The sequence below is a fragment of the Pungitius pungitius genome, chromosome 11 (assembly GCF_949316345.1).
Source record: "Pungitius pungitius chromosome 11, fPunPun2.1, whole genome shotgun sequence".
NCBI classification, from domain to species: Eukaryota; Metazoa; Chordata; class Actinopteri; order Perciformes; family Gasterosteidae; genus Pungitius; species Pungitius pungitius.
In genome coordinates this window covers 20715966-20860144 of record NC_084910.1, presented here as the reverse complement: position 1 = coordinate 20860144, position 144179 = coordinate 20715966, and the positions used below count along the sequence as shown (strand labels likewise).

The window sequence follows — 144179 nt, the reverse complement described above, 5'->3', positions numbered from 1 at the left end:
GCATAAATGTGCATTGATCATGACATTTTTTTTGTATGGTTTCTCCTGCATGTGCCATGTTGAGGTACATAGATACATTTTGGGTAGATATTGATTCTACTACTAGTATCTTGTGTGTGTTCTCCAATAATACTAACCCATTTTTTACTGTTAGCTTAATGTAATGTGGGTCGTGATTAAAGGCTAATATTGTAAACTGGCTTCATGTATCGTGTAAATATGTTAATTCTCATGCACACACCCCATCACACGCCATTTCCTTCAATATGGGCTTTATTCATGCGAAGCTTGACATTGGAAACGTCTGCCTGCAGGCCATCAATGTCTCCTGAAAGCCAGAGGAGGAGTTTTTCTGTTTTGGAACACGTCGATTATCCCCCGAGGCGAAGCAGGGATCACGTCATTGCTTTAACAAGGTAATATTTAACTTTTTTTTTTTGGCCAACATGCATATCGTGGGAGTAGTGCTCGGGGTCTTTTCCTTTGCGTCACTGCTTAGTATATATATATATTTTCTGGTAGTAATGCTTTCTGGAATATGGGTGCTTTCATGGCTTATTTCAATCAAGTCTCTAGTTTATTTTAAATATATATATGTATATATATATATATATATATATATATATACTGTATATATCATGTAATATATCAAGTAAATAGAAGACGGCACGGTTGGATGTTGGGAGGAGCATGCGTCTATGATGATGATGATGAGCCATAATCACATTTAGGCCACTGTGTTATCTGTCCGCTTCGACTTGTTCGTCTCCCTCAAGCCGTTATCAGTGAAGGGGCTCAGACAGCAGCTCTCTGTTTCCAGGCCTCGTCCGTGTCTTTGTCAGTTCACATCTCTCAGCGTTTCGGACAAGCTGCTATTGGACAAAGGGTGGTGAGGGGGGAGGCTTCCCTTCCCGGCCATTACTTCCTACCTGTGTGACAACACAGCGCGCTCTTATCTGCTCTGGGGATGTGAGCCTAGCTGAGTTGCTGATTAATAGACACGGGGTCACGTCACCTCCCTCTCTCACCGTCTCATTCGCCGGTCACACACTGGGCGAACGAGACGATGGGAGCCAGGCAAGTTGAGGCAGACGTAAAAAAGGAAACCAAACGGCAGGCCCAGGTCATTTAGAGGTGATAAACATTAAGCGTGAATAAATGTTTTTAAAACTACTCTCTCCTGGGAACACATTCGACACACACAAACACACAGAGCTTTTTGTTTTTAATTAAAAGCCTGAGTGACACCGCGGCCTATTTCTTCCATGACTGTTTCAAATTGAGAGAGAGAGAGATAAGACTTATATTTAGGAGACCTTATCATACTCATCTATTTACTGCTGGGTAATTTTCCTTTTCTCGCCTTACAAGAAATTGCAGACGGAGAAATCCTTTTCTGTCCTCTAGGTTTCAATTCTCCAAAGCCAAAGCATGAGCTTTGGTCCCTTTCTCCATCCCGATGCCTTTCGGCTCCTGGTACGCGGTGGATGAAAGCTAGAAACGGAGACAATGGATTTCACTCGTATCCAAGCGTGCTTTCCATATAAGCTGCTAATATCCTACCGGCTCAATGGCTGATTAACATGGCTGGTTTGCAGTGTGTTCTGGGGCTCACTCCGCAGTTTGGGGGCCATGTCTGATCTCTGAGCCCAGATACACACACAATGCATAACGACAGACCAACATTAAAGCTACAACCCCAAAGGACCAGTCTCTCCGCGGCCTATTTCTGAATCCAAGTGAGCAGTCACTTGATCCTACCTCCTTCCCGACACTTCAGCTACTGGATACTGTTTTGTGTCTCCCTGTGTAAGATTTGCATTAAAGCTAAAAGGGGGAAAGCATTTTAGCCTGACAACCAACAGGAGATTTGACAAGCTCTGAACCGTTTATCCTCTGCTTGGATTTGTTTGGCCTGGTTTGTGTCTGGTTTTTCTCAGGGCGAGGCTTAATCAAAAAGCGCTGTACAACCCGCGGTGCTTCGGAATATATCATCCAACGGCGTTCGTGCAGTGCGTCGTTGACTGCAGTGCATTTGTAAGCAAATGACTTGCGTTGTTTGTGGTTTTGACCTTGAGAAGGGAAAACCTGTGATAATAAAGCTCCTGTCAGAAAGCCGTCCTGTTAACGTGAGACGCGCGCGTCGTCACCACCACAGCATCCGTCTTCATTAATGCTGGATGCAGCAGGCAGGCAGCATGAGCCCTGCAGACTTTTTAATGCATGAACAACTCAGGACAAGGCAGAATATTCAAAATACTTGGCAAAATACAGCAACAAGGAGCATCGACTAAAACCCATTTTCGTTCTATAAGCGCTAATAGAAACGTTGGACTTTTTTGTGTTGTTAATGTGCCCTCTGCGAGGAAGAGGAAGCATCACGCTACACGGTGCGTAGCAGTGCAGCAAGTCTCTCTGAAGATTGCATCACATCGCTTTAAGAAGAATCTCCTCGTTAGATTTTCATTCAAAGGTCATCGACTTCCTTTTTTTCCCCGACTCGGGATGCGTATGATTTGGAGTAAGAAGCACGACGTAGGAATGCTACAGCAGTTGTGTCAGTTTGTCGGATGCATTTAATCGAGGTGTCATCTTCTGCAGCTCGTCTCATTTCAGACTGCAGCCACAGGTTGTGAACATTAATTACGCTGCCACTCAAATCCGTTTCTGCCTCCTCAGCAAACTAAAGCAGATTAGATTTCAGTTATTAGATAACAGCGGTTATTCACAACTTTAGTGTTTGCGATGAGCCTATTAACCTAAAATCAAATATAAACAGGAATTCTTTGTAATTGTTTAAACTAAATACAATTAAAACAAGTTATACAAGTTATCCTTGTCGTTGATGACGGAAATACGTTTGTTTGTTTCAATGCTCGTATGTAAGTATTTCACAAAGAGACTCATCGGGGTGGCGCTCCGTGATTTGACTCTTAACAGGTAGGAACGCAGGTAACGTAGTTATTTAGATGTTTCATATTTTAATCATACGTTATCTGCCGTGTTTGAGGGAGACAACGGGTTCAACTCATGTCACAGACTGTCCGTCTCTGACCGTTTCTGTCCTCGAGGTTCTTTCCGTTTTTCCTCCATCGCTGCCTTTTCCCTGTTTTGTCACCCATTCCGTCACCCCCCCCCCCTCACAGTGGGAAGATTTTCTAATATCCATTACTTCCACCAGGGTCAGTGCAATCCCACTGGGTCCGCCAAAGACTTGGCAGGTGCCGATAAGGGCCTTGCTCCAGACACTGTAATAACTTAACAAATCCGTCCATGACCCAGAATCCCCTTCGACAGCGGGGCATCCCACTATTTTCCATAAACCCATTAAAATCTACCTGGTGTCATATTGGGGAAGGCGGTCGCGGGGGTCGCGGTGCACTCCATGTCATGCGTGTCTCAAAGCTTTTCTGTTAATACAAAAGAAAAAAATTCCAACTGTGGAATGTGCGTAGAAGAAAGACGCATCACAACTCGCCACCCCCCCGCTGTCCGGGTGTTGTTGGGGCGGAACCGGTTCACGGCCTCTGCATCACGAGTTGGCGTAAGGTGGGATTCGGCCAAGCGGGGTGGGCATACATTATAACTCGTCCTCCGCCTTCCCTTTTTTTCTCCATTTTCTTTCATGCAGTCTGGCTTACACTGACACGCACACACACACACACACAGCAGGTCATTTTGGCATGGCCTCCTGCAACTCTTATCCGATAATGACACCCGCTTCACTGGGTATCAGACCGCAGCTCCTCCCATTTCCTCTCCTCCTCTTTAACACCCAGCTTTCAACCTGCCAATCATGCTTTAGCGGCATTCAAGTGGCAATAGTGTTAATGATTCATTTCCCTTGTAATCCCCGCTCAGGCCTGATAAGCTCACGACGGCTGCCGTTATTTGTGGGGCTGTTTTCCTTTTGTTTGCGATGTTAAATTAAGCTTCAGCGATTCATCCGTTGTGCCCCTGTGAGCAGAGAAAAAAAAAGAAACCCTACAGGAACGTGCTGCTCTAATAGATTAACTAGCCATAGTGCACAAAGAAGGCGAAACATCCGTCTGATATCAGGGCCGTCTCTAGATACTAGTCTTTTCTCAGAAGACGGAGATTGATGAGTTTCCACGGAGCCCAATACAGTGAGAACCAAACCAAAATGATTGGCATCAGCGTGAACTGATGTACAATAGAAGAAGAAAAAAAAAAACTTCATATAGGAAAATGTAGCGTTTGGCTGAGGAAATAGATTTTATAAATACTCAAAGTTGTTTAAACAATCTGCCCACTTCTGACTTGGGGAGTCAAATTGAGTCTGCGGTATTGTAATCATCACACTGTGTCTGTCGGGGCAAGGTGAACAACGGCCTCCTCATAAAGACATCAGGCTAAACATCAGTGGAGCGCGCCGTGGGTAATAACAAGTTTCATGGAGCCATGAATCTGCCTAATCTAATGATTTGGCTCACCTGCTGCTCCACTTTGATGTGTCATGGTGACTAACTTGTCATTTCAAGGGGAAGTGTCTGCATGCTGTCAACGGTTTCACTCAACTAGACGGATTTATTTGCGCGTCTGGCTGATTTCAGTCTCCCTCGTGAGGAAATAGGTTGTAGGTTTACGTGTGCATCCTTGTGCTGTGAGGTCCAGTGAAGGGGAAGCATGCACATTCTTTTATCCAGGTAGAAGCATGAAAGCTTGTGTGACTCCATAATTGGTGCAGTACTTTTGAAGGGTTCGCCTAATACAAATACACCAGTAAGTGTGTCAGGCACAAGTAGCTGAAAGACCTTCATGCCTTTTTATCATGTAAAACAAAACTGATGAATGCTTATTCGAGCTAATAACCAATATGAACCAATAACATCAAATTGCAACCTCTAGAAACAATGGAGGTTTGTTTTATTAAATGTATTTATTGACACAATGATTGTTAATGTAAGGTTTAATCCAAACATCAATGCAATCTCATTCAGTGTAAATAAACAACCTTTACTTTGACAATATTTCAGACTTTCAGACTTTTTGCTTTGCTTAAAACAAATAACTTGGAAGTACTTAAATGGACTTAAATGAGTAGTCAACCGGCTCTTTTGGAAAGCTCTGTCTAGCTATTAAGTACTAACAGTTTCCATTGACATTACGTGAATGTCACCTTTTCCTAGGAAGGCCTTTAACGGAAATTTAGAAGACAATTGCTGCAGTAGAAAAAGAATTCTCTCTGAAGTATGACGACGGAGAATTTAGAGGGTAAGAGCTGAGCCCGGATCACGAGGCGCCATTCTGTTCCACTTCCTTTCACGCGACACGAGGCGTTTCCTCTAATTGAATGGATGCCGCCACGTGTTCCAAATAAATGACCCCGGTATGTCCTCGGTGTCGCCTGATGGCATTTTGAGCAAACAGCCCCCCGCCCAACGTGGAGGGCACATCCCTCATTGGGCCTTAAGAGCTTCCTTTCAAAGGCGCCGCCATAAAAGCTGGTAATCATGGGAGTTGCCAAGTGTTCTCAAAGTCATATCCATATGATTACACAGATGTGTACATAATCTCTCTGGGCTTGAATGCTTCGGTCCCTGATCCACATATTAAAAAAAGCACTTAAACTAAACAGAAATGGAAGTCTTCTTCATGTTTGTAAGAACAATAACCAGTGCAGTTTTTAGTAAATTAGTTGTGGGTGGAAATAGCTGCTATCTGGCATTTCAATCAGCCCACACTATAATGAAAAAGCTTTTAACTTAGATCCAAACATTTGACTAATGACTTAAAGCAGAGCCATGTTTCGTGTCCTTACAGGTGATTTAAATGTAACCGTATTCCTTACACTTTCCATAATGTGACTTTAAAAAGGATTTTTTTTTTTTTTTTAAAAGGTTTGTGAAATTGTTTTTTATTTATTGATACAATACTTCAAATATATCAGTCTCTGATCAACTCCCAATATAAAACCCCAACTTTGAGTCGTGACCCTCAGATCCAAAATGCTGCTCCATATGAAGCAGCAGAATAAATAGTGAACAAGTGAGCGGGTGAATAAAGTAGAAATTGCGTCATGGGCCACGAAGAATCCAGTATTTTGGTTCATTACCGTCATTGATGAGTTAACCCTCATTGGTTCATAGGACATCAAAGATTTCATTTACAAAGTAAGTCGTATTGCATGTAAAGTATTCTGCCTTCTATCCAAGGCCTGACAACTCAAATCTGCAAGTAAAAAAAGATTCCCTTCCTGAAGCACAACTCAAGTTTTTCACAGTCCTCCGGCCAAAAGAAATCAACATAAATTACATCCGCATGTTTCCTCTTGAACCTCCGCAACATTGTGTAAGTGCAATACTAAACAGCTGCAGTGCTCCCCTGAGCATTTTAAGTTATGTTCAAAATAAATATGGCCAAATGTTATGTGAAGTCAAGAGGTTAAACATATAATTGAATTCAATTTAATCAATTTTTTTTTCTACCACTACCACTACTCACAAAAAAAAGCACAATAGATTACCAGAATCTCAGAAGGAGGCAATATCCTCCTACATAAATATGTATTATTTTATTAATTCCGCCCACTGACCTTCATACTGCTCTCATTTGACGCGAATAGCTTGCAGCAGCAGCAGCGGCCCACGTTACCTCAGAGTGGGCCTAAAGGCCGCTGCAGCATCACCGCGTTGTGGATGTGTTGCTCTCCTCCTCTTTCAGCCTCGTGGCCTCGTAGATTCACCACAGACTTGGTGGAGGAAGTGCAGCTATTCACTTTGTGCCGGAGCGGGTCGGTTGAGAAAGTTTACACTGTGCACTGTGGTGGTATTACATTAAATACTACGGTGAAAAAAAAGGGGGAGGACTGCTGTCCTGGCTGTGTGCTACAGTAATTAAGACCATCCTCACTATCCAAATCTCGCTAATTAACATGTTTTGTTAGTTTGTTCAATCTCGACTAAATCCTAAGGGTGAACGAGACAATGAGCTGTGTTATATGTGCCAGATCCGTTCTTGGCCGCTTGTAGCTTATTCCAACCAAAACGCTGCGTGTGTCCACTGGGGAGCCTCAGGGTTTGATCAACTGTACTTAAAATAAGTTCATTATTCATGAATGATTTCCACAATCCAGTCATTGAAATTGAATATTGACGCGCCAATAAGAACATATCTTATTATATATTAGATATCTATATATATTAATATGATTTTCAGCAGTTGTGTTAAGTAGGGAGCGGTGTTGTTTGTTTGGGAAAGCCACTGTCCTTCCACTCTTCTCCTGCTATGTCCTCAACAGGTCGCATAAGGTCACGCTTTTTAGCTGCAAAGCATTATGGTCCGTCTGAGCCAAACTGTTAGTGTCTATTTCTTAATGATTGTTGAATGTTTGGTTACTTCAATTTTAAAGGTCTGCTACACCATCAAAGTGATTTGGTTGACTTTAACGTTCTCCACTTGTCACGTGATGAAGTGACAGCTTTCACAAAGGATGCGACTCAAAGGATGACGTCACATTCTCACATGAGTTGTGTTTGCTTCTGTTTCTCTTCCTCTCGTAGCACCTCGTTTCTCTTTTTGCGTTTGTGCTTCGTTGCATTTTTCAGCCTCCTTCCTCCCTCTTCTGTCAGACTTCACCCCCCCATCTCCACCCTCCCTGAGGATATGGATTCCAGTGGAGGTGTAAGGCCTGGAGGACACTGATAAGGCCTTTCCCTTTAAACCTCAGCTCTGCACACTGCACCAACACAACCACACGCTAACACACAGGGAAATCATGGTGCTCAGCCAAAATACAAAAAAAAGTGCCCTTCTGTCTTTTGTTATCGGAGCAGGTGTAGCCTCGAGCACAGGGCAGGCACTCACATCACAATGGAACCGGATTTGTGCGCCCTCTGTGTGGTGCCTGCGATGGCGAACCACCGGACCCGCGTCAGGGTGGAACACACTTTTGGTTGGTGTCACTTTTGCTGCCTCATCACATATGTCAAGCCCACACCCTCCTGCTGCTGCTTCTGCTACTTGTGCTAATGTTTCATTTTTTATTTTGCAAGAAAGCTTAACACTTGATATGAAATATAAAGTAAGAAGTTGTTTAGTAGGTTTGGACATTTTTCCTCTTATTAGGAGTAAAATAATTAACACATTTTGTGAAAAACCTCTTAATCTCTGTCAATATGGGCCCCCAAAAAAATCAGATTGCAGTCGGGTTTGTGGCAAAAAAAAGAAAAGAAATGAAATCAGGAAGTGTTCTTAAGCCGCGAGCCATCGAACAGGTAATTTATTTTATCATGGCCGTCTCATTGCAGGTGCTTCTGTAAGCTGTAAGCCGTTTGTCACAACAGCTGTCACGGCCCTTATCTCCACGGCGGGGGTGGACAGATATCATCTCCAGACCAGCGTTCCATTCCACCCTGAACCTCCGGAGCTGACCAGCTTCCGGCTGTTGAAACCGGCCGAGGACCACCCCCCCCCCCCCAAATATTATGAATATTAATACTCTCGAAAGAAATCGATATTCAAGCCGATGTCACCGGTTAGAGAGGCGGATGTTCTCCAAATCGCTGACTCTCAACATCTACTGACACTGATCTACACCATCATCACCACAGTATCAACACTGATCAATTTAAGCTTGCCCCCCAGTGGTATAATTATTATTATTACCAAACTTGCGCGGCACATTATTATGAGAATACAGAGCTTATTCGCCACGTGTCCTTTATGGCTCAGCTTAATGATATTCAGTCACATAGAGTGAGGAATTAACGGTTTATTACACCACCAAGCGTCAGTGCAGAGTGCAAACAGACCGCTAATGCCTGCGGTAATGGAGAGAAAAAAAACATTACATCCAGCAAGAAGATAAAACGTACATTTGTGCTTATCAGGTCTTGCTGAGAAGCATCTTGCAGCAAAATAAAATAGAGAAAACATTATAAATATTTAATGCTTTGATGGGTTGAATGACCTTAAAATGATGCATCTCTAACTCATTTAGTCCCAAACATGGTCACAGACCTGGTGTTTGGTTACTGCTTTATTAACAATCCAATTTTTTGGGTTTAATCTCTGCGAAAGGTGGTAATTCTACGGCGTTAAATCTTAGCAGATGGGGGGCGTTGACTTCATTACATTGAAGGGAAGCTTTTCCCGTGTTTGGGACTTGCCATCATCTCCTAAAAATACCTCACCACACTCCCCGGTTTCTTCCTGCTGTCCCTTCGCCTCAATATTTCCCATCTTAATTTGATTGGTTCCAGAGGGCGAGTCTCCGCAGTCACAAACTGTTTTGTCACAAACCTCCCTGGGCGCCGCCTTTCATGTTTGACTGACAGGTTCACCGTCGCCGCGGCTGCTGGAGAACTTAAAACCAGGCTCTACAAACTCATGCTGGGATTCATTGAAAAAATAAAGATCTAAGCTTGTGGTAGGGGATCAAAGCAGGATCCACTGAAGGTTAACGCCATTAACTTATCAATACAATCAACACAATCAACAAAATCAAGTGATTGGTGCGTATCACAGATCCTGGCGGCACCCAATTTTAATTAGTTACCAAAGGCATGTTTAATTAGTCCATGAAATGTAGAAGCAGGTCTATAACATATAGATGTTTATGGATTTTCTTCTGGTTGTCACTATTGGTGAGATGTTGTGATGTCAAAGCAGAACCTGAAGTGGTTCGAGTGCTGCTCCTACCTACCGAACCCCCCCCCCCCCCCCCCCTTTCACACTGGTTAATCTTATCGTTCTCACACTAGCACCTGTTGGCACTGAAAGGGATCCATCTTTTGTGATCCTTCCCAAACAGTTCTTTCATCAACACTTCACCAGAGGAGCTTTGCATGCCTAATTGTTTTCTTTGTAGTGGATGCAGTGTGATTAAGAGCTTTACATAAATCCACTCGACAAAACGGCCGTGGGATTTAACATGCAAGCATTTAGCTGTGTCCGAAATTACTTTCTCCCTCGTTTGGTCCTCACTCCCCATATTGTAGAAGCTCTGTGTAGCTTCCTCTATTGTGTGCATCAAATTATTATCACAACCAAAACCATGCAACAAATTGCATTTTGGGTTCAAGCCAAAACTAGTTTACAAACCCTGGTGATATTGTGGAAAATTGCCGAGCATTAACAAGAGCATATATTTTTCTCTCAGGGTACGGACAAGCGGGAACGTTAGTGTTGTCATTTTGACACATTTGTTTAGATGCGCTGAGCATCGTGCTGTGTGGAATTCGAGGAAAGAAAATATATCAAGGACACGTTTGTTTATATTAGCAGCATTAATAAACACATATTTATAGTGATCATCCTTACCATCTCGTCATTATTTTTGACTTATTTCCTTTTAATGCAACTTTCCTTTCAACACCCCTTAAATCACAGAGGTCAAAGGTCAACCAATCGGAGCCGGCAGGGATTTAGGCGTGTACATTTGACAAAAAAAAAAGAAATTTCTCCGTGCTTAGCGGCTGCTAATAAAAATTCAATTTTAATTGTAGAATTGTAGAAAATGTATTATTTGGAGGGCAGACTACAAATTGCTAAGAAACAACCCTTATTTCTTCTGAATGATCAATGCAACAACATTTACATAATGGTCCAAGCATCTGTAAGCCATCTGTCCTGGCTCCCAGATGGTGGAATGAGCTCTCCGATGACATCAGGACTGCAGAGAGCCTCTACATCTTCCGTCGAAAACTCAAGACACACCTTTTTAGACTCTACCTTGACTTAAACACTAGCAAACCGTAGCACTAACAAATGGTAGCACTTAAACTGTTCTTATAATGGCACTTTCTATAACATCTTTTGTAACTGCTTATTTGATGAAAAATGTACTTTCTTGTTACTTGTTCTTCTGAGTTTGTATCTCTATGTGGAAATGCACTTATTGTACGTCGCTTTGGATAAAAGCGTCAGCTAAATGACATGTAATGTAATGTAATGTAAGCCAAAGTGAGCTAGTATAGCACGCGTATTGATCTCCTTGTGTGTCTTACAACACACAACAGGGGAACCAGACCACAATGTACTTTATATGACAATGTAGGTCGCTGTGATTAAGTTTCCAACCAACAACTGTCAAAAGGGTAAATCAATAGGTAATTTTGGGGCCCGGACAAGAGTGGTTGGAGTCAATAACCCGAACCAAGCAGCCCACTGGAAAGACCTGGGGGAGGCTGGTAAAAGGATTACCCTCTGCCACCCTTAAGTTCTCACTCCGTGATTGTCTTTGAGCAGTGATGAACATCACAGGCGTGACCGCGTCTCCGGCTCCCCCCCTCCCGAACACAAGATAGAAAATCAATGTCCATCCCGGCTGACCCCTGCCACACGGCCGCTTTACATTTCCATTGTTAAAATCCTACGCCGATGATTCCCAAATGTACCGAGGTTAACGTGGCCCTTCATAACCCGAGGAGTGGTCCCCCACCATTTGAATGGAGCATAATCGCCGGGCTTCACCCATGAGCCTTTGTTTTGGTGATCCATCGCTTCCCCGTAGAAAGGATTCCATCCAGCGGCACGGACGCACGCAGAATAATATTCACTTTGTTTCCCCGGGGGCTATGAACAGAGACGGGGAGTGAAAGGAGGCCCAATGCGGCCACTATCTTTCAAACATATGTGCTTATTAGTCTGCTCTGTGGGTGGACGATGACGCTCACGATGTCCAGTTTTATTGTCCGTGCCGTCTAACTAATGTTCATTGTTCAAACTCACGATCAAGAAATGAGAAATGTACCCTGAGGACTCAATGTAATAATGGAGTATTGGCTTGCAGGAGTTCCTACAAAGGTGATTAATCCAGGGAGCAATACCATGAAACAAGAATCTAGAATCTAGCAAAGCCGTGGCGTTATCGTAAATAATCCCTTTTCACACAATGAAGTGTATTATTGGTGCGAAGGATTTATTCCCCTTTTGTTGCGGCCTTTTTGAAAGGAGGAACCGCACAGGAACCCCGTGGTTTAGATTGACAGAGAGCCACTTGGAATGAGGTTGACCGACCCGGGACGGCTTCAAATGAAAGAAACCAAACAGGAGCCGTAAAGCTTATTGGACGTATTGAATCATTTTACTTTTCAGCCATGGGATCGGACGGGGGGGGGCGTGATGGGACCCACTGTGTGTTAACCGAAGCACATCTGGTAGCACATGAGCCGCTCACGAGCACCCTGCCACAGAGATATGGGACTGCGGGGGGTTTGGTTTGGATGTTCAATCATAAACTCAGTAATGAGTGACAATCGCCACTGAAACAAATCCGACACAACAACTGCTAATGTATTGTTAGCGAAGTTATTTTCGAGTGTTATGTTTCTATATTCTGTAATACCAGGTACATGCAATGATGCTTGTGACCTCTGCTTTATATATATATATATATATATATACACAGCAAAATTCTTAGAGTTAATTTTCCAGTGTCAGTGCAGAGTTGAAATCACACTGCAAAAAGTTGATTCAACTCTTACAGAGTCAATTGTACGAAAGAGCTGGAGTCATTATCCAGTGTCAAGATCAGATTCATTTGCAACACTTAATAGAGTTAAATTAACTCTTTGATAGGATAGGATTGAAATGTAACTGTACAGTGTCACACTTCTTGGTAGCAGGTTTAACTCCATCTAATATGGCGCAAGGGTTAGAGAGGGTGCCAGGAACCACAGGGATGTTGGTCCGATCCCTGGCTTACCCATGTTCCAATGCAAAGTGTCCTTGAGCAATACACCTAACCCTGAATTGCTCCCTCGGCTATAATGTAAACATGTGTTAAAAATGCAATATAAGATGCTTTTGATAAAAGTAGTATTCTACACTGGGCAGTTAAATTGTTAACTCTTCGTTAAGTGTTGAATTGGTGTTGAAACGCTTGAGTATTGTTAGAGTTCATTTTAACTCTTATATAGTTGAAATTTAACAGGGTTAAAATGGCAACATTTTAAAAAGTGTTACATTGACACTGTGGAGTGTGGACCCCACGGGACACTTTAAAAGTGTTAAAATTAACTCCAATAGTGTTCATTTGAGTCTGTCCATTTTGCTGTGTATCGATTTAATGAGCAAGTGTTACATTGAGGTTTGTAGACCTCAAGTGAGGTAAAATCTTTTTTTCCCAAAACTACAAAGTAAGTTCTGTCTTTTTATGATCCTCTGTAATAAAGCCCGTCACTCGTGTGCAGTCTTTCACATCCATAACATGTTGAAACACAGTTGTCTTTTCAGGCCTCCACTGAACCCGCTAGTTGCGACTCATGGGCACCTCTCAACCTTTTTAAGCTGTGAAACCACTGGAGTTTCACAACTCAAGGCCTCCGCTGAAGCGCGCTCTCTCTCAGCTCACCTGTTGCGTTTGCATTTTGCCTCGGCAGCTGCTGGGGTCACTCTGCAATCCAACGCAGCACATGGTCGCAAAAAGCAACCGGCTGTTCAACGCGCTCTTTTGTGTTGTGAGTAAAGTGCTTTCTGCAAGACAAATAATTGCAAAGCCAACGAGCCTGGGCCCAGTCGTCATTATGAGGATGAGAAAAGAAACAATGACATAAGTGTATATATTATACATTTGATATGATCAGTGTGTGTAACGCGCATTAATCCGAGTCTCGTCATGGCCCTTATCAGCTCAGTTTATGCTCTGTTCTGCGCAGACCTTTTCTGTGATGAACTTTTCTGATTTCTGATCATAAATGCAAAATGGCGGCTACAAAGGAAGTCTTTGAATCTAAAAACATCTCATCACAAGGTCAGAAATATACAATATTAAACAATAAAAAGGGCCATGAAAAGCAAGGTGAATTGGATGTACCTCATGGTGTGTTTCACTGAATGAATTACCTTTGATTTTACCTGTGGAAACTGTGGTGTTGTAATGATACATTAAAGCCTTAAAACCACATTACATTTCTTCGACCCCCGAAGAATAACAAGCCAGTCGGAGGATCTGCACAGATGGCGGCACGCTCTCCGAGCCGCACGGGACAATTAGTTTGTGAATTGATGATGATGCGGTCTCAGCACTAATTGGAGGCCGCTAAATGAATGTGATGTTTTACTCTCAGTGGGGCACCAGGTAGCCACTTTACGTGGGGGTCATGAATGCTGAATGACTACGACGGCATCAGGAAGTGACGCCATGCGTGTGTGGCAATACGAGCGCCCTATGACACTCCAGGAAGAATAATCTCCAGCAACGCCACTTGGGATAAGCCCAAGACCACTCTCATTAAGGCACGCAGAGCCGTTCACCAAATCAGGGGTCAGAGACCATAAGATAATTATAAAAATATAGTTTTATTTGTTTAATACTCTTTTTCTAAAATGGCAATATGTTCTGCGATAGGGCGTTTGAGGACTATAAAGAAAACAATAAACAATTCAAATCAATAAACCAGCATGCATGATAAAGATGTAAACAAATTCAAATCAAACAATTCAAATCCATAAACCAGCATGCATAATAAAGAAAACAAATTCAAATCAAACAATTCAAATCCATAAACCAGCATGCATAATAAAGAAAATGCAAACAAAAAAAAGAAAAAAAACCAACATATAATATGTCCAACAGTTCACCCAATAGAGAGCCACATTTGTACTGTTCTTCCGAAAGGTTTTTAACCGGTATCAAGAACAGTCTCAGTGAGGGGGGGGGAGAGAGCGCGCCGGGGAGGATTGGCCCATTAATTGGTCGCGGCACCAGGATAGCACCACAACAGCATGTCCAAGGCTGCAGCCCGGTCCAGCTATGCTGTGAAACACAGCATTAGAACAAGACCGTAATTAATGTACAGCAAACAGGCAGACACAGCGACTTACCAAATTACAGGTCACGCTGCCCACAGACCCCGGCGGCAGCACCCACCTCGCACACACTCACAGACGGCGGCCCACACTATAACAATTAAGACCATTTAGATTTTTATAATGACGCCCAAATGTGTTGAAAAAAAGGGAGGCGTGCATCGTACCAAGACACCGAACACCAGCAGTCCAGGCATTCATCCACCCACGTGGGGACATCCATGACCCAGACAGGGTCACTATATGGAAGGATGCACATTAGTGCCGCATACACGGCGACACAGGAGACTAAAAAGGCACAAAAGATGGAAAAATTTCCCTTACCACACCACAGCAGAATGTTGACCTAGGGCAGCGGCCAAAACATAAAGCGCGCCTCCCGGACAGTCTCCACAGACACCCAGCAGGAGAAGACCACAGGACGAGTCCACACACACCAGAGGCTTAAGTAATATCCCTGCCTCTCCCAATCAATCACAATTAGCCCCAGGTGTGCTGGTCCACCCCTGTGTGCAGGAAAGAGGGAGGGGAAAACCCTCATCCGGTCACACCTACCCCTCGTTTTTTTGTATCGTCGTCCCGACGGTAAAGAAGGCCCCCTAGGTCAAGACCATGGCCGAAAAATGACCGATTGCAGATTCATTGTTGGGTCTGAAGGCCTCCCGACCAGGCCACCAGCCGTACCCCTAACAGGCTGAGGAAGCCGGTGAACATTCGAATGATGCCCGGCAGTGGGACGGGTGGTGCGACGCATAACTTGCCCACTCGTACTAGGCTGCTCCGAGGCCAAGGACAATGGCACTTGTGACTGTGACTGAAAGGACGGAAGCAATAGGGCCTGGTCCGGCCTAGTTGCTGTGGAAGGTACGAGGGGCCCAGGAGCTGGGGCACCTGGTGTAGTGCTGGACACCAATAGCCACAAGTCACTATTTGACGACTCGTCCAGCTGAGCCACACCCAAAGGTGATGGTGCTTGAGTGGGTAAAAGATCAACCTCAACTGGCTGTACCACAGCCTTCAACATGTCGCGATGCACATTCCTTACTTTGTGCAGTGCGTTCACCGGTGCCACTGCATAAACTGCCCCTTCCGATGAAGCACTTACCACCTGATGAACCTCCGAGTTCCACAGATCTCGCAGCTTATGACGGCCCCTGGCACCATGATCCCTCACATACACCAGCTGGCCCACCAGCAGCGGCACCTCTCTCACGTGCTGATCATGCCGCTCCTTCCGACAACTTGCTGCTGTCAGCAGCCGCTCACGAGCACAATCAAAGGCAACCCTCAACTTTTCCTGGTGCTCTGCCACCCATCCTTGCACCTCACCCGGCCTTGGTTCTTCCACACGCCCCAAAAGGAAGTCAATGGGCAGCCTTGGTTGTTGGCCAAACATCAAGTAATAAGGGGACTCCCCAGTACTCTGATGAGGTGTTGTATTATAACAGAAGAGGACATAAGGTAGACAAGATGCCCAATTCCGCTTCTGTGTCAAGGGCAATGTTCGGAGAAGGTTGTGCAGTGTTCGATTGAAGCGCTCACACTGCCCATTTCCTGCCGGATGGTAAGGAGTAGTACGAGATTTAGTTATCCCATACATCAAACAAAGTTGTTGGATCAAAGTGCTTTCAAAACTCCTCCCTTGATCAGAGTGCAAGCGACTTGGCACACCAAACTTATAGAACCACTCTGCCACAAGAACCTGGGCCACAGTAGAGGCAGTCTGGTCACGTGTAGGCACAGCCACCGTGAACTTACTAAAAACATCTGTCATGACCAACACATTTTCAAACCCATTTCGAGAAGGCTCCAACAGTGTAAAATCAATGGCCAGTATTTCATTTGGTCGGGAGGCAAGCAGATGGCCCATAAAACTATGTGGCACCGGTCCAGAGTCCTTAGCGACCTGACACCGCTCACACTCACGCACCCAATTGCGGATGTCAGTAGACATCCCGGGCCAGTAACAACGCTGCCGGACCAACTCTGTGGTCCTTTCAATACCTTGATGGCCATGTTGCTGATGAAGCAGATTCAGGGTTTCCCGCTGGAGAACTGCAGGCAGCAACAGTTGGAGGAATCCCTCCCCCCCATCTGAGCGAAGGACCTGGCGGAACAAGACCCCATCCCGCTCCACCAGGCGCCCCCACTGTGTTAACATCTTCAAAGCTGGTTTAGAAAGATGCCGCCGTTCAACTGCGGTAGGTGGAGATTTTTGTCGCCAGAACACCATAATCTCCTTCAACAAGGGATCATTCTGTTGTAATAACTGGAGATCAGAAGCTGAATGGGCTGGGAGCGCAGAGACCAGGGCTAAAGTGGCTACTACAGGCTGCTCCAACGGTTGGCCAGGCTGAAGGTCAGGCAAGACTTGGCCTCCCGGCAACAACGGGACAGCAGAATCTAAACCCGAAGAATACTGTCTTGAAAGGGCATCAGCATTCCGGTTACTACGACCGGATCTGTACTTTATCTCAAAATCAAAAACTGCAAGCTGAGCCGCCCACCGATGTTCCGTAGCCCCCAGTTTAGCAGACTGGAGATGGCTTAACGGATTATTATCGGTGTACACCGTGCACTTGTGACCCAACAGGTAGTCTCGAAACTTTTCTGTCATAGCCCACTTAAGAGCCAAGAACTCCAACTTCATGGAGCTGTAAGTCGCCGTATTACGCTCAGTCTGCCGAAGTCCTCTGCTGGCGTAAGCCACTGGTCTCACCCCACTGTCAGTCTCCTGGGAGAGAACAGCGCCCAGGCCACTATAGCTAGCGTCTACCTCTAAAATGAAAGGACGCGAAAAGTCTGCGAATGCCAACACAGGAGCGGAGACAAGCCGATCTTTCAGTCCCTCAAAACTCTGCTCACATTGCGGAGTCCATACAGCATCCAGAGTCTTACTGGCACCCTTCTTGGACCTCTTGCCTGACGTCTCAGCCACCAAGCGATGCAATGGTGCCGCCAGCTGGGCAAACCCCTCGACGAATCGACGATAATAGCTGGCAAACCCCAGAAATGAGCGCAGCTCAGATGTGTTCTGTGGTCGCCTCCACTCAGCCACAGCCTCACACTTCTTGGGGTCAGTAGACACTCCCTGGGATGAGATGACATGACCCAAGTACCCCACTTCTTGTTGGAAAAAGGAACATTTCTCAAGCCTAGCCTTCAAGCCCTCAGTCTGAAGGCGCCTGAGCACCATCTCAAGACGCTGCAGATGTTGATCTACTGAGGATGAAAACACAATGATGTCATCGAGATAGAGCAAGAGAGACTGACCCTGCTGATCGCCAAACATCCTCTGCATCAATCGCTGGAAGGTGCCCGGCGCGTTGCACAAGCCGAATGGCATACGATTGAACTCAAAGAGACCGAAGGGGGTACAAAAGGCTGTTTTAGGCTTGTCTTGTTCTGCAACAGGGACCTGATTGTAACCGCTGGCAAGATCGAGAGTTGAAAACCAGCGGGCCCCTGACAGCGCATCGAGACTTTCCTCTATTCGCGGCAAAGGAAATGCATCCTTCCGAGTCTTGCTGTTTAGCAACCGATAGTCCACGCATAAGCGCAGACTTCCGTCCTTTTTCCGCACCAACACAATTGGTGAAGCGTACGGACTACAGCTCTCTCGTATGACCTGGGACTCAAGCAGCTGATTGATATGAGTCTTCACTGCCTCATACTCAGAAGGCGGTAAGCGGCGGTATCTCTGCCTGACTGGGATATCATCAAGCAAGGGTATGTCATGGGAAAGGAGATTGGTACAGCCCAAGTCACCTTCATGAGTGGCAAAGACCGAGTCATACTTTTTCAGCAAGGACCGTATTTTTTCCCTATCTGGATCAACAAGCGCAGGCAGAGCCACAGACTCCAACCTATCAGGCACAGAGGAAGGAACAGTTTGAGTGTTAACGGCCACCCAAGTGGTCCTATCCTCAGTCACGCCAGCTGGCAGACTGACAACCTGTGCTGTACTTAGATTGCCCAGACCAGTCCGTGGGTAGAGCAGAACAGCCGTTGTCCCCACATTGACCACGGGGACGTACACCGTGCCCCGGACGACCCTCACCAGGCAAGATGAAACAAGCAGCCCAGCGGGTAGCCCAGTCTCAGGAGGCTCCAGCAGAACCGTCTCACCTGCCAGCTGCTCCGAACAAGTACTGGCAACCAACTTCATGTGCCCTCCTGGTACCCGCACAGCTCCCCTACCTCGAACTCTGACTGTGCCAGTAGCGGAGACGGATTCTTGACCAACTGATTTATGGCACTGCTGTAGTGCCACAACAACCGGACGCGGTGCCTGTGAAACTACAGGTGACTCAAAAAGAGAAGGTCCCAGCGCACCGAAAAGTTCTCTATAGCAACTACGAATAACATTCATCCCCAAGATTCCCGGGGAAGAAGACTCAGCGCCAGGGGGATCCCTCACTACAAGGATTCCACATCGGGGCATGACCTTTCCGCACAACTCTACATCCAATTCTAAATAGCCGATGTAGGGGATCGTCAGGCCATTTGCCGCTCGAAGCTGAAGCCAATTGCAAGACCGAAGGCCATCCTGGCCCCAAGGTGCGAACTGTGCCATGAAGAGAGACTCTGTGATGGTGGACACCATGGACCCAGTGTCCACCAAGCAGGAAACACTCACCCCCCCAATAGAAACATCCATATTCGGGCAGGAGGCAACCAATTCACATGTCGCAACTTCCTGTGAGCCTGAGGGCTCCCCACCTGAGCTGTGGCTCAATAGCTCAGTGGGTGCTAGTTTTCCGGCTGCCAATTGGGCGGAACCTGCCTAATACTGTCTGACTGCTGACCACTGGACCTATCTGGACCCTGGCGGTAAACCCTTTCCCCAGTGCAGTCTCTCGCAAAGTGGCCAGGCAGCTGACACCGCCGACAAATGACAGGGCCAGCATGGGACCTTAATCCCGGTGGGGGCAGAGCCCGGAGTGAAGCTACAGTCTGGGTAAGTTGGTTCAACTGCTCTTGCTGGCGCTTCATCAGATCCATCAGTTCACCTAAAGCGGGTTCTGTTGGAGAGACCCGAGGGCTAGATTGAACACGACCCTGCACACCACACTGAAGACCAAGAGCTGAAGGCAGTGAATAGCTACGACCTCGCACACCACCTGGCAAACCTTCACGTTCCCAGCGCATGGCTTCAGCGCGAAGTTCCATCATAACCATGGTCGGATCACGACGAACAAGTTGTTTAAGCTCACGGCGAAGAGAGCAGTCAAGGACATGTTCGATAAATTGGTCCCGGAGCAGCACATCAGCATTGGGCATACCATCTGGGGCTTGTTGTCTAACACGGCCCATTAAAGACATGAGCGCTAAAGAAAACTCTTGTAACGTTTCACCCTCGAGCTGTCGCCGGGAGAAGAAAACCTGTTGTAGGGCGATGTAGGACTGATCACACTCATAAAGCTTATTCAAGATGGCCAAGATTTTAGCAGGGTCCCTTCGATCAGCACTCGAGCAGAACTTAATTTCTTCCTTTGCCTCTCCTTCCAAGTGATCGAAGATGAAAAGAGCCTGTTCAGCAGCAGCTAAGTGTCGAGCACGCATGCACGCCTCCACTTCCTCGACCCATTCAGTTATTCCCAAACCTGTCCTACCATTAAACATTGGACACCTGCGGTCCCTCGGAATGACCACTAACCGCTCCGTTACAGTGGGGGCAAGGGGTGGGGTCCCGCTGCCGGAAGCCGTCGAACCGGATGCACTGCCACCGGGGTCTGAAGAAGCAGCGCACTCCCGACGGAGTCGCCCGTTGTCCGCCTGAAGCTGCAACACAAGTTCTTTTAGCTGCTGTACCTCCTCTTCCATGACAGCGGAGGAAGTTGAACCAAAAGCCCCACAGAGATGAGAATTATGGAATGTAAGGTCCCAACACCACTGAAACTGTTCTTGATCACAAACACAACACAATAATTAAACCGCTTGAACAACAAAACAAATTTATATATACATACATCTATGGTCTCTGCCCCTTTAATGTTTTGATTGATCCTGCCAGCAACGCCACATGTGGCAATACGAGCGCCCTATGACACTCCAGGAAGAATAATCTCCAGCAACGCCACTTGGGATAAGCCCAAGACCACTCTCATTAAGGCACGCAGAGCCGTTCACCAAATCAGGGGTCAGAGACCATAAGATAATTATAAAAATATAGTTTTATTTGTTTAATACTCTTTTTCTAAAATGGCAATATGTTCTGCGATAGGGCGTTTGAGGACTATAAAGAAAACAATAAACAATTCAAATCAATAAACCAGCATGCATGATAAAGATGTAAACAAATTCAAATCAAACAATTCAAATCCATAAACCAGCATGCATAATAAAGAAAACAAATTCAAATCAAACAATTCAAATCCATAAACCAGCATGCATAATAAAGAAAATGCAAACAAAAAAAAGAAAAAAAACCAACATATAATATGTCCAACAGTTCACCCAATAGAGAGCCACATTTGTACTGTTCTTCCGAAAGGTTTTTAACCGGTATCAAGAACAGTCTCAGTGAGGGGGGGGGAGAGAGCGCGCCGGGGAGGATTGGCCCATTAATTGGTCGCGGCACCAGGATAGCACCACAACAGCATGTCCAAGGCTGCAGCCCGGTCCAGCTATGCTGTGAAACACAGCATTAGAACAAGACCGTAATTAATGTACAGCAAACAGGCAGACACAGCGACTTACCAAATTACAGGTCACGCTGCCCACAGACCCCGGCGGCAGCACCCACCTCGCACACACTCACAGACGGCGGCCCACACTATAACAATTAAGACCATTTAGATTTTTATAATGACGCCCAAATGTGTTGAAAAAAAGGGAGGCGTGCATCGTACCAAGACACCGAACACCAGCAGTCCAGGCATTCATCCACCCACGTGGGGACATCCATGACCCAGACAGGGTCACTATATGGAAGGATGCACATTAGTGCCGCATACACGGCGACACAGGAGACTAAAAAGGCACAAAAGATGGAAAAATTTCCCTTACCACACCACAGCAGAATGTTGACCTAGGGCAGCGGCCAAAACATAAAGCGCGCCTCCCGGACAGTCTCCACAGACACCCAGCAGGAGAAGACCACAGGACGAGTCCACACACACCAGAGGCTTAAGTAATATCCCTGCCTCTCCCAATCAATCACAATTAGCCCCAGGTGTGCTGGTCCACCCCTGTGTGCAGGAAAGAGGGAGGGGAAAACCCTCATCCGGTCACACGTGGGTCCGGCGTGATGTGTTTGCATAGCTGCTTGTGTTGAGGCAGGAACTAGAGGTGTGACGGATGGCTGGCGGTCGATCGCCGTCTGGCTCACATTCCAAACAAGGATTAACTACACAGTGGACCCATCCCGGCTTATCTGGTACTTAACGGAGATGAATAACAACCTCTGGTCAAACTAGGCGGACTTATAGTAGCAACGGTAGAAAAAGAAGGTTTTGTAAAGGTTGCATCATCTTGATGAACGTGTCACAACGACAGCGTCTCATCAAACCACGTATGCAAAAATGAATGCATACTGTGAATCAAAATAACCTAACCATTTCATATTATGTGCATATTATGAAGTCCACTGGCCACATTTGCCTCATTCCATCCACCCTTTGGGCCCGAGGCCTCATCACGCCGAGCGCGGAGGTATTTCTTTAAGAGCTTGCCGCCCCCTCCAGGAAACCAGCGGCGCGGAGCAGCAAATCAATAGCCACGCAGCGCGGGCCAAATGACAACCCGTTTAGTTTGGCAGCCTACTTCGTTTCACAACGTGTAGCCTGGCCTTCTAAACCAAAGGCAGGGTCTCGGGGAGAAAATATTTCCCCTCACTAAATCAGATTTAGCAGCAGGTGGTCCACGGAGTCGTGAGTGAGCTGCCGCCACACCTGCCGAGGAAAAGACTCCTTTTCTCCGTCCTGATGCACCTCCCACTGCTTCTGTACTTCAGCACCATTCGGCCGGGCGTGATTCATCACCCATTAGCATTGTAGCATCACAATGAATGTATAAATAACCAACAACAGATTGAGTGATGGAGTAAATAAAGAAGGTATGATGGTATTTCAACTTTAATATTCAGTAGAGTTTCTACTTATTGTTATTAAAGGTTGAACTTGGACCAATACGTTCATGACCTTGTCCACATGCAAATCATCCAGATCTGCCATGTTTAGTATTGATAAAATCTCCAATTTCTAGAAGGAGCCCGTGCACGGAAAGCCATTCACGAGGCCGTCGTGGTATCCCTCTGAGGTACAACCTGTAGCTCGGTAGACAAAAGAAAATCTAATTCCCATCAAGCTCTCGAATCCAACACAATTTGTTCTAAGAAACAAAGTCATTCGGAGAAAAAACAAACAACCCTATATAAGGTTAAATGTAAAATGAATTATGCATGTGAGGGGAGAAACTCGATTATACCGTTATTTATCTGATTGACCGGTGCGGTTGCAGTGGGGTTCAATTTCCGCTCCCGCGCTCACACTTCATAGCCTCTTACTCTCCATCTCTAATCTTTACTTTTATAAAACATTGACCTTTTGCTTTTTCCCGTTTTCCTTCCTCTCGGCAAACCGGCTGTTTTTTGAGCGGATAGTTGTGTATCCACAATGATCATAAGCCGTTCACTATTTGTGTCTCTCGTACACGCTGCGTTCCCAAAACATTCACAAAGACATGCAGATTTAACCGTAAAACAGAAAAACGATTAAAGATACCAACATGAACAATAAACATATTGCCAGTTAAAAACGTTAAAAATGTATATTTATTACTGTCAACAAATCCCATGAAATGAAGAAGAATGCCCTGCGTGTTCACAGCCTTAACGACATCATGCTCTGTGACATGTGCCTTATGCGTCATCAAGGTTTTCATACTTTATTGAAAAGAAGAAATGTATTTTCTAAAATCCACAAAATGGTTTTATTTCACGAAATATTCTGCTTCAAACCATGTTTGTTAGCGTTTGACCTTCAAAAACAACATTGTCACTGCTGTCAAAGAAACGCTTGTTCTTTGACTTGCTGCACACAGGTGGGAAAAGGCTTGTTTTTGGCATTTCTTTAGGGTAAGAAAATATGACTTCCTCAGCTACATTTGAAAAGATTGAAAGCAGGAAAAGTGATGTAAAATGTAAAAACAACTCTGTTCTGTCAGAGTTTGGAGCGTCGATGCACCATCACACAGTGCGGCTGCTAACGGCTAACGTGCACTTGCTCCTCTTGGGTCGCCGCCCACATTGCAGCATCATCGGGGGTCGCCAACTAGAATCTCCAGATCTCCATCCCAAATGACCTCATTGTGGACAGAGAACGTGTTGCCATGCGGCAAACATGTCATTCAATGATTGTAAAGGCATTACACAACACATACGAGATGACATACTTAGTTGTTTTATGGTATTTTAATAGAGTTAAATTTGTCAAGTTCGAAGCCTCCTCTTACTTTGGCTTCCTTCACCGACGGAGACTTGCCTATTAGCGCGTGGGAGCATTGTCAAATTGCTTTTAAGGGCCTATGGATGCCTGAACTATTGGTCCCCAACCGCCCTAGATTATTCAATCTCGCAGCCCTATTGCTGGCTCGAGATAAGATGGAGAATCCACGCAGTGGACGCTTATCTGAGTTCAGCACACCCTCTCAGGAGTGTGTGATTTCACTACAAATTCCTTCACTGCTCCCCAGGAATGACCCAATTAATGTGAGATTTTGGTGCCTTTACCTTTCAGCCCCTGCCACATCAATAGCTGATAAGGATATTTAATAAAAGAAGGGGTAGGAATTAAAAGCGAAGAAGAAAAAGTGGATTTTAGTACCAGTTTTGAAAATACCTATTTTAGTTTCTAGAACATTCAATACTGGATTTAGATTTGATAACATTTCAGTCAACGCCCAGTTCTATATGGACAGAATAAATATTTCATTTGAATGTTGCAAAAATAGGACAAACCACCAAATCCATATACTGGTATGTCATGTCCAGCAGCAATAGTGCCGCCATTATTGGGAGTTAACTATTAGACGTTGTATCAGCAGGTACTGTGGATGAACACCTTTTACTCCATGTCCACTCAATGAGAAGATCCAGGTCAACTGCATTCTCCAGTTATGGATTCCCACCATCCTCAGAGACGTGTTTAAACAAAGTAGTACTTTACAAAGTAGATGTTTTTTTGCACGGCGTGATGCTTATTGACATCCGTACTGATCTGGGGGCAAATGCCAGAGCGGCTGTCTAGAAAAATCAGAACAAAACTTGGACGGTCGGCCGAGGGTGTGACTTTCTGCCCCCCCCGCCTGCTGCTCACCTTAATTAGAAACGTCGCTAACGACACGTGGGTCACCCCCCCCCCCCCCTCTTCCAACCGTGTCGTTTTACATGCTTGTTCACTTCGAGTCATTTGTTGTGGAGCCCAATCCCAAAAGGCCCTGGGCAGAATCCCAGCGGGGCGCATGGGGCGGGTCACCCACCGCCTCAGAGGTGTGTTAAGACCAGAACACAAGGACAAAAGCAACTTTCTCCACATACTTTCTTTGGATTCCCTGTGTGTGTGTGTTTTTGCACCCATTGGTGGAAGTTAGCCTAGATGCACCTTGTATCCTTATAATCTATGCCCAGTAAAGGAGAAGTGCACAAAAGAATTAGACAGCTAAAGGAAATGAACCAAATTCAATTTCAGTCCGGAGCGCTCGAGCTGTCTTCCATATAAAGCCGAGACTTATTATAAGATGGGAGCCAATGTCGTTATTATTCAGACCTGATGAGGCGCCTTCTATTTAATAGAACCTTTCACAACAATCTTTTCATATGAAGCCGGTTGGCCTTCAGTATTTTGGATGGAGAGTGTTGCATAAATTGAGAATTCAGTGATCCTCTGAGGGAAAGGGGGGGGAGAAGGGGGGGGCAGATGGTGGTTATTGATTTATTTCAAAAGGTCTTATGTGTTACTTGTATGCTAAGGAGCCTGAATAAGTAAAGTGATGAGTCACTTGGCTGCCATTGAGTCAGGAAATTGGTTTGTCGTAGTGCAACAAAAGGCTTGTCTGTGGCACGTAATTGCTTCAGACCTGCAACTTTCATTAGACACACAAACCTACACACACACACACAGACACACACACAACAGACGAAGTGTCTGGCTGAGGCTGTAGAAATACACCGGGATGTTTGATGACTTGAAAGTTGGTTTATACTCCAGAGGTTTTCTGAAAACGCGATGACAGCCGCGCAAGACTTTTTCACGGAGAAATCATCCTCTTTTTTTGGCGAACGTTCGATAAGATTTCAAATAACTAGTCAACAGAGCCTCACTTGAATTGCTTCCGTCGCAGACCCGGCGATTGTAATCAGGTAGCATCCAATTAGGGAGCTGGTGGATAATGAATCGCGCCTCTGCGTGGATATCGTCTCTCTGTGTGCTGACGTGAAATAAAACAGAGCTAATCAGCTTTCAAGTGTGTGATGCTTGTCACGTGAATCTCTCACAGAATACGGCGTGAGGCTTAAACAGGCGGCTCAGGGGGTCAGTTTTATAGACTCGACACTTCATGCTGTGTTTAAATGGCTTCCTTTCGGGCAGCGGACTCCATTCACATGCTTCCGTCTTTCTGTTCCGCTTCACAACATTTCAATAAAGCCTCTGAAAGGATTCTGCTCCTCGCTCTTCCTCAAGATAACGATGTTTACATTACGTTTTTTTGGATTATTATTATCATTCCAGATGCGGCTTTAAGAGTCACTGAAATAGTGGCTGAAGAACAGAAAATAATATCATGCCTTTTGTTTTCTTGACGAAAGTCCAGAGCATTTTTTGTTATTCTGTCCCCATTAAAGTAATTCACTGTATATACAGCAAACAGCTTACGTACATTTTAAATTGAATCCAATAAATACTGCCTTTTGTGCAATATCTGTCTGCTGTATGATGCTGGATGAGATGAGACCTCTTCTGACAGAGCTCATTTAGTCTTACGAATCCGCTGCGTTCAAGACGAGTGAACCAAACTGCGAGGACTTAATTAAGTGTCCAAGCCCGCGGCCATGCAGGGGAGGAGTGTCAACCCCCCCCCCCCCCTCCCCCCTCATTCACTAATGCACACTGGATCCGTAATGCACTGTGTCATACCAAGAGCCCCCCCCCCCCCCCGAAAAGAGACCCCGCCAGAGAAAGGACCCCAGAGGGACGGGGCACTTGAACAGAGATCCCACGCCAGTCGTGACAGGGGGGGCGGGTCCCCGCCGCGCCGACCACGACCAGCACCCAGCTCAACGCTTGACGGGTGCAGGAGGCCGTGACTCGCAGACAGTAAGAGTGGAGAGGGACCCGGCCGGCGTTACAGTCTGGCCTTATGGGTAAAACAGCTTCTAGTTCTGCGGGTTCCACACACAAGGCAAAGATTTCTGCAAAAAAAGTACAAAAGCATTCACCTTGAATATTATGAAATAAATGCAATTGATTATGCACTTTTTCACGTAACTGTCTCTATAAATAAAAACCACCAAATAGCTAATTGCAGCTGGAATGTCAGAAGTTCAGCCGATATTAGCCCGATGTTACAATAAACAGAAAGTTATTTTCATTTCCTGTCCATATTCTTTCTTAATTCGGTCCAGTAAAAAGAAATATTCTTCTTCATTATACATATTCTTTATCTAAGAACAACAGCCGGAACAGCTGCTTTTAAACTAAGCTCCAGTAATTCACATTAATATGCACAGCAATTAAAGCCCTCACACTCACAAAATTGAACGATTTAAATGAAAAGAGAAATTATCACTGGGTTTCTTAAAATGTAAAGTCTTCTGTAATTGTTAAGAATGCAACATTTACTGTATTTTGCTGAAATAATGGATCGTAAATACATGTAATTCACGTTTGACAAAAGTGTAAAAAATTTCATCATTTAACCCTTTGCTGATTATACCTTTCCAAATGACTATTGATTCTTCTTAAGATTTCATGATGGATTTATTGATCAAAAGCTGACTCATTTATGGAAATCTTTTCCATTGCCACTGACTCCTCATTAATAAATTATACTTCTCCTATTCCAAGGGTGAATTTTTTAACACTTTGAAAATAAATCAAATTCAAGCTCTACGATGCCTTATGAAATAACAATATATAAATATAGGAGGAAGTAAAAGAAAAAAAAGAACACATTGAGGAAAGAACATCAATGGATGTCTGCCAACGTGCCGGTCTGGAGGCACACTCGTTTTTCATTAAGATTAACTCTGTAGCGGGGGCGACCTATCTCTCTATGCCTCCAGCTGACACTTGTCCCCCTCCTAAAGCAGTGCTGCCTGTGTGTGTGTGTCTTCCAACGCTATCAAACAGCGTTATCAGACATTGCCGAAGGCGAACGAGCGAGTCGGAGGGGAATATGGACCAAGAATCAGCGTGTTCCCTGAGGAACAAACAGATTCCAGCGTGAGCCCAGATTTGAGGGTGGAGTCTCGTTCTCTTGACCTGTTTTTGCCAATAAAATGCCACTTTCATAACTGGGAGTCAAATCTGCAGAAAAACGTTTGTGTAAATTACCCCCCCCAACCCCCCCCCCATCAAAAAGAAATCTCTGAATAATGGTAACGGCGCCTAATTAGATATGCTGGGGTTTATGGAATGATCTCTTTGTTCCATTGATTATACAATGAAAGTTTCTCCAATCAAAACTGATGCTGCTTATACTGCACGAGCTTCCCATTTTATTTCATGTCACATCATGGTGAGCAGGAACAAGACAAAGTGTACAAATTTTGACTGTAATTTGAATCTCTGAATGATAACATTAGTGAGTACAGGGTTCAGAGGATGGAACTAACTATTAAGTGCAGATTGTAGTGTGTAAAACCCTTTAATTGCTTCAAACAGGTTTCACTCATTCAATCGGTTTGCTCCTGTGGCCTGATGACCAGAACAATGTTCTGTTGCATGCAATTCAATATAAATGTCACGTTGTATTTCCCAATAGAGATTCAAGTTATGGATTCATATCACATTGTCAGTGGTAGGACTCATATCTTCCTTAAAAAAACACCAATAAGCTTTTAGTTTAAAGCAGTATTATAAGGAAATACAACATAATATAGTATGTGATGTAATGTGAGAAACTTAACTTAAAATAAAATAAGATGTTTTCGCAACAACTTAAATAGTTACTAGAAGAGGAAGAAACTTTAAATCAATTATTAATACTATAAATAATTTATTTGAACTTTAATCTTTCTGATCCGTTTTACGTTGTTTTGTAAAACCCAAGAATATGCAAACGTCCAAAACTATGGATGACTTTTGAGTAAATAACTGACACCAGCGCTTTTCCCAAAGATGCACAGTGCTATTTACCAATAGGTTGTATGTTGCATGTCAACATGCAACCTATTGGTAATTTTAATGGGGGACGCCAGTAAAGTTCTCCACATTGTAAAAAGTTGTCATTTTCCTCCCAACCCTTCCCCCGAAATTCTTCCCAGTTCCCGAGAACTGTTTGCTAAATACCCCACAGACGTTTGCACCATTTGGTGTTTGTGACACTTTCTGCTCGTGACCATATGCTGCAGCATTAGACACCTTTAGACATATTTTGTCCTCGCGTAGGTGATACAAAGCTGTCACTTCATCCTCCTCCGCCGCGTGCGCACACTGTAGGTGTCACTAGCATCTATTCTCAGCAAGCCGCCCCCTAGTTCATCACACATCTTACTTTTTTATATCTACAGGAAAATGTTCTCCTTACAATACACGTCGACCCCCCCCCCCCCCCAGATGCTTCCAGGCCGTCTGCTGCTGTCGACCCCGACTGCAGGTTCCCCGTTAAGTAAATGCGTCAAAACAAGCGGTGATTCCAGCTTCTCTAATCAGCTTTATTGTTTTGAAGTCACAGTGAATCATTGTTCAAACACCATTTGCTTCTGCAGGGACTCTTTCTTTTTCTCCATCCATTTAAAAGCACTTATACCTGTTAGTTCAAACGTCTTTTAATTCCAAATCTCTTTAGATTGCTGGTAATAATCGGTTAAAGTTGTCTCGTGCTTTGTTTTGTTTTTTTCTACAAGCTCCGGCGGCACTTCCCCGAGCAAAGAATAAATGTGTCGCTTTGCAATGTTTTAGAGGCTCAGTGGAAGATGAAAATCAGGCCTAAAAAATACAAAAAACACCTTTTCAACAGGAAAGCAGACATTTAGAGGCGATGAGCCGACAGACAGATTTAACACCTCATTGGTGTGAAAGACAAGTACAATATTTAGTTTTTTTTTTACAACAGTTTATTGGCCTGAACGTTTCTAAACTACAGCGAATGGAAAACTGTGAAGGAAAAACATGAACTATTGTCTTTAAAAAAATTTAGCAGCATGTTGACAATCAGAAATCACGCAACGGAATTGCAATTTATGCAATTGATTTATTACCTTATTCAGTTTCTTTAATCGACTCATATCTCCTCAGCAGGAGCCGGGGGGGAAAACAAAAGACACTCCCTGGTGGGCCATGCACAAGGTACCCCAGGCCCACCTGGTCCTCAACCCGTCCCCATTACTCCTTGTTAATTGGCTGGCACAGGTGGATAGCACCTGATAGGGAGGGGGGGGGGGGATCTGTAACTTGGTGGAGCATAGGAAGGTCCCGATATGGAAGGATCCCTGAAAGGTTAACGGCTGCCGTTTCTCTTCAGTTGTTTGTTCATTTCTCAAATGCCACACAGGCAAACTTTAATCAAAGCTCAGCTCCACTTTGTGTACGTGTTCATTAGCTTTCTCATGTATTATTAACGCAATCAGACCACCGTGTCATTGCATTGCAAGTAACGGCTTTGATTCACAAGCACGAGAGACGAGTCGAGTGTGGTACGCAGACTCAGTTCTCCGTTATTTTATGCGTGTATAGAGAAGGTTAAAGGCAATCAATTTGAGGTTTAAATGTTAACTAGTTTGATTGGAATGATGAGATCAATAATAATAACGATACATTCTGTTCCTGCAGCGCGCTGTGAAGGTATTTGAAGGCACTTTACATCACTGAAACAAGCAATAACAATACAAACAATGCAGAAATATTAGGTCGCAAAAGTGAGAAACCAAACAAAAACAAGCCAAGCGAGCAAAAATGATGACGCCTCATGAAGCACAACCCGGAGTAGCACGTTGATAGCATCTATTATGAGCTGCTTCTGAATGATGCAAGAACTCAGCCAACATGCAGCGTTGCAGAGCATCTTTCTGCGCTTTTCATATGCCATGACTGGTTGAATATTGACACGAGGTGCCGTGCTTCCCATCTTTGACGCAGTTGATGCCGTTTCACTGCATCCCTCTGTGTAAAAGGCACAAAATGTTGTGCCGTCTTTCAAAACAAAACAACGGTGGGATTCAAAAGCACCAAATGAGACAAAAGCCCCGAACAAAAGAGATTTTATGCAGAGATCCAATACCTCAAAGTGCTTTTGTGGAAAACCAACAATCGGCTCACAAAGATCTATTTATTTAGCTAAGCTACCTGTATGTTTATTATGTGGTTAATTTGCATCAACGTTTGACAGAGCTTGTCTCTGTTGTTTTGAGAGTTAAATAACTCTTTTGGTCTTTTGGTCTCCGACAAAAGCAAAAGCATGTGAGGTCTCATCGATGACGGATCTTTCAACAAATACAATTTAAAAAAAGCTTTGATACGCAATATTCTGATAGGAACGCATTGAATACACTCAAATGCTAATGGCGGTCAGGCTTGCCTTTGTTGCCATCATTGTTTTTGACAGATTATAATAATTTAATATGTTAACAGGTTTTAGCAAAAGATCGGCGTTGCCAAGCCATGCTAATATTCCTAAGTGTGACTCCGCCTCCTTGTGTACATTAACAGATGGATGGAGACCATGACTGCGATAGCCTGGTAGATGCAAGCATGCATCTGCTGCTCGTCGACTCCAAACACGTGTGAAGGGAATAGCCGGGCATGAGGCTATGCACGACAAGGCACGTTTGTCTCTGGACGAAAGCACCAACATGTAATCAACGTGGCAGGCACACCTTCTACCGAACATGGTTCATCCCTACCACTGGATATATGATGTTTACGATGGATTATATGATCATGATATCATCTCCCGATGGAATCCATCTCTTGTAATTAATGAAGGAATTTGAGGGGAAATGTGTGAGGAAGACGCGGAGCCCAAATTGAAAGACCTGCTCAGAAAAAAAACCCAACGCTGTTGTGAAGTGAGAGAGAGGCGGATCGTGGGGAATAATAACTTCCTCTGCCACATTACGTTATAGTGCACTTCTGAGGAGATGCTTGGAAATAATGCAATTCATTTTGTGTTGCTGCGGGATGCTACAGCGCCCTAAATGAAGCATGTCTTCTATTAGACCCCTAAAGAAACAAACTAATAGCCCTGCGAAGACTCCCCATTTATAATGTGACTATAATTCCTATGATTCATTAAGCAGGACAAGAAAACCATAGTAAACGCTGATTAGAATAGTCCTCGGGGGAAATGTAATGTTAATTTATTCAAAAATCTCTCATTGACTAAGCAACTTGTCGTGATATTGTGTAGATTATCTCCCCAGGTCACATTGCGTTGTAGTCTCATATTGTCTCTGCATTATGCAGAATAGATAAATGGTGACGACGTTTATCATCCCAAAATGAACTCTTCTTCTTCCCCAAACCGATCGTGAGCTTTGACCTTACTCCTGATGTGTTTTAGGCTCCTGTTTCTTCTGTCCACAATGATCTCTGAAGGAGGTCGATGGACATATTCATAGTCATATTCATTAAAAATAGTACGTGCAAAGTAAGAAGAGCAGCGTTTCCAGTCAGCTGTCCACTCCGTCGCAATGATTAGCATTTTAATAACATTTTGTATGCATTTGTATTGACATTTGCAGAATAAAATGCAGCTCTACTTCTGCACTGCTGTACTTTATTTTCTTCATGCTTACATCACACACCATGTCTGTGTTGTCTTTACTGAATTTATTCAAAAGCAATTTTTATGTGTAAAATTGCGGTTTTATTATTCGATGTACGTTGACCAGTAAAGTTTTGATAGATACTCAACAAAAAACATTTCTTCATAATTAAATATAATATTTCGATTGCCACGCCATGTCTTAACCAGACTGCGTTTGGACATGAAGGGATTTTGTTTTCCCACGAGAAGTGAAATACATATTTAGGTGCAATTTAAAAGTAGCCCTAAACAGAAGGCACCTTCACGAAAATGAAGCGTCACATATCAGGATGAACACTCTCTTCTTATCGTTGACAGGCAACTAATTTAACCTTTTTATAATTTCACCTCTACTGACAAATGTATTTTTGTTTAATGTTTGATCTCTCCCCCTTCAGGAGTCGCGGCGGATGATTCCTCCTTTGTTTCTGATCTGAAAGTGTTGTTCAGCAGCAGCTGCTATTCTCGGCGTCCTGTGTACTCCGGACTGTTTGCATGTTTGCAGTGTGATTATTACAGATTTGCCTTAAAGCTCCAGATCCTATATGGCAAAAGTAGATTCAGTGTTCGCCAATTCTTTCGTTGTTTGTCTTCGTTTTAATACAACGCACTTTTTATTTTCAGGAGAAAGAACGTGAAGGAAACTGCACCATCACAACAGTACATTATTTTAAGAAAACTATTTCTGTGACTGTCACCTGATCTCACAGTAAAACATGTCGTTGTCGATCTCTTTAACATTTGAACCACGTGGTGGGTGAGTCTTCCCTCAAAGTGGAGAACACCATGAACAGAGGGCTGGAAGGAAGGAGACACGTTGTCCAACGCGGGTGCAAAGAAACATCCCGAGTCATCTGTCTGCAGGATAATTGGTCTCTTCTTTGCCGTGTTTCACCTTGCAGCTCGACGCACCCTCCCATGAGGATAACGTGTATGTGCACCAGCCCCTGTTCACATGTGTGACTTTGAGTCAGCGGGGTGGGGGGGGCGTATAGGTGGGTCTAGCTGCTTGGTCCAAGTCCCAGTCAATTCATCTACCTCCACAAAGCAGCGTCCATGCGAGCGGCCTGGCTGCGTGAGTGATGCATCCCCATCAAAGCGTTGGTTAATCACCTTGCAGGTATTGACTTGCTTCCTCGTACATCATCGCCGCCCCGCTGCAAACGCCATACGGCGTCCGACTGTGGAAGATCACGCCTTGCGTATGTTGTGCAAAGGGCAAAGAAATGGACAGTGTTACACGTTAACTGGTTCAATTGGCTTAAAACTTTTGGGAACATGACCTAAAACTGAACCTCGGAGTGATTGGGGGGAGGTTCACCTGGTGGAGAAGACATCCCGACATCCCGGTGTCCTGGGACAGAAGACTTTCAGGTCACTGAGGTGCAGAAGTCATGTGCTACTCTTGTTGCTGCAGCTGCTTTGCTAATATGCTTACACACACACACACACACACACACACACACGCACACACACATACACACGCACACACACATACACACTCGCCGACGGGCACATTTTGGGGAGGGGTCACCATAGCAACACTCTAGAGACCAGTGGTGCACAGAAGGATAGAACAGAGATACGTAAAAAACAGTTTGCCAGGTCTCTGTGCCCGATATAAATAATCATGAAAAATGTACAATTGTGAACATTCCAGAGCAATTACCTTAAATGGAGGAGAGGTGATGTTCGGCCGATGATGGAAGATTGCAAAGGGCTCTGCTCTTCTGGTCTTCAGGCGGGAAGGTCAAATCCGTGGAGAGAGGAGTGGGGACCAGGGGGAGCAATACCACAGACCACGGACACAGAAAGGATCGTGGATCTGCAAAAAAAAAGCCTTGAAGGACTGCACGTGTGTGGATATCTTTTACTGAACTGACCCGAGTTGTGAATTTGATTTGACCGCATGAATTGTTGTTTTCTGTTGCCCTTTAAAAGTAAGGTGCACTTGTAAACCCACAAACCACTGGATAAGACTCACTCGGTCTGTGAGTTATCTCACCGCTGCCCCTCATTTTCATTCCTATCAAAGCACAAGTATTTGCGGTGGAGGAAAAGCTTTTGATTTCTTTTTAACTGTGACACTTTTTGCGATCAAACGTTGATGTGCAGTACTGTTTTGGAGACATTCCATGACGGGGTCATCTGATAGTCAAGCACAGGGATAATTAGCTTACTTACGCCTCTCAGTGCAGGAGGGACTGTGGCAGAACGACAGAAGCATCATCCAAGGGAATGAACTCATTGCCATGTGTGTTCTTAAACACTGCAAGCCGACTGCTATTCTCTCATTTTGCAGGACTTCCTCTATCCGGCACATCTCTGCCCATTGTGCAGGTGTGACGGCGGGCACATGTGGCTGTACAACTGATGAAACATTTCCCAAAATGCTGCCAACAGAGAATCACATCCCTTAAGAAGGGGGAAGAGACATGGCGTTGACAATGACCGGAGCATAGAAAAAAAAAAAATGGAGTCGGCTTTCCGGGGGGCCATGGGGGGTAACTCCACCTGACACCTGACACCGGGCATGAGCTCCAAATGGGAGACTGCAGAGCTCTGCGGCCAGTGAATTCTGACTCGGCGCTGGAGGGTGGCCTCGGGCAGCTCGATCCGAACCCACCGAGTGGAGCTGTTACGCCGTAATCGGGCCTTGACCAAGACGGCGGACTTACAATGTTAGGGCTCGACATTACACATTGTTTACCCATCTGCTTCCCTTTGAGGTAAGTCGGAATGGCAGTAGAAGTATGCTGACGGTGTGCATGTCAAAGTCATTCACTCCAGCCGCGTTGTCATGGGGGAACTGTTGAAGAACCCTTAAGCAACCACGGAGCCATAAGCTTTAGTGGTCTGTGATATCCAAGTTAATTCAATGCCTTCTGCAATACGGACATCTAACAAATGTGCATTTTCAGCTCCAGGGGGCTCCAAACTTTGCAGTGTCATTAACCACCAAGGCAGAAGTAATTTGATCAAGGCTCATTTTGTTATTAGCCTGATTGTGTCCTCTGCCTGAACCAGGCAAGGCGACAGTGATAAATAGGCTCTCCGTCCCTGTGGATGCACAGTTCCTGCAAAAAAACAAGATATGACTTCAGAGCTTTTTTTAAAATCCTGTCGTATTATTCTTTGTAGCTCTCAATGTGCTTCTGCCTTAACGTGTGGAGGCAAAGGCATTTTAGAATCAAGTCAATTCTGGACATTTAAATACTTGGCATGGATATTTAGTTTGAGTTATGAGTATCTAATGAATTGAAAGGCTGATAGAAATGTATTAAACAGGCATGATGACCTTACAAGATCGCATTGCATGGAAAGAAAGTTTGGTGACATTTTACTTTTCACTTGAAATGTCTGACCTCTTGGTGATTTTAACTTATTCGTAAAACAAACAGAGTTCTCATGAAATGACGGCAATCACACACTCTGATTGCCCTTCAGGCGCACAGCTGCCTGCGGATCTGAAAGTCTCCAGTGCTTCCTCCTGCACGAGTACCTTGATGCTAATCAGCCGTTTTGTAATTGAGACCAACAATTCTGCAAAAGATCTCTTAGTCGCCATGGAAACCAGGAAACATTCTTGATGATGAGAAGTTCACATTTTCCTGATGAGATATTGTTCTTTCTTGACTGAAACATCCATCATCAGAGATACACATGACAGGAATAGCCGCAACAAAGGCAAAAGGCAAAATAATTACTTGTAAAAATTTGCACATTCTGGTCTTTGTTGAATTGTATAAGCAACAGCAATTGGACATTTGTGAAAGTCTTGTGGAATGTGTTGAGATCATTTGTTTTTACTGTAAAAACATTGTAATAGTGTTAAAACAGATCTCAATGATCAAAATGTAGCCCTGCTGGACATACACGCCCAACGGTAATGTTAAAGTAAAGTAATAATAAAGTAGTAAAGTACAATCATGAAGGGATTGAATCTCGTAATTTGGACATTTTGGTAGTTTGTTCCACATCTTACTGGGAGTCTGCTAATGCTCTCATGCCAGTTCAGTGTCTCTTGTGCATGTTAGCTTGTCTAAGGGTTTATGGCTGTGGGGCAATTAGCCTCATTTAGCACGTTAAAGGCACCCAACACCGACCGCGGAGTAGAGGCCACCATCTGGCCAACACGGGCGGGAACAATGCAGTATTCAAAGCATTAGAAAAACGTTAGAAAAACCATGTGCTTTGCACTTTTTGCTTTGCATGTGGTTTTTGATGAAGGAAATACATGAGTCTGCATCAGCAATACAGCATGTATACATAACTTTTGTTTGTTTATAAGTTGACTACACAGAGCACCTTTAAGCTACTTGTTGAAGGAGAGTAAACCCCTCTAAAAATGTAATGTAACACCACCTGTATGATGAGGTGTCCCCTTTGCAATTCACTGGTATTAAATACTGAACACGTTAGATGTGTTTGAAGGATTTTAGGTCAAAGGCTTCTTTTACTTGGCCGAGTATTTTCCACTAGCCATTAGCACGTAGTGGGTATTTGGTTAAACCTCCCTTACACGGTTTGTGTTAAAATCGTTTCCTCCCTTTCGCTCCGTACAGATGCTGACGGCTTGCAAAGTGCATCCCTGAAATCCCCACGAATCAAACTGCGGAGTTGACTTTTTGTTGCAGACCGATAGTGACAGCCTGCCTCAAGGGCAGTTGGAAGGGCAGCTTGCTCTCCAGAGTTCCATCCGGCCGCTTCCATCCACAGCCCCGCGTACGGAGGATGCACGAACAGAGCCGTGCATTTCCTTTTGCCACCTAACTTAATATGACATGCATCCCTACAGCTATGCAGAAAAAAAAAGCTGCAGCAATGTGGAATCCTTTGCAGAATTTGCTACACGTCCCTCCTGAAGAATACTTTTCCCTCTAAAAACCCCACAATGCTTTGATTAAGTTCGGTATTCTTTTGTAGCTTGGCGAAAATTCACACTCCAAACTGTAAGAGAGGCCCTTTTCATTCACCTTTTTAGTGAGGAGTAACTGCTGTGGTCAGCGAAATGGAACCGATGCTTTTTAATGCTCGCTGGAATTGGATGTCAATCATCCGGTAGTTTTGTTGCAAATACAATTTCAATGTGAAAACCAGTGCTTTGTTTCCTGGGGACTGGTTTTCATTTGTATTTTTTCCACCGCGAGTGAAGCTGCCAGACATGTCCGTCAAATTAGGGTGTGTTTGTCATCACAGCCCTAATAAAGTCACAGCGGTTTATGAGTTTATCTTCATAGAGTGATGTCACACACCGGCAACGTAGAGCCTGTTAAACTACATCGACGGAGTCCATCGAAGTGGAAACATCTCTCGACTTGTGTCATAAGGTGATCAGAAGCACGCTCATGACTGTACTCAGATCTGATCTGTGGGAAGAAATGATCACCCCAACATCGTATAGCTGCCTGCTTTATTTTAGTTACCTCATTACCCCTGATGTGCAATTCTCATATTTGCTGAGACATGTGCAATTCTCCAGGGTTTGTTGAAAAAAAAAAACGCTGCCTCAGCAGTTCAGATCTTTGGAAACAAATTCAGCTGGGGGAGAGAAGAGCAATGGCTAACCAGTTTCTTTTATTTTGATTTATTGCACTTTGTAATTACAATAACTGAAGCGCTTTTCTCTGATGTGCAGATAATCAAGTACGAGCTGATTGGTTTTCTTCGACGTTGTCATAGCCGTGTGCGGTTCCCTTATCAGTGTGTGTGTGTGTGTGTGTGTGTATGTGTGTGTGCAGCACACATGTGTCCACGCACACAAACATTTCATCCTGCAAAAATGAACATGTTGGTAAAATGAGTGCTGATGTCTGCAGGGTGGGGGGGGGGGCAGTGCTGTAAGAAATGGATGGAAGTCAACGTTGGTCACGAGTTGATCTCACGGCCTCCTCAAACACATCTGCATCGTTAGGCTGATTGCTTCTTGTTCTTCATTGATAAATCCCTGCACTCCTTGTTTCGTTTCTCAAGGATTTCCCCTTTCCTTTTTCCTAAGCTGTTTATATGTACATAAATATGTTTAATTCTACAATTCATTCAATTTATTGTGTATAACAAATAAGAGATTTTCAATGTAGAAATACCTAAATATCATTGTTTTTGGCTTGATTTTAAATGATCCTTCGCCATCAAGCACCATCAATCTGTTAAAGCTGTCTCCTTTTTAACTGTCCTGCGGTCCGTCTCAGCTAGTAGCATCCAACCGGCTTGTATCCCTCACAGGCCTCCCTACAGGTTCCTCCAAGTGTTCCTGCAGCCATCCTGCAGGCACTGCTTTGCAGGTGTCAAATCAACAGGTCAGTGGTGCACAGTTTAACATTATTCACTGCGCATAAACGTTTGTATGTGGACCGCTCCGGTGTCTTTTTCCATTACTGATCTCCTATATTGAATGATCAGTTCAACATCAGTGTGAAGGAAATAATTGGAGGGATGGGACGCTCCGAGGCCACATGTCACAGGAATTACTCATCGGCTGACAACTACTTTTTATCCATTAGGCAAGCAACCAAAAGAAACCTCTATTATATTCCTAGAATTAGACGTTATGGTGACACCTAAAGGGTCAATTCTCTCATAAAAACCATAGCGACCGATATAGCACCGCGTTGCCTTAGCGGGCCGAGCTGACTCAACCTGCACCGACGGGACCGGAGTTTAGATTCCAGGAGCTGCCTACAATGCGTCACCCATAAGGTCAGTTAAAAATTGCTAATGGTGTCCTTTTTACTGCAGCTTAACAGCAGCTTAAGGCTCCCGCCCGTGTTAGCCTGAGGCTAAACTTGAGCTAATCCTTTTGAATAGTTGAGCCTGAAGCCCGCAGGCCATCCTTTTTGTTTTCTAACTTAATCATGACGTTGGCATGAAAACGGTGAGAAATGTACGCTTGTCAACTTCAAATGCTGCAGTGTACGTTTTCGCTCCCGTCAGCATTACTGCCCATGAAGACTTTAATGTGTTTCCCACAGCCACAAGCTCCTCGCCGCTGCTGTAATGCAGCTGCAGCCCGCGTTTGATACCAGTTTTTTAATGGATTTTATAAAAAACAGTGGGGGCATTTGACTTCCGAGAGGTAAATGGCAAACCTGCAGTTAAACAGATTGTAGGATTCCAACCGCGTAGAATCCTTTGGTGGATATGAATACACAATTAAGGATGTCAAAATATGTTTTGTTTCAGTTATAGTTTCCAACAGTGATTTCCCCCCACAAAAATGTAAAATTAACAATGTGTGAAATGACTACGTAAGATCCAATCAGTCTTTTCTTGTGACAAACTCACGGAGAATCATCCAAAAACCGCCGTTCTCCTCAGCTCTGTTTGGATTCTGTTTGTTTTTTGTTTCAAAATAAACAAACAATAAAAAATAAACTAGACAGTCCACAGTGGGCGGTACAAGTTGGATCTACTGATCACAGCTTACAGGAGACTGAAGAGCAGCTCAGGAGCCACACACGTCATCAGGAGAGGATGGTGAATGACTGCCCCCCCCTCATCCTTGAGTCAGCGCGTCCACTAATCGGTCAGCACCAGTCCTTTGGGGCCGTGCCCCTGCAGTAGGATCGGCGTAGCCGGGCCTTGGTGCCCGTTTTAGGCGTGAGGCTCGGGCTTGACGAATAAAGCACTAACGAGATAGCGATCAGAGAAGACTCCAAAGGCAGCCTGCTCGCCTGGCAGCGCTTGATAATCTCTTCACTGGTTTCGCTCGGTTGCCTTTAATCTGACTTCACATAATCTTTTTTTTTTTCACCCTCCTGATCAAGTATACGCTTAATTATGGCTAATGAATTCCATCCAGAGCTCGGGTAAACACGTCTATCAAACAAGACCATGCTGATTCTTTTAACTGAGAAGGGGGGGGGAGAAATATGGGAGAAAAACATTTTCTTTGCCAAAATGATTGCGGCCCCACTAAGGGCTTGGAAGAGAGACAACTCTTTACCTCTAATAGCAGTAATTTACTGCTAAAAGGAGAGAAAAACTGTGCTCTTATCTTCCACAACGGAGTACCTGAAGCTGTTTACGTTTGAACATTGTTTTTTTTCCAGATTAATCCAGCGATGTTTGCTCATCTGATTTTATAAAGTTATAATCATAGTTTCAGTAAACATCAGCACATTGATGCATGCCAGCCGTGTAGCAATAAGCCATCTCTAAGTGGGATTCCCACCCAAATGTTTACCTAAAACCATTCAAGCAACTCATTCAAAATGATGAAAAGATAAATAATGTAGTAGTAAATACAGTAGTTTTGCAGGTGTTGTACCACAGGAACAAATATTCAGGCAGAATATCAGCATATCCTAAGACAAGGAAAAATACCAGCCACATATATGATTGACTGATTTTTATCTGACGTAATTGTTATTCTTAACCTACATTTTTCTTGTGTATATTTGAGTGCAGTCTGTAACATTCTTGATTTCGGCGTCCGTTGTCGTTCTCGATCCCGACAGTTGGGCACCGGGCAATTTGTGCTTGGCATCCCTGAATAGTTCCCCCACCACCCCCATAATGAGGCTGATAGAATGACCATTCATCCACAGGGGGGGCTCTTGATGTACCACGGTTCAAATGTTAATCACCCCGGCTACTTTTGGCAAATTGACAGAGCTCCATTCACTGCTTGCTTGTGTGTCTCTCCGTGTGGGACTAGAGTCCCTGCAGGGAGTCCCCGCCGACCCCGTTTCACAGTCCCCGCCTCACCTCGCGCTCATGTTGGCGCCGCTCGGGGTGGTGTGTGGTCCATCCGGACTCCCTCCATCATGGTGTCAGCGTTCGCCGGTAGTTCAGTCTCTTCGACAAAAGGGTCTTGTTTACACTAACAACTCAGCTACCCCCCCACCCCCCATTGGCCTGGGTGCTTTCGCCCCCTTCAGTGAATTTGGATAAGCAAAACATTGTCATTGGAGCTGCAATGAAAGCATTCATTCATTAATATCAAAATATCTAAAAATATCTCATCCAGTATAAGCATCTTTTTTTGAATTCTATTGAATCCTCCCAAAAGCACAAAATATACCCGTTTTATATATATGGTTAGGTTCCTTTATACTTTGCTCTTATCTTCATCAAACAAAACCTGCCTTGGTCGTACGTAAGCCCCCAAGATCACAACCTCCTGTGTCGCGCTTATAGTGTGAACAAAACAAATCTATATTCAAAATTGCAACAGCATGACTTCCAAATGATGCAAGTCCAGCCAAGTCTGGGTGCCGCATCATCGCAGGGTCACGACCTGCTCCTGCAGACCCGCAGACCCTGCACGACTCCAGCGGAGCAGTCTGTGACCACGACTCGCTGTGGGTGGAACCCTCAGCGGCCCTAATTGCCGGCAGCAGTGCCCCCTCCCCAGAAACCAGTGATGAATTACAGCCAGGGATCTGGTGGTAAATGACAGCAGGGGTGCACTTGTTGTTGAGGGTTATACAAAATACTCCTGTAAGAAATATTAGCCGTCGCCATTTTGGTGGGACAAAAAGAACCAACAACAAACCAAAATTTTTTAAGAAATCTGCTTGATTGAGGTTGCAGACGGCCAATGAGTGAACATCTGAGAAACAACGACCAGGGGACTCCTGTGCTGTCACGGGACGTACGTCGCTCCATCAATCGTTCCTCACAGAACTATTCACAGCGCCTGCCCTCGCCGCGTTGGTTCGGTTCCCCCGCGCGGCCGATCGCAGCATCTGTTTGCTGACAGTGACGAAAACAACCGGCTGACGCGAGGCGACAACCCGACACGTGTAGAATCATCACTTTCTGTGCAAGTGGCCCTGTCGCATCCCGCATCATGACGTTTCGTGCCGGCTCCGACGCCGGATTAAATAGCCCATTACCCCGACTGCATGCGTCTTCTTTATCGGGCCCTTTAGCGGGCAGTGGAGGTTGTCAGGAACGGTTTCTGTTCAAGACGCGCAGTGAAGGTTCTGGATTTGGTTTTGTCGTTTTCTTGTTGGACGTAAAGACATCGTCAATGCAGACACAATTTAACCACAAACAAACATAACTGGGTAAAATGTTACTAAAAACAATATTACGATAAATTTACCAAAACATGTGATGGTGGTTTTTCATGCTACGGAACATCAGGATTAAAACCCCCTTTTTTTGGACTGAACTATGCAATTAAAACCCAGAGTTGGAAGCAGCGCGGTCAGTGGGAAACAACAGGACCTTGTCTTCCTCACCCGGGCCTCAGATACACAAGTGTCAAAAGGCAGGAGAGATAACACGCTCCAACCACTGGTGTTTACACCACATCCCACCTAACCGGGGATGTTACACTGTTGACACAACAGAGGAGGTCATAGACCAAATTACAAGAGTCCGTTCAGTACTCTACGTGGGTCGAATGCCCGTGGAGAACCAGGGTCTACATACATGCTCAAATGTAGTCAGTTACTGGGGCAAAAGGGAAATGTAATATGAACTTTCTCAGATGGGAGATGAATGGAAAAATCAATATTATAGCAAGAAATAGTGGTGTTCTTTCTTTGCGTTTGATGAATTATTTTCATTTCAAGCTCATGGGTGAAACAGAAAGTGTCAGAAAATTGTGCATTCAATTATGTAATTAAGAAAAAGGTAACGGCGAATTTCTAAAGAAAAATCTTGGACATTGGTTCGGATGTGCTGCGGATGCCTGTCTGTAGATGATGAATGAAAAGAAAAGTCTCCCTCCAGATCCCAGAGATGTTCAGGAAATGAGAACACATGCAGCCAAGTGCAATATCCCCCAAAGCCTCATCCGCTCGTAGAGTGGAGGACAGCCTTTCAAGGTTTTTACTTCACCAGTAAAGTGTCACCAAAATGCCCTGTTTTTATCCTTTGAGGCCTTATATTTGCAAAGTAGATGGTTTTACCTCTCAAATCCAGTCCCTCACGTTCGTGTTGACTAGCTGGCAGTGTTTTTCATTCCTGCGCATTACTGTATATCTTGTTTTTTTTGCAGTGGGACAGAATTGGTAGAACTGTGTGTTTGTTGACCCTGTCGTGTGCGTGTCGATCCTGGTGCTAATGCAAAAAATAAACAGCAACCACTGCCAAAGCCAAAGCTGTGACCTGTGTAGGGACACCACGTTGACATGAATTACACTGTGTGACACCCACATCGCCATCTGAAGTCCTTTTGTAGTGATGGAGAGAGTCGCTTTCACTTAACAGCAGATACAGAATGAATGCGGGAGAAATGAAGGGGAAAATCAAGCAGCTCTCCTAAAGTTTTTAACCCCCTCCTCCCCCTGGGCACTAAAACTTTTAAGGCAAATCTGCCAGTGGGAGGCGACGGAGGCTGTGCTCTTCATGCTAGAGCTCACATGGGAGACTGACAAGACCTTGCTTTATGGGTCTGCAATTCCCTTCATGTACAACATTTGAGTTAATAGAAGTCTTCATCCCTGACCAACCTCATCAGGAGCTTATTGCCAAGGAAATTATGGGGCTAAAAATGGCCGTACGGCAGCAGCAGGGTAACTGTGGGGGAGGGCTGCTGGTGGCAGGATGAGGGAATATCATTACAAGGTTAGATGGGATACGGATATGACAAAATAATACTCAGTTTACTCACACAGAGTGCAGCAGGCTGTGTGGATTGACAAATTGTTCCACAATGACATGACAACCATGTCTCCTGGAAAGTTTGTGTATAAATCCACAAATCCCCCTTTGCCACCCTCCCTATGCAGAGACATTTTATACTTATAAAAACAAACAAATAAGAAACGCAGCCCCCTTCTTGTTTGTGGTGTTTGGGAAGTGGCCGCCTAAGTGAGCTCTCGGATTGATGCATTATGGGAAGTATAAGGGTAGTGCCAAAACCACGGCGTCAGTGGCACTTACAAGGAGAAAAAACTCCAGATGAACATATGTCGTATTCAATCTCGCTAAGCCTTGGGGGGGCCGAGCGATGAGCGATGCTGCGAGGAGTTCCATTAAGGGCCGGCTGCTTGTATTTGCACTTTATTATTGCAAATAGACGCGCTCCCTTTCTGTTTCATTGTTTCACGTTAGCTCGGCGTCTCGGCTAAATGAGCCATGCTTTGGTTCTGCGTTTCAGAATTTGACCGACATAATGCGGGCATATTTTTGGTTGGATTGAAAGCCCGTGTAATTGATCCGGTGGTCTGTGTGGAGTGGTCCACTCGCCTCGAACGGCTGCAAACAGATACGTTTGTCTAAAATCAATCCTTCGGGACGAGGAGCCCAAGTCTGATTACAGGCAAGTGTTCCTTTGAGTGCCACAGACAGATTTTTCTTTTGTCATCAAGGGTTTTTGAAAGCAGCATTGGCAGGAGTCTCACTGTTGGTTTTATTCCAGCGGGTTTTGAACAGACGACTCTTGACAAGAGTTTAGACGTATGACACAGCCATAAAGTCAATGTCCCAAACCTCACTAAAGGTCGGTGGAAAGAGAAGGTTTGAACCTCTTCACGTTCAAACTGACCCGTTCGAATCCGTCCGCAGCATCAGGACAATGGAGGTCACATGTTTTACATACGAGCAGTTCATTCACCCCGGTAGAAGACGTAGATCTCGTCACGTTAAAGCAATTCCTTTCCAGAGCAAAATGACACTGGATTATAAATAACTTCTGTCACATTTTTTTTTTTAAATAACAAGCGATGACCTCTAAATATTACAGCAGCTATTGTTAGCCAGCAGACATTCCGTTTCTGTTCTGCCGACTAACGTGTAATCAGGGAACCTTGGTGATTGTTTGATTTACAATAAAAACACGGTTCGTGGAGGATGGAGAAAAAAAGGGAGTATATGTGTAAATATATATTTATACAACATATATTATATAATATGTAAATAGAGTGAAGATTGTGCTGCTTGAAAGTGGTGTCCTTTTAGCTACTTTGGGAAGTAGACGGACAAGTTGTCTGAATAAACAATCATCCTCAATATGAATATCACGCATTAAAGTTCTAATAAAAATGTCCATCTATTCATACTTGATGCATGCCAGGGTATTTTTAAATTAATAGAAGGTTGTTGTGTAACCAGGGTTTGAAAATATGATACTGTTCATACGTGAATTAAATAAGTTGTCACATTTTCCCTAACAGAAAAGGAGTTAATCTTTCCTTTATATTCAATCTTTGTTATTCCATGCGCGGAGATTTATTTAAGTGATCATCTGTCTCTTCATAGACGATCTTTGTTTTCCCCGTCGACTGTTTATCGGTAAAGTACGAGTGAGCTGAGAAGATGTGACGTTTATTAACGTTAATAAAAGTCAAAACTTTAAATTAAATGTTGGAGTATGAGCCATTGAGCAGCTGTATTTTCGTGAAGGAAGATAAGACCTTTGAACATTTGATATCCTTTTGAGTGAAGTTCAATGCGTTTACCGTTGCATGCTAGCTGTGTTAGCAAGAATGCTTTACGATATTTTGTATTTTGTAAAGTTGTCTATTGCATTAGAACCATTCAGGAAGAGAATCTGAAAGGGGTCCAAAAGTAAATTTATGAATATGTAGACATTATAAATTAATGCCCAGAGTTGCTTAATAGACTTTTTCACAAAACCGGAAACGCGTAATCAATGTGGAAGTGGACTTCCTGTCAAGCGTCAACACATCAGGAGATAATGGAGTCGCCACAACTTCGCTCACAGATTTACGAACAATTTCACTTTCTTTCTGACGTTGCAAGACTGTTGCAGTCTCAAAAAAAGAACAAAATAAATAAATGGTACACACAGTATCAAGTTTACTTGAGCGAGAGCGATCAGGCTAACTGTTATTTACTGAACTGTTAGCTAACGTAGAATGACAAATCATTAGCGTGTCCACTTAGACATAATGTATGTGGGGTATAGAGGATATAGAACACCTTAATAAAAAATATAATCTGCTTTTAATTGTGCATTGTGGTATCAATTTGTTCTGTATGACAATAATGTTAAAGCCGAATGCTGACGTCAACAGCTTCCGTTTCTGGCACCGCTCAAACACAGGCTCCGTTTTTCGTTTTAGCGGTGAAAACGTTCCAAGGAAAAGGGCAAGGAGACATAAGTCAGACCCACGTCCGGGGCGCCCGGTGTCCGGCGTCAGTGGACCGATCAACAGGAAAGGAATGAAACGACAGATTTGGCTGCTTTTTTCGGGAATAACAAGAACAGTCCGGTACAATAACTTTATTCTCTTTGCTTGCGCCATTTGTTTACCGTTGCCCTGACCAGACCGGAAGAAGATCACCAAAACGATTGCGTATTTACAGTAACAAATACCTTGTGAAACAGGTCTATTACTTGTTATATTGTGTATGACATTAAGCCATGCAAGTTGCAGGCCTAGTTGGATTGGTAATTAACTGTTTCTTGGGGGGGGGAGGGGGGGGGGTTTGCATAGTTTCATCACCGGAAGCGGAAGTGCCGTCCATCCACCGTTCTGCCCCCCAACAGCCACCACATCGTCATCCCTTTCATCCATCTTCCTTAAACGAGACAACCTCCAAGTCACGGTTCATCTGGAGTCCATTCCACTGGACATCGGTTGTGGACGAAGGGGTGGTAGGACATCTGAGGACAATATTCCTTCCTTATATTTTTCCCTATATTTTTTTGGATTGAATTCATTCCTGAGATCTCACGAGTATTTTAACTTTTCATATTACCTGCTTAGACACTTTTTTGGGGTGATCATTCAACAAATAAACCTCAAGCCGTATTATTAAATAAAAAACTTGAATTGTTGTCAACAATATTTTTTGAAGTAATACTTCAAGGTTATTTTTCTAATACTATTTAATCAAATTTATTTTAGCAAGTAATGGAGTTGACAAAGACATCTTTGCAGCGGAAAGCATCCTCGCTCTCAGCCTTTAGACTTATAATTCGACTGAATTAGAATTCCTGTGATCTGGGTGATTTTTAATGCCACAAAATGTGGTTGAGCATCCGCCTTAATTTTTAATTTAATCACAGTGCAATGCATACAATTAATTGGACTGTGTCGTTTAATGAAATGATGAACAAGAAGGAAAACAAACAAGCGAGCAATCCCACTCATTTATGTAATTCATTTCCAGTCATATTGTTTGTGTCACAGCGTTATTAATATTAAAAGCTTGCCACATAGCACAGTACTATAAAGAAGCAGCGTGTTGTCTGATTGTTAGATGCTCGTACACACACACACTATATGATCTGATGATAAGTTTTATTACATTACATTCATCTATAATGATATATAATGTAATATAATGTGTTACGATTGGACATCTCATAGCACCGCGGCACGACAGTTTAATCAAAACATAACTTTTGATGTCATGATGAATCTGATTTTAATGTACTTCAACCAAGCAGCCCAGGCCGAGATGCCACAACTCGCACACAATTTTCTCCAGGACCACACACAGGATTACCAGCAGAGACTTCACACTGTACTTTTGGATTTCTCTACAGATTTGATGGCCAAGAAGCTCATTCTGATCTGCGCTGACGGTCCAACACATTGCTGCCCGGCTCCCTCTGCCTGAAACTGACAACACAGAAGCAGGATCTGGACAGCCGCTGGCGTCTTCCCCGGGGAAAGCCTGGACATCTGGTTGTTGCGATGCAGGGACTTGTTATTCTGCAGCAAAGCAGTCCCGCTGGACCAGTTAAGTAGTAATGACAGTATGGAATGAATTGACGAGAGTCATAATTCCACAGGTGCTGGAGTCCCACTCATGGATTTTATGGCTTTTTCGCAAAATTCATATGCCAACTGATCAAAGAATCCTCCGTTTTGGAAGATGAAATGCAGTTTGTTGTGTTCGATTGGAGTTGCTGTTATGGTGCTGGAGGCTAGTGCTTACCTTCCCACGGCTAATAAGCCTCTGATCACATTCAAGGCATCCCGATCTGGCAGGTCAACAAGCGTGTAAAAACCAGTGTTCTCATTAGAGCACGGAACATTGATTAGGATTAAATTCAAAATGTGCAACGGCGCCGTGAAGCCCAAGGACCACGCATAAGAACATCAGCCATGTTTACTGCACCACGGCCTTGAAACCTAAAGTTTTGCTTTGCCAGCTCACCAACTGGTGTCTCCAGTTCTCACTGTTCAATAGCATTACAAAAATAGAATGTTTCCTCCTCTCGCACTACACATCACAACACATAAAAGGGGGAATTGCATTCCATTGTGCTCAATAAGAGACGCACGTTTCAACAAAACCACCACCGTATTATTGCAATATTAGATTTCAGAGAAGAGGGGTGTGCTTCTTCAGACAAAACCACACGGGACATTTGGGGGGCGAGCCGAGCGCTGCAGAGAGGCGGTCGGCTCCTCGCTGATAGCGATCAGCTAACGTCAAGCGGCTGCGGGCAGAAATCAGCCGATTATCTCAGGTTTAGTACAGCCTCTTGATCACACCGGGCACAGGAAGCCATTAGTCTCTGTCACCCCCCTCCACCCCGCCACCCCGACTCTGGGAAAATAGATCCCAATCTGCCATTAGAATGTTACGGTCCCGCTCTTTCCATTTCCCCCCAAAATCTTATTTACTTCCCTCCCACCAGACCTTTCCAAACGCCGCCTTACCGTCACCTTTTCAACATTTGTTGCATTTTCATTTGTGTCTTGGGAACAATCTCACAGTGTTCTATCAGCATCATCTGCCCATGCACACATTTTCCCTCATGCACTCATCAAGATATAGACCATATAAGGTTATCTTGCAGTTGGAGAAGTGACGCTCTTTGCAGAAGTTGTGATGCGACAAGCAGAGCCCCTTCATTTTCTTGGAAATTGATATAGCATCAGAGAAAAAAAAATATATATATTCATGGTAATTTTCTTTTTGCTAGTTTGCCGAAATGTATCACTGAAAAAGGTGTGCTGCAGATACTAATGTATATACAGTAAAGTTACAATGTTCCACACAGAACAGACAAAAGCATTGAAATAGTGATCCTTAAAAAGTGTTTGGACACGACCAATATTCAATGTTGCCTCTGTACAGACTATTTTTGCCTATAGAAAAAATCCATAATGCTTGAGTTCTCAAATCCAACGTGTGTTGGAAGAGAATGCCAAAGGGGAGAGTGAGCTGCACGCAATCGATCCTGAGATATTGCCTTATTGAACAGGTGCCATAAATAGCTGCATTATGATGTTAACTATTGTGGAAGTTACGCAGAGGACAAGCAGAGGTCACGCTGCACGTTCTGCCAAAACGTGTCCCGTGTCTCATCTCGTGCACGCTATTCTCCCTCCTGTGTGCACGTGTATTTTAGAAACACTGCGGCATTGCCTGCATCTTATTCCCTAATCATATAAGGCACATTGGGCTGCTGCTAAATGGGCTTTGTCAGATTTCATCAGCGAAACAGGGATCGCTGGCAACTTAATGAAAAGGTGATCTGCATCCCGAGCCTTGCAGGAAATAATTGTTCACTGTAAATGTAATTGACACACAAATGAATGTGTAAAGTAAAATGAAGGAGACATCTGTGACAAGGAAATGAATAGATGAGAACAATTAAGAGGAAAACAAGCAGTGCTCAGAAATCAGTCCATCAATAAGAGCAATACATCATTTTGAAAAAGACTGGCATGTCTAACTAAATTTGATTAGGTAAATAAGGGTATAATTCAGATGATTTATTGACCAATGAGGCGACATTAATGCAAGACAACCCTCGTGATAATAGTGAGATTATGGAGTAAAGGAGAGTTTAAATGCTCTGAATAATTGATATTGTTAACACAGCAGCACCAGCAGCAGATTTATGTGTTGCATGAATGTACTTGAGGAGACGACGGCATGCATTCATTTCTCCTTTGCATTAATATGAATATTGTGGCCAGGCTGTTGTGGGCTGATGCTTTTCTTATAATCAGCAGGGGTCTCCACACCTGATCTCTGGTTCTGAGGCATCTGCTGAACCTGTGCCGCCACCCTCGGTGCACCCTATTCCTAATCCTTTCACCACCTCCCTACTTGCCTCCGCGTGTGAGCCATCATGGCACAACTACAGAGGAACGAGGGGGCTTAGCACCGACGCCGACATCATGGCGTACGCTGACTTCTCCATCAAAGGGTGACTCTTTCTCCAAGAGAATTCCCTTCGTAGTAACGTGATCAGAGCGGCTGTGTGTAGTTAAAAGCTTTGCGATAGCTGTAAGGTAAATTCATGTGCATGTGTAGTATGAAGATAATGAATACAGACAATAGCCGTATCTTTGGAAAACGCATTGGAATCAGACTGACTTTGATGCAACGTTTATTCTCCAAGCAAACAAACACCCCCCCACCACAAAATGAATCGTATTCTTATTTTACATTAAGCTCGTCCTGTTATGCATGTGCGAATCATGTATTCTTTCTAATTAGGGAGTTATGTGTCTTTATCTCCAACATTAGGACAAACTAAGAATAAAACCAATAAAAAGTGGTCGCCTAATATTTTTTTACCAAGTTTGCATCTACAGAGGCCGTAAATGAGTGGAGAGCAAAGCAGATTTAGATTTATTGGCCAATTCACACTAATGATCATTAACTTGATGAAGATGATCCTGTTTGGTGGAAAACATAAATGAATAATTATTATGATGCCAGTAAACCGACTAGTTCTTCTATACTGGCGAGCTCGTCTGATTTATTGCAAAGGTTGTGGTCGGCCTTCGTTTCTTTCCTTCCTGCGGTCTGCGTCCGTCTCTCATGAACCTGCAAGCTTTTTAAACAGTTGGCTTTGGGACCACAATTGGAAAATTACCCTTTGGCATTGGTTTATTTTAGTGTTCAACATAATGCACAGTACCTTGGATGCTGCAAATTTACTTTAAAAAAATAATAGTGTAATGTTTACTTTGGCCAAGTTTGTGAATATGTGCATGGCTCTGGGCCTGAAAAGAATTTTAAAAAACGAATTAAGAGCAAATAAGACTGAATTGTGATGTTTCGATTATAAATGATAAAAGAGGAGCCACATTCTTTGTAGCGGGCGACTTTACCGTTTTGATTCCTACCAAAGTATCACAATGGACACGTGACTTAAATGCGACGTTCTCGTTCACTGTCACTGCCGTAACATTTTTTAAATGCACTGCAGTTCCACCAATTAATGGTGTGCGGTGGCGGTGCTGTGTGTTCCATAGAATACCTCTCATTATTCCCCGAGCGGTTTGTTCACTTACAGCAGAGTCACTGGTGGCGAGAGCTAAACAGATGAGGTCTCTCTCCACGAGCAGCTGTTGCAGGTTATTGATGACCTCATTAGAATGCCGCCCGCGGCACGACGGCCCCGACTTTGAAAGGACTTGCCGATATGCAAAGCCACAAACCGCCAACGAAGCCCCTCCCCGCCCGGCGCCTTGTGCCCGGGCAGCATCTCCGCGTTTTACCGAGCCTTCTCTGGAAAAAGCTCCAGGCTTTTCACTGCAAAGTGTGACTCGAGTGGTTGGAGGAGGACCCATATTCATCGTGATTTCATTAGTTTTTAATATTAGTTATTCTACAGGTGCTGTTTCTTAGTCTTTTATATCAGGGAGACTAGCTTGCACTAACAAAGCCTCACTGAGCAATAATGCTGCTTAATTAAATATGACTTTACACTTGGCCTTACCCGTGCAAACGCATGCATCACAGACCCGCCGAAAGGAAACACAATGGGGGACATGAATTGTTATTTTCAGTGGCTACACATTAACATTTTTGTTGCTCTGTGTGGGAATTAAAACCAGTGTAGCACAACGAAAGTCATCTGCCATGAATACTAAAAGCAAGGCACGTTTTAATCATACACTTTGTGGCACTTTATGGCGTGCGGCTTGGTTTGTAACGGCATATTAATAGTATAGGCATAAAGTGGTGTTTACGCTCTGAATGCCAAGATATATGTCTGAACACTACATCCAAAACACTTAGAAGATACATCTTAAGTGATTTAACAACATTAAACAATTTACATTTGAATTTAATTGTATATAAAAACTAAAGAAAACCTGATTTCAATAAAATGCTGTTAATGCTTGAGGTTTTCTGCCTTGGTCTTAGAGGCCCAAAGCAGCTGTTCTTTCACTTAACCACCAACTATTGGCTTAAACAAAGCACCCAGCCATCACTTGCAATCCTGCTTGAGGTGCCAAGAGTGAATGCCAAGTCCCTCCAACTGTCACTTCCTTCTTTAATATTAATGAGCAACGCACGGAGCACGAATCCATGCCGCTACCACTGCAAATGTCAAATCATCTCGGACAGCAGTTTTGTTTTCCTTTATGATTGTAGCTCTGGGCTTGTTCCTCTGCTAGTGATAGAGGGAAGAACGTGACATGGCGGTTTTGGACTCTGCAGGCCGCTCAAATTGGCCTTCACAGCCCATAAACTTTTCCCCCCCAGCCAGACATCCTCCGGCACTTTTCCCCCCGTGGTCGGGGCAATATATTGTCCTATAGAACCAAGAGAAGAGAGACTCCCTGACTTCCATCACTAAGGATTTTTCATTTCTTCCCAAGGAGAAAGAAAGTTGCATGAGACATACTTACATTTAGCTTCTGGTATAATTACTTCCTCCCTGCTATTGCAACGGTAAATTAACCCTGAGGCTCTTTAAGCGAAAGCGTGTCCACGTGATGAAGTCGTTATTGTGCTCACGCCGAGTAGGTGCTGTTAGCTAATTCTGAGAATGTCAAACTATAGTGAACATTGCTTTTGTACCATCTTAATGTTTTTTTTTTACTTGAGTGTTTTACATGCTGGATGTATTGGCAACAACGCAGGCTTAAGGGTGAAAAATGTAAAATTGTGTTTGACAGAGAATAACAAATCATCTACTACTTCGCCAAATGAATTCTGGTAGAAAAAAACAGTCGACGCTTCCTTTGGAAAACACACAGTACCTGCTCAGGTAGAAGCCAGCAGGGTTTGGTAGGTCCACCTGTCTCTGGCGATGAGACAATGAGAAATGATTCTTTCCTTGGACTCAACAAAATGCAATCAGTTTTCCAAGGGAATTTTTTTTTTGCAATTCTGTGACTTTTTCACAAAAGCCTTTTCCTCCATGTCTTCCAAACGATGCTTTGTGAAGCCTTGCTAATGCATTTAGTCTTCTTGCTGCATAGAACAACGTAGAATAACTGAATGTGGAGACACACAATCTGTGGAAATCACTCGAGACGTCCATTTCAAAGGTGATTTCACAAGAAGAGAACAACGATATTATAGTTTGCATCTAATGGGGGGGTGATGAAAACAATCAGCACAGCACCAACGCTTTGGCTTATCAGTATGTTGCAGTAGAAACTCATGTTAGATGCAGTCCCCCCCCACTGCCTTAGCAAAGGTTTCTAATTGAACCTGGCCACGGTGGTGTTCATTGATCTGTGTGTTAATGAGATGAGTCTTTTGCACATTTCCGTTGTGCCGGGTTTTTAAGGCTTGCGTCGCTTCCTGACCCCTCCTTCCAACCAGGTGTTTTTTTGCCCTCAGTAATGCAACCCGACTGCATGCATTTTGACTCAGTTACTGGCACAAACCATTGTGTATTCAAACATGTAATCATTGCATGTGCATTCTAATTAGAGTTTTTCTTCAGTGAGTATGAGCTCAGACGGTTTGCTTCGGCCTCATTGACATGTGACACGCTGGAGAGGAGCGAGCGGGGGGGGTTCGGCTCCCCGAGTGCACAACGCAATGTCAAACTGCTTCTCGACAAACACTACTCCGCATTAAATGTTTTCTTTATGTACAGTGGGGAAAATTGCTTTTCACAGTTCTATATTTTATATTCACGAAGAGCCTCCATTGCAGTCATTACCAGGGTCAGAGACAGAGAACTGAAAGAGCAAGTCACTAAGGCATTTCACGGGCAGCGTCTCCATCGGGCTGTTTCACCTAAAGTCAAATGTGTAGTTCAACCTGATGGTGTGCGGATCGAGCTCTAACACCGGTGGTGACAGGGATGTGCAATAAAGCAGAAAGGGTCTGGAATAAACAATGTTTTCCTCTCACTCAGACAGTGTGCCATATGCCGTCTGTACAAACACGACGCATGCAGCCCCATGCCAAGCTCATTACGGAAGGTAGAATATGCATGAGCATTCCCCGTGTGCTACTACTTCATTACAGCATCATGGTTTTGCTGTAATTACACACTCATTAATTGTTTATCGTTTTCACCTTTATTGCGATGGACAGTGCAATGGACCTTTTGGTAGTATTCTAATCAGGCTCATTAGGCCCGTGGCCCACGTATGAAAGGGAACATGTATCAGAGTCGACACAAACAGTGCAATGCCACAAACTGATTTGGTAAATAAAGAATGTAAATGATTTAATATGTATTGCATTGTCACTGCGCCTGTGAGACTTAATTCTTTTACAAATCACTCTTTTACTAACAACGAAATCTAGGGTTTAGAGAAGGAAAACGTGCTGAATGACCGTTGAAATGTCAAGGATTAAAACTTTGTGATACCTCCCTGGTCTTCCATTGCAAGGTGATATTTTTATTCAGCTGCATCCTTTACAGCCACAGATGATGCACTTCCTGGAGGGAAATCAGTTTTCTGGGGTGATGACATTGCCTGTGATAAGATTCAGTCCACGCTGGCTCTGCTATCGAGGCAATGCTCTGACGCAGCTTCGGCCAGGATGGGTTTCGCACCCAGTGGGACCACTGAGAGGGGCATGGCACGGGTCGGGCATCCATTCACCCCCAAATGGGCCGATGATGCTCAGCACATTGAGCTAAGACACGTCGGGCTGAACATCGCCCACTGAGGGCCTGTGAAGGTCATGGAAAAGGAGAACTGCTCTGGACATCCGCCGCCAGAGCGAGAGAAACCGACCACGAGGGTCCACGAGCAACAGACCGAAGCCGTCTCCATTATGGCCGAGACCAAGGAGGTCGGCTTTAGGTTGTTTTTTTCCCTCAGAGTAGCCCAGCTCCTATTGTACAGGGTGAAGTACTGTGAAATATATTGAGGATAAATCTGAGGAAATTATGTTCAGAACTGTAAAGGTACCGCAAGGTCCTTATGTCATTCATATCATTTGATTTAAACGTACATTTTTCATTTAGCTGACGCTTTTATCCAAAGCGACTCACAATAAGTGTATTCATCCAAGAGGGTACAGACCGATGTCATTCATTACATCAAACATTTCCATCATAGAAAAAGAAAATTTACTTTTTCCCACTTGGACATAATGGAGCACCACCAAATGCATCTCCTTTTGAATAGAATAATCATTTTCATTAGAAAACCAGTCAGTAACTGCTTAGTTCATTTTCAAAACGGCTCCTTTCTTAAAACAGCTTAAATTTGTTGAACTACTTCTAGACATTATCTACATTATTGCATTACGTTAAACAAAGAGCTAAAGCATGCGCACAAAGCAGCTCGTTGTGTGTTATCCGTCTCTCAAAGTCTTCTGTATTATGTCCCCTGAGTCTCTCAAAGTCTTCTATATTATGTCCCCTCAGACTTCCACAGTCTTCTGTATTATGTCCTCTCAGTCCTCCATAGTCTTCTGTATTATGTCCCCTCAGTCTTCCATAGTCTTCTGTATTATGTCCCCTGAGTCTTCCACAGTCTTCTGTATTATGTCCCCTCAGTCCTCCACAGTCTTCTGTATTATGTCCCCTCAGTCCTCCACAGTCTTCTGTATTATGTCCCCTCAGTCCTCCATAGTCTTCTGTATTATGTCCCCTGAGTCTCCCACAGTCTTCTATATTATGTCCCCTCAGACTTCCACAGTCTTCTGTATTATGTCCTCTCAGTCCTCCATAGTCTTCTGTATTATGTCCCCTCAGTCCTCCACAGTCTTCTGTATTATGTCCCCTCAGTCCTCCATAGTCTTCTGTATTATGTCCCCTGAGTCTTCCACAGTCTTCTGTATTATGTCCCCTCAGTCCTCCACAGTCTTCTGTATTATGTCCCCTCAGTCCTCCACAGTCTTCTGTATTATGTCCCCTCAGTCCTCCATAGTCTTCTGTATTATGTCCCCTGAGTCTCCCACAGTCTTCTATATTATGTCCCCTCAGACTTCCACAGTCTTCTATATTATGTCCCCTCAGACTTCCACAGTCTTCTGTATTATGTCCTCTCAGTCCTCCATAGTCTTCTGTATTATGTCCCCTCAGTCTTCCATAGTCTTCTGTATTATGTCCCCTGAGTCTTCCACAGTCTTCTGTATTATGTCCCCTCAGTCCTCCACAGTCTTCTGTATTATGTCCCCTCAGTCCTCCACAGTCTTCTGTATTATGTCCCCTCAGTCCTCCATAGTCTTCTGTATTATGTCCCCTGAGTCTCCCACAGTCTTCTATATTATGTCCCCTCAGACTTCCACAGTCTTCTGTATTATGTCCCCTCAGTCCTCCATAGTCTTCTGTATTATGTCCCCTCAGTCCTCCATAGTCTTCTGTATTATGTCCCCTGAGTCTCCCACAGTCTTCTATATTATGTCCCCTCAGACTTCCACAGTCTTCTGTATTATGTCCCCTCAGTCTTCCACAGTCTTCTGTATTATGTCCCCTCAGTCTTCCACAGTCTTCTGTATTATGTCCCCTCAGTCTTCCACAGTCTTCTGTATTATGTCCCCTCAGTCTTCCACAGTCTTCTGTATTATGTCCCCTCAGTCCTCCACAGTCTTCTGTATTATGTCCCCTCAGTCCTCCATAGTCTTCTGTATTATGTCCCCTGAGTCTCCCACAGTCTTCTATATTATGTCCCCTCAGACTTCCACAGTCTTCTGTATTATGTCCCCTCAGTCCTCCATAGTCTTCTGTATTATGTCCCCTGAGTCTTCCACAGTCTTCTGTATTATGTCCCCTCAGTCCTCCATAGTCTTCTGTATTATGTCCCCTCAGTCTTCCACAGTCTTCTGTATTATGTCCCCTGAGTCTCCCACAGTGTTCTGTATTATGTCCCCTCAGACTTCCACAGTCTTCTATATTATGTCCCCTCAGACTTCCACAGTCTTCTGTATTATGTCCCCTCAGTCCTCCATAGTCTTCTGTATTATGTCCCCTCAGTCTTCCACAGTCTTCTGTATTATGTCCCCTGAGTCTCTCAAAGTCTTCTGTATTATGTCCCCTGAGTCTCCCACAGTGTTCTATATTATGTCCCCTCAGACTTCCACAGTCTTCTATATTATGTCCCCTCAGTCCTCCACAGTCTTCTGTACTTTGTTCCTCAAGTCTCCCACAGGCTTCTTGGGCTCTTTACCTACTATTGCTTGACTTATTATATGCTCTCCCTTTTATTTTCTTCTGCATCCCTGCATTGTCTTTCCCTGCTGATATGTTATCACAAACTATAAAGACATATGTATATTGACCATGTGTTCTTCTCCCCTCACTGTCCATGTATATCTATCAAATAATCCCCCCCCCCCCCTTCTTTTTTCCATTTCGCCCCGCTGTGTCGTGTCCTTTCACATCTCTCTCTTCAGCCGGCTGCCTCTCATCCTCCCTCAGCCTCCTTCCCTCTCGTTTGCATACTCCTGATGCGCTCCTACTGGCCTACTGGGATTAATTGATAGTGAGAGATAATAAATCTTCCCATTAGGCACGCTGCCCCCTTCCCGTTGCTCGTTATGTGCCCAGTCCTCCTTAACGCCACGGCCCGGGGTTTCTTCTGCTTTTTTAACACGCACGTCTGCCATCCTAAAGCCAGCCAGGTTAATCTCTGCCTATTGCACTTGATTGGCTACCTAAAAGCACACGTTCATTCACGCGTGAACACCATTTAAGTGCACACGTTTATTCCCCTCGGCAGTTTTAGTGTCGCGATAGTCTGTTTTACATGAAAAAAACAGCCTCATGTATCAGCTGCAGACTTAATCCAAACTAAAACATAATTAATCCAAAATACTAAAGAAAGAAAATGATTGTGTTGTTTATTAATTGTACTACAACATGTATTATTCTACCACAGGACACCAAGGTTATGATCCATTTGAAAAAGAAATCTGTTATTTTTGTTAAGAGATGTTTTTGTGTGTGCATCTCAGGAAATGCATTCATTCTTCCATCCAATCATCAACAGATTATTTCAATTATTTTTCAATACATTTAGTTGCTCAAATGATTCATTGTACTTTGGATGTTTGTTAACCATATGTTGGTCTATCTTACATGGTGCTGTGATCCTTTAGTCTTCCTTATTTTGGAAAAGTCATGAAAAATTCTTGGATTTGAGTTCACTTAATGTCTACTTTTCAATCATTATATACTGAAGGAAGGGTCTTCACCTATTAATAAGAAACCATCATCACATTATTTCTTATGATCACTATATTGTGAGACTCCAATCAAAGGTCAGAATTAGGTGATGTAAATGTGGAGATAAAAGAGGATCCTTTTAAGCATGGTATCACAACAGGAGATATAGTTTATATATTTTTATTTAAAACTTCATATAACTCATACAGCAAACTGTACAATTGAATTATTCACAATGCGTTAAAAAGAAAATATTTCATTAGCTTTTGTTTGATATCTTGTTGAATTTCCCAATGAGATGTCAGTTATTCTAATGTACTTTTAACACAGACAGTTACTAGGAAAACAAAATCTTATTTTTTCCCTTTTCTTTTTTACAAAACCTTACAAAAACTATATTCATAGAAATTCTGCATGTCCACAAAGAAAACCCTGGTTGGCACCAACTTATTTATTGTATTGTTTGTGAGGTTTTCCGCCGAATGATGGAAGCTGTGCAACTCAAAATAAAGAAATACATAAAAAGGCAAACTGTTGTGACTGGTGGAAAATAGAAAACTCATATCACACACTAATGGAACACACGTTATGCAGCTTACATTATGCATTACTTTTCTCCCAAGTTTCATACAATTCTGTGTAAAATAACATTATTATTCACATTAACTTTTAAAAAAGATGTATATATTTAGCAACCAAACTGACTGATCAGCCAAAGCAGAAAACCCTGTCCCAATTCCAATGCATTGGATGATGATGATTCCAGTTTATTCCACATTTTACAAAGGTGAAACACAAGAGGCTGTCAATCACCTGGATGGGAAGCTACAGTACACATAGAGAGTAACAGTATTGTTGTAGAACCACACATCACCTGTGGCTGTACTTTAGATCCCATTCTGTTAAAGGTCCAGTTACACAAGATAAACCCTAATTTCCCGATTCCAAGAGAGCCCCCGAAAGGATTGGGTAAGCTCTATTTCCATTTCATATTCACTTCAATTAAATATACCAGCCATCATAAACGAAGATTTACATACGGTTTCCCCTCTGGATGATAGTAATCCCTTATACCATATTATAATCCATTTCTATTAAATAAATAAACAGGGTCTGGGACTGTGAGGAAATGGGTTAAGGAGACCGTAATGAAATAAATAGCATCTATAACATATTTGACTGTGAACAGAATGAATTTATAATAGTATAAATTTAGCAAAATACATCTTCTCCTGCTGATCTTATCTACATACTATACTTTGTAGGAGAGAATCCATCAACAGTTCTACAGTGAATCTCTACTAAACCAATGCTAAGTTCTACAGATTGGATTCTTCTTCTTAAATCGTGCGTCCATCCTTTTTCTTTTTTTTCTTTTTTATTTGCCTTGACTTATTGACTTCAAAAACCTCACAGAGGTTCTCTGTTCGTTGGGCTCCCAGCTGAAAGCAGCTCCTGGACTCTGGGATCTTCTGAAGCTGAAGATAAACACTCGTTCCATAGGTATTAAAGTCAACATGACCACACAAAATCATCACCTTTCTTTTATCTATTCAGCATATTATCTCTCAGCGTGTTCACACGCATCGAGTCCACCGGGTAATTAAAACAGGAAAAGCGCCTGACTTTGAAGAGATGACCTTCAAACCAAAACCGTTGCTGAGTTTTCACGAACGCACACGATACAAAACACCAGTTTCCTGCCGAAAAGTCACTAGATCACACCTGAAAATAAATGAATTCACTGTGGGATTATGTGTGCAGAAGTGCTTTGGACATTCAAAGATCCCGTAGCCAACACAGGTCCAGCTCAGAGTTTGATGTCACAGTTAAATGCCTTTTTAGTTTGAAGGTCACAGTCTCTTACCCGTTATGTGTGACCTACAATTCTTCATTAACCATAAACAGAAATACCTGATGCAATGCCTTCCAACCCAACCTGTACATATACGTGTACAAAAACATATATGAACACATAAGAGCAGAGTTGAGCACGACATTTTGAAATTTGTCCAAATAGTCAAGATTTCTGTCATTTTCCTTTTAGAATTTGGTCCACGGTTATGTTTTCATATGCTTCTCATGATTTTTTTCTCCAAATGATAGATAACAATGCTTTAAGGTGACATGGTTTGCAAAACCAGCTCATACAATGTACAATTAGCTTAGAATACATATTACGCTGCATTGGTCAAACCAAGAGCAATCTCTCATTCGTCCCTTTTTAAACAACTCGAACTTCATTTGCATCGAACGATTGGGGGTTTTCTAAAAAGCAGAGTGAGCAAGAATTTGACCAAATTGTACTTTACTTTAAATATGTTGAAAAGGCCAGATCTTTGACATCGAATTCAATAACTTAACTGACACAAATATTTTCTTCTTCATAAATTGTTCTGGCCATTGACGATTATTTTGCCTGCGTGTAACAATAAAGTTAATTTTAAAGATCCAACAAAGATTTACTTAATATTGAACATTTCTTCTCTGTGGCTGTCGACCTTTTGCTTTCAGAAAGTCCACAGCTCAGGAGTCGCGGTACCGTCACCGGAGGCCTTTTCACAAGCTCGTTTGAATGAACAACATGAGGGTGAGAATTTGAAATCATCATTTTTAGAGTACGGCCTTATCGTCCTCCGTGAATCCGTCGCTTTATTGCCAGCTTCCGTCGGTATTTTCCAAAAGAATTTGCAGTCTTTTCAATGTGTGTTTTGTCGTGTTTTGGGGGTCGCGTACGTAAACATCAGACTTGAAAACAGATTTTTTGGGGTGCACTGTTTTTTCCCCACACCCCCCCCCCCCCCTCCCTCCCCCTCAGTGAGCGCCGTCATACCTGTGTGGCTGACGCCGCCATTTTGAGTGGTCCATGTTTGGTCAGTGTCCCCACGTCGCTGTGGTTGATGGCGAATCTGGTGGCGCCGTCGACGCCATTGTCCCTGGTCTCTGGCATGGCCCCCGACAAGTTGCACAGCAGGCTCTTGCTCTGGGGGGCGCACATTGTCACGGGAACACGGGGGTCATCCCAGTGCTGCAGCTCATGTGGTCCTTTCCCGGGAGCCGCCGGTGGTTGTACGCGTGCATGTTGATCACCGCATCCGTCTTCACGACGACCGCCGGCTGCGGCCTGAGCCTCACCCGCCTCTCGCAGGTGAACGACAGTCTGATCTCGTCCACCATGGCGCTGCACAAAGACCTCTGGGCGAGAAGGCGGGGGGGGGAGATGCGGGGAGGCGAGCGAGGAGGTGGGACGGGGCGCGGAGTGGGGCGAGGGGGAGGGGGGGTAAATGCCTTAGCTTTAAATTGGTCTGACAGCAGTTTGTCGACAGTCTAAAAGAGCGCAACATGCAGTGGGACGTAACCACTCTGTTGTGTCTGAGATGGTGTGTGTTTGTGTGTCTGTTTGTGCGTCCGTCCATGGCTGTCAACAAGATCAAATTGCACCACCCCCACACAACCCCCCCCCCCCAACGGCTTATTATCGCTGCTGTGTCAGGAGTCAAGTATGGTGCATGTGCATGCATGCAACTACACGCTCAAATTAGTGATGTAGGGAAGGAAGCCTTTGTGCTTTCGCTCCACACAGAAACTTCAGTGGATGGTAGTTCTATCTAATGGAGGTTATATCTGATGGAGGTTCTATCTGATGGAGGTTCTATCTGGAGGTTAAATCTGATGGAAGTTCTATCTAATCAAGGTTCTATCTAATAGAGGTTCTATCTGGAGGTTCTATCGGGATATTCTATCTGATGCTGGTTCTATCTAATGGAGGTTCTATCTGGTGGTTCTATCTGATGCTGGTTCTATCTGATGCTGGTTGTCCCTGCAGTACACCTGGCTTACTACTGTATTTGAATCATCTCTGTCATCTTTTGCATTGTTCATTTTGTACACATCCATTGCAGTCTGTCCATCCCCTGGAGAGGGACCCCTCCCCTGACGTTGACCTGTTTTTTCCCCTCCAAGGGTTTTCTTGTGCCGCTGTATTTACAGGCCATAAATCCATTTAAGGCTAATCTGTAATTTACGATTTGGAGCTGTACAAAATAAAATGAACTTAAGTGAAAAATTGAATTAAAAGCATTTACGCTTTTCCAACAACTCCAATATTATTGCAATTATGCATGTTAAAATTAGTCAAATTTGCGGTGTTGTGGCTTTGGTACTCCCAGGAAACGCTGTAATCATGTAATTAAATTAATGCTAGCCTACATTTCCCAAACCACAGAGTCCAGATCAAATACAGAGACAACCCACCGGACTGCGACTCATGCGGACATGTACCTGCTCGCGTTCTGCGGTCTTCCTCAGCTTGTAGACGAACTCCGCGATCGCCACAAAAACCGACAGCACCAGACCAGATGCCAGCACGATGAATATGCCCCCCAGGTTGTGGATCCCCATGGGGCCCGTCTCGTGGCGCTCTTCGTCCAAGCAGCTGCTCCCACTCCACCACTTCTCCTTCAGCATGTGCAGGCGCCCGTCCTCCAAGACGCTCAGGATTGCTATGGTGATCTTGTCCCTGTATGGGGAGCCTGGAAGCAACGCAATACCCACGTTTTACTTTGAAGGACGTGCCCGTTGGATCGCGTCATAGTGAGGCTGGCAGAGCGCAGGGTCTCTCACCGATGGGGGTGCCGATACCGTAGCCCTTGCTGTCGATGAGCCCCCCCAGCTGTGTGAGGTTGCAGTTCCTCTTGGTGATGTAGTCGATGGTCGTGGACTCCATAATGAGGGCGTAGTCTGACTTCAGCACCCGCTGAATGCCGTCCTCGATAGACTTAACCAGCGAGGTGCTTGGCTTGCTGCTCATGAAGGCCCACATCTTTTCAAAAGTAGACACCTTAGATTTCTGTAGGAGACAGAAGGAGACAGTTAAAGTGGTAATTTCAGCCCTCTTCCAAAGTGAGGAAAAAGTGGTTGAATAATATGCAATGGCCATAACCTTTACTAAAAAGTCTGAAATTGAACAGAATTACTTTGAAACATTACAGCCAAAGGTGATAATACTGCAGACCACGCCGTCTGACTGGTAGCTCTGCAGCAGGTGAATGGTGGAGCTGTAGTGTTTGAATAGACATGTGGTACATATAATATTTGTTCACACAGACTTTAAGTTATGAAATAAATTGAAATGATTTCATCACAGTGTCTCAGGAGTAAAAGACAGTAAATTGAAGCTTTGTGCACATCTATTCTCATAAGTGGCAATAATACGATTAGTCCTGCGTTGGGCAATGTGGCATTTCATGCATTTGTGAATAAGGTCACATTAATGCCATGTCTAAATACCCAGATAAATACGGTCTACTGCCATTTCAAATGTGTGAGAGATGCTACTAGGCTTCCATTATGTGTAACTACAGTAGAAGCACAGTCTGAAATTCAGTCACTATAACATGAACATTAAAACAAGTACCAATAAGGTTGTATAGCAAATTCAAGTTGCCAGATATTAGAAGATAAATTCCAGCAACAAGAAATTCAAAGATTCACTTCAATGTTTGGTTCAGTTGTAAGATTTAACTAAATGTGTGTTACTATGTAGTATGGTATGACATTCAGAACCGCTGATGCTTTTACTGTTTGTAGGATTGTTGAAATGTATTTTTGGGAGAAGTGGTTTGGATGTGCGAAGCAAACTGTTGCCATCGTTACGTCAAGTTGTGTAGTACATCGTATCTTCTGTTGAGCCACTATTTGAGTTTGCTGATGAATAAATGTGTGCATCCCGGAGAACCTATGTTCTCTATCCGCTCTGGGGGGTGGGGGGGGGGATCTATATTTGGAGGGTGTGTAACTAAAGTTCAGAGCAGAGAACACAAGGCAGTTAGTTAATGATGTCACATAAGTATTTATCGTGCAATTTTCCTCACTGAATTGACTTATTTAGGATCCAGCTGCACTAATCGTCATTAAAGGACATTAAATGGGATGCAATGCAAAATGATAGGGCTGGCTGCACTTCCAAGACACTGGTAATGTTTAAATCTACACGGTATCAACAGCAACCCTAACCCAAAAAGATAATCAAAGCAGGGGGATTCAACACTGAGGCATGCAGTGTGAGCTCATCCCACCACGAAATATTTGGGGGCATTAAAACTAGGGCAGATGCGCTGGAAGAATTTCTAGGTTTTTCCTACTTTTGAATTTCATAAACTTATAGACTGACTTCCATTGAGATGTGCTGTGTTTTCATTTCACTTACTCACAGAAAACTTTAACTCTGTTATATATGTTATTCAGCATCGCACAAGCACAAGCATCTAAAGGAAAACTCAAAATAATAAAATAAATTCAAAGGCCCTGCAGGCGCACTGAAACTTTGGAATGAAAAAAAAAGATTATGGGGTAAGACATCAAACTGGGTAAGAAAGAGGAGAAGCTGAAAAATCTGCATTTGCTGTGGGAATTAATATTTGTGTGCATTTATATATATATAAATATATATTAAATAATATTTATATATACACTCACCGGCCACTTTATTAGGTACCCCATGCTAGTAACGGGTTGGACCCCCTTTTGCCTTCAGAACTGCCTCAATTCTTCGTGGCATAGATTCAACAAGGTGCTGAAAGCATTCCTCAGGGAGTTTGGTCCATATTGACATGATGGCATCACACAGTTGCCGCAGATTTGTCGGCTGCACATCCATGATGCGAATCTCCCGTTCCACCACATCCCAAAGATGCTCTATTGGATTGAGATCTGGTGATTGTGGAGGCCATTTGAGTACAGCGAACTCATTGTCATGTTCAAGAAACCAGTCTGAGATGATTCCAGCTTTATGACATGGCGCATTATCCTGCTGAAAGTAGCCATCAGAAGTTGGGTACATTGTGGTCATAAAGGGATGGACATGGTCAGCAACAATACTCAGGTAGGCTGTGGCGTTGCAACGATGCTCAATTGGTACCAAGGGGCCCAAAGAGTGCCAAGAAAATATTCCCCACACCATGACACCACCACCACCAGCCTGAACCGTTGATACAAGGCAGGATGGATCCATGCTTTCATGTTGTAGACGCCAAATTCTGACCCTACCATCCGAATGTCGCAGCAGAAATCGAGACTCATCAGACCAGGCAACGTTTTTCCAATCTTCTATTGTCCAATTTCGATGAGCTTGTGCAAATTGTAGCCTCAGTTTCCTGTTCTTAGCTGAAAGGAGTGGCACCCGGTGTGGTCTTCTGCTGCTGTAGCCCATCTGCCTCAAAGTTCGACGTACTGTGCGTTCAGAGATGCTCTTATGCCCACCTTGGTTGTAACGGGTGGTTATTTGAGTCACTGTTGCCCTTCTATCAGCTCGAACCAGTCTGGCCATTCTCCTCTGACCTCTGGCATCAACAAGGCATTTCCGCCCACAGAACTGCCGCTCACTGGATGTTTTTTCTTTTTCGGACCATTCTCTGTAAACCCTAGAGATGGTTGTGCGTGAAAATCCCAGTAGATTAGCAGTTTCTGAAATACTCAGACCAGCCCTTCTGGCACCAACAATCATGCCACGTTCAAAGTCACTCAAATCACCTTTCTTCCCCATACTGATGCTCGGTTTGAACTGCAGGAGATTGTCTTGACAATGTCTACATGCCTAAATGCACTGAGTTGCCGCCATGTGATTGGCTGCTTAGAAATTAAGTGTTAACGAGCAGTTGGACAGGTGTACCTAATAAAGTGGCCGGTGAGTGTATATACTCAAGAAGAAATTTATTTCTGTACATATTTGCACTAGACATGCTTCTACACTGGAATCAATCTCAGTGCTTCTAAAACTGTTCCCATATTTCATCTCATATCTCTGTAGCACGTTCAGTAATGTATCCAACGTCATTTAAATGAATGAAACGTGCTTTAAGGATAAAATGCATGGGACCAACAATACACTCTTTGTTGTGGACAGCGTGTACCTTGAAGAAAGTCATGGTGGCGCCATCTTTGACCAGACCATAATCGATCTTGGTCTGTTTGGCAATGTCGTCGGCCGAGTCCACGGGCGAGTCCATCCTCTCCACGGTGAGGAAGGCGGCGAGGTTGGCCGTGTAGGACGATATGATGATGAGTGTGAAGAACCACCAGATCCCGCCGATGATTCGGGTCGACAGCGCTTTGGGCATCAGCTCCGAGCCTGCGACGCAAAGAGAGACAGTCTTCAGCGTCTTTATCCACATCCAACGCTACCTGCCAGCGCTGGAACCAAATGAAACAAATGCAGCAATTAGCCTGCAAATGTTTCTGGCAGCGCCGACGGAAAACAAAGCCAGTTTGGCAGTTCGGGCCAAAATCTGCGCTGGTATTTGAGAATGGGATCGGAACCCAGTGAACTGATCTCCTCGGTGAAAACACAATGTGTGTAAAGTGTTTTAATGAGGGAGCATTTCCCTACACTTTACTTACATTTTTTCACCATCAATCTCGTTGAACAGATGCACTCAATTACATATAATATACATGAAATCATTAGAGTCTGTGTAACTGTAAAATGAAGACGCAGTGACAGTCTGGATCCGGCATCGCGTGTCCTCGGTTACAAAGACTCACCGAATGGTGTTAAAGTAACTTTATCTCTCATAGCTGACAACCTTTAAAACACCCTTGTGCTTGATGCACTGTTACTTCACCGAGAAGATTTACGAGGGCAATTCTAAGTAAAAAAGCCCACAGGGAGGTGTGGGGGGGGGGGGAAGTGTGGTCAGCGTCTTAACCTCTTCTACCACATTTGATTGGATTTGTCCTTTTGTGGTTTGACAAAGACTAAACGGTCACAAACAAGGGGAGACAGCAGCATCGGTTAATTTACCAGGACCAGCACAAGAGAGACAAATGGATGAAGTAAAGCAACGTTGTGAAGTGCTGCTGTCAGCGTGGGACAGTGACCCAAACATTACCCCCCCCTACCTGCTGAGTAAGAGAAGCTGTAGAGGAGGGCGAGTGTGCACCAGGACGCATATTAGTTCACAACTCCTAAGAGTTGTTGTATAAATAAAAAACATTAAAAAAATCATTAAAGCTTGCATTAACCATTGCAGGTTTTTTAAGAAGAAAAAGCAGCATCTAATTCATTTAAAAGAATCCTAATTTCCCAAGACATTGTTTAACAGTGAAAGGAAAATCTTAACTCAAGGTCCATCTACCAGCAGCAAAACACTTTGGAGGGTTTATTTGTAGATGAAATCAAAAGGCAGACAAATTCATTTCATTTGATGTCAGAGGAAGACGGCGCCGTTTGTTCATCAAGGTGAACTCTGAGACACGTGCATCAGCGCCACTAACAGCTCTCATTCCTTCGGACGCCGCTGTTGAATGGACCAACGGGACGGGATGTGGCCTCCAGTGATGCTTTTTGAACGTTTCGATCCGTGTGTGCGGACTCAGGAGCTACACTGAGCACCCGTCCCCCCCTTTACCATCAGATCACCAGGATGTCCCTCCAGAAGGATTACCTGCATTCAGCATTCGCTCTGCCGAGTCCCTGCACAGAAATACCCCCGCCCCCCCCCCAAAAGCTGCAGGCTTTTATTTGTTTATTGCTAAATAATAACAGTGAATGTTTATTCCATCGCAAGAAGATTTTTGATCTGAAACTCAATAAGAGGCGATGTTTTTTAGAAAGAGGCCAAATGTCAGCGCAGTTCTCTATCTATAGTACTCTGAGACGTTAATGATGCATTTTGTTAGTGTTTACATTATATATACTAGAAAAACCAAAGCATAATATGAGTGAGATTGAGTGTGAATAAGTCATTTGATCAGACATATGTTAGTTCGGAGCAGCCGAGACCCCCACGAAGGCCTTTGAAGCGCGCGTTTGCTTTCTTGCACCTGCTCCAGTGTCGCGTTGTTTGGTCTCGTCTCCGACGCCCCCCTCCCACAGACATGCTGGCACGTTCTGCTGTTCGCGCGTCCCCCCTCGAACACGTCCATTTGCATTTTAAACGCGATGGAGGAAATAGCTTCAGCCTCAGCTGCTGTCGCCCTGCGTTTGGCAGACGAGCGCGGGGACGCCTGTTAATGTGACACAGACGGAGCGCACCTCGCCGCGGCCATGCGGCGTGCGCTACAAGGTGCTGCGGCGCCAGGGGGGGGGAAGAGAATCAATCCGTCAATTTCAACTCGGGAGATTTCATGTGTTTAGAAGGCGTCGTCGACACAGTTTGGATGAAGCTCACAACGCATCTCATGTCAAGATGGCCGACGGGACTTAAATGTTGATTCATTTCTTTCATTTTGATTCAGCGAAGTTGAAGATGAACAGTGGAACTAACCAGTGGTACTAACTAGCACGTCGTGTTTGGGTTTTCTCCCTCCTCCCTCCCAACCACACGCGCAGGCGACCCAGCAGAGCCGCTGCGCCTAATGAAGTGCTGCATGGGTTTGCTCTCCGTATGGATCCACCGAGGAGTTTGTCTAAGCCTCTTTTGATTTGTCTCGTTACGTTGAGGTTAAGCGTCGTGTTGCTCGGGTCTGAGTCGACTTGATTAATGTGCTCCTGGGCCTTCATTTGCTCAGCCATCGCTTTGAGGGGCATTAAAACACGAGTAAAACACGAGTTGGAAACGCCACTGAGGTCCCGCGGCGAGGCCACCTCAGCCCACACAGCCCTGTGCAGAGAACCGTTCGGCGGGGAAACGCACGTACAGCCCCCGCAGCATCGTTACAGATCACGGCGGTGTTTAATTGATAGGCTACCTGTTGGACAGTTAACCCCCCCCGCCCCCCAGCGGTGGAAACATCAGCCCCAGCCAACTGAAGCCTTTCTGACAGCTGCCATTTGTCAGACACGTTCCTCCGACTAACCCTCGCCGCACCGACCCTGGGAAAGGCGCGCTGCGTCACGGGGGTGGGGGGGGGGAAACAAAGGCGGCGATGTTTTCCGTCCCCTCCTGACAACGTGTGACAAGTGGCGCCCACTCTAACCTTTTTTTTTTCCTTTTTCTTTTTTTTTAAAACAGCAGATAGGTGACAGCAGCCTCCCTTTTGTCGCGCAGCGCGCAGCTCGGCGACGGTTCCCTGACAGGTAAACGTCTCGCAAAACAGTCACGGAATGGAAATCGTGGAGCTTGTCAGTTGAAGAGGGAAGAGGAGGAGGAGGAGGAGGAGGAGGAGGATGAGGAGCGGTGGTCTGACAGCATCGTGGACGAGGACGCGAGCGCCACCGAACCTTGTTGCATCAAGGAGCCGACTCCGAACCAGAAGCTGTTCAGGAGGGTGAAGTTGTTCTCCACCACGTCGGACCCGGGGTTACAGGGATGGGCGTCGTACCACTCGTACGGGCTGAACCTGGGGGGAGGGAGAGGGAGAGGGAGGTTGGGAGGCTTTTTCTCCAAACAGTGATGAAGGTGAAACAACAGCCGACAGAGAGCAGGGAGAGTGAAGCCGGGTAATCAGGCTGCAGGGCCCGGTCCCCCAGCCGTACATCAGGAGTTGAGCTATGGGAGTGCAACAAATCAATGTACTGACATCCAAAAGCTCTATAAAAGTGAGGGGGGAAGTGTGGAGTCCTGTTTTCTGCGGGTTCGTCTTCGTAAAAGCAACAAGAAGAAAAAGAAGCCTTTTAAACCGTTGCTTACGTGACTTTACTGACAATGTGATTCCCTACATTTCAAGTTGTTTTAAAAGCAGTCATCAACGTGTTGTTCTTAATTCAAACCTATTTTCTTATTCCAAAGGTGACCAATAGGGGCTCAGAAATACAAAATGTCATGTGGGCCATTATTAAGATTTTACTGAAACCATAAAGCATGCACCTCTCCATATCTGTGCCATTTAGTTTGACACCTGCTGCACACCTTTCACTCTGAGATAAAAGATTGTAAATGTCACTACTTTCCTCAGGTTTTTTGAAAGAAGTAGTCACATAGAGAGCAATCTTTTTCTTCCTCTTTACTCTGGGTAATCCCCTGGGTACAATTGGATCCCCCGCAGGTAGAATTTCCCCAATAAGTGGAGCATATATTTACTTCCTTAAAAGCCATCAGAGTATTTAAAATGGTCAACAACATTGAAATTAAGTGCGCAATTCTTTAGAAAGATGTATTTCACTGCCATTTATATTTTTAAGAGATGAATACACTTTATTCTAACAACATGCTGGAGAAATATGTCCTAACATTTAAACACTTTTAATGTATTTGAATCAGCCACTGAACACAACTGATTAATAATCATTAAAAGCCTTTAAAATGCTTTTTTTTATTTCCAGACATCTGAACTGATGGTTTCATGATGGCATTGTACTTCTCTCATCCTCGTGTCCCCTCAACAACGTCAGCAGGCATCGGAGAAGTCCTACATTCTCATTTTGTTTGACATTAATGTGAAATGTTAAACCTTACGTGATAGTAGAGAGGCTGACCCTGACTTGACCTACACAGGCCACCAATGAAGAAAAGGTCACTTTTTGTTCACTCGTTTGATGCTACTTCCACACAGACGCGCTATCCCCAGTTGCTCATTTCTAGTGGAGCTGCGTCAGGTAGCGCGGCTTCGGACCGAAGGACCCCCACATAAACTCTGCTAAACAACACAATTAGCTGTGGAGGAGACAGAAGAAAAGATGTAATGATCTCAAATGTTCCTCCACATGAAATCCTCTAATCATATTCCTACTAATGAATCATCCTTAGTTGTGATATATAGTATAAGTACCACCTAGCATCATTATTGTATTGTTGTTTTTCTGCCTGATATTGTCCAGCGTTTAGAACGACCTGCTGCTCACCGCTTCCTTTTTTTTAACGCTCTCGCGATTTTAAGGGACACGGCATCTTTTCCGATTTCTTTTCCGAGAGAGTGAGGCGACAGTTTAAGATGATTTTTGGTGTGAAGCGGCTCCAGAATCTTAACGGACGAGGACTGAAGAGTGCAGCTGTTTGCTCTCGAGACCCAGAAAGCCTTTCAGTTCCGGCTTTTGTAGAACTTCCTCGAGGATCATTTTGCATGAGGAGCAGCAGGAAATACTCACAATGATACTTACAGCATATTCATCATATTCATGAAAAAAACGACTTTCAGCCAATCAGCAGAACTCCAACCATAAGAATTCTGTGAGTTATTACTTTCTTGTATTAATGTAAATAGCTTCCACTGATTTTCCATCAGGTGTGTCTTTATTCCCCTTTGTACTGCTGAATATGAGCATTAAGTTGTAATTTAATGTCTTTATTTTAAGCAATCATGTTAAAGTGCATCAAAAAGCGGACACCACAGGAAACGAGAAATTGGGCAATAAATTACACGTTGCAAGTTTTTTTTTTATCCACATTACCTCCCCCTCCCAGTCCATGCAGACATAACTGCCCTTGATAACTACCCAGCATGCAACGCAGTATGAGCAACCGGCCGGTTTACTTAAATCTCCGCCCCGCGGCGACATGGGAGTAAACGCCTACGTCCGCGGAGAGGCCTGTGAAGGGCGGAGAGGACACGCGGCCCCACGGCTCACGCACTCACCTGGCAATGACAAAGAGGACGCAGCTAACGCCCAGGTAGGCCAGGAGGATGTAGACCCAGATGTCAGGCGTCATGGGGTTCAGGAAGGAGAAGAATCCGTTGTTGGTGGTGTTGGGTTTGCGGTACAGGATGCTGATGCCCATGTTCATGAAGGGCTTGGAGAAGTCAATAACCTTTTCACGCATGTAGGTGATGGTGAGAGGGGCCACCGCCAGGTCCGCTCTCTGCAGCACAAAGACACACGGCGTCAGCAGGAGAAAATGGTTTCTTCTTTTTCTATGACATGATTTCAAATGACTCTGCTGAGCCCGCCACCTTTAACCTTTGAACCATGAAGTTTGTTACGGACATTTCGGAGATGTTCAACATTGTTAGCATGCCATGTCATTCCTACTATGAATCATTCATGGGGAGAATACACATTCTTTAAAGGGATTCGCACAGCCTCTCTGTATCATTTGAAGTTTGGGGAGAAGTCTTTCACATCGCTCCAATGTGTCAGAGGAAGTTCTCCACGATCTGGTGTCAATGGAACGACATTTACCGCCACGCAGCGTCATGCAATGGACACGGCTGAGCGTGACAAATAAGTTGCGGACACCATTATATGTGTATGACTGCATATATTCGGAAGGTTAGCGTTTAAATCTGCGGCCTGCAGCCTGGCTGGACAGGAGGTTAATGAAACCAGCTGCTTGGTTCACGCTCCAATGCTTCTTTCCTCCAAGAAACGGCACAACTCACAGAGGGAGGCTTTCTTTTTCTCTCTCGATGCCGAGCGAGGGGAGATGGGAGAGGGGGGAGGGGGAAGGGGGGCTTGTTCACCGCCCACCACACAGCCTTTTTAACCAAACAACTGGAGATTTCATCTCGGTTGCCACAGGAAGTGGATCGTGGAGACGTGGAGCTGAATGACGGAGCCATGTTCCGCCTGCTAGTGGTTCGTTGTACTCGATGTCACCCCATCTGTTTTCTAACACCTTAAAACCACTTCAAGGCTGTTTGTCAACACTTTTTTTCCCCATTTTTTTGTGTGGCCCCGTGCGTTGTGCAGGCTAAACACACAGCGGCCTCTGAAGGTAAGCAAAGACGGGGGGGGGGGGGAGGGGGACGCCTCCTGCAGCGTATCTGCTGTCCTCTCTTAAACTATTCAAATTTGTACATCACATACCGGTGCCTCTGTTCTCTGCTGCCAACTGCGGCTTGGAACCAACCGGCCATTCAGCCGGAACATCAACCAGCGTGCGGTTCCAAACATCCCTATGCTGTGCAAATATACATGCTGCATGTCCTGCTTATAGGCACACAAACTGGGCACAATTAAGATTACCTGATTGGGGGCCCCGCTGCGTGCCACATGGCTCTGTGTAATCTAGGTTTGCAGATGGTGGGCTTTAGTGCGGCTCCCCCCCGCGGATCCCCTCACCTGATGATAAAGGTACCACTTACAGGACCCGTGCCCCTCGGAGCCAGCGGCCGCTCGCTGAACATGCAGCATCTGAGCGTCATTACAGGGAGCTCTTTCTCTTTCGGTTTGTCTTTTCTGAATTGATAAACAGCAGAGGACGTTTGTGCATTTGTTACAGTGCCAAAGACACAGTAATTACATACCGCTTACAACCGAGGCCTTTTATCTCTCAGCAAACATTTACACACTGTGCTATAGACTCTGTGTATGTATATGGCAGCTTGCAATCACAGTGCCAATATGATGATTGTATAGCACTTTCATATAGGGACACATCCCTCCTTTCTTTTTAACATTTAGAGCAGCTTAGCTTCAGTCGCCGTGTGGTGCAATTTCATCAAACCACATTGCTGAACTATGCATTGGTCACTACGTATAACGAATGATCTGATTTCGAAGGGAACATGCGTTTACAAAACCCACGGTGATGAATCAATACAATATTACTCAGCGCAATGCAGTGTGGTATCGTACCACACAAATGCCTAACGATGAAGCCCATGCAACGCAATCACGCTGCAGTTAGCATTGGCGGCGTGCTGGCCAGGAACTGCGGTTTACTTAGGGGGCCTTTGTCAGACGGGACGGACATGTTTGCTGTAGAAGCACTTGAACTTCTGCCCTTGCAGCCGCCGGGTCAGATCTTCCCGACCACCGTGTCATCCCGTCGTCTCGGGTCCAAATCAAAATAGCGCTTGTGCATTCTCCTGCGGTCACATGCTGTCCTGCATTACGAGCAAAAAGGGATGCAGGCTGGCCACAACCTCGCAGTGTATCCGCGCAGGGGGAATGGGAGTTGGCACGATGGAAACAAATGATGTGCTAAGCACGCTATTAACATTTGCATCACAGCATGATTAAATTGATCATCTATTATGACTAAATTAAGTTTAACAAGGGCTGTTGCATCACTTAGCACCTTCCAAACAACGCCCTTTGGCACCGCAGTTTGTGAAAGTGAAAGCTGCGTGTTACACAGGGCTAAATCGTCGCAGTTAAACGTGAAGACGATCGCATTATAGATTTATATGCATAATATGCATGTATCAATGTCGGCAATTGTGTTTCTACCATTTATTTGTGTTTACTTACATCCTATAACAAACATACAGGAATGAATGAGGTTGAGATTTTGATAGGAAGGTAGCGTTGGATACCGGTAAACAGCAATTAGGATTCTCAAATAGAACCTGTTTAAAGAAAAAACTTTTCTTCGATTGGTCAGAAGCAGTAGATCACAGGATGTTGTGATGTGTTTGTTTCACATCTTCTCTTATGCAGTGACTCATTTTAAGGAGACACACTGATCCTGAAGTGCCTGTAGAAAGGGTTTTAAGATGTTAATAAAAAGTAGCTCTGAATACAAATTGAACAAATTTAAACCTGCAGCACTCTTTCACTTTTCCCCTCTTTATCTCTTTGCACACGCGATTATCCATGCGTATAATATCAGTTTTGTAAATATCATTTTACAGTACATCCAACAGCTCTTGTTAGGAAGAAATACAAAAAGTATCATCTCAGTGCTGGCAATGCGGCGGTGTGAGGAATCTGAAGCCATATTGGCCTCTGATATCATTCCAGGGTCAGATCTCTTGGGTTTGAGTTAAAGTTGATGTTTTTTTTTTTATGTCCGTCTATGTCACGGATCAGCTTGTCCATACCGACAGGCTTTATGAAAAGCACCAGACCACAAGATGGTTTCCACTAAAAATCCACAAAGCAGCCTTCATGCACTCTTGGTCATGCGATAAAAAGCAGTAAAAGCAATAAATAGCAGTATAGATCTAATCTTCACTTCTGCAGCTATTCTCAAAGCAATAAACCTAATAAAAAGGTAAGATATTGAAGAAAAATCTGTGAAATCTTACTCTAATGCCTCTTCAAATGCATTTTTCTACTGTTTGATTACTATGAAATGTTATATCTTAACAATGGAAAATAACAACAGCAAATAGTAAAAATATATATTGTTTCGATTATGCTGTAAGATAATCAAAACCTGCACAATTGTCCCTTTTAACCAAGAAAAGCCTATGCTGAGAGCGTACGCTCTGTTTAATGAATGGGTCATGCGTCTGTGCAGGAGTCCTCTGCCTTCAGTAATCCATTCGCTCCCCTCAAGGTTATTGTTATTAACATGGATCCAACGAAAAGCTTGGAGGGTGGAAATAAAGTGCTGCAGTGGGAGCTCACCTTTCCCAACCCTTTCAGCACCGAGCCATTGACTCCTGCCATACGATTCCCTGCACTAAATGCCACTTAAGCTATTACAACTTTTCAGCTGAGTACAGCGCTGACCCGACGGGGCTGAGGACAAAAGGGAGAGCACTGACAGGGGCACTTATGAAATGCCAGCGGAGAGATAGCCACCATATCTTCAGTTTGGGTCGGACTGTCCCGACGTGGGGACCACTCTCCCCTCGTGTTCCCCCTGCATCTGCAGGATGCTCGTCCTGCTCCTTCGCCTCACTGACTGACACCAACACACTTGTAACTTTTAGGCAACCTTGACATAATTGTGCCATAAATGTAACTGACAGCTTTGCAGGCTCTTCCTGACTTGCATTCAATCATAACTGTATCGCTGGCTACGTAGAGGACACAACCTTCAATCTGGTTCAATGGGACGCTTTTGTAAGTTTGCGTCATGATGTAAAACAATTTTTTTTTATGGCGCGTGAAGCCGCATCGTTTTAGGGTGCGGCACATCGTGGAGGAATAGTTTGACCTTTCGGGGGAATACTCTGACTCGCGGTCTCGCTTGGACGTTGGACAACAAGATTTACACTACACACTCTACAATAAATATAGCTGAGGCCGGGCCATCAATACGCTAGTCATCTGTTCCATATCCCCGAGGATTCCTCGGCTGAGAAAACCGTGAATTCTTGGAGTTGCCAGGCAACTGCTTAATCTTGCAACTTTTGCAGACAAAACAAATGGTAGATATTCCACAAAGTGCTCCTTTAAGGGACAACACAAGGCGCAACTTACGTGCTCTATAAGTTCCCTGATCATGCCGTTCCACTGGCCCTTCTCGTCCTGGGAGCCGTATCGCCCGTCGGGCACCAGGCGGATCTCGTAGGTGAAGCCCAGGACGTTGGCCAGCTCTTTGAGCAGGTCGATGCAGAACCCTTCGAAGCGGTCGTTCCCCACCAACGCCTTGTCAGACTTCTTAAGCATGACGTATGGCTCCTCCTGCACGGACGCGGAAAAAAAAAAGAAGATCAAAACGGAAAAGCGACGTGGAGGTCAGCGCTTTTTCGATTTGTTTCAGCGCTTAATTGAGGCAAAGTGATCTGAGGTGCTGAGTCGCCGTCGCCTTTAACAGGCGGTGACAGCGGACGCAGGCGCCGTTTAAAATATGAAAGATGGCAGAGGCTCGACGCGGTAAGAGGAAGGGAGAACAAGGCTAATTAAAGTCTGTAATGTCACGTTTCTTGCTTTGGTGAATGCAACGCACGATGTTCACACTATCACCCGGAGCCCGTGGCGCCGAGCGGGCCTGAACCCGCCCCCTCCAGCGGCCAGGTCGCTTCGTTTTATGGTCAGGTGGCTGACACTCTTTTACTGGCCTGTAATATCTCGCCTGGTTGCTCATAATTTGGGGCCGTGTAAGAGCTTGATTAGGAACAGAACGCCGCAGTGAAATGGAACACGGCCCGCGACGTGACTTCATCAATTGACACCGATCTCCAGGGGGAGACCAGCGGAGACGCCGCCCTGCAGTGAGAATGACTGGCTCATAAATGATTTCCTTTATTAGTGCCTGGTACACTTTTCCCAGCCTGATAAACTCGTCTGTCCCACTGTGCGTCGCATGTCTGTGAATGCAAGGCCTTTATTACAATTCACAGCCTCTGATGCATATTTTCACAAAGTGAGATCAGTCATTTATTCTCTCGGTGAAGGTGACCCTTGATTTGTTTTTTTTTAACAACCGGAGCGGGAATAAATAGTCACGGAGGGGAAAATACCCAGTAACTAAATGTATTTCTGCTGATGGAATGTTTTCGATGGGTTGGAGGTGATGAGGGTTTGCTGGTAGCATGTGGACAAGGATTGCAGGATTAAGCAGACGCAGAGAAATACATCCTTAAATAATAAACATCTGGAATTGGTAGCCTTTAAAAAATAAATGCGTTTGGACATCACTATTAGGCCTCTTAAATAAATAATAAGTTACAAATGCTGGATGGAAATGCATCTAGAGAGCGAATACTTGTCCAAAAACTTTGCCCAAGTCGTCCAATTGAGTTGATCAAAAAGTTTGCATGTCGAGGGAAAAAGTCATTACCATCTGTTTCTAGCCTCGCAAATGTTGCTGTTCCCCAAGGTTTGGACTCAATTCGGAGCGTTTGCACCAGTTGTGCCATCGCAGTCGCAGCATGGAGCGCGCATGGCAGAGCGAGGAGGGAGGTGGGCTCGCACGGAGACATTACAGGCAACGGAGTGCAAACAATTAATGTAAGAGGGGGAAAAACACATTAAGTGCCTTAATCTCTCGGAGAAAGTTATCATTATAAAGCTGTCAGACGTCTTGTTCATGCATCACTTGAATCAGTTTGATGCAATGTCATTACATCGGGGGGGGGGGGGGAGATTGATATTAAAGTTGAAACTCTCTTCAGCAATTTCAGAGCACACAACAAGACGTGACAGAAATAATCAAATGCGCTTCAAAACATAAATGAGCAGTGCCTCCCAAACTTTTCCTGTCAATCTCTCCCCTTTTTGTATCTGATTGTGTCCACAGGATCATGCTGGCGGGGGGTGGGGGGGGCTGTCTATTTAGTGGGCTTCATACTGTCTCCCGCCAGCATTTTACGACAGTCCACAGACTGGTGTCCCGTTGTTTTGTTGGACACAACGTCGCCTGTTACAGCTGTAACAGACTCTCTTCTGGTTTGCAGTCACAAACCTGTCCATCACGGCACATTATTCATGCACCCTGTTGATCTCTTTTCTCCTTCTGTCTCTCTAGGGGGGCTGAGAGAATCTCCACGACATGTTTGTAAATGTATTTGTTATAATTTGTTGTGTGTCTGTGGGCCTGTGTGTGTGTGTGTTGGGGGAGAAGTTACGCTCCCCTTGTACACCCCTCCCCAGTTTGGGAACCACTGAATTAAAGTAACTTGAAACACATCGACATCAACAGCACTTTTTAACCGTGACTCGAAATCACCCAAAACTGGCATAAATCTGTGTTCGATTCCTCCTCTTTGAGACGGAGATCAGATGGATGGCACCTGATGGGCGTGAATTACATCCTGCCATGAGCTCACTCATCATAATAACGGCCGCATGTTCCAACATAAGCACCATTAGGGTGTCCATTGTTGCCGCCTGAAACGGTGCATTAGGGAGAACGTCTTCATTGGCACCTCCACAGCTCCAGAGAGACCTCGGCATGCAGTGACAGCGTTAAGTACACGGCCGTGGATCAAAAGAATCGTCCCTTCCATCCACACGTGTAATTATCGCGTTCTCGAGGATTGTTCCTTCCGGGGGAAACGGTCTGTTTCTTTGTTTTTTGTGCGCTGCAGACCTCATTTAACACGCTCACGATGTTACTCTCAAACCCAGTCTGAATCACTGGTAATTGAGGTTCCTGTTACTAAACCTGTAAAGCCTCCCGTTCCAAACATGGTCGCAGATCCAACATTGTCATTTTGAGTTTTTTCACAACAGTGAACCGTTGGTTTAAGATAAAAGCAGATTTCTCATTATGGATTATTTCATCAGTTGTAGCTAGCGAGCTATTTAACCCCAAGTTAACTACATGTGTTGGTTAAATGCACGGCTTGAATTGCTTTTTTTAACACTGAGAACTGAAAGGTTCTACGTGCCTTTTCAGGTATTTATTGGCTGAAATGAAATATATGATTGATGACTTTGTTTTCATTAAACTAGTAGCCATCTTTGCGTTAAGTTCGAATGAGCCAATCTGCATAAAAGTGGTTCCTTTGCGCTTTGGTTACCCAGAAAACTGACAAGTCCTTTTCACACTGCTCCTTTCAACATACGCAACATGGCCAAACCAAAAAGGACCACTGAGGAGAACAGTAGCACATCTTCTACTCAAAGACCTACCAGGATGGTGGTGATGACGAGGGAGCGGTTAGCCAGGGAATCGGTGATGTTCATCCCTTTTCGCTTCGGCACATCCGTGATGTTAAGACCTCCGGACACACTCCACTTCCCCACCTGCGGAAGATGGAAAGCATGTAGCCGGGTGCTCTGTGTGTGTGTGTGTGACCCCCAGAAGACCTGCTCTCCAGCCGGTCTCTCACATTAGCGCCAATCACGTCTGCGGCGGCGTCATGTGAGGCGTCTTGTGACCGGCTGGCTCACCGGGCCGGTGTCGTGTTTGAGACCAGGAGGTTGTGTTAAGGTGACGATGTCTTGAAAGAAATAAATCTGAATCATTGGATGAGTTGCGTGTTACAATTATTGCAATGGAATAAAATACTGTAGATTGTTATGATTCATTATTTTGCAAGTGGTTTCTGAAGGGGTTTAAAAAAGTGTACGTACAAAGAAATAAAAGGCTTAACAATTGGTTTGCTTTGTCAAAAGTAGAAAATACAGCAAAAAAGGTCACAGGTTAATTTGAGTTAAGTTGAGGCACGGGGGTCACAGGTTGGATTACGCTGTAAAAGTGGTTTTGCTCTGCGGTGCCGGTGAGATAAGCCGAGAGATTTGAAGAAACGAAGGGGTTGATGCATGCGAGAAGCCCTCAGGCACATTGTAGGAACTCATCGTTAGCACCACGAGTCCTGTGGCTGTCGCTAACAATCTTTGTTAGCAAGCAGAGCCTCTCCCCCAAACTCTCCTCCAACCCCTCCTTGTAGTTTTATTGCTACAGACACGGCTTTATTATACATTCACTGGGGTTTGTTCCCGAGGTGGAACCATTTAAAGTTATACCCCCCCCCCCCCCACACACACACACAAAGAAAACGTCTGTTGATGTCCTCCTTGCCTGATCCAGTGAGAGCTGGAATTAGGACTGAAAAGCACATTAGCTCCAGCTTGTCACACATCCAGAGAGGACTCCAGGGGAGAGATTCAAAAACAACGCAGAGTGCTTTTGGCCTTTGCAAAATGCGGTTCTGGTTTCACTTAATTACATTTAGCTGCATCCGTTTACACACAATTAGCCAAATATTTGATTTGAAAGTTATTTACTCATGCAACCACTCAGAGAGCATGTCGTGTATTTCACCTTCCTCTGCGTACTGGAGTTGAGTCTCTGCGAAACTCAAACTAGGGCTAATATTCAATTACAATGGATTAGCCCACATCTTAACTGGTTCCAGCGGTTAAAGCCGATTCCACGGGTATATACAAGAGAGGAGAAATCCTGACGCGCCGCAATGAGAAGATGTTAATGTGGCATCAAATACTTCTGCGCCACGTCTGTGCTTTAACTTAATTGACCGCACGCAGGACACGACAGCGGTGAAATAGAGAAGGAGAACCGCTTCAAAGCGGCACTTTTCTCTTTCTCTCTACCCTCGAACAGAAGGGTGGGAAGCTGAAAAGCTTCTGTTTTACAGTGTGGAGTCTTTAGGGAGTACTTGAGGAAGTCATAATGGAACTTATTCCTTTTTGATGTATTCATAATGTATAAAAGCCCTCTAGAAGAGAAAAGCTGTTCTAGTCCACGGGGCGCTTTGCCTTCCAGTATAATAAAATAAGTTCTACATTACCAACCTTTTAGTTTTTTTCTAAATCATGTTTATACAGCTCATTACCACCAAACAGCATTTTGGGCATCACCTCAAATTATCATCAAGAGAGGCGGCAATTAACGCCCTAATGTTTACGCTAATCCAATTTGCTTTATGATCCACTAACTTATGCTTTTGTTGAAACAGCCAATTTGCTTCCTTGTTAGGAGGTAAATGATATATTCTAATTTGCATTACTTTTCCGCATCAAGAGGAAAATCTGAGAGCGATTTCTGCGATGAATAACTTGTTTCTCACTGAATGTGGTGAAACACATTGCTAGCATGCTTTTACTCCATCTGTGCAAAAAATGTACCTTTTCAAGTCCCTCCTCCTTCAAACTGATGATGTCCAGGTCGAAGTCTGTACGCAGGCCACTGGTCTTGTTGAACGACAGCCTGCCCGTCAAACCATCCCAGTGGGACTGAAAGACAATTCACGTACACATTCATACACGTTACTGCCACCCATAACCCACCGGTTCCTCTCAAACCTAATTAAGACGAAGCCATCCTGAGGCTAAAGCATCTTACATCTACCAGATTTGTATAAAAGCCGGGAAGAATCCCGTTTAAAATGTCAAGCCAGGATTTATTTTCTAGCTAACTCATTTACTTTGTCTTTTACTTTGCACAAACTGCTTTTTAGTGTTTGATGCAAAAGAGTGAGCGAGCGATGTGTCAATTTGCAGCGCTTTTACGTTTTTACGCTTTTTCTTCTTTTTTTATCCAATGCGTCAAGATCCTACAGCCTTTAGCTCTCCCTCGTTTTTTTGTCAAAGCTTGACCGGAATGTGTCGCGAGAAGATCAAAGGATCAAGGGGAAATTTTGTGGCGCTCTCCACCTTTACGAATCCCCCCCCCCTCGTACCTCCCTCCATCTGGCCTGTTGCCACCGAGGTGGGTGGCATGTTCAAACAGCTCTAATTTAGGGAGCGACATAAATGCCTCGGCCACGTCCCGTCCACAGGAGCCGAGTCAACCTTCAGAACCTGTCGGACGCCCGACGAGAGCAGAGCGTAAATCAGCCCTGAGTGTGGGTTTTTGCTTCTTAATTTCTTTTCTTTTTTTACAACCAAACCACGCAGTGTGTTTCTTCCACTGACAATGTAATACTGTTTCACAGGCTCTTAGTGGCGATCAGCACAGCTGCTAATGATACAGCTTGTTGGTTGTGCATGGGAACAGATCAGGCCTTGGCCACACACTGTGCCTGCAGGAAATGACTTTTACAAGTCATACGCAGTCGTTCCAGCGGTGGCCATTTCAAGCCGTCCACTCATTCGCGCTTTCTTTCAAGCTTCAAAGGAAAAAAAAAAAAAGTGGGAGTACTTTCACTTGATGAGCCTCAGACGCCAGTTCAACAAGGGCCGTCACTGAAAAATGCAACAAAGACCTGGACACACGGACCAGGAGGAGCAACGGCCACTGAACATAAGTTGTCAGCCATTTTGCAAATGATAAGTGGATGCGGAAAGAGGTTTGGCTGTGCTCTTTTATATGGACGGCCCCCCCATCGCCATCATTCTGATTGCTCTGTGGGTATATGCAAATTTATTGGAGAGTTACCACGGATGAGAGATCCTGGTTAGAGGGCAAAGACTGTGTGAAATACAGTCGATCCAGGAGGTTAATGCGTTCATTTTGAGGAGAAAAACAAACGGAATTCCTACTGTTCACAAACCACACCCAGGATAAATAAAAATACAAATTATTATCTTGTTTGAACAAAACAAGACACAAATAGTAGCATCTCTGCACCCTTAATCTTCCATTTTGTGTATTCTGAGGCGCTGTCAGACTCTCATGTTAGATTAAATAACAGCCAACTACACCGGTTGTGCTTTCAAAAAGGTTACTGTACGTGCTTTTCTGGAAAACAGGTTATGAATACGAGGGATTTGTGAAGCTGACAACAGCACTGCTTTGATGTGTCTATCAAGGCTTGGTCTGCTTCGTGTGTGGAGATGATTGATTTCCTGGGTAAATATCCCAAAGACCCAAATGACTACGCAGTCCAACGATCCGCCGCCATTGTCCCGCTCGCCCCTCAATCGGCACGATACAAACATAAGTCATCAAACAAGCAACAAACATGTCTCATCACCTCTTTGATGAAGCTCATGAAGCGCCCTCCGAACCGCCAGGGTTTGTGGCGGTGGCACTGCAGCGAGTTCACCGTCATCTGCGGGGCGTGCTGGTAAGACACGGACACGATGTGGACCGCGTCGTAGGTCAGAGCCGCATCTGTCTGGAATAAGGGGTGAACATTAATTCAGCTGATGCCTGCGGAAGAGACGCAGAGTTATGGTTCGTGTAAACATCCACTATCCAGGTTCTATTCTCTATCAGTGTCCTGTATCTATGTACCGTCAGCACGTCTGTAGCTATCACATCTGTAACAGCCTGAGTCCTCCAGCAGAGGTCCGAGTTCAACAGGGGCCTTCCATGACGATAGGTCTGATTGGATGGTTAACTACATTGTAGCATATTCTTGTCCCCAAAACGTGCCGTGGTGAGTTTTAATATCTGGACGCTGTGGCCGTTGGAGTCGGCCACAGTCCCAATCATTTTACTAGAAACATACCGAGAATTATCCGTTACAAACTATCCATTTGAAAGCGATTGGCTGTAAAGGGACGCACCTGTTGTGAAACAATGTGAAGGGAGACTGGCGTAATTGGTGCGTAAGGGGCTTAATGGATGTTCTCCCATCTGTGCTGTCCAAAGCATAAAGATAACCCAGTGGATACGTGCTATCTCACCAGCCAATATCTCACTCTGTCATCAACCAGCCAGAGCCGACCAGGAATCTTCTGAACCAGGTTAGTTTTAGATTTTGGATAATTTATCTGAAAATGTCTTCATGGGGCTAAACATCCTCTCACTTGTATGTGAGAGGATGCTGTTTTTAGCTGCTATTTGGTATGTAGCTAGTGTACATGCTTCACAAAGCACATACCTTGCACACCTCTGCTGTAAGCTTGACTGGTTTCATTCTTTGACCTCTCTAAATTAACAAGCACCACGAGTAATTGGGAGAAATGGGGCGTGAACACATTTCAGGACAATGGCTGTTTATTAGGGATTGGAATCAGAGTGGTACCAATAGTCACACAGCTTTTGGAAATGATTAGAAATATGCATCCACACCAGTCGACATTTAGTCAAACTGTAGCTCAACTTCTTCACATGTAGTTCTCTAAACAGCTGATAGCGGTCGCTGAGCTGAAAATCAGTTTTTTCCTGCTTTGTTGTCTAAGGATAAAAACCATTTTCTACCACGGAGCCAAAGCCCCGATCGATGGCTGAGGCCCACGGACTGATGGACGAGGCGGCGCCTTTTGTATTGACTCGAAACGCAACACAAAAGTAATAAAACATACCGTCATGACACCCTCCAGCAGGCCCGAGTCGGGTTTGGGCGGAATCTGCCTCTCCATGGACCATTTCTCCACGATGGACGCCACCTGGGGGTTGTCCACATTGAGGATGCGGAAGCCGGTCATGTTGACGCCACAGAAGCGGTACGGCTCCAGGTCGATGGCCATCAGGTCCTTTGGAAGGGACGACACGGAGGGGAACGAGTTCTCTTTTAGTCTGCCAGCGTCCCCGTTCTAAGCATTCATGCTGCACGCTTTCTCCTCGCCATGAAAAGAGAATGACGCAGCTGCTGATTAAAGAGATGCTATATTAGGACCAAATAGGAAGGAGGAAGAGAAAACACAGTGGTTTTCAATGTCAAACCAGGAGATTTAAGCTGTGTGTCTGTGTAATAAATGAAATATAAAAGGACTCTGGTGGCGGAGTCACTTTTCCTTCTACTTAAAGAATTGTTACTGTTTTCTGGGCCTACTTGATAATGAATTACGCCGCGCAAACTGCACACTTGTGATCGATTTTGTCCTCCTTAATCATATTCGTGCGAGGAAATCTTTATAGCTCCAAATGCCTTATTTGGGAGGTATTTTTTTGTTTGTAGCTCAGACATTAAAGAACAAGAATTTAAAAAAAAGGAAGACCAATTCCGTTGCATGGTATTAATAATTCAACCCTCGCGCTCCCTTGGCTTCTTCTCTCAGCAATTCAATTTGAGCCGCTGTGTAATTTCTGGGGGCGCCGCTGTGGCCCGAGTGTGAAGTCACATGTTGACTTTAGGGAAAAGGCGAACATAGATGTTTCATTAGCACCCTGTGGGGTCGGAGCCGCGGGGAGGGAAAAGGTGAAGTATCTCTCTCCTCTTTGGATCCTTTGTGGGTGCGGCGGAGATCAAAGTGAACCAGCGTTGTTGTGCGTGACGTTAAAAAGTAGATCGGGTTACAAGTTTCCTCCTTTTGAAGCTAAGAATACAAACCAACCGGGACAGGACTGTTTGTTCAAATATCGCCTCTCTTTTGTGACATCTTCGTTTCTATCAGGGCATTTTAGGGTGTCAGAAAAGTGAGTTGTTTTCAATTGTAAGTTCGCTTGAATTTGTTTGCATTGCTGCTTTCTACGCACATCTACAACACAAAACCAACATCTTCTTACAGCAGCTTCACGCGGGAAGGTCTCCCCGCAGAGCCTCATGGAGGAGGCAAGCGTAACAAAGTCCTCAGCTTCAGCTTCTCAAAGATAGCAATGACAGACTCATTTTAGAGGACATGGAAGTTATTACCCCCCTACACGCTCTAATAAGTCGGCATTTCCCTCCCCCCCCAGGAAGATAAAACACAGACAGCAGCGCATTCCACCGAGAGGAAATTGTATTGCCAAGTGTACCACACAAGTATTCATCATTTTGGATCAAATCAAGCCGCCAGGTATTATCTCCTTAATGGCGTGTCTATCATATGCGACGGCCTACTGCAGCGCCAGATTGATAGCACACTGATTCCATGAGGGGAAAAAAAAATCAAATGAAAGATTCTAAGCAAATCCTCTCAGGTCGATATTCTCTCCTTCCATCTGTTAGAAAAACACATATGAACCAATACGACGATGCTCTTCCAGTAATGGAGGAGCGATGCGAGTGCCGCGTATGGCGGAACAATGCCGCGGCCGCGCTGTCAAGTGTGAAAGATGACACATGTGATGCCCGGACCTTTGTGTCATGTCACATTATCGCAGCAGACCGGAGGAGTCCGGGGAGATGGGGGGGGGGGGGGGCATTGATGATAACAGAGAATGAAAGGAACAGCACACATCACGCTGGTATTCATTCCCATTCAGTCTGTTTGTCCCAGTGGCGAGCCCCCGACGGCTCGCATTAGTCAGACAGGAGATTTTCTGATTTTTATCAGAGTGAGGACTTAAAATACTGATGAAATAGTGACGCAGGTCACAATAAATACATCCGTTAGTGAAAAGTAAATCACGTTAAAGCCTGAAGGGCATATATATATATATATTGTCATTATCAATAACATTATCAATTTGTTCATAGGTAGAATTTGAGCTTGAATTTTTATCTTTCTCATTTAGATAATTTCTACTGCAAAATATCCTTTTTAATTTGTATTTTTTTTCTGACTCCACTATAAGAAGGGCAGAGTTTCCTACACACTGAAGACTCCATTATGCCTCCAGCTTGTCAAAATAAATTGATACTATGGACTGGATCCAAACCCCATTGGCAATTAGCCACTATTCATCAAAAACCTGCGGTGGGGGGGGGAGAAAAAACAAGACTCTATTTGAATTAACAAGCACGGTACATTACCAGAGTGGTGAAGATATAGTGGTAATACTCTGTCATCATCCCCATCGTCTGGGCCTGAAAGGACACAGAGACAAAGAACAGGAAGAGGAGGATGAATAGAGACAGGACGGAGAAAATAGTCATTTGGTCACATCGGGTTATTTTGGAATCAACAGCACACTTTGAAGAAAAGGGAAAAATAGGCCGTTTTTTAACGAGCATATTGAGGGAGACGCTGATCAGTGCGAGGACAACCTGCACCTGTATGTGGGCCTCAGAACCGGTGCTTTTTCTATGCGTTGAAACGGTTTTGCAGGGGGGGCACGTGACGTTATTCCAGCGGAGAAGAGGGGCTCGAATGAAAAGAGCTCGCTAATCTTTGCCTCACATCCGAATGCTCCATCACTGCCACTTGTTTCACTCAATCTACATTCATAGGCCCCACATTCCCATGGCGGCTGTTCTGCCTGTTTAATTGTACCATCTGTCGGGAAAAAAAAGCCAAGGGTATATGAATAAGATGCTGTAGTTATGTTGAGGCAAATTCACTTCTTCTCCTATCGACATCCAGCCAAAGACTTCACTTTGAAACTTTGTGTCACGGTATTTACTGGGAGTAAGACATTTTTTAATAATGAAATACGGTATAATTCTGTCAAGATTTATATTCCTCAAGGTTTTGTTTTAGTAATCCTCTTACATGTATAAAGTAACACCGCATTAAATCTAAAAGGGCGCAAAGAGTTGTTCTGAGAGGAATGTTAAGAATCAGCACATGACAAAAGAAATACTCCAAGTGCAATATACACAGCACTTGATATTCAAATGCTTTTAAAACAGTCGTGCCAGATCCCCCTTTTTATCTGCCGTAGCTACCAGTCATGTCAGATTACACATGATTTGAGTCGGTCCTTTGGATGCTGCTTATTGTCTTGGATGGGATCGACCTTTTTGTAACGCTGCCGGAAAACCTTATTTTACGGAGGTTTAGCAGCTGGTTCGTTTTGTCACTGCTGCCTGCAAATCAAAACCAAGGGAATAACCGCACTTTCCTTCACGTGAGAACGTTGTTTTTTTGTGCTAGAAGGAAAATGCTTGAATATACTAATCCATTTTCGTTTGTATGGATATTATGCTTTACATCAGGTTTTTTAGAAACTCAACATCCATTTTCTTTCATACCAAGAAACATTTTTCTGTTTTGCTCCTTTGGTTAGAAAAGACCAAATTTATTTCTGACATTCTACAGACTAAATCGCTATAAAGAAAGTAAAAATATACCTCAGCTGCAGCCAAATATATATAATAGACAAGCAATATTGCGACTTTGCAACTCATGCTTAAACAAAAAGTTTCTTTAAGGCATCCCAGCATAGTACAATAAATGTACAGGCCTTTATATTGATGCTGTAGTCGAAAAAAGCTTTCAATACCGAATATGCAAAAAAAAACAATCCCACTCTTAACCAATCTGTTACCCGGGTTTAAAAGCTCGAGGACACGGCGTTGTGACAATGTGGTCCTCGACTGCAACTGTCAGGAGCGTTTTTGCCTCAGAACCTTCTCTCACTTCTTCTCTCGAGAGGTCACTGATTCTTCGGTGGGAGACGAGCCGAGTGGCCACGAGCGAGTAAACGTCAACTTACATCTCAGTGACTTTAAATAAGGGTGCAGCAGATGATGCATGTGGTGAATACGTTAACACAAGCTGACAGCAGAGTCCATGGAGGGGGGGGGGGGGGGGGATTTGTATATTTGGGCTGGGAGGGGCCACTAGTAGAAAACCAGTACTCCTCACAACAGCATGTCACTGGTTTCTGATCATTGACCCACAGACCTTCTGCCCCCACTAATGCTTGCCAGGTCAAAGCCTCCATGTTGTCCTCCTCAACACATCTGGGTCTACTGAGCGCCAAAGAACCAACGGGTGCCACGAGGGTCTTCAGTGGACAGTCCCCCACTCACCTGTTTGAGGATCTGCGCCGCCATTTGGTGACTGCAGTCGAAGATGATGCGGAACTCGCGGCTCCTCTTCATCTCCTTGAGAAGCGGTCGGGTGTCCTGCGTGTCGAGGGGCAGCTGGCGGATCTTGAGCCGTATGTTGTACCTGGACGGGGCCATGATCAGCTCCTGCAGTCTTATCAGACCTGGGGGAGGAGAGACGGTCACCAATGAAGACCAGTGTGTCCCGGCGAGAAAAAAGACGTCCTGCCCGGGTGGGGTCACGCTACCTGTGCTGTCGTCGTAGACCACCGTGGCGGTTTTCCACTTGAGGAACTGCACCAGGTCCAGGATGGCGTAGCTCAGTGAAGAGTAATCCGGGTACAAATTGGCATAAAAGCTGTCCCTGTTGTCCATGGGGTGGTGTTTCCACCGTACTTGCACGTGCGGCACTTCCAGCGCGTTGCAGATGGACTGCACGGCGTTGGAGGAGGAACTGTGCGAGGGCCCGAATATTGCGACCACCCCCAAGGACAGCTGGTCACACGCTGGAGAGGAGCGACAGGAGCGCGTTAGCGCTTCAGTCACAACCGATCGGTTATCCAACAGTGAACACAAAACTCACCTTTCCTCGATGCCTCGAAGCTGTCGTAGATGTTGATCCTCTGTATGTCGTACGTCAGCGTCGTGTTCGGCAACAGGGTCCTGTTTCTGTTGATGTTGTTGACGGCGAATTTGAAGGCGAGCTCTTCGGCGCTAACGAGCGAAACAGGTCCGTCGGTTTGTTCGAAAATCCCACCTGAGAAGAGGAGACAGAGAGAGAGGGACGCATGAAGAGCGCGTCCAGGCAGGCCCCACGTGGAGGGGAAATATTTAGAGGCGTTTGCACTCAGGACGAGCGGCGAGTGGCGCTCATAACTCAAGGTATTAAATTTACTCAGCAAACACAAGGGCGAACCTCGCGGATGCTGAAAAACCAATACCAGCTTTGAAGTCTAAGGCTATAATGGATTTAGGGAGTGTATATATATATATATATATATATATATATATATAACTGTGTGGGTCTGCCTAGTCCATCAGGGCAGGATGTCCAGGTCTCTTGGTCCCTCCATTAAAATGTCCTTTTATTTCACATGTATACCACGTTGTTGCAGGAACAGATAACTGGACGTGAGCACATTTCTTTTATAGAAAAGAATTCAAAGGGAAGTATTTTTCAGATGAGCCGGACTTTTCCATTAAAACATTTCAATGTGCACATCAAAGTGCTGCACTACGTCCTTCAATGTGGAGAAAAACATCTGTTTTCAATAGTCGAACAGATGGATGGGCTTTTAATGATAGAGAGGACTTGCAGATAAATATGTAAATGAAACATTACATTCAGGTCAGTGGAACTCCACACAGTATCATATCAACCGATTTACTTATTTTGGATGGTACAACCCTTTTTTTAACTAGGTAAAGATCTTTATGAGTTGTTCATTGAAAGCCCTTGTTTCAGCTCATCAACGGGCGCCGTGTCGCATGTCTCAATTGGGAGTTTAGTGGCTACCTTTGCAATAAAGACTGATGCTTTGTCTCGAAGCCTCGGTCTCTATGAGACACGCTGGCTTTTGACCCGGCTTTGGCCCCGACAGAAAAGTAGAGAGAACAGAAATTTTCCTTTAAAATAAAGTAACAAACATCAAGTCAAATGTGAGACAACAAAAGTCTCTCTGTGGCTCCGCTGCAGCCTTTAAGAAGACAGTTTGGACAGCGCTTTAAAAGATGCCCGTAGGAACAACTCCACTCGCATCAGAACAAGCATCTGAATGACGGAGAAAATGTCTCAGCCACCTTCCATCAAGTCGACAGTGTTTGGACGTCACAAACCTGGTTTCCCTGCATGCAGATCACAACATTTTGAAAACCTGACTCACAGCAGCAGATATCTTGAGGTTTTTACTTCTGGTGTGCTGATAAGAGGAAATTCCGCTACGATAAAAATGTCAACTAATCGATTTGTTTTTGATTGAATATTGATATCCTCACATTCAGTTGGATGATGAAAGTACTTCTTGAAATATATTATTAATATTAACATTTTTTTAATTAGGGACACTCTTCCCAAACAGTTACTGAATTTATATACACACCATTATTATATATCAAACAACACAGAAAGAAAAATCAATGAAAGAGAATTTCATTTAATTAGGCCTAATGGGATTTAAAGAACACACAGTGATTTATTTCATTTTAGTCTCAGCTGTATTATTTGTGCTCTAGAACACTCACATGCAGGCTGGTAGTATTTCACTAATCACGGAGAATACCTGATGGCAGATGAATAGCACCTGGGACCTGCTGATGCCCCCCCTCACTCACTCACATGTGTCTGCTCTGCAACCTGGGGGCTCACCGTTACTGTTTATGACTCCCAGCCTCGGCGGGCCGCGAGGGGACGTGATGCATGAAATCCGCCCGGCGGAATGCGTCACATTAAAATAAATGAATGCTTCCATTTCACGGGGAAATCTCATTAGAGTACATTAAGTAATTGCTGGAGTATATAGTAATTTGACTGTTAAGAGGATGAAATGCGCATTGCTCAGATGCACTTAAACAAATTCAATAAACAGGGGGAGACCTGCTCGTCGGGAGCAGAAACTCCTGCGGATGATTTTTCCCTCTTCAGAAGCTCAGCGGCTTTAAAGCCTTAATGTGCAAGAGCTCCCTCAACTTTATCCAATGAGGGATAAGCGGTTCTTTTTAGCTCATCTAATGATGTAGGGATTGCAATATTATGGAATGTGTTTACAAGTTCCCACTCTAACAAGCGAGCTGAATGTTGGTTATTGCAGTGGGCAAATTGAGACGCGTGAATCTCAGGCGCGTTCTGGTGAATCAGTCAAAAGGCTTTAAATTAGCGAGCCTCCGATAGACAAGAACACAAAGGGGCTTTAATTAGTCCCCAAGGTACCCCCACAATATATAAATCAGCCGCTAATTGTCCTTTGAGGACTTTGTGGATCAGCTGCATTTTAAAAGACACAGAGTTTCATGTGAGGGGAGGACGACCCACATTTTGACTCTTAAAACTACAGGAAGTGAAACCACAACTTCACGGAATCACCGGACGGCAGGTTATGCTGTGGTACTTGGCTTAATGTACAATTAAATAAGCTGATACTGCTGATTTCGCCCCTAATGCTTCACCAAACCTTTGAATAAAACCAGCAAAGCCTTTGGTAAAGTGTAGTGTGAAGAGTGAAGAGGGGTCTGCGAGGTCCGAAGGACCCGAGAGTGACACAAATCACACGTTGCACATTTCAGGCTTCCGAAAAATCCGCGCTGCAGCATGAAACCCCCCCACGTCGTGTCCCCGTAAACAACAGGGGGCAGGAGCAGAAGTATAGCCCCCCCCTCTGCTTTGAGGAGGAGTGGCAGACCGCCTGCATGCCAGCTCAGGCTGTCAGAGTCCACCGGGTACCACTGAAAGTACTTATTCTGAACATCTTCTGCAGTTAAAGACCTGATAAAGGCTGATGGGTGTGTTTGTCATCTCGGGGCTTTGGTCACATGACTTTTACAACAAGAATGATGTCTTAAATGATGTCTTCTAACATTACATCGTGTGCTATTAAGGATTTTCTCATTTGTTTGCCTTAAAGCTATTTTTAATGTAAAGCCAAGCTTCTTTGTGAAAAGATGAAGTCTGGTGTGTTGTTTTTTCAATTATAATGTTTCATTCATTTAATTCTTTGGGCTTCAATCCAGGATGGAAAATGCCGTATATGTGTTTGCAAGGAGATCATCAGCGACCCGTGATTAAGACAATTACACAACCACACATGACAATATGATCAACACAAAGAGTCACAACATTTAGATCAAAATGTTCTTTTTTTCTTTTTATTCAAAATAAACCGACCCGTTTTAAGGCAAGGTCACACTTTCTGCAACTGAGGCAAAACACGTGAAACGTGAATGAAATATTTCACATGTTCAACATGAAATCGGGTTGGAGGAAAAGCCAAGGTCGATAAACTCAGTTTTTTCTGTCAAGCAACAATTTGACCTTACAAGCTTTACAAAACATTGAATTTGAATCCATTACCTCGCGTGTGCTTCTAGACCCGTGTGACCCCAATTTGGGGGGCGTTCAAAAGCAGAACAGCGGATTTTCATGTTTTAGTTGTGATCCATAAAAAGCAGGATACACTCCAGTAAGTTTTATTTCCGAAACTAGAGAAGCAAAATGAACAAATAGAGTACAACTATTTCTGTATAAAGGTCGACAGCTTCTGGATATCGACCCTAATGAAGCGGCATGAGAGGATGGAGCACATGTTCTGGTTTCATTGCTCTCCAGTTTGGAGGCGTTTTGCGTCCTGGAACAAACTCCTTGCTTCCACACCGAAGCCCGGACAATGAAGCTGGCTCGTTACGCTCCTGGATACGTTGGCCATGTGCTCGCCGCCCCCCCTTCCGGGGAATGGCTCCCTATCTTCCCGCGTGTGCGACAGTGCTCAGTCGCACAATGGCCGCTGCAAATAATGACCGGCAAACAAAGCGCGACGCGCGACCCCGGGGGAAATCGCTTTTTTGGAAATGCATCAATTTACACAGCGAATATTTCCTCCATAATGAAGCTAAACAACACAACGCTGGGGACAAAACGGTTATCAACACCGAGTGCAGCGGCTAACACGCTCTGCCTGCAGCCCCTGCAGCTCCGTGGCATCGAAACGCCGCGAGGCGGCCTGTAGGGTGAGAGGGTGAGAGGGTGAGACCTGCGTGGTTTATTACTGCCCGTAACCGTCTGCTAAATGAAAAAAAACCCTCATGATTATTTAAGGCGTTACTCGATGTGCCGACATGCATAGAACCAACACGCTATGCTAATCAGGGTCTGTGGGCCACACCCTGCATTAAACAGGTGGCATCCATTGGAGTGTTGGACGGAGGTCGAAACTGTTGATGAACATCACAGAACACCACAACCAGACGAACGCTTTAAAACACGTCACATTAGTTAACAAATACGTACGTTTTGTGTAACGCTGCATGTATCTGAAACAGATCCCTTTGCATTTGTCTTATAGCACTAGTGGTGCGGAAGATTATTTAAGGACGGCATCAGCTGTTAAGTGTTTTGTGTTCACTGATGATGCTTGAAAATGAAAACCAATAGAAGAATGCATTTGTAGTCAATGACATTATGCTCTTATATATAATATATTTAAGCTCTTATGAATGCCTGATTAATCCCTCAAAACAAGTGTTTTATTCATTCCCTCATCAGACGGTAAGAAAACACATTCTCTCTTGTATATTCTTTAATAACGACACTGAGCAGTATGAAAATACTGTGACGGTTCTGCTAGATTCTGCTATGAATGTCAAATATACGTAGCACTGAATTAACCAGCTATCACTAAATGGTAACACATTTAACTACAGAAGTAAATTATAAAGAAAGGAACATTCTGTTGGCTTTTAGAGTTAGTGTACACTAGTGCCAAAACACGCAAATCTGGCTTTAGTCTCCTCCCACTGGCATCTGGTGTGAATGTAGGAAAGTTTAACGGACAGACGTTGCTCTCATATGTGAGAAACTAACTTCCAAGATTCACAACTTCAACCAACTGCTATTAAATAACATCATTAAAAGTCTGTCAAAACATATTACCCATATTATTAGTTTTTTATTATTATTATTATTGTTAGAAAACCTGGGCAATAAACATTAGGTCAAATATTTCTCCATACATTTATCACATTAGGGGGTAAAACATATATTTTGTTCCACTCACACACACACACACACACACGACTTACTGTGTGACTAACAACGCAAATAATTGTTGCCTTAAATGCTCAAAGTGATCCATTCTGTAAAGTCTGGGTTTGTATTTTCTGTCTCATTCTAAACGCTGAAGGTTGAAATGAATCATGAACTGGTTTCACTCACAGGACCCTAATCAGAGTTATTCTTATCGTCAAAAAATAGCATATCGGCCATTTTCTTCATTGACGGGAGAGAGGATTGACACTCGATCGATATCAAGCGCGGGAGAAACATTACAACATAATAATGACAGAGAGGCAGATCGAGGAAACAAATTGGAAAAAGGTGACTTTTTAATTCCCCAATCTTTTTTTTAAATGTCAAATTTACAGTTACAGTTGAATGTTTTAAGTGTCATTGCCTTTAGACAAATGTGTCATGTGTACGGCTTTAACTGATCCTAATATATTATCATATAAATTGAATTTGAGCCTCTAATGTTTGAGTCCATAATGGGAAAGGCCTTTTTAATTATGTTATTTCTCACTGTCCATTTTGAAAATCCATCCTGCTCCCTCACAGCTGAGAGGCATTCTTATTTATTTGATACGATTAGTAGTACTCATGCAGCCCTATAATGTTGTGATATCTCCTCTGTCAGAGGACTGTCAGGTAACAACACATTTGTAAAATCTAATTTTATGCTCAAGTGGTTCTGCTTCTGCAATTTATCGCAGCTATCGCTCACCCTCTCCGCCGCTCGCTCGCTCTCCCTCCCTCTCCCCCCTCCCTCTCTCCCTCTGCAGCCCCCCCCCCTCCTTCTCTTCTCAGCTCAGCGAGGTGTTTTCATCTCATTATCATTCCCAAACATTCACACCGGATAATCTGTGAGGGCGGGAGCCTGTGCTCTGCACCGTGCAGGGCACCCCGGTCATGATTAGGGGTGTCGGGGCGTGCTTGCAATGAAAATCCCCCCCCCCTTTAAGCTAAAGTAGAAGTAATGAGTGTATCTTTCTCCCTGCGTGCTATGAAAACGTGGTAGAGAGGAACGTCCTGTATGAGGACAATGGTGGGACAAACCTGGGTTTTTGGACTCAGATGCACTTCTAAAAATCCACGAATCCCTTCTCCAGCAACGCCGCACAATGCACAGCGAAACCCGCCATTCGACAATGTCGGTGCACAATGCCCGATACAAACTGACGAACCCCCCCTCCCCACACACACACACACACCCCAGTCGGTGGCCCATTGTTATCAGGGAGGTAGAAACCTCACCTCGCCGCCAGCTCAATCAAAGGCTCTGCCAGCAAAACGCGCGGCGAGACAATGGTCAGTTATGCCGGGCGGAGGGGGGGCTCTGAGCGGTGCCAGGCTCCCTGAGTCCGTCCCCAATCCCCCCCACCCCCTGTCTTCCTCCTTACCTGCTGCTGCACGCAGACCGAAAACTGTGCACAAACAACAGCTTTAGAAAAGTGTGTGTGTGTGTGTGTGTTACACAAAAACACTCCAGACAGGCGGCAAAAGTTCTTTAAAAAACACTTCTTTGGGTCCTTTCATGGTATCATTAGTCTATGTTACATTTTTATGTCGCTACATTGTGAGGCCGCCTCCCACATCGAGGCTTCGCCACCGAGTTTTAAGTCCGGACTCTTCGCCGACGAGTCACTCGGGGCATTAGAAGCACTTTGAAAGGTGCCTCTTAACTTCACTGTCAGAAACCTGTGAGCACTCGACTCGTCCCGAGGGTGAAAGAGCCTTCATTCTCCAAAGTGGAAGGTCCGTACTCAAATGGAGGGGCCTTGTTTAATTTAGGCCAAATTATATCAATGTGCATTTTCGATGGAAAGAGAGTTTGAGTCCAGCTACGTATTAAAACTCTTTGACACAGCTATTATCTCGCCCCCCCCACAGAATGAACTGTCTCTTGCCGGGGGCACAGGACGTAAGAATCTTCTTGTGATCTCCTGTCCTGTCCTCTCCTCTCCTTTACTCTGGTGAGGTGCATTTTTTTCAACTGCGAGCAGGAAAACTATGCAGAAAAAATAACCTCAAAACGATGACATTTCTGCATCTTTTGGCCGTGGTCGTGATGGATGAGGAACACGCGAGTTCATCAAAGTCACAGAGATATAAACAGCGCCCCACTTCTTATTGGACGCAGAGGTAACGTGGACAAACGGGCGGCGAGGTGCCGGTCGGATCATTTGGGGACACCTTCGGGCCCGTTTCTGGGACAGAAGGCACTTAAATGGAAATTCGGCGTGTCTGCGAGAGGCGAGTTCACATCCTGTGGAACAAGACCAATCTCAACACATCTGAATTGGAGCCCGAGGTGCTCATTTCCAACCAGGTTCTTGGCGGCGAGACGAGGGAGATTATTCCCCTCGGGTGAAAAGAGGGCCGTGCACTCATGAGGATTAGCGGGAAGGCAATGAAGGATGAAGGGACCAGTCAGCCGAGGGACATTAACTGAAACCTTCAGAGCGAAATTCGACATTTATAGAATCCAAATAGAAGTTTTTTCATTTTTGGACGCTGCAGTCAAACATATCGTGGATAAAAACGGTGCCTCGACGCACGTTCCGTTTAAATTTCCATTTCTGAATGCACGTATTTGATTGACAGGCAACATGACGCCTCTGCTGCAAACACAGCATCCATTTTCATTTAACCATCAATTGTCAAACAATTGTATTGATCTACAGCTTCTTTTTTTTTTTCCTCGGGGGGTGACGAGACAAATGATGATTATGAGACTCCGTTGTGTCACCTGAACGAGAGCTGTTGGTCGTCAGCGCGCGGAGAACAAAACGCGCGCAGCTTACATGATGTTCTTTTTCCAACATGGGCTCAACTATTGTGGCTCCATAATAAAAAGCTGCCGGTTTTATCACAGAGCACAAGCATTATTCCTGAGCACTTTGCACCCGTCTTTTTCAAAGCCGATTAGAGCGCGGAGAAGGAGGCCAGCTCATCCTCACAGAGGCAGGATATTTACATTTCGCCGCCACGTGTGGTGAATTTTAATTAGGGCCCCCGCTCCAGTTTTAACACAGCCGGGCTTCCTGGTAGTTTCACACATGAGTGCTCGACGGCTTCGTTAACATCCTGGAGGGACTTTCCTCATTAACTGATCTGGTCAGCTTCCCGACAGGTGCAACAGGAGTCTCATCATTGGCCGGGTCTTTGTTCTCCAGCGCCATCGATCGCGGTGAAAAAAAAGACAAAATTCAAAGAAACACGCGTGAGTCCAAAGGCCGTGAGTCTAAAAGCCCTGAGTCCAAAAGCCGTGAGTCCAAAAGCCCTGAGTCCAAAAGCCCTGAGTCCAAAAGCCCTGAGTCCAAAAGCCCTGAGTCCAAAAGCCGTGGCACACATCGAAACGCCATGTCGGCCTGAGGGAATCATTCTAATGGGATCGGTGACCTTGACGGAAAATATACAGCCAAGCAAAGTTAAATGCCAAAATTATTCCTGTACAGCGTCTCGGAGTATCTTTGGACGCGGACCAAGAAAACCATTAGGACTTTTTAAACAAACCCATTAAGCATGTGTTTCATTGCACGGACCCTGATAAAGTCTTTCTCTCTTAAATACACCAAATACATTCGATCCTCAGGTGATTGTGTCCTTGAGAGGGAAATTCTGCAACACATTGTTTACAGTCTCCTTCTTAGAAAGACAGAATTCATATCATCGTATTATAATGAATCATCACGAACAATGTTCCAGCCTGAAGGTCACTGAAGGTCATGGATAACTCACAGAATATACAGGTGAAACTTGAAAAACTAGAATATCGTGCAAAAGCTCATTACTTTCAGTAAAACTAATATATTAGTATATATTAATATTATATAGCCATAATCATCAAAATTATATCAAATAAAGGCTTGAAATATCTCACTTTGCATGTAATGAGTCCATATAATATATTAGTTTCACCTTTTAAGTTGAATTACTGAAAGTAATGAGCTTTTGCATGATATTTAAATTTTTCGAGTTTCACCTGTAATGCTTCTAAACAACATTATGTCTTATATTTAAATGCACATGAAACCTCAGTATTGCGTGTGATTATAACACAAAGTGTACCCCGCACTTCTCTTTTGTCCATCCTGAATCGCTTCCTGTGCACTTGGTCACACGTGGTCGCGGCGTCCAGCTGAAACGCCGACCATCAGCCAACACTTTGTTGTTGAAAGAATGTGTCCCAAATATGGAAAAACATTGTGCGCATTTAGATGATCGTGTTTTTTGGCTCCTGTCAAAGTGACTCTTTGCTAATGCTAAACGTGATGCTAATGAGGTTGCAGCTCATAATTATTGTTTTCTTTGACTTTCTCTTGATTTGAGAGCAAAAGACTTATTTGTGGAGCCTCAGGTCAGAAACGTTGTGTCCAACCACGAGTCCAGAACCCAAACTGCACCTGAATCCTATTCCACATCGAATGGTTAAATGGAAAGTTAAATGGAAAGTGGCAGAAAGGAGAGGAGCCCGATGCGTTCTGGTCGGCGTGGCTCGGCTCACCGACTTCTGGCAGAGAAATGATCATGTCTCTACTTTCTGTCATTCAATCCAGGAATGAAACTGTCACAGTGTACAGGGACGGAAAAATCTTTGTGTCTTTAATGCAGCAAATGACCAGATGTGTCGAAAAAAATATATATAAATATATTTTTAGCTGGATTTGTTTTTTTAATTACAGATGACGGTCAAACAGAAGGGGCATAACACAATCTGCTGTAAATGTTTTTATGATATTGACTTTTTGTTCTATGTTACTCTGCAGTCAGGCAGTTATGACGTAGCACTTCTTTTTCCACATTTCGACGCTCCAACGTACTAAACTAGATCATAAAACCTGATGCAGAGCACATTTATTCTACCTCAGCCAACGGGCTTTTTTTATTTTGCCAAATGAAAACAGAAAGCACTTTTAAATTAGGCGAAAAGGGACTGAGGCAAATCCACACTTCTTACTAACCTCACCTTCTTGTGCAGTCGAGTCTCAGTGCCTTTCATCCTGCAGGCCCAATAATATCGATGGGCTGAGAGAGAATAGAAAGTCCCTCTGCTGCCACGACATGTTGGCTGCTCAGGATTTGTGAGAAAACACCTTGTGGGACATTACGGGAGCAGATTATTATTCTCACTGAGAGGCCATTTGATACAATGGGGTCCAATGGGAGAATGCGAGGGGGGGACTGGAGGGGGGGCGAGAGGAGCAGGCCGAGGTGCTGAATGGAACAACGATGAAGCCAACGACACTAAACCCAGAGAGCTAACAAGTTCATTCCCCAAAGACACCACCATCTGCCAATGAAAGGGTTAAAAACAGAACTGCTCAAGCTGCAATTTCTGTTCCGGCCTCCAGGTTCCTCGCAGTTTGCCGTCAAATCGAAGGTTAGCAATTTTAAATCGTATTTCCTCTTTTCAAGCTTTTCCACAGTCGCTGTTACTTTTTGAAAAGTGTTTTATTTCACTGCAGAGGCTGCAGCTTTTCCATTTTTTGCATGAAAATGGCCGAGAGCTGAGTGGAGTTTACAGGACTCTCACACGCAGGAGTCGGTCGGCACTAAAGCCTCCAGCACACCGAGACGAAAGTGCAATTGTTTCCCCGACGCCGGCGGGCAGCTGCTGAAGACGACGGCCAATCTCAAGGGTGCTCGTGGGAATCAAGGGACTGAAGAGAGCGCCGACGCCTCGTCTGAAGACAACCGGCGGCGTGGCGAGAAAACGGCGTTAAGGACTTCGGGCGGCGGGACTCGTTTAGCAAACAGTCACTCCAGCGGCGGTCCTTGCAACGTGGAAGCAGAGAGGCCCCCGAAGGCCCCCGTGAGTGGAGGGAGTCAAGGACCCATTTTTGTCGTTCGTTTTGGAGTCAGTTAAACGTGAGCCGCTCCACGTCGTCCGTGGGTCCCGATCCCAAACATCAGGTGAGTCTCACGCGTTTCCACTGAATCCTTTGGAGCGGTTTTCGGGAACCGTCATGAGCCGCCAGAGGACAGAGGTGAACGGCCAACGGGGAAAGTCAGCAGCGATGAAGCCGTCACTCGGCGAATGACTCGGTGGAACGTGATGCTCTGATCGCGGGTCACATCCACGCCATCAATCCTCAGGATTAATGTGACTTGGGAGATGAGTTATTCAATAATTCATTGTGTAATATTTGCCGGGCAAATTAATCCTCATTCAACGTGACAGGGGGGAATTAGATGATGGCTTACCGGGTAATTTGGACACAATTAGTCTTCTTTCATTCTGTGGTGTAGTGTGCAGAGGGTTGTCAGCCAGGTTGTGTTGTTGTTGTTGTTGTTTTTGTTGTTAAAGGAAACAGTCCATGTGTGACCCAAAGATGACAAAGGTTTATATCTGCAGCATATGGAACTCTAGATGTTGTTGATGTCCTTGGAAGAGATTGATATATGAAATAATCTCATAATTGTACTTCTCCATGTGACCCGCTTCCTGTCTGCAGGTTTATTTTAATCCGATGTACTAAAGGAGGACTTGTTTACCTTCTCACCCTTCAAACCTTGAGAGATACAAGGCAATTAAGCTTGCTCAGCGTAGACCTCGCTCTCCTTCTGGTGACCCACATTTAGGCGTAATATCTGTAGTAAATCTATTGTATGGAATTTGACACTAACAGCAGATTTTATTTGCCTTTGAGAGCGTTTATGCAAAACAAGATTAAGAGAGGAAAACGCTTGGGTCAGCATGCAGCTTATACTTAAAGAGAGTGGTTATTGTTCGACAAATCACAGGGTAATTTACTAATAACCCTGCTGATATGAGTTAGCACATGATGCTTGCTGCTATGTTCTTTAAACGTAAACCGCTTACAATGAAGTCCACTTAAAGTAAAGGAGCTGAGAGAAGATGTGAACTCAATACAGACTGAAGGTCAACTCGAAGGACATTAATTCATATGAAACTCGTTACTCTGGAATTCAACGAAAACTTGAAGTTGAAATCAACTTGAAATCCACAAAGCATTTCACTGGAAGGGGAAGAATGAATGCATTTATTACCGTGACTGAAATGGGCAAAAAACGGTGGATCATCAGGCCTCCAATCGCCTTCTGCCTCAGACTCAGAGCACCTCACTGTCCTTTATGTCTCCCGTGCTTCTCGTGAGTAAAAGGAGCGGAAAAACAAACACGAGAGGGACGGAGCATCAATATTATCAGGGGTGCTGCTAGAGTCCATTGTGTGTGTGTGTGTGTGTGTGTTCATTATTATCCCTTATAGGTTATTCGTCATTAAAGGATGGATGGAAATGTAATATTGTGACAAGAAACACGTCACCTAATTAGTCAAATCATGAGCTCATGTTAAAAGGTGTAACTCAAATGGACAGATGCTTTTAAAGCGGTTCTGGCCTTGGTTTCCAGAAGCGGGTTTAGTTTCCCATCTCAGGGTGAATCATCTCTGACTTTAGGGTTTGACTCAAACATCCTACCTGAAACGGACCCCAGTTGTGTAAATGATTGTTTATCCTGTTCTTTATCTGCTGAATGTGTAAAGCAGCAGATCTCAAACGTGACGGGGTCAATGTGTCCGTGCTGTTTTACACAAGTAGAGCGAACGGCAACAGTCTGCGAGTGCAGCTTGGTCCTCGAGCTTCACCAGTCGCACCTTTTCAGACTCCACACCGATACGTGCATTTAATTAACTCACACACCGTGAGTTAATTAACTAACTGTTAGGGTTTAGGGTTTGGATACTGGATCGACCCCTCGATACCTGAACCCTCTGTTTGACGATCGGACAAATATCCACCGCCTAATAAAACCTCGCTGAGGTTTGCTGCTCAGTAACTCGAGGTTCATCCACAGGTGACTAAGGCGCTCTTGAGAAGGTGCCCATTTTGAGAAACAACTATAGCACAATGAGAGGAGGCGGTGTGACAGGTCTCCAAAATGATGTGTGGCCTGTGAAGAAAGAAAAAAGGACGCATCAGATGGATTGTCCTGAGGCAGGAAGTATCTGCCAATCTGCTCGCGCTGGCATCTTTAACTGCTCCTCGCTAATGGGACGATTGTTTACAGCTTCTTTGCTTCGGCGAGCCGGAGGAGGGAACATCGGGATCAGCCTCCCCGGCCACGAGGCGCCGCCGTCTCCTCTCCCCATCTGTCCGCCCACTCTTCCGGGGGCTCATTACCATGCGAGTGGAGGCCGGTGGCACGCGCCTCGGTCCCACGCCATCGGTCCCGCGACACCCGCCGCTTTTTTTTTTTGCCTGCCGGTTAAAACGTGGAAAATTAATTAGCGCCCGCCCTGCTGCCGGTGGGAGGGGTAAGGCGAGAGGCAGGTGTTTGTGGGGGGGGGGACTCTGGTTGAGTTTGTGGAAGACTTTGTGGTACTTTGTCCGGTTGGTTCTGTTTGACTTCAGGGGTTCCACGTGGAGGGAATATTGAAGCACATGTCATGTGACACCGTGAGCAGTTTAACTGGGCGTCGCATTTGAGGAACTAAACACGGACACAAAACCAACTTATTTGCCGTTGAGCTGACAGTCAGACTGAGAATAAATTAATTTTACAGTTCAGGAGTAACGTAATCCATCGTGAAACCTTTTCCAAACATCCTTCTCATGAAAGGAACTTGATAAGTGATGCGTGGCTCGGTTTTGCTCATTTTCTTAACTCTGTTGAATGAAGGAGAAAATAACGTGTGTGACATGTGAAAGATCACAGCCACGTGGCCGAATGACACACACACAGTCACGCTTCTTCTTTGCTAGGGGAAACAAGGTGAAAAAATACCACTATTAATAGAATCCCACTGTTTCTCAAAGGGGGGGGTGGGGCGCTGCTCTCATTGACCTTGAAAATGAACTCCCTGATATGATGCCAGCATCTAGACGAGAGGTTTCTTATGGATACGCAGCACGTAGTTCTGTGGCACACGGCGAGCCTGATGATTTATCTGATGTTTTTTTAACACGGTCACTATCAACACTTGATCACAAACGCTCCCCCCCCCCTCCATTCACCCTCCCTTCACCCCCCGCCTGCTTCTGTTCAGATACAAATTGCTCCACATCCCAAAGTGTTCTGTGTACTCCAAATTTCACGGGACACTTGAGGTCAGAGAAGTTCTCCCCCAATACCTTTTTCCAATTCAAATGCAGTGGTCATTTGTTGTTACTTGTATAAGCAGGTGTGTTAGTGAAGACCACCTCTTTGGGGAAAGTTATGCAGAATCAGCCAGTCGATAATCAAGCCGTGATATTCCTTTTTCACAAACCATTACAAATAGAAATGTGTGTGTTTTGTAAGTCGACATGGGAAACATAACACGGCAAAGTGGTTGGATTTGCAATGCAGGTTGTCGAGTGTAAATATAAGTAAATATTTCTGAGACGTAATTGAATTCCAAACAGACCACACAGCAAAGCAGCGCAGCTCGTGATTAAATTGGCCCGTAGACGTCCAGGTGGTTCCATTGTTATTTAGGACTCAGTTCCAGCCTCTTCTCAGTGGAAGAGGGGAGATTGTGAGGAAGTACATTTCATTTGGTGCAATATGTGCCTGACCTGTGTCAGGTGTGTGCCAGGTAGGTAATGGGGGTCATCGGCGAGCCGGGTTGCCATGGAGATAATCAAACACCCGGAGATGCTGTGGCTCAGTTGCATCATGCTCTTTCCTGTTGGTTAAAGCGTTTTAATCCACGCTGGGCTTCACGTGCTCCCTTACTGCCATAAACCTGTGACCATTTCAGCATATGCACGCTTCTCAGAGAAGTCATCAATAATGTAGTATTTTCAACAATAGAAAATAAAAGGCAAAATACATTCCTCAATGTCAGAAAGTTCATAATCCTAATTGGGACTTTTTGCCTTTCAAATCCAGCAAATCATTTGTTGTCATATTTTATATGTTTAATCTATGATTTAGTCCCAATCAATCCCTGACACAAGTCTTTAGCATAGATTTTAAACTCAACTTACTGGAAAAGGGTTTGCAAAAAGCAGTTAAATGTGCAATAAATGTGCCAACCGTTAAAGAGAAACAATGATCTAAGAGAAAAGGAAAAATCTAATTTGGAGTTTAGCCTAGTGAGCAAAAATATTGATTAGTGGAGCTTTAACAGATGAAAGACTGTTTTCTACAGTTCCCATTAAGCTTCGACGGTTTTACCTCAGTAAGAAGCATGGAATATAGATGTTTTAAAGCTTGAACCATATGCTGCACAGCAGCTATCTGCATCCTGCAGCTCTATGGAATATTATCAGAATGTATTGCTTAAATAGTGCATTTTAAGTTCCTTTCATCACTTTCCCTGGTTACATCTGCAAGAATATTCTTTTTTCTTCTATGGTAGTATTTTACCTTTCATTTCCGATGTGTAGAAAAGAAGAGTAACTAATGGACATCAGCTCAGTGTCTCTAGCAGGAATAAAGCAGGCGTGTGACAGCGAATGGCCGAGGGTGAGCCGGTTCTGCTTCCAAACCCAAATGCGGCGCTGGGGCGATTCCGCTGATTGGGGCACAAGGAACTAATTAATGTAATCGCCCGCTGCACCACGGAAACACATCTCCCTCTGCCGCTTTAAGCCAAGCAACTTCCCCCCCGTCTGTGAAATAGTGCTAGCTAAGGCGACCTTGGCGCTGTGATGAGTGGGCCTGTGTGCATTCATGGCTCCTAGCATACTGCTGGAATCTTAACACTGCACTTGACTTTCAGAGACGTGATCCCACCTTCACACATCCTCATTAGGAACCCTTTGCTGATCATTAGCGCCTTAAGTGCCTTTAATTGATAGTCATCTCTCACAGATGACTTTCCCATTATTTGCTGACCAGCCGCTGCACTTGTTGGCCTTATAACTTCTGGCCAACCCGCCTCTCCCTGCACTCCAAGTCCCATCCCGCTCCATACAACCGGGTGGGGGCGGGGGGGGGTCATTTGTTTTACCACTCGGGAACGTCCCCGCAATGCAGCGCGCACGGAGTGTCTCATTTTGAAGGGGAATCTAATTAGATGATACTTGGCGTTCGGTCCCATCAACAGAGGAAGTGACAGATTGCACAAGGCGACTCGTTACCTTCTTTCACTTTCTCTTCACTGACCTTTTCCCCGACCACAACAATCAATCTTTGTCTTTCGCCGCCGACATCTACATCATCTGTGCTGTGGTTTCCATCCATCTTCCTGTAAATCTGTCCGGTAATTTACATTAGTTGACCGGATTCCGTTGTGTTCCTTTGCACATTTTCTGACACACACTTAGGAAAATGGTATAAATCAAAATGCAAAAAAGTCAAATGGAGGATCTACACTGAACTTGAAGCATTTCCATCCCTCAAAATGAATGATTAGCTTTGGTAACTGTAATAGCATCATATTACAGTAATATGTTCCATATTAGACTCATATTTGCTGAGCTCTAACTGATGACGTTTCATACAAAGCACACCAGGAGTGTATTATTTCCCCAGTATTATATTATATATATATATATAGATAGAAATACAATATTTCTCTTTTAAATTGCATTGTCGCATTGACTGCTACTGCTGACACAGTAATGAGTTCATTTTAAGGGAGAGAACAAGTATAAATTTGCTCACAATGCACAGAGGATTCTTCATTTGTCTCTGATCTCTCATCTCTCCTTCTACCGCTCATCCGGGGTCGGGTTGCAGGGGAAACAGTTCCAGGCAGCGGAGCCCAAATGCCGCCTTCCCGCGCCACTAACAGGTCCTTATTAATATGTTGAATGGCTTTCACGTAAGCACGAGGGACTAAGCTGCTAAGACGCTTCCTACGGTCGGCCGTCTGCAGAGTTCTCGATACAAACCACGTGAATATCTTTATTAAATCACTCCCCGCTTAAATCCCTGCTTAATCCTGCAGAAATATCCCAAATAAAGAAACATGTTCGCGTTATATCAAATGGACGAGCCGGTCTGTGTTTTTTTTTTAAGCAGCAGCAGCAGGAATTTGGCAGCCAGTGTCCGACCCCCGGGCACGCTAACAGGCTAACGACACGCTAATGTGTCCCATTACGCCCGGTTTGCCTGGGAGGGGATTCTTTTCGTTGAGCATCACGCTTCAGATGGGTACTGTATAATGACGCGCGCCTTTCTTCCTGGCTCATAAAAGATACAAGAAGTAGTCCTGCTGAGAGTCATTAGGAAGGCCATTTACGCTGTACTTTTCTTATTCAAACATTTTTTTTTGTGGTCTTTGGAGAGAGTTACAATGTAAAGTGAGCCGTCGCACATTGTGAAAGACGCCTAAAAAAAAACTGCCCAACCCAGTGTTAGAGGCTTAGGCTCTCAAAATAACCACATGCATTAATAGATAAATGAAGGATATATATAAAAAAGATAAAGCTTGATTGTGTGCCAGGGTTGAGGGGGAGAAAAACTGCAGTTTGGCTTCCATTTTTAGGGCATGAAACACAAATCAGCACGGTGTGATGCAAGCGAGTGGAGGAAATCATATACTATATCCTGCCTCCTCTCTCCGGCCTCACTGCCACCAATACGACGACAAATTGAATCCAAGGCTAATTTGCATTGCATCAACTGTATAACCTCTTATTTATGCATTGCTTTCCTCGCCCCTACATACTATTAAAATCCAACATTTCTTTCAGTAGAGCCGCCGCCGCAAACTGCGGAGGGCAGATTGATTCCATACCTCCCAGTGAAAAGAAAATGGGAGAGGAAAATCTGCCACGTGGTTTTTCATCGCACCCTGTGTTGCAATCATTTTCCATTAAACTCATTGATTTTGATCCCAAACTGTTCTGCTGTAAAGGTACTTGTGTAGGCTGGTAACGGCGATAAAATCCCCTTCTTTTGTTTATCGCGTCAACAAAAATCAATGGGAAAATGTCCAACAGATACAACTATAAGGCAGAGAGATCTTTTGTCTGACGCAACAAATCAAAGTTCCGAATAACATTGAAATGTATTTTTGTGACTGCAACGCGTCCATGAAGAAGTACTACTCTTTCTTCAGCAATAACAACAACAATATCAACAGTTACGTTATCACAGTATCAACAGCTTAACATTCATTGTCTTTATCACTCTGTTAGCATTAGCTTTAAAGTACCAATCAATGATCAATGGAGGATGGATTGGTAAATAGCATTACGGTTGACAAATGGTCTGACTTGAGCTTTCACAAACTAAGCTGCCAAGGGATGATCGTAATTCATAATTAAGGGACTCAACTGAAGATTCATTTAGATATTGTTGAGCCGTCGTGTTGGAAAAGATCCCAGTGCAGAGATGGTTAATTACTTCATTACGGTGATACATCTAAAACCTGTCCACTGTTTACTCCGTGTTTGCCCTCTCGCATTCGCCTGTCATCATACAACCATGAGTGTGTGTGAAAGTGTGTGTGTGTGTGTGTCTGTAATTAAGGAATTAAAAAATTGGAGAAGGAAGGGAGATTAAGGCTGAATGTTTTTTTTAAAGATTTTTGATACATTGAAGTCAAAACTATTCGCAATAATCTGTGAGAACGATGACTTCATCAAGAGGCAAAGTCCCGCCCCCTCCGGTGTCCCCCAACGGGACCTTGCATTTAAAAAAACATTTCAACAAAAAGCTATTTTAAGGAGAAGCATGGGTGCCAAGGGTGTAAAACATGCGCTTCAGGTTATCCCACCGATTCAGCACCATGAACAGGAGCCCACAGGTCCTACAAACAGCAACCTGTCAGCCACGAGAAACGTCAGTGTGGATGTTTTGTCACGTACCTTTCAGCCCTGACTAGGAGACATTGCTCAATGGCTGGCTCCAAAATGTGAAAGAGAATCAGGAATGAACATAACAAAACAAGCTTCACTCAATATTAACACACAGAAAATCAGGGACACATTTTCTAATTAAAACCTGTCAAAGCGACGTGATACGGGAGGAAATGTAAAGCACAGCCTTTTCTAATTAAGGGGAACCGGGAGTGAAGAGGAGTATCACTTCCTTCATATACATTTTTTCCACAAAATATACTTTGTAAATGTAAAGTTCATCTTCTTAATGTAAATGTAGGTGGTTAGATCACAACAAGACAAAAACCAGGCCCGACAGGGACTTTGTGATCGTCGCAGCGTTGCATTCTGGGAAACACCAGTTAGGGCCGTGCTACATTTGCGTCAACATTGACCTTGGAAGGGGGGGCAAAACACATAATGCACACAAATCCCCAGAGGATGCTGTTCTGTGTGTTGCAGCCTGCCCCTGAGCAAGGCAGCTTAAATCCATCATTCACCACCTGCTGCCTTGTCGAAAGAGGAGCTGAACTCACAGTGGATTCATTTGGCAGAGTTAGATGTCCCCGCTGCCGCAGGCCCTGTCATGGGAGCATGAGGCTGAGTAGAGGTGGACCGACCTGTAACATCACCAAGCAGAAGCAACTGTTTCTGTGGCGAGCGCCGTATCGGGTCTATTATCATTTGGACATTGATTTTCAGCCACTTCTGGGACTCCAGTCCAGTGGTCGGAGCCCACACCACCGACAGACTATCTTTCACGATGCAGATTGGATTGATTTATTATGTTTGAGTTACATGTCGATGTTGGGACACGTCAACACAGTGGTGGGCAGGAAAAAGCATCAGACCGAACTGACACTGCTTACCGGGGTTGTTCTGCAACTGCATTTGAACTGTAAAATACTGAAAGCAATAAGATGCATTTCGAGCTGACCAATTGTCTTTTTCCCCCATCGTAGACTGTTTTTGCTTCCGTTCATGCAAACATTTGTCACCGTTGTCACCGTTTCATCATCATCATCAAGGAACTTCTCACTCTTCAGTTGATGAACAACGAAAACATTGAAAATGGAGAGCGAGCAATGACGGCGACGCATTCATTAAACCCGCTCGGCCACTAATGACCGCCGCCAGCAGTAGGCGCCGCAAGTAGCAGCACGCACCAGCTGCGCCAACAGGCTACCGGCACCACCTACTCCGGGCATCGAAGCGGAGTCTACTTGTTAAATCCATCTCCGGGTCCTATTTCTATGTACATTCATCTCATTGGTGTGTTTGTTTGTGTGTGTGTCAGTGTCCCTTATTGCATCTGGTCAACACTCAACGTCCATGTCTCCCGTTTGTTTTGCTCACCTGTTCAAATTCTGAAAAGGTTTCAACCGTCAACAACCGTGAAACACTTCAGCTAAACTTTCACCTTCTAACCTTCTAACATTCTGTCAACGCCCCCGAGAGTCATCCAGAGCGAAGGTCCACAATTGATACAAAGTGTGTGCGGTAAATAACACAAAAATGAACGGTAGGTATCGTTTCACTAATACAAGGTTTGCACAGAGGCACAGTTCTATCACCCACTGTTTCTGCATCATCTCTCTGCTGTGAACTCACGATGAACACAGATACCCAACGAGAGCTGGTATGAACCAACGTATCTGCGGCCTCTTCGGGGACCTTACAGAGCCATTGTTCTTCACAGAGGTTTATCTTTGGACACACACACACCCTGACTCATTTTTGGAGTCAACACATTGGGAGCGTTATGATTAACCGCTCATCTGCTCCAGCCTTCTCCCTCTTATGTAAATGGTTGTGTTGAATACGAAGGGGGATTTACTTCTCTACACAAGTCTCCACCGGCACAGTAAAGTCCATCATCCCGTGACACTGAGCCCTATTTCAGACATGTTTTGGGCTGAAAATGTGGTAAACATGTAGCAGGTGTAATCACTGAAACTGCAATGGATGGATAAAGCTAATGGTCCATTGTACATAGAGGATTAAGGAGCGAGGAAAGGCCAGCATAAACGCGAGACACCAAAGACCATCACTTTTCCTCTTGACATGAGGGAAATTAGAACACTAAATAAAAGAAAACGCACCAACAAACACTCGCAAGTGAGTTCAGCCAAAGCTTGACAACTGGAAAAAGCCCATTTGGTGAGTGAAAAGTCTGGACATGATGATGCCTGTGGCTGCAGTCACCACGTCTTTGGTAGAAAATACAATTAACCACGGCATGCTGTTCATTGCGACTGCACACGTCCCAGATGCGGCTGATCTGAAAAAAAGCTGGTTTTTTACCTTTAAAGTTTTACTCTACTGGTGCTGGGGGCGGTGTCTCAAACACGGAGAATGGCTTTTAGGAGGCACAATGGTGGAGACATGTCATTTTATGTGTCCCGGTGGAAGGGAAGAAAAAAAATCAGCTGCTGAGCTAAGTGACTGCAGGTCTTCTCAACTCTGTGGTGAGTGGAAAAACCCCCACAGAGATGTTTGGACATGTCACACTCAAACAGAAAGAAGGTGACACATGCGTCTCTCTCACTTGGATCTAGAGGAGCTAGTTGAAGATTGTTCGAAGGCAAGAAAGACGACCCCCCGTTACTACCTTGATTTTAGAAAATTTCAAAAAGTCTCTCTCGGGTCCAAAAATACCTTCTTCTCTGGTTCTGTGGAAAGCAACGGTCATTACCGACTGGTACGGCACAACCACGCAACCTGACCCGGAGTCCCTGAGCAAAATGAATGAAGACTGCCCTATGAGCTCCACACATTGTGCATTTCATCCACATGAGCCACAGGGATCAATAACCAGGCGCTGAGCCCTCAGGGTTCTCCGTTCTGAATACTTTCAATCTACCAACTCAATGATTATAAATGCAACCATGGCGATGCTTTTCCAATTACCTTACAAAAAAAAGAGTTGACCCCGGGCCGTTTACTGCTGCTGGTGCCAGCAAGGACACAGTGGAGAAGAAGCACTTCTCCACTGAATAAATGTCCCAATTCAATATGGCTTATTATAACACGGGTAGATGGAAATCCAGCGTTCTGATTGGTCGAGTGCGAGTCACGGGGGGTGCATTATTCAGCGATAATGTACAGTTGCTGTTCACATTGACCCCATTGTTCCATATCACTCACTCAAAGTAACACGTTAGATTTTGCGCGAGTTAGTTGACGTTTTAGGTGGACGTCATGATGTGAATGAATGAGATGGTGCGGGACCCAATGCTGTTTACATGCGGGGACTATTTTTCCTCTAGACTGATGAAATGTGATACACAACGTTTGGTGGCTACAACTATTTTGTGCGGAAAGGCAGCTATTTGCTAAACATTTATAATTTTGCTGGTAACCGTGTTATAAAAGCAACAAGGTACTTGAGGCTGTACCTTATCTTCAATAATGTAACAGTTTGAGGGTGTAGTTAGGTACAGCCTCTCATACCTTTATGCTTTATTAAAACAACCCTCATTTGTGATTGATAGATATATTTCCTATTTATTTAACATTATGAGATCATTTCAGGCCTGGAAGACATTCAGTTGAATGAACATTGAATGTCTGGAAGAGTGTTTCCTGTCCTCCTGATGCCATTTCCATGAACCCTCCTTCCGCAACATTTTAAGTGACTATCTTCTGGATGGCAACCCGGGAAGTCGAGCGCATTCTCCGACACGGGGAAGAAGTGGCAGCGCGCTGGACCCGAACCCTGAATAGGGGACAATTATGAAGCACCATGCAATCAGGGGGTCCCTGACAGGCTGAGCGGGGTCTGATGAGCTAGCGTGTCACTCCTGAGCTCCAGGACTTCGCAGCTAATCAACCACCAAGGAGGGGCTTCAGGGGAGCGATCACTCAAGCCCTCCATCACAACGCAGGGAGGAATGCAATCACCAGCCCATTTCCATGTGCCGCCATTGCCACCGCCTACCTTCGTTTCTCAAATCAAGGTGCACAGATGACCAGGGAAGCACTGGATGGAGGGAAAGGTGGCTGTGGGGGCGCAATCAAATGAAGTAGGGGGGGGGGAGAAGTTTTGGTTCTGCATGCAGTTAATTTGAGCATTTAATATCTTCAAATAATCACGAATTGATGGGAAACATGAGGGGAAGAGGCTGAATGAGGGACAATTGCTTTACAACCAGCAGCACAGAAGCCCCCTGTGATTGGGCTTGCAAATTGAAATGTAAGTCTTGTAATGCAGTGGGTGGGTGTGGGGGGGGGTTACGGGTCACGAAAGGCGAGAGAAGGGAGTTTTCATTTTGCACAGACAAGGGATTAACACAATGAGCACATGTTAGAGCCACATCTTCTGTGTGGTTAGAAAGGAAGGACAGAAATTGAATATAACCCCTCCTTAAAAAAACCTCATCTTTTACCCTCTTAGAAGAACATGACTTCAAATAATATTTCTTTTTTTTTATTTTAAGGAACGGAAGATGGGTAATAAAGGAAGAAGACATGAAACGTCGGGGGGGGGGGCTCCTTTTCCGTCCCCATGAAATGTATAATGTGAACCGGGAACAAATTCATAAACAGACAAAAGTCTCCCAGCCCCAAAGCTTGATGGGGCCCAGACTTCACAGATGCATCACAGCACGTAATTGGAGGTAATACCTCCTCCTGTCCAATGTATTAAGTTTGACAGGGACTGAAGAGGCCCCCCTGCACATAATAGGCTGCACTCAAACACACACACACAGACCAGGTTAATTCTGTCATCTCGTACCGTCCTGCGATGCTCAGGCAGGAACCCGAGCGGGCCGTCACTAAAGACTTGAAATCCGGATCACAGACCCTGCTGATTGCCTCTCGGCCTCCTAGAGGCCCAGACGATCACGTCCCTTTTATAGAGAATATCCATCCTCCTCCTGTGTGGTTAAAGCTGCACCTTCACCGGGTACAAAGGACACGGCTCATCTAACAATGCTGTTGTGATATTTTCTATTGAGATATTTTCGAGTTTTTGTGCTGGAATCTTTATCTAATTGACTGTCTACTTTGATTCTGCATTAAAGCCGCAAGACAACAATGAGCTTTACCATAACTGAACATTTTATTTTGGGCTGTAGCTGATGGCAAATTTTAATCATCCACTAATATATTCTTTTCTTGAATTAATTTTTTTGGTCAATAAAAAGTCAAAAATCATTACATCGGGTATGTTTGCGCAAAATAAGCTTTAGACTTTCTTTGACAATTGATTAAATTATATTTTTATTAATTTCATGTAAAATATGCCAATAATATATTGATTTTAAGAAGTCTTGAAGAGTGAGCGGTTATTCAGTTTAGGATGGTTTAAATGACCTAAAAACAATTATATTTCTACTGAATTAATGACTAAATATTTGCTTTTTCTGTTGGCTGAGTCATAATTTTTGGCCCGTTTCAAATTGCTTCCCTAAGAAATTGCTCCTTTTACTGCTGCATGTTGCAGTACTGCAGACCCAGCAGAGGAGCGGTCCTCACCACATTTGAAGTAATTAACTCTCTGGCAGACAGCCGATCCATATGTGAACAGCGCACGGGGAGACGAGGCAGGACATTAACCAACCATTAATTCTGGGATGCCAGCGTGATGCCAATTATTTTAAATGTGGTCAATGTTCTGATGGTTGTAAATTCCTCCAAGTACCAATCAGGCTAACAAAAGCTCCTCGTGGAATGGGAACGCACTCGATGAGGACGAGCACGAGACACATTGTTGGTGCTACTTGTAACTGTAATCTATGCTGGAGTTAAATACGGAAATGTTTTTCACCAGTATAATAGCTTCATGATAGTTATAGAGGTCTTTATTTGCCACCATTAGAAACCTTGCTCACACTCGCTTAAAGATTTTGACATTTCTATTTGACCTTTAAGGACATTTAGAATATTGACATTTCTAAACTGTGTGGCGCTCTAAATTGTCCTAATAGATTTGAAACTCTAGACATGTAATTACAGTGAAGTGCTCGTGTTTCCCCTTGTTTTACATCTCCGGTGGGATATCACTATATTTTGGCCTATCGATATACCCTCCAACACTTTACTGTTACACACATTACATCATCTGTGCGTTACAGCAGAGAAATACAACACATTCTAACCATGGTGATGTTTTACTGAAGCGGAAGGCAAGAAGAAATTGCAATTGTTTGCTTTACTAAAAGAGAATAGTCAGCCTAATATACTGCAGATGTCTCATTAAATTTGCATCTGATTATTGCAGCATTACTTCAACTGATCCTTCTCATCAAACCAGATAATACTTGCTGATTGCATCCTATTTTGGCGCGGGGGGAAATTCCATGTTATTATTTTACTCTTATGAAGTGAAAACCAATTAGGAGCATAGCCAGCTTTCACCATATGAACTCTCCTTCATTTCTCTCATTGTGGATGAGTTAAAAAAAACTGTTAGCTAACGTGATGAATAAAAGAGAGGGAGCACATTGAGACTGTGGTTTATGGTATATAACCGTTGATTTATATACATATATAACATATATATATATAAATGTACAACAACATTACAACAATTGTGAGCTACAACAAATTCCCAAATTGTGAGAAAAGTGTAAATATTGAACCGATTTGCTTAAATTAAAGGTGGGTGCAGTGAAAGAAATGCACCACGCTGATCACATCTAAAAATACCTCCACGGTGGAAGAGAAGAAACAGAAGCACTTGAGACTAGAAAACGTGATTTAGAAACAAAACAATCAGAGGCCAAAATGTTCATTAACTCTCTGTGATAGAAAATTGATCCGACTAAAAAGATAACCGCTGCTTCGATAATGGTCTAATCACACGCTTTAATCCCTTTCTGCTTGGTTACTGTGAGAGCCACCCCCCCCCGCTGCGTCTGGTATGACGCAGAAGGTCCGCAGACGCCAGAGTCCACCCCACACAAGTGCTGAGTGAAACCTTCTGGGTATTGGCTGTGTTAACTTAATTGACATTGGCTTCCAACCTCCCGGCTATCCATCAGCAGGGGGGGGGAGCACGGGAGAGAGGGGGGGGGGTGCAAAAGAGGTAACCGCCGGGTGTTGTGCACGTCCTGTGGTCGTCTTTTCTTACTGCCGTAATAAAAAGAGACGAGGAGGAGAGGGAAAAGAAAGATGTGCGAGGTACAATGTGCAGGAAATATCTCTGCTCCCCCCCTGATATTTTGGGTGGTAGCCATTTATTTGTAGTGGTGTGGGGGGCCCGAAGAGGTTTGTCTTATCTGTTGCGTCTCTCTCTCTCTCTCCCTGGGGGGGAACAGAGGGTGAGTCTTCTCTAGCCGACTCCCTCACAGTTGATTAGTGACTCCTGCTCCAACCCCGACGCTCGGGGGGGTTCCACGCCAGCTCCCCTTATGCATCCCCCCCCGTCACGGACACACTCACACACAAACCCCCCCCCCCCCCCACCGCCACGGAACAGCAATTTGAGGGAATCACACAACCGAGGCCTGACATTTATAACAATGAGAGCTTGATTAAAAGGGCAGAATGAAACAGTGTCACCCTCCATTCGTCGTCCTTAGCCCAAGTTAAATAGGATTTAAACCTCTGATACACCCACCGCCATTTTCCCAACGGGGGGGGGGGAACGCACAAAAGTGTTTGCAACTTGTCGGGTTTTTCAAATCAGGATCAAAAGGTTGAAGCTAATTAACAAGCTGAATACAACCTGATGTACCACGCGTGTAGTGCCCGTGTCCAAAGGGGTGCACACGTATGGTTTCTCTGCTGCAGCCACCTCCAACGAGATCGTTCTAATTCGGCCTCGCGTTCCATCGCTGTCATTGACCCCGAGAGCGAAGGCATCCGGCTCTCGATCAAGCGGTTTTCCTCAGCGGAGCTCCGAGGACGCTGAGGCGGCGGAGTCAAGCCGAGAGGACGAAGGCGCGTAATAAAGACAAATGGCTGGAGCGTGACGTTTGATTCATTGCTTTGGTCCCGGCATTCACAGGGAAATGGCCAACGTCGACACGCCGTGAATCCCAAAGCGCTGTCGAATCCGACAAAAGGCTCCCGTCCTGATGAAATGACGTTGAGTCCCTCGGTGAGGGGGGGGGGGCAGACTGTGGACCAAATCAATTTAGAATGCTGTTTTTGACGTGGTCTGACGCAGAGACACACTTGTTGCTATTTGGTCTCTTGGCAAGTTCTGTGCATTTTAGTTTGATGTCCTCCCTGTCCTTCCCTTTGCTGTTTTAAGCATATATTGTTTCCCCATTATTATTGTGCGCTTATTATTTGTAGTATATTGTAATTCGTGGATTGTTTGTTGACTTTATATTTTGGATATTGCCCTTTCCATCCTCAGTTGGCTGGTCTGGGCTCAATTCCTCTCTATGTTGCCAATCTATTTTCATTATACGCTCCGTTGCTTCATTAAAAAGTTCACTTTAATACATAAATACAATAATGTCATTAAGAAATAAACATCAAAAATGTGTGTTTTTGTTACATGTTGTTTTAGAATAGCAATGTATAAGTAAAGCCTGACGTTGACGACAGATTAAAATATTAACTGCAGTCATTTTCACACGATGATCTGTGGTCGGTACTCAGTAAATGGGAAAAGTTAGACCTGTGCATCCCTAATTTAAATTTATGTTTTTTCATAAACTATGTGCATTTTACGACAAATAATTAAGATAAAAACATAATATATACATAAATAGTCAGAATGGAAGCAGTTTGTAGGGGTTAGGTAGATTATTCTGTTTCTAAAACCATTCCATCGACTCAGTTAAAATTGAAAGTTTCAGTGGCGACCACTAATCCTGTTAAACATGACGAAAAGAAATTTCCCTCTTTTTTTCTGAATCTGTCATATTTATGTCAGCGGCATCAGAAGCATATGCTTGCAGCAGGCCTTTCGCTGCAGAGCACCCTCTTTGTAGTAGGATGTAAAAACACCATCTGGTGGGTTAGCAGCAGCTAGGCTAAGCTGGCTGAGGCTGCAGGATTATTTTACTGGTATGCAGATTGGCTCTATTAGCCCCCGGTGGCCGGGATTAGCGGATGATCATTATTATGTGTGACTGAACAAGAAGCACCTGCGCTTCCTTGATGCAATTAGGCCCCGTTAGCATTAGTGATCAGACACATTATGAGCACATTTTTATTTCACCTCCGTGTTAAGACATAAACACACTTTATATTTAGCACAGCTCGACTCGGACTCCCCGACTTGCGCTTCGGGAGCAGACACACTGCAGAGAGCCTGCAGCACATATTTGTTTGTGGAAGTACAGCGTCCCCCCCCCCTTTTTCTCATGCGTCTAAACCGGATCGTGCGCAATTACAGAAGAGGCCGCGCTTGGAGACGGGCCCTCTGCTCAACAAAACGAACATCTGCCGTTTCCCATCAGCGAGATTGAAGCTAATGACGAGCCGTGAGTGTGCTGACGGAGAGAATGGGATTGGATTGTGTACAAGAGGCCCAGCGAGACCAGACATATGTTTTTGGAAAAATGTTGTGGACGGAGTGTAGCTCCATACAGTGTGTGTGTGTGTGTGTGTGTGTGTGGGGGGGGGGTGTTTGGAAGGTGAGATGCCCCGAGAAGCATCAGAAAACAGTGCGGCAGCTTTTGTCTCTGCACTTGATGTTTATACAAGTGGACGAAGGGGAGTGTGTAAAACAAGTGTTGTGTTCCCCCCGCTTCAATCTCTGCCTCGGCCCACAGATAATGGAATCACACATCAAAGAAGTCCCCCCCCCCCCCCGAATCCGACTCTTCTGTGACCTCTACCAGCCTTTGTTCATATTCACCACGACGACTCCCCCCCCGAGTCTCAACCAGCAGGCTTCTCCCTGCTTCCTCTCTGTGTGTCAAAAGGGGGGGGGATTAAATTTAGATGAAAATTAAATATTCATTTCCTCTCAGCAGCTGATGGCCATCTTTATTTGATGCAACGTCTCACTGTTCTTCCTTTTATTTATTTGTATTTGACTGCCCTCCTCTTCCTCCTCTTCGTCCTGTGAGTAAAAACCCTTTGGGTTTCACTTTGTTTAAAACCACCTGAGCTACTCGTCGGAGTCACTTCACATGAGACATTCGGGGGTGGGGTGGGGGGGGGGGGGGGGGGGGTGCGAGTGGAGAGGGCACTCTCCGTGGCTCGCTTAAAGAGTTAATCACATGAAAACTGCTCTCTCTCTCTCTCTCTCTCTCTCTCTCTCTCTCTGACAAGCCTCTTGAAGTGGCTCCGTGTTTGCAGACTTCAACCAAAGAGGTTGACCTCAGACCCCCCCCCCCCAGCAAGAGGCTTACATTTAAATGATGATTATATGGTTGTGGAGGCTAAAGGAAACGTGCACGTGACCAGGTGTCGCGTGGGGCACGGCGAGGAGCAAAGGAAATGAAATCTGTGTGAAATCACGAAGGAGATTGATTAACTGGCACTGATTAAGTGCTCAAAGTATTAGGTAGATAAAGTAATTGATTATACAATAAATCCCTGTCAAGACAGTGAATAACCTCACTGAGAGAGAAAAGAGACACGAATGATGAATTAGCTCCTTCAACCCACAGATGGAAGAGACACTGTATGATAATCTGTTATGACTGTGAGCTTTAACAAAAGACGTATTGATGCATTTCCATGTCCTCTGAATTGGGCCGATCGCCATCTGATAATTCAATAAGTAGAAAGCAGCTCACAGAACCAACCACAGAATAAATGCAAAATATGGTATTGAGGCGTTTATCTTTGTACAAACAAACAAATTATTGACAGACACGTGCTTCCTTCTGAGAGGAAAATGTCATCCTGCAGCAGTGTCGCCTCCGTTTTAATAACGTGGCATGAATCACTGAAATGGATAATGAGGCTGCTTTTTCTTTTGGAAAAAAAACAAAAAAAACACACACAAATGCGACAGGCGGGCGAAGGGAGTCTAAAGAGAGGACAAATACAAGAGGAGCGGCCTTTCATTCCCCCCCCAACAACAAAAAGAGGCTGCAGAACGAGACGGAGCGACCATCTGGCCTCAACTTAGAGCACCGCGCCGTAAAAGCACTGAAATCAATGGCAACAACTCCACCTTGGATGCCCACCATTACCCAGATGGTGTACTAGGAGCTAGGAGCAGGGCTGCCCCCCCCCACCCCCCTCGGTGACCGGGCCCGGTCCGTTTGACTCGGTAACCAGTGCCGAGTATAAGAGAGCCCTCTGTTGGTTTTAGCAGGGTGACTGCGACACACACACACACACGCACGCACGCACACACACACACACACACACACACACACGCACGCACGCACGCACGCACACACACACGCACACTCAAAAAAGCACTCATCCACAAAGGGATCAACAGACTGAATACTAACAAACAATAAAACACACATGCACACACCTTTGCTTATTAAAACAGATGCCGTTTAATGGTTTGAATTGTGTACAATGTACACAACTGACAAAAGAAATGGACGCACACGTGGCCATTTACTTAGAGACTCGGCTTCAAAGGATCAAAAGATGTGAGCCTTTTGAATTTGGATTTTTTTTTTCTTCGTCAAAATACAATCTCAGGAACACAGAACAACAACCCGCCAGCATTGATGGGTTCTATAAAAAGCAATAGTGCGACTGCAGCACATTTCAAGGTAAATTTGTCCCAGCACTTTGACATTTTAAAAAACAACGCCTGTCATGTCTGCTTCAGGTCTTCGCGTGAGATGCCCCCCCCCCTGTCAAAACGAGGAAAAAAGAGGAAAAAACGAGGAAAAAACAAGGAAAAAAGAGGAGAAATAACGGCCTTTTTTTGGGCCAAATGATTTCCGTTCTTTAGGTTTAAGGATGTTTAATGCGGCTTCTAAGACATCACCAGAGTCCATGAAGTCCCTCGGCCCCCTCGGAGCAGCAGCGGGCGGTCACAGGGGGGGGGGAAGGGGGGGGGCTCCTGGGCCGCCGCGTATGAAGCATCATTCCGCGCGTTCCTGTTGAAATACATTACGTGCAGAGAGGAGCGGCAGCGGCTCGCCGGGTTATGAACCCACGGACACACAAGACCATTAAAGTCACTCGCTGATGGGATGTTGGTGATTTCTCACATATGAGTCTCTTCAGAGTGCTGCGACGTGAAATATGCATCATCCGAATGACGTCCATTCACTTTCACCCATCATTTATAACCCGAAGACAAAGAGCCCCCCCCCGTGCCATTAGGCTGCACTTGCTCCCAGTCTGTGGTGGTATGGTAATGTGGGCCAGTGGCATTTTGAGTAATTTTCCTGCGTGGCACTCCGCCAAATATCAGAAACGATTTTCCTCAAGAGACAACAAAACAAACATTATTGATCTCCTGGCGCCGCAAAATGGGTTCGGATGACAATTCTCACGTTGTCCCCGGGTGAGTGAAGGGGACAACGTCCCGTGTGTGTGTGTGTGTGTGTGTGTGAGAGCGATGCCCAGGAGGCAACTTTGAACACATGTTTTGTACCCTCCTGTTGCAGTGACAGGGTGACATCCAGAATGTGAGTGGATCAAACTGCTCGACGGCTGAATCCACTGTAAAGTAGTTTGAAACTTTGTATCTATTGATGTGACGCTGTGGGTTTTTTAATGTGCAAAAGCCAAAGCCAACTCCCAGAATGCTTGGAAAGTGAAGCTGGTTTTAGCCAGTGACCCGACATGGGTGGAGGAGACTAAGCAGAGTGCACAGAGGTCACACTAACCCACAGTATGTCAAGCTCTCTCTCTCTCTCTCTCTCTCTCTCTTTCTCTCTTGTTGCATCCTGGCTGCTCCTCGTTCAACGTGAAATAAAAGACTCTCTGAGGTTTTGCCCCTAAAAAACACACACATCCGCGCCTCCCGCAATGAGCGGAATAAGAGGGCAACTTTCAACCACACGGGTCGCGTGCGCGTACGTGTACGTGTGTGAACGTGAAACACTCACCGATGCGAATAACGTGAGGCATCCCGTTAGAGTAGTGAATCCAAAAGGGACACGCGATCAGCAGTGTCCAGTATTCCCAAACCGCGCTCCGCGGAGACGGACAAGTATTTCGCATGGTTGTAAAGTCGTGAGATCCACTTTTTTAATTCCAAAGACGCCTCAGAGCGGCTCCTCAAAGCTGGATGCGTCGCGTCGTGGTGTCTGAGATGAAGTCGCGCTCATTGTACTTGGTGCAACATTCTTCCGGTTTTGTTGTTGTTGTTTTTTTTGTTTTTCTGACAGCGGGTGGATTCGGATGAAGCCCGGAGCCCCTCACAGGCGGGTCGGCTACAGTCACCCGGTACGAGTCTCTGTCTCCCCTCCTACCGCCGGATGCCGTCCGTCTGCTGGCGAGTACCACGGCAACAGCCGAGCCGGACTCCTGCGACGCGCCGTGGAGGAGGAGGAGGAGGAGGAAGAGGAGGAGGAGGAGGAGGAGGAGGACTGCGCCTGCGGAACTTTGGGTCGCCTCGAACGATTCTGTCGTCCGAAAGCAACAAACCGAGGAAAAGGGAAAGCGTCTCGCGACAAGTTCTCGAATCACTCCAGTCTCCCGCTGCGGGCGCGTGAACCGTCCGCGCGGACACGCACCTCGGGGAGGTGGGAAAGCCGCTGCGCGGTGCTCCGCTCCGGTCGTGCACAACCGCGATGGCACGGGGCCGCCTGTCGAGGGACGTCCAAGTCAGTGCAAAAGAGCTCTGCGTTACACGGTGTTCATTGTAGAGAGAAAAGAATCCCAGTTCGGAGCTGGAAACGCACAGCAGAAAGCCGCCGCGTCCGCGTGCGTCTGAGGACCCTCCTTCCGCGGTGCCACTAGAGGCACGCGTCGTTACGCACACCTGTCAGCCATGTCCAAGGAGTACTTCAGATGGGTCCGAATCATGACCCGCTCCTCTGCTTGCATCGTGTTATAAATACTTTATCTTTAATGCAAAATACATCTTTGACATTATACAATAAAGGGCTCGGGGTTGGCTGCGGATCTGTTTCGTATTTACTGCCCAAAGATGGATTTGCTTTGCCTCAAACTAGCAAATATGGAAACTCCCGCCCACTTTGTGAATGGGGTGAATTATTAGCACGAGGGGAATAAGTGTCAGCTGAGGACTGGGACAAAGCAGGTTTATTATCACAGTTATCTGAGAAATGCCGTGTGCATCAAGTGCATTAAAGCCCCGTAACTGCTCCCTGCCCATTTCTCATGCTTCGTAAAGAGCTCTCCAACACAAGCAGCAGGTTGCATACAATGACACCGTGAGTGCTGCTACACCTCTCTGTGTATTCACGCAGGAGGCAAAGCAGCTGCAAGTACTGAATTACCTTTTTATGGCACAGATTGCAGTAGGTTAATGATGCATTTTACCTAAAACAAATAACTGAGACAGGCTGAAATCTATTTTAGCTCTTAAAAAATATCCTCTGGTCGCTTGATCCTCTTTTATAAATGTTTAATCGCAGTTAATATATTGTAGATAGATAAAAAATTCTTAAATGTCTTAAACCATGTGACTTGGGAATATTGATGATTATAGGAGATATTATAGCATCTATTCCTAATACACCAACATAATACATGATGTTTCACATTAATGACTTGCCGTTTTAAACTAAAAACGTGCTGCTACATTTCTTCGTGCTTAATAGAATAGTGTTGATGAGGCGCTGCTGCGGCTCATTGGTTTTATTTTTCTGTTTGGAATGGGCGAGAGGAATAAACCGTGCATCAGGGTGCATGCGAGCAGGAAGAAGCCAGACTGACTGCCACTGCATATTCATGTCTCCCGGAGCAGATTTATCGCCTCTTGGCACAATGTAAGGACCATCAACGTGAGTTATGTGGCCCGGCTCTCGCATTATCGAGATTCATTGACTCGCTTGCTCTTTCAAATACAAAATCTACACCGCTCTGGCAAACAAGACATTCTGGGTCTGCGGGTGCCCTCTGTGGAGAAACACTGCTCTCCATCACCTGGGCCGATAACTGAAGGAGTCAGACCCGGGGGGGGCACAGTTCCCCACAATGACACAAAGAAAGGAGAGGGGGGGGGGGAGGCAAAATATGGAGCACCGCCGAGATTTCCCCATTTGGAGAAGCTTTCAGCTGACATTGAATTCTCACGTTTTTGTCTTGTCACTCCGTCGTTGTCAGAAGCGCCGTATGTTGCAGTGTCACATGTCATTAGAAATGCACTGGAGCAAGGAGGATTATTAGATGAGACCAGAGCAGGGCTGGCGTCACACACACACACACACACACACACACACTCACACACACACACACACACACACACACACACACACACACACACACACACACACACACACACACACACACACATGGATCATACAATGAAAGTAGTTCATTCAAAACCAAAATGCATCTAAAGTATCAATATAAAGTATTCATTCTGCAACACAGTCAGTCCCCTCTAGTGTTTCCTTATTTATATGATAATTCCATAGATTATTATTATAATGTCTGTCAGTACTTTACTATTGCATCTGCTTGAGCTGGAGGTGTTGTTTCCACTTTCTACAGTACGTAGTTCAGAGGAGACACGTCTCACGTCTCCTTCCCTGTGGTTTCTAACATTCTTACTTATCAATTATTAAGGTTATTAAAAATATTATTATCATACATTTTGAAATTCATTAATCTCAATTAATGGCGAATAATGAATGTTGTTGTTATTGTTGTTACAATGTTGTTTTTAATAAATGTTCTTCTGAAGAATAAATCTTATCAAATGAATAAGTAATGACTTTAGAAAACTTGTATTTTAGACAATTGTTTAATTGTTTAATTGCAGGGTGACGTTACACCAGCTTAGCTCATGGCGCTGCTTTAAGTGGTCCGTTTGCCACTCCCCCCCCTAATGTTTGAAAAGTGGAGTAACTCCCCTGCACAGTTCTCTATGATCTTTGATGTAACTGACTTGTACGTTAAGTACATTCAAATAGTTTGTTGCGTTAATCTCGGCCACATTTGTCGCATAGATTAATGCGCTTGTTATTAGGTTGGAAAATGTTTTATTGGGTGTCTCTGTGAGGCCATGTTAAGGCAAAATGAGGAATTAAAGTGTCTCTTTAATATATAAATATACAACATCAAACCTCATCTCAAATAATTAAGTCCGGTCTCTACTTGAGTGAATTGAAAAGTAATGTAAGTTGTCACGTTAAAGCAGGTCGCCTCTCCATTTATGACAGACAGTTTGAATCCCCCCCCCCCCCCCCGTGAAATGATTGCTGTTGCATTTACAACGGGCCGGCGATCGATGTCCCGTCCGCCAAGTTGGTCATTACTAATGGATCCAGAAGTGTCATCCATTGTGAAGCTGCAGACTTTGAACAGAGGTGGACTGTAGTCGACTGGATTGATCAGCACATCTCGTTTAGTTTTTTGAAGATTGTGAGAGTCACGGAGGAGGACAATCAATTTCCCCACGGCGGCTTTCACTGCTTGCTTACACACATGTGCAATCCAACAAGTTGTGTTGTTCATAATTACATGGAGAAATTGCTGCACTTCGATCGAGTCTCAAAAATGAATAATGTGAAACATTTTCACCATTGATTTTGTTTTTCTCTTCAAAAAGGGACACAAAAGGACTCCAGTCACCAGACAGAACGTAACGCTGAAGATCGAACATCTCCCCTCAACAATGGGTCAATAGGAACTGCTTTCTGAGTCTATGTCTGAATGCTTATGAATTAAGTGCTTTCCTCCCCCTCAAAGTCATTTTCATTGTGTTCACTTTTTTTGATGGTTTGGCTTTAGCTTTGTTAAAAGAAAAGATGACTGTATTAATTAAAAAGCCAACTCTTTTCAAACTATGAGGGAGACGTATTGATCTCGTGGAAGAAAAGAGAATGACGAATCAAAAAAGGCGGTTTGAAGGCGCAGAAGCTTGTTTGGATATTGTCCACCTGAGCTGCCTACTTCAGGCCTCTCTTCACAGGATTCAACCAGGTCCAACAGCTTGGCCCGAGCACGGGAACAGAACCATCCCACGAGACTCCATGCGCTGCAGCGCCGCCATGACAAGACGCCCCGGCGTCTCCACCACGCCAAAGGTGCACAATGCAGAGGCAGACCGATAATTAAATGCTGATTTACCCTCTTCGACTGTAACGGTAACCGAGCAGCTCCGCTGATGGATTGATCGCTCGCTGCGTCCTCGCGACGGAAGGCCAGGTGCCCTGCACGGGACCAGGTTCATGAGCGACTCGGCCCATCCAGAGCGACTGTCTGGATGACGGACCGATCCGTCACCCAGACAGTCTGTGAGATGGGAGGGGGCTGCTGGCGGGTTTTACAGATGGGAAAGGCTCGGAACGATAATAGAGCTCCCGACCCGACCTGATTCACCGATGGGATTATTAGTGGGATCATCTTCATCATCCCCTCCATCCATCTGTTATAACCGCTGCCAGTGTAAAACTGTGGAGCAGTTTGTACTACGCATGTATGAAGAGAAAGAAACAACTACATGACCTTTAAATCAACTCGAGCCTCAAGCAGATGAACAAAGAGCGATTCTTGTGCTGCTGCCGAATCCCGTCGTTCACCCCTCGCGCTCTGCTGCGTGTTCAAACAGACCTCCGAGGTCAAGCAGCGTAGAATCACACTCCAGCACTTGGGCAGGAGAACCTATAGAGTGTGACACGTTTCCTCCCAAAACCCAGCGTGATTAACCCTGCCTCTGCATCGCTGGTCACGACCCCCTCGCTCAGGGGGGTCATGTCATTTGCACAGTTGTGGTCTGTAAGGTCCCCAATGCGATCGCGTTTGATACCTGAACAACACGTCCGACCTGCGTTGCCTGTCCATCCTCACCATCAACGTGTCGATCAAAAATAAAGACAGTTGTAATCTAAGTTCTTCTTGCCTCATCTATTTAGTTTCTACATTTAGTTCCTGTTTACTTCCTGTCGGCCTGATATTGGAATAAAACATGTAAATGTCCCTTTTCGCTTTGCTTTTGAATTTTAGTTTTCTAATGGTAATCAGACCTTTTGAAACATGTGACAATATGGGCTTTCTCTAGAATAACAAACATCCATATGCTAATAGCTTCAAACAAAATAGCACATGCTGTATCTAAGGTTGCAAACAAATCCCTTTCATAGTCCACAAATGTGACGATCATCATTTTTTTAATATGTCAAAGAGGACGTAAAATGTTTTTGCGACCAGTGCTCCAAAAGCCCAATCCTCTTCATGCAGATCATATTGCATCAAACCAGCTGGTGTGTTTCTAGAGAATTCTAGAGACATAGAAGACTGCAGGGATGCAGATTTTTTTTCTGCCCTGTGACGTGGACAATCGCACCGTGCAGTTTCCCAAATCCGTTCAAAAACATAACGCCGGCATTTCGTCTCAGAACTTTTGGAAGGCCATCTGCGGAGCACCTTTCAAGTGTGTTCAGCATCTCCACACATTTCCTTGAGAGCTATCGAACGAGGCGCAGTGAGAGGCTGCCATCATGACGGGCCTCGCTGCTACAAGCCAACACCCACAAGGCTTTGTTTTTTTTCCCCAGAGGTTATCTTCGCCCTCCACTCGGTTCCCTCGAGCGGCCGAGTGGGTGGTGGGGGGGGCGGGGGGGGGTAGCGGCGTGACAGCCGCGGCTCCGCGTCGGTTTGAACGGGGCGCGCCTTTGTTGTTGTTTACACAGCGTTTGCCCATCATTAGGCCTGGCAAGACCGCCCCGCTACTTTTGTAATAATTAAAACGGATATTTACAGTAAAGCGTGGCTCCCGGCCAGAAATTGTGAAGTAAGACTCAATTAACCCCAGTGACCCCGTCCAAAACAAGCAATGAGAAATTAATCATTTGCAGCAACCAACAGAGACGCGCTTTAGTGGCTCCAAAAAACCACAATATAACGTTTGAGAATGCATTTTCACCTTGTTTTCCTCCGCGTCTGCCAAATTAATGGACTATTAAAAAATCTGCAGCAACATAAAATGGATCTGATGAAAGCGCAGCCAGCTCTGAGAATCAGCATTTCTCTCTTTGCATGTCATTATCTCCACGGCAGCTTGTCAATTCACAGTTTTGAAACATGAGCGAACAGATATTCGTTTGTGTGGTGAAGTCGACCCGCCGTCTCAACGTGTGCGTGTGTGTAAACATGGCCCCACTCCGACACACACACACACACACACACACACACACACACACACACACACACGCACGTTCAAACGTTCAGACAACCTGCGAGAGAAAGTGTCCCACTAATTAGAAACGCGCTCGCATTTGTGCACAATACAGGGATCCGCAGACATTCATGTTATCACATTGGCAGTTATGAGTAATTGCAGCCTGCAGCAGTCCCTTCCCCTGGACAACTTTTAATTATGTTACAAAGTGCACACGCTCTCCCGCATTAATGTCTCCGCTGGAGTCCTGAAAGATTACATCCACTGGCGGGGCGCACATGGAGCAGCTTCCCGACATCAGGAAAAACATGTTGATTGTACCGAGATAAACTCACACTGTGGTATTTGTTGATGTCAGTGAGGGATCGCCCTTTGTGTTGTGCACGATAAGGAATTTAAAAATAACGCGTGGCAGCGTCGTGTGGTGCTGACAGAAGCTGAGCGGCGGCAGGGTAGGTTTTTTTTTTGAAGAGGAGGAAGAAGAAGAAAGGGAACAGCAGAGATGGAGTGCTGACAAGATGAATGAATGAACCCAGTGTAACGAATTCCTCAGGCACCGCGGATCATTTATGTCTCGTATGGGCCTACGCCTGGAACAGCTCTCTCTGTGGAGACCTGCGTGTGTGTGTGTGTGTGTGTGTGTGCTGTCCATCATCGTAGCAGCAGATGAGTGTGAAGTGAAGCACATTCCAACCAGCAGCATGTCACTCCCAGTTAAACGTTGGACTTGGTCCTCCTCGTCACACTTGAGTTAAGGAACTGATTGCTTTGCGACCGCTTTGGACCAACAAATAAATATGTGAAATATAAATCAATATGTCTTTTTTTAAACACAGAGCAACGAGACGGCAACATCTGATATGTTTTATCTCTAATATGAGCTCAGTTACCTTAATCATTTATCAGATATGGACTGCAGCCTTAAAGCAACACATTTCATACACTTTCTTCCCTGTGGAATTTATCATAATCCTAAATTATATGAGATATATTTTCAGCAGAGTAAAATCTTTGGGATACGTCTTATTAAATGGTGATGATGAAACCATGGACTTTGACATTACGTTTTTATATATATTTTGTGACACACATATTTCCATGTTGATGCTGACGAGGATTGTTATTGTTTAGGTTTGAATCACCTGTTTGGTTCTGACTGGTTCTGACTGCAGGAAATAAGCACCAAGCACTGTTCTTCCAATCGATGTCACCGCACCACGCCGGCTTAATCTCAGGTCTTGTACATGGATAATTGCTACAAGTGAACCTGGCCGGGCTGACATTTGCATATATCGAGTTACAGGAGTCAGTCTCACTCGTACTCCGCTGGATCATCGCTTGTGATGTTTATCTGTGAGGAGCTGCATGTTGATTCTGTTCAATAAAGGGCTGGATCACAACTACAAGCATTCAACTTAAATCACACGTGTACAATTAACAAGTGAACTGTAACATTTATCATGTTTATGGCTCTAACCTCGGGCCATATATTACTGACCTGTGGTCATCCTCAGGGACCCCCCCCCCCCTCCCCCTCCTGACTGGGGAGGGCCCGAAAGATAAATCAAAGGGGTCACGAGCAGAAAGCCACAGTATCCCACGGTTACTGAGTCAGTGGATTAACATCAATGGAAGAAGCCCAATGAGGTCCATCCATCATACTGCTGATGTTTTTACGAGTTTGTTGTTTTTCAATCACGGTGTCATGATCTTTTGGGGAAGATGAATGACTAATACAGATGTTACACATGCTGATTCAAAACATCAGCTCCATCAGATGCAAAGAACCGGGTCTGAACCGGGAAAAAAACACTAGATTCCTGATGGGAGCTCTGAGAGATTGACTTTAGTTTAGCTTGTCTCTTCCAAGTTTCCTCCATGAACACTTTATAAAGCTGCCTACAATAGAAAGAGAGTTAAGAAACACTTGATTATGTTTCTAGATTGCAAGATAATTAACTAAAGAAAATTCACACTGAACCGACAGCATCATACAAAAATGGAGAATGATAGCAATACAGTCCTGTAATCTGATGTCCCTTTTTATGTATAATAAATAGAACTGTCAATAGATTTAATAACTAATTCATCTCACATTTTGAAAATAATTTATTGTGATTAAAAAGGCTTTTTTCTTTTCTTCATTTTGACAAAGTGGTTGACCTGTGAGGGAGGTGGAAGAGATGGAATTAACAAGTCTGTTTGCCACTCAGCCCCCTTCCTGTTTGAAATGGAATTCCTCTGCGTCGCGTTTGTTTTACTTCGCTAAAAGTTCTCTGCGTCTTCAGCTGCCGCCTCGCTCTCTGTCATTTATCTGACTACGCTTTCGTTTCCGGGGTCAACTTTGTTCACAAGACTGCAAGTGAACCAAGGTGCGTATAATGGATATTAATTCATTTATTCATGGATATTTGTACTGGCAGATGGAATTAAGAGAGGTTTTTTTATGATGTTACATTCATTTTGGCTGCATTGCAATGTGATTTTCTGCCAAAAAGCCACAGCTTTTACATTTAGTATAAAACCCTTTGATAATGCCAATACAGCCTTCTGAATCCCATCTTTCCACCAGCAGCGTACAGCTTGTCTTTGAAAGGTTTGATGATGGTTGGAAGCGGAGTTTGAATTACATTTTGTTCATGCTACGGCGGCTGCCTGAATCTGGTCCAACCGCTCGCGCCGCGACAGATCAATATGCCTACTGACAAATTACTACAAGACAGTTTTCAAAATATTATGGGACACCATCTGGAAAGCCGGTGCTGTTCCCAGTAATTAAAACAATAGATATCGCAGGAGACAGGAACGAGGACATGACAGAAAAGAAACGCACCCTCAGCTCCTCAGAACGGCGCCTTGGTCGAGACACGTGATTTTACACAGAACCGCAGTGATGTTAATAGAAAAAAAACCTCATTGTTTTTATATGAGATGATCCTATAAGTCCACAGAGCATATCATTATTCCCACATAGGTTGCTTCCAATGACGCTCCTTCAGCCGCTGCTTATATCTTAAACTAAGCTTTATTTAGTCCGCTCTGTTATTTCACCAATCTCATTGTCATCATTCATTCAGAAAAAGTCTCACGAGAATTAACCCACATTGTTCCTGATACTTGAATAGTCAATAAGAGGGTGGTCATTTTATGTAAGTTATGTAGGTCGAATTAAGCACCATATTGCTCTCCTGGCTCCAGTGTGTCTATTATCCTTTAAATGACATAATATCTGGTACAGTGACACCTGAGAACACCTTGTCTCCTGGCAGAGTGGCACAGCTTCAGGTGAAAGTCCATCTTGTTGAATAAACCGCTCTGGCTCAACCAGGGAGAAGCCTTTAAGAAGGGAGCTTCAACTCAAAGACCAAACATTAAAGGACTTCACCACTGGGACTTTTGCAAAGGCCTTATTAGCCACTGTGTCAGTGATCGCAAACCAGTACAACCCCCCCCCCTCCGTCCCCCATGGGTGCCAGTTTACTGTAGCTCTGTTTTATGGTGTCTGGAGCCACTGCACCTGTTTCCTGGTCCCAGGTACCGCTCGGTCCTCCCCATGGACCCTGAGGAGGAGGCTGCAGCAACCATCCACGCAGGGAAAGGATTGGGACGTATCCGCCGTGGAGGGGTCAATGACAACACAATGTGCCGCAATTATGGGGATTAGAGGCAGGGATTTGTCTACAGTCGATGGGATTTCCAGCCCCACCTCAGTACTACCTCAGTGAATTGAAGGACTTCGGTGCAAGACTGCAAGACTCATTTTAGCCGTGAAAGTGCTTTCTTGGTCTTTCAGTATTTTTATACTAGGAAATAACATCCTGCATGTTGTGCTTTATCGTCTTAAGATGTTTACGAGGTCTCAGAGAAAGCTAAATTCATCTTCATCTTATGTCCACTGGCTTCTGTCTACAGAAGAGCGTCGGTGCATCCATCACTACGATCTGATGAAGTAGCTGTTTCCTCATGGTCAGAATCACAAACAAAAGTGAACAAAATATTTGTCTTACTTTATTTAAGAGTTTTTTTTATTGTATCGTCTATACAGACACACACACACATGCAGTACACATACATGACCACCAACCATGACAATAGACAAGTGAAGTGTGTCCATCCACAGGTCGAGTGTTTGTGTAGCTTAATACTGTGCCGTGCTTCAGACTTCAGTTGGATATCATTAAAAAAGGTTTTTTTTACACAACGTACAACTGAAATGATTGTTACAGAGGCTGACTGCGAGTACCACATCGACGCCATGGTGTAACCGCGCATGTAATTGAAACAATCGATTTCAATTTCATAAACACGAATGTGCATAAAGTCAGCTTCTGCCGGTTGACTGATCCGAACTGCGCGCCCATCAATCTCTGCGTCTCCCCTCCGGCTTGTTTATTGTTTTCCACTGAACGGGCCAGATCGGGAGGCATTGCATTGTCCTCGCGTCCCCTCAAGGAGAAGCTCAGGATTGGTTATCTCACTTTAACAGGACAAAAGGCTGCGCCACGCAGGTTCCAGAACATCTCCTCCATCGGCCAGTGTCCCCGCGAAATGACTCCTCGTTAACGATCTCAATGCGGATGAGACGACCACATGTGTGCAACCAATCAGTGTCAGTGTGTCACAGGAACCATAATGGACCAACGTGGCTAAAGGCCCGTTGTGCTCCTCCGACAGTTTACTAACAGATGAACACTGTGACCTCTTATGTGCTGGTGGCCAGAATTACAAGATCATTCCTGCAACTGCTTCAGTCATAATTACTAATGTAAACATTGGTATTTGGTGGAATTTACCGGATTAAATTGGAAATCAAATAAATACGGGCAAGATCAGCAGTATTTTAAAGTAATTACATTGTTATTGTGAAGGCAAGATGACACTTTGTATATTTTAGATCATGGTTTTGTACTGGTGTGTTTCCTATAATACTATAGCAGAAGAGTCCAGCGTGCAACACAAAAACAAAAATGTGCATCTTGATTTCCTTTTGGACTAAAGCAAATGTAAATTTAGCCTTTAGTCATTTCAAAATGAAGGAACATCGGAATCATTTTTGCGGGGTTGTTATTTCAATATAAGCGAGCGAGAGACCAATACGGAGTAACAGATGTTAGAGGAGGTGGAGTAATTCTAGCGATAATGGAGCGGCTTTGATAACATCACTGGTCCAGGTCATACGGAGAAATGGAAAAAATATCCATCCATCTAACTTGAGTTTTACCCTCTATTTCTCTTTGTCGTAATAGTTTTCCGTAGCTTCCCTCTGATGCTCTCTGCCTTTGCCGGTGTTGAGTGAGATGGGAATAGGCAACGAGAAGGTTTAGTGCCAGCAGCATTAGTAACGATGATAATTATGTCCATTGTCTTTTTGGATCAGCTAAATATTTGGCGTCAGGCAGAATTACCTCGGCGTATGAAATCACATTAATCAACATTTGAGGCCACCTGCTAATCACACTAATGTGCTCTCTAATCTGGATATTGGGGGGGAAAGGGGCTGCGTGAATGCACCATACACTTGTGAATATGAATGTGGTGGGGAGCATTCAGGTTCCTCAAGTATGTGAGAAGCTAAATGGATTCATCAAGCATCTCACTTGAATAAAAAACAACAACTATTAATTCAATTATTCAGGTCTGTGGTTATGTTTCTCACTATTTGCAACATTCGGTATTTTAAAGAACAATTCATTATCATGTATCAACCATGAACCAAGTTATTTTTCAGTGAAGCTATTTGGTGTTTGATGGAAAGAAACTTGCTCATCTACCACATAAATGTACACATCAGGCTTCATGACAAGGACGTCATATTCAGAGAGATGTGTCAACGTGTTTGTTTTACTCCACGTTCAGCAACCAGGCTGCAGGAAATCCATCAGCGACGAAGGGCACGTTTTTGAGTAATGGGAGGAACTTTTTTTGGGGGGGAATATCCACTATATTGCTTTTACTTTTAGTCATCGACTCTGTCGTTCGTGAAAGTTCAAGCGTCGTCCCCGGGTGCGTACTGCAGAAAGACATCCTGGCGTGAAGACATAAGAAAAACGAAAAAGGTCAATTACACAACCCGTCAAACTTTGCCATTAAATGACTTTACATTGTATCAGAGTGTCAGAGTGGAGACGTGTTTTTTATTTTTTCTTCTATCTGCCGGCATTAAATCCTCCCAGAAATCCACTATGGAGGTTTAGCCAGCTAGCGTATGTATGATGAGAGATCACAGTCCTGCACAGTGCGGTGCGACCAAAACAGACCAAGCACATTGACCTCTTCAAATCCTTTAAAGATCAGCCAAAGAGAGTCTTTCAAAGGCCCAAGAAGGCTGAAAGACACCGTTATCGTGATACACTTAGCATCAGTGTCCGGTAGGATAATAAATAATATATTTTCACGTGGTAAAAAACAAGCATACCCCAAGGTACCCCAAGATATCTTGCTTTTCAGCATTCAGTATGAATTTTCATTTCTAAATGTATTATGAATTTTCTCAAAGTAGTATATTTATATACATTGGTATAAAGTGATCCTGGGATTGCATATATTGGAAATAACTGAAGCATTGACTGTGGATTCAAATGTGTTAACTTTAAACAATGTTACTCATCGCAATATACAAGCCCTTGTGAACACGTTCCTTACAGATCTATGAGGAGAAAAGCGTGTCACAGAGTGCTGAACGCCACCTTAAATGTATAGTTTGGTTCCCAGCATTCAGATGAACATTTTACTCTCCTTCTCCCCCTACAAGTACCCCCACCCTTCCCAAAATGTTACACCCCTGCAGCACCGGGGGACTGGATCTACGTCTCGTCATGTTACCCAGGGAGCGGGGGACACACTGTCTTTAAGCAGAGACGATCCGTCGGGGTCCTTCTGGACGCTGCATCACATGATTCTGCGGTCGGTGTTTGCACTGGTTACCGGTGACGTGGGAGTAATCATAGAGGATTTGGAGGAACAGCAGTATTATTTTGGAGCTATTGATTTTTGGACTGCCACTGGCGATGTTGGACGAGTGAGGCAGGATTTTCAACGCTGCGAATGTTTTTTTTTGTGGAGAGTAATGGACCTCCTGCAGCCACAGTGGCACACTGATTCAAAATCTATTCCGCAGTAATACTTTTGGATATTTCAGGGAAACTTCCGACCTCAGCCGCCTCTTTTGCCCAATGGCTGTGTTTAGTTGCCAGTTTAATTTACATTTTATGCATCTGGTACACAACCTGACGAGTGCAGAAATGACACGGTTTCTCAATCCTCAGGCTGCAGCACAGCTTTGCGAGGAGCTCTTCTAATTTCTCTTCCTGATCCGATCCCTCCTGTTTTTGGATCCCTGCTGCACACATGCAGCGCTGCATCACAACCGGGGGCCCACTCACAAACTCACACATGCCAGTCTACCCTCTTCTTTACGCATCTCATTTCTGGAAATAGTTCACGCAAGTGTTGCACCGGAACTCTACTATTGCACCACCGTTGCAGACGTCGGGGCCCAATTCTCAGCCGGCCTAGTGCTTTGGTTTATAACCACATACCTGCAGCAACGCTCTGTGATGACAACACCCATGATTATTTCATTGGAAAGATGCTTTTTCGAGACGCAGTGAGAGTCAATCGGCCTGGATCCGCAGTAGCCAGAGAATGGAGCTTCTGCCTCTGCAGAGATCGTCTTGTGATCACTGTAGCGCCAACCGTCTGACAATCACCCCGAGAGCCTCTCAGGAGGTCTCCAGCAGGAGCACGCCGACTGAGATATTCATCCTTCAGCCATTGTTCCTCTTCTAATCTCCTCATGCTGAAGATTTTCAATTTTAGCTCTTACCGACACGAGTGGGAGGACCTCTGATGTCAAATACGTGGCTGTATGTGTAAATTAGGGTTCTAAAGGATTATTCAATGGGCTCTTTTTTATTATCGTCCCAGAGCTCAAAGTGACAACTTCAAATTCTTGGTTCTGTCTGAAATAAATCATGATATGAAATAAACGAAAGTTAAATTATTCTAATTCTACATTTACATCTATGGTTTTTATTGGTCGACTAAGCGTCTCAGCACCGATGAAGACGCCTCTGCAATCACTGCGGCTTCTGCTGAAGCTTGACCCCCGTGGGGACCTCAATAGCCCCTCTTAGAATAAACGTCCAACCCTTTCAAAATAAAAGCTGTCTTCGCCGCGTTGCATTGCCAAATCACATGGGGCAATTTTTGACGAGCAGAATGATAATTCAAGCATGAGCGAGCCGTCCGTCCCTAAAGACTGTGCAACATTATGCTGACTGTTCATTTGGTGGTGTCAGCTCAATTGTACTGCTCTGCATTCTGTTGTCATTCTTTGTGAACGTTATCTCTTCACTGCAGACCTGCCGCTATGTCGTGGAAGTAAACACTTGTCCTACAGCTTGTTAAAAAGATCACGGGCAAAATACACTGTGAGTCACTGTCAATGTATATTTACTCCTCATTTGTGGGGAATATTAGGCAAGACAATTTACAATTTAAATATTTTATGCATATAATATGATTGGGTTCTATGAATATTAAACTTGGTAATTAGAAACGCAACATCATTTCAGTTAGAGAATACTTAAAGTGAGTGATTGGTGAGGATGCACTGCCACACTACCCTTTATTCAGCTGTGCTATTGTCCATTATGATCCCATGAAATGAACTGAGATTTTGGAAGATACTGAAGATGGCATAATGGATTTCCATTATTTTGTGAATGTGAAGATGCATTCAGGGGACCTCGCCAGCTTCAGTTAATTAGGGGTTATTTACTGTATTTTTCTTGACTGCTCAGAGACAGAATTACAAAAACAGTCTGAAGTCGAGCTGAAAGTAGGACATACACAGCAAGTGAGCAGGATTTATTCTGTGTCAAGCGCAGCCGGAGCTCTTTTTAAAATCACTCCTCCTTACCTTCTTCTAAGGCCAATTTGTCCGCCATTATTCTGACACATTTACTCTTTTTGATTTAATTCAATCAATTCATTCAATTCCAGCCACGGGACAAAGGTCTGCATCATTCATCTGCACCAAAACAATTATACAAATGACCTCTGAACACATTACCTTAAATCCTTCATTAGGTTAAGTGGTTCCTCCGACTCGGCTCATTCTGGATAAAGGTTTCTTTTTTAAGAAAACCCTGACTGTGGGTCAAAAGTCGTCCATCTTGCAGCATATATCACAGCCAGCCCGTTACCTCGAGGTTGATATATTCTCATTGAATTGTTACCTGCATGTCAACAAGGTGCTTTAGTCGCCTTTCCTCTGCAGATGGAAGAAGGGCAGGCCGACATTTTTGAGGGGGGAAAGTGTTTAGTTGTGAATATAGACTGTCGCTACAGGGAGAGCAAAGGCGGGGGGAGGGGGCGGGGGGGGATGAGAGAAAACAGGTACATCTCCCCCAGGTCTATAATCCTCAGATTACTGTTTGCCCTCGGCCCTGTCTGACTGCACTCCGGACCGCCTGCGCTTCACTTCTAATCTCCTCGGCCCCAGCTGTCCGAGAATTGATTCGAGGATTCTTCGAATCAATTGCTCTCTCTCGTCCAAGGTCCCGTTGCCCGGTGAGAAATACTCACACGTGGCAGCGCACACACACGGGAAACAACCCCATCTGTCCTTGAGTAGTTAACATCCTCCTACCCCCTGTCGTAGGTACGTTGCACCGCCTACGACACAACGACGGTGAAACCACACCGTTTGTGGATCATTAGGTGGCTTTTGAGTTTTGATCTTTTAGTCGGTACACTGTCTTTCCCAAGCTCTTCCCGCCATCATTTTCATCACATTTTAGTTTTCACTTTACCAGGATCGGTTATCACTGCTCCTATGCCAGCTGTTATCTCGCACCGCGCGCACTCTCTAAAACTTTGCTTTCGCCTCCACAAACTTCCATTTCCACATGATTGTAATGATAAACACGGAAATCCCAACAAAATATTGTGTTTTCAGCACACCTCCCATCATTTATTCATGTCTACAATTCCCTGTCATCAGTTGGGTTTCCAAACACACTCTTGCATTCCTACAATGATGAATAATGTATGTGAGCGGGGAACCAGGCGGTTTGGGTGTAAGAGAGAAGAAGCTGGAGCTTGTACGTCTACCAAGTGCCTTCAAATGAGCTTATTATTTATCCATCTATTTTTCATTGAGTCACAGGAAGCTACAGACGAGTCCACGGTTGTTTTATTATTACTGTAAAGCGGGCGAGGAGGAATGGACTCCTTTGGTTCAAGGGAACTTTTAAGGTGAAATTTCCCGCCCCGTCGGTAGTGATTAATATCCCCCTGTGGAGTCATGGAGGACGTAGAGGGAGAACGCTGGTGCTGGCATTCTTTTCGTTGACTGGTCCAACAGTGCAGTTGCTTCGACATGCGGTTTGCAGCTGCAAAAAATAATTTGTAGTTCATTGCCAATTAAACTAATGAGTTCTAAAATAGTCCCGAGTGTGTTGTCTGACAAAAGCTGCGTTAAGGAGAGTGGTGGTAGGACGTCTGATATAATAACAACACTTTTATACAGTGTCCCCAATGCACCTTCATAATAAAGTACATAATACATTATTACTCGGCTCCTTAACGGATTGTTCTTAAACACAAATTCCATATGTCTGGATTTCAAACTTGGAGAAGTCAGGCAGAAGTTCCCTGGAGTTGTCGAGGGAACGCTTCATCCTACCCGCAGTGAGTCATTAGAGCAGCAGTCATGCTAATGGAAAATGAGCATGACTGTCGGCATTAGACTTCAGCGCGCTGTTTACAGGCCCCATCGGTCCGCATTAGCGCCGCGCGCCTTTTCTCCAACTGTCACGCGGGGCGGTTAGAGCAGCTTTTGCCGGAGCTTCGGGGAGACGTCAGTCCAGCTGCGGGGGGGTGGGGGGGGGGGGGGGACGTCACACGGATTGAGCCCTGCTACTTAGAGATACATGCCTCGACCCGACGTCGACCGCGTTTACTCGGAATGAAGCGAACGAAGCGAGCTGCCGCGCCGCATGATTTCAGCGCGTTGGCCCCCAGGTGCGTCCGCGGGGTCCAGAGAGCTCGGAGGGAGGCGAACATCTGCGTGAGCCAACATCTGGCCGTTTGCGTGAGGGACAAAAACCAAAAGAGCAAATTCTGCTACGCGGGCGTCCTCCTCGCCGCTGGGAAAGAGGGTTATCGCCTTGGCCACCTTGAAGATGCGAGAGCCGAGGAGGCCCCGCGGTGTGGTGTCCCTCGGGCCGGGGGAGGGGGGGGGGGACACCGAGGTTATTCAAAAAAAATAGCGGATCTCCATCTGTTTGAGCACAGTGTGTCTCTGGCCTGCTGTCGCTTTGAAGATGTGGGCTGTCACTCCCCCCCCACGGAGTGACTGGAGATAAAAAAATAAAAAAACAAAATCCGTTATCAGCATGTCTGTCAACTATCGACAATCCCATCTGTCCTCACTGATAAGACTCGTCTCACATCAGAGCTTCTGAGTTTTCGACGTGGCGCGGACGATTGTGAAGAGAAATGTGATCATGTTTGAACCAGTTTCATTACGGATTAAATGTGTTTTGTGTTTGCCTGAAGATACGTTGCTTTCACAGGGGAGGTCTGAACATGTGAGGAGTTCTTAAAATACTGCAGATTCATAATATTTAACATGAGCTCTCACTGTAAAGCTAAATATGAGCCTAATGCACCGCTTCTTAAAGTCAAGGGACTAAGGATGCTCCCCACATGATGGTTGGTGTGATTCCCTCATCATTACAACGGCAATTCTAATGTTGAAATCCAATTTTCTTGCAGTGTAGGCAATTGTTTAGGTCAGCAAACAAGAATTTAGGACGATGTTTTTGGACTCGTACTGAATGCAACCAGGAAACAAAGCCTTGCCGTGTGAGAGCATCTGCATCTGAACACCAGTGACTGAATTATTAATCAATGACGGCAAATGAGCGATTCAGAAAGCAGATAATCAGACAGGAAAGTGTGGAAATAAAAGCTGGTTAAATAATGAATGAATTTGTCCCAGATTTCTTTCCGCTTTCAAACCCGTCAGCAGGCGAGATTTAATATCTTGTGACGGAAACAAAATTTAGGTTTTAATTTCATCACTGCATGCATAACAAATAGTTTACAGCTCTTATACTGTGTTTATTTCAATGTTGACATCAATAATGAGAAAAGTTAAACAAAGTTATATGTGCATTTTACACTGCAATATTCATGTTGCCGCAAAATATGACTGAGCTGTTGTAACAAATAGGTCTATTAGTAGTGATTATCAGCAGTTGTGGCCTTACGGGTTTGGGGGCCCGTTTCAGGGGCCACTGTGGGGCCCAACACAACCGTCACGAGGCTAAAATGTGACAGATCACATATAAATGCATTTTCATCATTTTGATTAACTGTCAAAAATGATTTAAATGACTAGATTCTTGCATATCTGTTCGGTGCCTATTTAGATTGACGGGTGACACACACCCAAACCGGCGTGTGTGTGTGTGTGTGTGTGTGTGTGTGTGTGTGTGTGTGTGTGTGAGCTTCAGGTTGCATCTTTCCTTTTCTGGAAAGTGGAGCCAATGCAGATGTTAAACTTTACACAAGCAGGGTCCGACCACTCCAGGATGAGAAGGATCACATATAAGTCACTTCTTTTGTTACCTCAGTAAACATAAATGTATTTTTGAACCCTAACCCAAACGACATGTAATGTAATGAATGTATTGTAATTAAAAACTGCAGTAATTAAAATCAGTAATTCACACTTACTTACTCATACCATAAAATAGCATCCCGCCATAGAACTGAACTTGAATACTCTGATTAACAACAAATGACTAATATTAAAACATTTCTCTCAATCTGGATTATGTAGACTTCAGGGGCTACGGTTATTGCTGTTTGACTTTAACACCAGTGATCCAGTAGTAAGGTCCATTATTTCGATGCACACCAACTGTAGCATTTAACGCAGGCTGCAAAGCCAAAGTGGAAACAAAGGTAGAGATCGTGCTGCTGGTCTGTCGCTAGGAATCCACAGTAAAAAAAAAAATATATATATAATTCCACGAATGGCTTTTCTTGTTGTTGGCTTCAGTGGGAATCTACTTTTCAATGAAGTCTTTGATGGCTAGTTTTAAGCCTCAGGGCCCCTCAAATAAACGCGGCTAATTGCCACATCCAACAAACGGTGGAAATGGCTGCTTCACGCGAGCTTCAGATGTGAAGCATTGGCACATTCATATTCAAAAGGGGGAGAATATCCACGTAGTCAAGGGAAAGTCACAGCTAACTCGAAATGAGAGGAAGGATGGGATGGAGGTGGAAGAGAGGGAGGGAGCTCAGTAAATGAAAAGGGTGAGAGAGAGAGAGAGAGAGAGAGAGAGAGAGAGCACATTCACCCACTCTTTTATCATTTATTCATTTGAAATGCAAAGGCAGGGAGGCAGATACTGAACACACCCAACCAAGCCCTCCACTCTGTTGCTCTCCCTCTCATTTGCATTGAAAGGAGCGGCGGGTGTTTGCGAAGGCGCCGCGTGGGCCCCCTCGAGTCAGCTCGCGCTGCCACATGTTGGTGAACACGTGGGAGCCCTGAAGGCCCCCCAGCACTCACTCACCAAACGGTACGTGTTACACAGACGATGCCAAGAGTTAAGTGAGCGACAGCTGTCACTCAAACAGCTCCACCCAGGTTGGTGTTTGCCAGCCATGGGCATTTTGTCTGCGTTTGTACCGTATTTGCGCCATTTTGTCTGTAATTTGGGGCGTTTCCTGTGTTGCCCAACGAGTCCTCACGGTGCATAATTCACACTTCACAAGTCATGGCATTACTCGCTGCGTTGAGTTCTTTGACAGTGATTTGGACCCATGAACAAGACACAATTAACGTTGAAAAGGACCCTTTTTTATTGTGTCGCCTCGCTTAACCAACCGGTGGTAAGTGTGCAAGAGGATAATTTTGGAAATGTTGAACTTCAGGGAGGAAAATGACCTTTTTCCACAGTCATCCCGTTATTTATTGGTTAGATTAATTTATTCCTTCACCTACATTCTGCAAAAGAATGCCTGACATTGTCTCTGATTGGAGCACTCAGGGTTTTCTTTAAAGAAGTTGTTACATTTAATCAGATCAGAATCAGAAGCTTGTTAGAAGAATGTGTGGATGATGATAAGATCAGAAAAATCATTTGTATAATGATTTAATAATAATAATATTACAGACGCATTAGAGTTTATATTTCCTCCTGCAAAAGAGAGGAGGACTTAAATTTCCACCATTAAGTATGAAATCAACCGTGCGGCATTACTTTACAGAGTGGGAAATATTTCAACTGTGTTAACTCAATGAAATTATTATAATTATTTCAAAACCCTACACTATAATATTGTATAATTACCATCAAATATGATCCGACTAAAGAGACTCTTAAGTCTATACCACCGATACAATAAAAATCCAATCCAGTCTCACCAGGAAATGAAATGAGACACCTGCAATACTGCTGGATATTTAAGAGGGATATGTTAAAAGAATGATTACAAAGCACGTAGGACATCCAAGACACCCCAAAAAATATTTTTTTACAGTGGTTTCACAATTCTTTTTTAAAAATAATTTGTTTCTTAACTTCTTTATCTCAGATAAAATCTAAACAGCTTCAATCACATTTGGTTACATTGTTACATTATATTACCCCCCCAGAAAGGATGCGTTTGAGCATCGTGCTGACGTCACCTGTCACCGACTTTTGTTTGGCCCTCACTAACTACAGAGAACTCTGTGTCCCCTGTGTGTGTGTGTGTGTGTTTGCGCACACGTTACTGGTGGGAGGGGGGCACCGTGCTGACCGTCACATTCCCTCGCTGTCACAACCAATCAGTGTCTGGCAAGTTAATGGAGAACACAAAACCTATTTAAAAGCTACATTTACCACTTGGCTGATTCCATTACATTGTGTAATTTCCAGGTGTCACATTTCCCCCCCCCACACGTCCGTCTTAATGCTCTCCCGAGCACCCTCTGATTAGTCAGCCCCGGCTGGCTCCCCCCGAACCCGCTCCAGCAGACCACCTCATCCGTTTACATCGCGCTTCGAGGGGAGAAAACTCCTTACTGCACATTTTATGAAGGTATTCAGCAAGTCACCAAACACCACGGACACTGGCCTACAGCTGCAAGATGCTAAGTGGATTCAAAGGAGGCTTCTTTTCTTGGAAGTGTCGATTTACACTATATGTCGTTTATCATTATTTAAAGGCGGGAGCTCAACAGGTGGCCTTATATCCATTAATACAGGTTGTGCCAGGGCCGCCTCTAACCATTGGGTGCCCCCCCCCCTCCCCCAACCTAGGCCCACTTTGAACCATAGTCTTTTTTGTCAGAGATACAGACCTCTGTGAGGCCTTCCTCTCCTCCTCCTCTTCGTCGTTGATTTTGCGTTAGCTTGATCCTGAGCTTGAGTCTGACCATTGCCTCGCAACGCACGCAAAACATAAGAGCGCAACCATAAGTTCCGCTGCGCGGGGTCCCCTCCCCCCCAAACACATCTAAAATTGAATTTCTGGTCCAAAATAATTCAGCATACTCCTGACTAACGATTCATTTGGCTTCAAAGGGAATAGAGAAGCTCTCCTCTTCACTTCACTATCAGACAGAAAACCTTTCCGTGGAAATCGTAGCTTTAATGATATGAAACTGATTTAAAGGATTTTTGTGACTCGTCTCCAGTAGTCCGGTATCGGGGGGGGGGCTCCATTTCTCAATCTCGGTAAACTAACCACTCCGAGTCCCGGGCGGGGGGGCGGCGATGAGGATTTGGCCTCCGCCACGTCATCGGACACTCGGCGCTGATGTCGCACTCGGGGGCCAGACGTTGAACTGTGGTCACGCTCAGACCAGAGGACTCAATGTGAGCGCTTCGTTTGATTTGGGACCTGAAATGTGGTCGATGATTCTTCAGGTGTGAGGGGGTTGGTGGGGGAGCAGGAGGGGGGCGGGGTCAAAGGTGAGCTTCTCCCACCAAAAGTCTTCCCCACAGAGACTCCCCTTCAAGAATCAGCAACCGATTGACCCGTCGCTTCTCTTCCTGTGCGTCTGGAGACAGGGCTCCCCTGTCCTCTATGTGCTGTCCTCTGTCTCCACATGAAGGTCACCTGCCTTTCCCGGTGTGTGGGGACACTTACTCTAACGTGGCGTCTCACCGGCCCGCCGCCTGTGAATGTGAAATGTGATTTAATTACATGCAATGCCCTGAAGATACGAGTATCCATCAAACTCCCGATACTCACAAGTGGCAAAGTAAGGACAGAATGGATTTCGGGATTTGGTGATCATTGCTATTGAACGAGTGTGAC

The 144179-nt window shown here is 44.6% G+C and overlaps 1 protein-coding gene and 1 long non-coding RNA gene across 3 annotated transcripts; one reads left to right on the top strand and one right to left on the bottom strand.

Moving 5' to 3' along the window:
- Nucleotides 1–45911: 45911 nt before the first annotated feature.
- On the top strand, nt 45912–56465 carry LOC119198018 (uncharacterized). Of its 2 annotated transcripts, XR_009957044.1 has the most exons (4): nt 45912–45939; nt 46734–46883; nt 47109–47269; nt 48167–56465. It is a non-coding gene; the product is annotated as an uncharacterized LOC119198018 (long non-coding RNA). The 2 variants fall into 2 exon arrangements; XR_005114471.2 differs by lacking the exon at nt 45912–45939 and having other exon boundaries at nt 46020–46883.
- A 2620-nt stretch (nt 56466–59085) lies between these two features.
- grik3 (glutamate ionotropic receptor kainate type subunit 3) lies at nt 59086–123027 on the bottom strand. Its single transcript, XM_037453691.2, has 16 exons — nt 121630–123027; nt 89826–89999; nt 89491–89748; nt 89225–89406; nt 87281–87334; nt 84966–85136; nt 83687–83830; nt 81897–82004; nt 79938–80051; nt 76839–77042; nt 72374–72597; nt 70083–70201; nt 66832–67049; nt 63545–63770; nt 63203–63453; nt 59086–62114 (listed from the first exon to the last, which is right to left on the bottom strand). The coding sequence occupies exons 1-16, from the start codon at nt 121742–121744 to the stop codon at nt 61749–61751; spliced, it is 2928 nt and encodes a 975-aa protein (XP_037309588.1). The 5' UTR covers nt 121745–123027; the 3' UTR covers nt 59086–61748.
- Nucleotides 123028–144179: the final 21152 nt, after the last annotated feature.

What these genes read in the sequence shown, in the direction of transcription:
- grik3 (XM_037453691.2), bottom strand. Translation starts at nt 121,744, where the DNA reads ATGCGAAATACTTGTCCGTCTCCGCGGAGCGCGGTTTGGGAATACTGG. An exon ending in TCATGAGCTTCATCAAAGAG is followed by an intron (nt 82,005 to 83,686) that starts GTGATGAGACAT and finishes ATTGTCTTTCAG; the next exon opens with TCCCACTGGGATGGTTTGAC. An exon ending in AGGAGGAGGGACTTGAAAAG is followed by an intron (nt 80,052 to 81,896) that starts GTACATTTTTTG and finishes CATCTTCCGCAG; the next exon opens with GTGGGGAAGTGGAGTGTGTC.